The sequence below is a fragment of the Carassius gibelio genome, chromosome B13 (assembly GCF_023724105.1).
Source record: "Carassius gibelio isolate Cgi1373 ecotype wild population from Czech Republic chromosome B13, carGib1.2-hapl.c, whole genome shotgun sequence".
Lineage (NCBI taxonomy): Eukaryota > Metazoa > Chordata > Actinopteri > Cypriniformes > Cyprinidae > Carassius > Carassius gibelio.
In genome coordinates this window covers 26,445,722-26,589,900 of record NC_068408.1, presented here as the reverse complement: position 1 = coordinate 26,589,900, position 144,179 = coordinate 26,445,722, and the positions used below count along the sequence as shown (strand labels likewise).

The following is a 144,179-nucleotide window of genomic DNA, read 5'->3' as shown; positions in this document are numbered from 1 at the left end:
AATGCAAATACAGTAAGATTGTTATTCACACCGGCGCTAATGATATTTGACTGTTCCAGTCAGAGATCACTAAAAACAACATAAAAGTGGTGTGTGAACTTGCAAGTATGATGTCAGACACTTTAATACGATCTGGTCCCCTCCCTGCTCACCATGGTGATGATACACAACAGACTATCATTACTCATTTGCTGGATATCTAAGTGGTTCCTGCAGAATAAAATAGGTTTAATAGACAATCGAATGAGTTTTTGGGGCAGAACTGACCTGTTGAAAAGAGAAGGAAGTAGACAGAATGGCTAAACTGACCATCTGTTAGCCATCTCATGCCACAGAATTCAGTAAACTGTCAGCACATAGGGACTCTTTCAACTAGATATCACAAAATAGAGACTGTGTCTGTTCCCCGAACTAGAAAATATAAGAACAAAGCCCAAACCAATTTAAGAGTAACAATTTAATTGATGTTCAACAAATAATAATATTAAAAAAACATATGTCATACGGATAAACAAATGATAAAGCTTGGCTTATGGAGTATCATGTCCCTTTCTACAAAACCACTTTTTGTAAATGATATGATCACTGTTCATAACCTAGATGTGCTCTGTTTGACAGAAACCTGGCTAAAACTTGATGATTAAATTCTTTTAAATGAGTCCCCCCCCCCCCCCCCCAAGATTACTGTTATAATTATGAGCGACATCCAAAAGGCAAAAGGGGAGGTGTTGCTTCAGTTTATAACAATATATTCTATATTTCTCAGAGGACAGGCTTCAAGTATAACTCATTTGAAGTAATGGTGCTTCATATAACATTATCCAGAGAAACATGTTAATGATAAATCCCCTGTGATGTTTGTACTGGCTACTGTATACAGGCACCGTACAGACTTTATTAAATAATATGCTGATTTTATATCCGAAATAGTGCTGCCTGCAGATACATTTTTAATTGTTGGTGATTTTAATATCCATGATGATAATGAAAAAGATGCAATAAGATCAGCATTCATATGCATTCTGAACTCTATTGGGGTTAGACAACACGTCTACTCATTGTCAAAATAATACTCTAGATTTTATACTGTCACATGGAATTGATGTGGATGGTGTTGAAATTATTCATCCAAGCAATGATATCTCAGATCAATATTTAGTCTTGTGCTAAAATCCTTTAACGGATTTGGATATTAAAAACTTCATATAGTCAAGTCAAGTCACATTTATTTATATAGTGCTTTAAACAAAAAAGATTGTGCCAAAGCAACTGAACGACATTATTTAGGAAAACAGTGTGTCAATAATGCAAAATGACAGTTCATCATTGAATTCAGTGATGTCATCATCTCAGTTCAGTTTAAATAATTTCTGTGCAATCATTTGCAATCTAGTCAATGATATCACTGTAAATGAAGTGTCCATAAACAAGCCAATAAGCAAGCCAGAGGCGACAGCGGCAAGGAACCAAAACTCCATCGGTGACAGAATGGAGATTAAACCTTGGGAGAAACCAGGCTCAGTTGGGGGGCCAGTTCTCCTCTGACCAGACGAAACCAGTAGTTCACTTCCAGGCTGCAGCAAAGTCAGATTGTGCAAAAGAATCCTGTTTCCTGTGGTCTTGACCTGGTGGTCGTCTGAGACAAGGTCTTTACAGGGGATCTGTATCTGGGGCTCTAGTTGTCCTGGTCTCCACTGTCTTTCAGGACTGTAGAGGTCCTTTCTAGGTGCTGATCCACCATCTGGTCTGGATACGTACTGGATCCAGGTGACTGCAGTGACTCTCTTATCTGGATACAGACTGGATCTGGTGGCCACGGTGACCTCGGAACAAGAGAGAAACAGACAAATATTAGTGCCATTGTTCTAGTGATGTAGCAAGTACATTGGGTGTTATGGGAAGTGTTTCTGGTTCCGGTTTACCAAATTAATGCAGCCTAAAAATCCTTTAACGGATTTGGATATTAAAAAGATATTAGTATGTAATGTGTAAGCCAGGTTAAAGAGATGGGTCTTTAATCTAGATTTAAACTGCAAGAGTGTGTCTGCCTCCCGAACAATTTTAGGTAGGTTATTCCAGAGTTCACGAGCCAAATAAGAAAAGGATTTGCTGCCCACAATTGATTTTGATATTCTAGATATCATCAAATTGCCTGAGTTTTGTGAACGTAGCGGACGTAGAGGATTATGATGTAAAATGAGCTCATTCAAATACTGAGGTGCTAAACCATTCAAGGCTTTATAAGTAATAAACAATATTTTAAAATCTATACAAAGTTTGATAGGGAGCCGGTGCAGTGTTGACAGGACTGGGCTAATATGGTCATACTTCCTGGTTCTAGTAAGAACTCTTGTTGCTGCATTTTGGACTAGCTGTAGTTTGTTTACTAAGCGTGCAGAACAACCACCCAATAAAGCATTACAATAATCTAACCTTGAGGTCATAAATGCATGGATTAACATTTCTGCATTTGACATTGAGAGCATAAGCCGTAATTTAGATATATTTTTGAGATGGAAAAATGCAGTTTTACAAATGCTAGAAACGTGGCTTTCTAAGGAAAGATTGCGATCAAAACGCACACCTAGGTTCCTAACTGATGACGAAGAATTGACAGAGCAGCCATCAAGTCTTAGATGGTGTTCTAGGTTATTAAATGCAGAGATTTTAGGTCTTATAATTAACACCTCTGTTTTTTTTCAGAATTTAGCAGCAAGAAATTACTCTTCATCGACTATGCATTCCATTAGTTTTTCAAATTGGTGTGTTTCACCGGGCTGCGAGGAAATATAGAGCTGAGTATCATCAGCATAACAGTGAAAGCTAACACCATGTTTCCTGATGATATCTCCCAAGGGTAACATATAAAGCATGAAGAGTAGTGGCCCTAGTACTGAGCCTAGAGGTACTCCATACTGCACTTGTGATCAATATGATACCTTTTCATTCACTGCTACGAACTGATGGTGGTCATATAAGTAAGATTTAAACCATGCTAATGCACTTCCATTAATGCCAACAACGTGTTCAAGTCCATGCAAAAGAATGTGGTCAATTGTGTCAAACACAGTACTAAGATCCAATAGAACTAATAGAGAGATACAACCACGATCAGATGATAAGAGCAGATCATTTGTAACTCTAAGGAGAGCAGTCTCAGTACTATGATACGGTCTAAATCCTGACTTGAAATCCTCACATATACCATTTTTCTCTAAGAAGGAATAATTGTGAGGATACCACCTTTTCTAGTGTCTTGGACAGAAAAGGGAGATTCAAGATTGGTCTATAATTAACTAGTTATTTGGGGTCAAGTTGTGTTTTTTTGATAAGAGGCTTAACCTATTAGCCGGAACCCCACATTATGGGACTCACAGCTGAAAGTGCTCTACCAAACTTATAATTGTAACAGTTTCCTACTTCAGTGTGTTACAAACAGAATTTTGGTGTCTTTGAAAAGAAGACCCTTTGGGCTTTACTTTTTATCAACCAGATTTGATAATGCTCAAAAATATTAAAAGTCATATACACTGAAGTGCCTTGAATTTTTTTTTACCACACTTAATTTTTATTTTTTTTTTGTTATAAAAATGCATGAAATGAGTCCAGGAGCAATGTAGAAAAGTAATGGGTTGAAAGCCACATGTCTCATGAGTTTCTATTTCAAATCTGAATAAAAAATCAGACTCCTGCATATATTTTTCTGAGACTATGTCTAGACCCCCACCCCCCAAATATAAGAAAATATATTTCCCAATAGTATTGAAGGCTTCTACAAAATATTTAGTCAGTAAACATACCACTGCATAGTCTTTTCACTTATAAAACACTAGACAGAAACTTAGACATCACATAAGTGATTTATTTGAGCACTAGAAAAATAAAATAAGAATAATTTGAGTACGAAAAATAAGAATAATAAGAAAAATAAAAAAAGATTTAACTTTGTTTGCCAATTAAAGAAAATCCTGAGATTGCTAGAAATGCAGTATTTACAATGAATTACGATGCAAATAATTGCTGATTTGCTGATGGCCACTTATATAGAAGGTAATAACACAAATGTGCCAAAGTAAATAATCCACTCTCTCTATTCATATAGACACGTTCTCTTTGATAGCCATGATCATACAGTAATAGCGAGCTGATTTGGGCTCAACAGATGGTAATCATGCAGATACATTCACATTCAACATAAAACACACTCTCACATTTATAAAAACTGTTGAAAAAAAAAAAAAAAAAAAAAGGCGATTACTATAAGTTCCGCCTCCATCAGCTGACAGGTGTGTCAGAGGGCGTCACGACGGAGTGCCAAATTCAAATAAACTATCTTTCGTCTATCTTTCATTCATTCTTTTTTCCGGTGGATCGCCTCATTCTGTTTGTGACACTGTACGCTGCAAAATCATGCTGTTTTTTTACTACCAAGACACAGTTTCCGACCGTGAGTTATTTCAAAACGGACGCAAACAGTTCTATCGCTGAAGAACTGAAACGTAAACAAAGGAATTATGATCCATATTACAACATTATTGCTTAGTTGGACTAAACGTGCTTCATGAGATGTCCTTCAGTGGACCCTTAGCTGTGGATGTGATTATGACTCGTAATTACGACGGATCTGGTATGTACAGTGTTTCCATCGCTCATGTTTGTATGTGTACTGCTTACACAAGTGTAGCAAATACAGTCTTTATAAGCTTTCCATTGAAAAATAGCAATCTGTCGTCGATGCTTGAGGCTTAGATTTTTATAATGATACATAATTTGTCAAGATTAAATATGCCCCGTTTCATTTAATATATTAATAAACACTGACCCGTGCAAGTTGAGAGGCTTTCAGGACGAGGGCATCGGGGTGCAGGCTAAGAGGATAATAACAGCCAGTTTGAAGGTTTCGGGGACATATCCTAATGACAATGAGGAATTAATAATAGTCAGAAGAGGATCTATGACTTCTGGAAGTTTTAGGAGCTTAGATGGTACAGGGTCTAACATACATGTTGTTGGTTTAGATGATTTAACAATTTTATACAATTCTTTCTCTCCTATAGTAGAGAATGAGTGGAACTATAGTTGAAACGACTGGTGAAAGGAGTGGCAGGAATCAAGTGCGAGTAAATAGATATTTAATATAATGAAGTACACACAGTACATGAAGATGGAAACACAGGTGATACATGGCTGGGGATACACAGTCCGAGAAGATGCAGGTGAGTGGAGGATCCGAAGTGCGGTGATGAGTTGGCAGCAGGAGAGGGTGACACAGGAACTGCAGGGCAGCGAGCCGAGAGGTAAGTGAGGATCCAATGGTGAGATGCGATGAGTGGACGGGGTTCCAAGGAGAAACGGACATCCAATCACAGAAACAACAAAGAGAGTAGAACATGAGACGAGGAACTGGAAACAACACTCTGACAAACACAAGACGCTAGAAAGGGCAATATATAGGGAGGAGTAATGAGTGACAGCTGTTGCTGATGACAATTAGCGGAGACACCCACAAGCAACAATCAGTGCTGATGCATAACACACAGACTTCACCCACATAGTGAGATCATGGTTTACCAACCGTGACAATAGTGCACTGTCTGATGCGATACTGTAGCTGATGACTGAATGGTTAAAATTTTATCTCTAATAGTATTGATTTTAGAAGTAAAGTAGTTCATAAAGTCATTACTGCTGTGATGTTGGGAAATGTGAGCACTTGTTGAGGCTTTATTTTCAGTAATTTAGCCATTGTATTGAATAAATACCTGGGGTTATGTCTGTTTTCTTCTAAAAGAGAAGAAAAGTAATCGGATCTAGCAGTTTTTAATGCTTTTCTGTAGGATAGGTTACTTTCCCGCCAAGCAATACGAAATACCTCTAGTTTTGTTTTCCTCCAGCTGCGCTCAATTTTTCGGCTGCTCTCTTTAGGGTGCGAGTATGCTCATTATACCATGGTGTCATACTGGTTTCCTTGACCTTCCTTAAGCGTAAAGGAGCAACTGTCAGGATCCTGCCCTGACCGTCTTGTCTGTCCTATCTTTGTTTAATGTGTCTCTGTTCATTTTTTGCCTGAGCACATGGTTGTGTCTTTGTTTATGTTGGCCGTGTGCTCCCCTTGTCCTGCCTCCTCATTTCTAATCACCACTCCCCCTTGTTTAGTCCTTTGTTTGTCTAATTGTTCACCTGATCCTTATGTGCTCTGCTCCCTTTATGTTGTGCTCATTTGTATTTAAAATGCTAGAAAAGAGAGTCCATAGTTTCTGTTACATCATCAAGTTGTTCTGAGGTTTTGGATATGCTAAGGAATTTGGATACATCAGGAAGATAACTTAAAAAGCAGTCTTTTGTGGTAGAAGTGATGGTTCTTCCATACTTGTAACAAGAAGTAGAATTTACAGTTTTGGCTATATGCAGTTTGCACAAAACTATATAATGATCTGAGATATCGTCACTTGGCTGCATAATTTCAGCAATACAAACAACAATTCCATGTGACAGTATTAAATCTAGAGTATGATTTCGACAATGTTTCGTTCGAAACATGTTGTCTAAACCCAATAGGGTTCAGAATGTCTATAAATGCTGATCCCAATTCATATTTTTCATTATCAACATGAATATTTAAAATCACCAACTATTAAAACTATCTGCAGCCAGGACTAACTCGGATGTAAAATCACCAAACTCTTTAATAAGGTCTGTATGGTGCTCTGGTGGCCTGTATACAGTAGCCAGTACAAACATAACAGGGGATTTATCATTAACATTTGTTTCTCTTGATAATGTTATATGAAGCACCATTACTTCAAACGAGTTATACTTGAAGCCTGCCCTCTGAGAAATCCTGAAAATGTTGTTATAAATTGACGCAACTCCTCCCCCTTTGCCTTTTAGATGCGGCTCGTGTTTATAAAAGTAATCTTGGGGGTGGACTCATTTAAAATAATGTAATCATCCGGTTTTAGCCAGGTTTCTGTCAAACAGAGCACATCTATATTATGATCAGTTATCATATTATTTACAAAAAGTGTTTTCGTAGAAAGGGATCTGATATTCAATAAGCCAAGCTTTATCATTTGTTTATCCGTATTGCATCTGTTTTTTATTTGTTGAACCTCAATTAAATTGTTAATCTTAACTTGGTTTGGACGTTTTTTTGTATTTTCTAGTTCGGGGAACAGACACTGTCTCTATAGTGTGATATCTAGGTAAAAGAGTTTCTATGTGCTGAGAATTAACTGACCTCTTTATCGTGAGACAGCTAGCAAACGGTCGGTTTAGCCAGTCTGTCTGCTTCCTGACCTGGGCCCCAGTTAGTCAAGTATAAACTCTAAGCCTATTTGCCATATTTTGCCTAGAGAGAAGAGCGGCGCCACCTCAGGAGGGATGAAGACCATCTCTTTTGAACAGGTCAGGTCTGCCCCAAAAGATCGTACAATTGTCTGTTAAACATATGTTATTCTGTGGGCACCACTTAGACATCCAGCCATTGAGTGATGACAATCTGCTATGCATCTCGTCACCACGGTAAGCAGGGAGGGGACCAGAGCATATTACAGTGTCTGACATCATGCTTGCAAGTTCACACACCTCTTTAATGTTATTTTTAGTGATCTCCGACTGGCGAAGTCGAACATCATTAGCGCCGGCATGAATAACAATCTTACTGTATTTACGTTTAGCATTAGCCAGCACTTTTAAATTTGCCAAGATGTCACGCGCTCTGGCTCCTGGTAAACATTTGACTATGGTGGCTGGTGTCTCTATATTCACATTCCGTACAATAGAATCACCAATAACTAGAGCACTTTCATCAGGTTTCTCAGTGGGTGCATCACTGAGTGGGGAGAACATGTTTAATGTTTTGATCGGAACAGAAGAGTGGTGTTTTGACCTACAATTATCTTGCCTCACTGTCACCCAGGGACTCTGTTGCCGGAACCGAACAATGTACAGGAATCCCTGAGCTGGACACATCCAAAGCCTTATCTAGAGCCCTAACATTCTTACTGTCCTCAATTAAAGTTTGGATGCATATCTCTAATTTTGAAATCTTCTCTGTCAGCCTAACTATATCCCTGCATTTATCACATGTGAATCCCTCATCAGCGACAGAGATAGATAAACTGTACATGTGGCAAGAGGTGCAAATGACAATAGAAGGAGAAGTCATTACTCACCGTGCTTGATGAAATATTCTTACCACAGTTGTTTGATGAACTTGTGAAAAACTGGAACGAGAGAGGAGAGGTGAAAAGAAAACAGCGATAGGTTCGAATGAAAACGCTAATCACAAGCTAACGAGTGCTAACGCAATACAGGTGTACTGCACTCACGGATATAAAATAAAAGTGAACGATCAAAATTAATCTGATAAGATTGATCGATAATATCAGAAATATGGTGTGAATTAAGTTAGATTTTTATCACTTTAAAAAACAGAGATTGATAGTAAGATAAAGATTCTAGAGAAGAAAAAAAATCAGCTACCTGGAGCTACGATCAACTACAACAAAGCCAGCAAGGCGTATCTCTGAACATATCTATTAAATTGTGAGTGTAGTTCCATCTGATCAAATGTGCATTCTTATTCTTTAGTTTGGGTTAAACTAATTAATTTTAGTTTGTTAGAACAGCTGCTATGCTAATTATGTCTCTATTTGTTTCTCTGTTTCTGCTGGGATCTTCATCCCGTGGTAACTAGGATTTACACAAGCTCTAGTCTGTATCCAGAACACCTGAGAAGGGATGATGCTGACCCTCGGAGGACCCCAGATGATGCTAACCCTGAATCAACAAACAGAACTAACAAATATTGCTACAAGTGTGATTGCATCATATAATAATTGCTATTAATAATGTTCATTGTCTGGCTGACAATCATTGTCATTGTCTTGTATAAATTTTTCTGAAAAATTAAACTGACAGTCACCACTTATAAGCTACTACTAAATATTGTAAAACGTAATTTTCTGTAAAGTTGCTTTGTAACGATTTCTATTGTAAAAAGCACTATACAAATAAAATTAAATTGTATTGAATTGAATCCTCACTGATGTGAACGCAGAGGAATTTAAATCTGTTCACCCGCGCCACAGGTGTCTTGTTGATGTTGATTGGTGTGTGCTTGCTGCTCTGTCTCTGAAATCCACCACCAGCTCCTTGGTCTTGTCGATGTTGAGTAAGTGGTGGTTCCCCTGACACCATTTAGTCAAGGTGCTCACCTCCTCTCTTTAGGCCGTCTCATCATTGTCGGTGATCAGGCCTATCACCATTGTGTTATCAGTGAATTTGATGATGATGTTGGAGCTGTGTGTGGCTGCACAGTCATGTGTGTACAGGGAGTACAGGAGTGGGCACCAGTGTTGTGGGTCAGTGGGGATGAAGTGTTCTTGCCCATTCTGACCACCTGACTTCTGCTTGTCAAGTTGCAAAGGTAGAGTAAAAGGAAGCGTTTATCATTGCCTTGTGTAGATTGTCTTTTGATCCCGTTCAGCAAAAAGCAAATGGAAGGATTTTCCAAAATACTGGAGGCAGATTGATCCAGGTAGCGCATAAGGGATTGAATGCCAACGACCGTACTTTTGATGGAAGAAGGCTTTTCGAACCTCAAAGCAGTGGACACTAAACGCAGTAATATATGAAATATTGACAGGCAGAGCAGCTACGGATAAAGCGCAAAACTGATGAAATAAGACCATGCAGAGTCATTCGATTTTAATGAAGAACTAGCCATTTATTTACATCTCACTTTGATCTAATTTGTTACATTATTGGTAGAGAATTTAGGGCAACGTTTTAAACCTAGTTCTGTGAGCAGACTCAGTAACTTTGGTGTGTTTCTTATGTGTGTTCATTCGAACCAAGACTACCTATCCAAACGTGTGTTTTTGTGAATGAATGTATAGGTAGCCGCTGTTAATGACTTAAGCTAACTGCAGTTTATAAAACTTGACCCTGTAAAATAGCTAAACCTTTTATAGTGTGTGTCAATGCAATTTTAAACGCCCTAAATTGAGCGAAGAAACCCTCTTTTAGCATGAAGAAGATAGCGAGCGAAGTTCCTTATGCAAGCCTTAAGTTATGTATAGCTAGATCAATGCCATACAACTACACTATAACTCCCTTGGGTTTAACCATTAGTGTTGTTAACTATTGTGTTCCCTCTCACCCGTTCACGGAGCAAAATTAATCTTATAACACTGCAGGTCAGTGTTGGATTAATGATAACCAGGAGTCTTAAAATCTCAATCAAAATTGTTTCAACAACTGCATAAGTCCCATTTATCTGCAAATAAATCCCAGAGGCAGCATGTATAAATAGTTTTATACTAAATATATCTGATATTGGGCAAAGAAACCCCACTTTCAGTTTGAAATACATAAATTTTAAGTCTGACGAAGAAACCTCAGATTAGCTGCATGAATTAAACTGCATGGTGAAGAAATCCCATCGTCAGTGATATTAGAACTGGGCGACGAAGAAATCTTGCAGCAGTATATTTGCTTTTATTAGTGATTTGAGCGATGTTCCTGATCTCCCTAGATTAAGGCTTTACTTTAACCATTGCATATCATTGTGGTCAATGAAGTGATGCAATTGAACAGCGAAGTAATGGTTTAATTCTAGTCTAGCTAACTAGTAACTTGCCATTGTCTGTGAAGTGAATGTGCTGTTTTGATTTGTGAATTAAGTTGCATTGCATCATAACTGACAGAGCGTGAGTTTCCCATGCAGATTTACAGCAGTGCAAGTTCTGCTCCACTTGCAAGTGTTGTATGCTTGTATCGGTCTCTTAGCAACATCTGATCCTGGAAGTTGAGAGCAGCTTCTTCTGGTTCAATCTGATAACAGCACCCACGTCACAAACTCTTGTGTAACAAACAACTGAGTGTAGCCAAAGCTAACTTAGCATCCGACTAATTACACTTGCTGAGTTTCCACTGAAATTACCCGGAACATTTGAACCAGGAACTTTTTTCCCCCGGAACTTTTTTCCCCCCAGACCTGTTGCTTTCTGTGTTTCCACCGTGGTGTAAAGTACCGTGAAGATTAGGCAAATAGACTGGTGACGTAGGTCTGCGTGCATTTCTCAATACAAAGTATGCTGATTTTGGACGTGCATCCTAGGTAGTTCAGACTTTGTGCATGTGACTCGGAAGTGTGATGTTTGCGCCGACGTGAATCCGGTAAATATGCAAACATCAGCGTACTTGATAACTTCAGTCAGCTGACCATTGTACTGCAATCTTTGTATATTTACAATAAAACGAAATAGGATATCAAATCCCACTGCCTCCTTTCGTTTTCATTTAAACATAATAACAGCTGCAGAAATGTACTTAGTTCAGGGATATGTGTATATATACAACCATTACAATGAAACTAAATATTATATAAATTTGCCTTTTTTATTTTCATTTTAACATATAGACAAATTGAATACGGACCAAAAATGACCTGTTATCTGCTATATATATATATATATATATATATATATATATATATATATATATATATATATATATATATATATATATATATATATATTGTGAGCTGTGTCCCGGGCACCTATCAGCGTCGCCCTGGCAATGAAGGAGATTCACCTGCACGCAATCACCACAGGCTGATCGGTCCCAGCTGAAGCGGATGAGGAGAGGACTATAAAAGCTGCGCCCGAAGATGACACAGGGAGAGAGGATCTCCAGACGACAGCGAACTAATGTTGTGTCTCTTGTCCCTCCAGAGAGCTGGTGAATGATCAGCCCACCACCCGAGCACCGGACACCAAGTCCCACTGCACTCAGACGGCTGGCGAACAGGATCACGCGGCACCGAGGACGAGCACCTGACACCCTCACGGTTAAATTGTCTGTCAATAAATACACCCTCCGGGGCTTCACTTTTCACTACAACCTGTCGTGTGATTCTTCAGCCTGCTACTGGCTTATGAAGGGGTTTCACAAACCACCATGCGCTGACCCCTCAACAACGGCTGTACAACTACTGACTGAGCTCAGCAGGAATGGTTATCGAGAACGCTTTCGAACAACTCAAAGGGCGTTGGCGGTGCTTACTGATATAAATATTATATAATCTGTACTATAAAAAAAAGTAATTTCATATAAATGCTACTACTGCAGTACTGTATTCAGCAATTGTTATACAATAACAATTAACTTTTGAAACAGTCCAACTCAAGCTGCAATGATGGCAACGGGTTGAATAGGCCATTTTTTGTATTGTCTGATGTGCTTTGCTGAAAACGGGCATGACGAGCAGGCACATAATAGGGCGTGGATGCTGGAGCTGGCATACGGCTAAGAATTTTAACTCAAAAAACGTTTTTTGGGTGTCTTGAAGCTCACACAGCATCTGTTTAGCCAGCTCTTCCTGACTCGCTCTCTCCTCAATTGGTTTTCTTACTCCCTCTGCTCTGCCAAACGGACACGTTTCCTCTCCTCAAAGTCTCGGTCCATTTAAAAAAAAGAGGTCCTACACCTCTTTCACGATTAAATCTGTTCTGAACTGGTGTTTTCTGGCTTTTTTTAGCAGGGGGCGGTTGAGGTGATTCTGAAAAGACAAAACAATGTGGTTTAGTAACCTGAGGGAAGCATGTGATACATGGCAGACAAAGGACAAACAGTCCAGCAAGGTACATAATAGCATAGTTATGGAACTCACCTGAATTGCTTTCCCTGGAAATTGCCTCGACGGTCTCCGAGCTGGACGCAACTGTGGACACAATGGTGCAAGAAGAAGCGGCTACCTCTGCTGTTGTCTCATGTTCATCATTCCTACACGGAGACGCCGCCATACTGCCCAGTAATGCTACTGGGTTAGCCGAGTGGCTTGTTCCCCATATGCTGTTGCATAAATCGAAGAAAGGCCAGTCTAATCTTCCACTGCCGCTCCTTCCGTTGTGATCCAGCACTTGGTGAATTTTTTTTTTCAAAGCCTTCAACTTACTGATGACCTGTGCTTTCTCTCTCGAGAAATCACACTGTTGCATTTTTATTTTTATTTGCTCATACACGACCGCATCACGTACCGTTCCACTGAGCTGGCGAACGATCTCAGCTTCAGCGCGGATAGTAAGGAGCTCCGTGGTCTCGACTTCTGTCCAGTTTCGCACATTTCTGTTTGTTTAATTTTAGTTTCTTTTGTATACGAACACTCTCTGTGCCAACCACCTAGCATCTGACCATCAGGATGCACCTTCCATCCAGCTTTACTGATCCACCTGCCATCCGACCATCATGACAACTCTTGTCTGATGATGTTCGCAGGTGAATTTTGTCAGCCAAAAGGGGGGATTCTGTAGCATCTGCTTAAGATAATGTATGATCGTTTAGGCTTTATGATGTAGGGATTCCTTTATCCTTTTTACATTTGCATATAAATTCCATTACCTGGCCCCATGGTATACATTTATATGAGTGCTTAGTGGCAAAGTTTACCCGTTATCTGGGAGATACTAAGCAGACCAACTCTCAGGTCTCCCTATCCAACTTGAAACACATTCCGAGATAACTAGATAGCCCTCGATGCCAGACACCAAATGGGCCTACCTGACTAGCCAACTCACATTCTCACAACACACACACACACATTGTATTTATTTAGACTATAATTAATCAGTTACAAATGTATCTAGTATATGCATGTATTGTTTGTGTGTTTCAGTATTGTAGTAGCCTAGTTCCAATACTTTATTTGTATTAGTTAGACTCTCAATGCTTCTATTCAGGTATATTAGTGTACCTTTGCTTTAAGATCTTCCACAAGTTATATCAAAATGATCTGCTTTTATTCCTCAAACAATTATGTACACTATGTGATCCTAAAATGCATCATACTATTTGTACCATAGTTTAGGTTACCAGATAACCAGTTCATCACGCCATTTATAAAATATGCAAATCAGGTGTCACTGAGACACCCGCTGAAACTATAAGCTTTGTAATTGGCCAAACGGGGTGTTACCAGGAAACCAGATAAAACCTCTTTCACACCCAAAAAGTGGGTCTTCTTTTAACTTACGGTTCCCTGGAGACACCCATCTATTGGACACCTCGAGACTCCCCTTCGGCGGGGAGTCCGATCTTCTGCCAGTTTTCAGCAACTTTGTTGATTCACTTCAAGGCAGTCAACCCATGGATGAAATGGTGACGGTTTCACTCGTAACAAGATTAAACAGGAATCTACGCATTATACATGCACCGGGACACTTTAATTTTACAGACCAGACACTTTACAGAAACAATGCAAGTATACTTTTGTTAACTATTAAGATGCACTTCTAGGGTTTGACCCCTTTTAATTAAGCTGATAAGATTATTTGATGTTTCTTAACAGGTTGTGACTGACTTTTGGTAGTTCCTAGGATAGCAAAGTCCACTAAAGGAGGTACAGCCTTTTCACATTTGGCTCTCAAACTCTGGAATAGCCTTCCTAATAATGTTCGGGGTTCAGACACACTATCTCTGTTTAAATCTAGATTAAAAACGCATCTCTTTCGCCAAGCATTCGAAATAATGTATCTCTTAAATTGTGACTGTAGCTGCATCTGACCAAATGCACATTCTTATTCTTTAGCTTGGGTTAAACTAATTAATTTTACTTTGTTAGATCAGCAGCTATGCTAATGATGTCTGTATTTGTTTCTATGTAACTAGGATTTACACAAGCTCCAGTCTGGATCCAGAACACCTGAGAAGAGATGATGCAGTCCCTCAGAGGACCCCAGATGATGCTAACCCTGAATCAACAAACAGAACTAACAAATATTGCTACAAGTGTGACTGCATCATATAATAATTACTAATTATTAATAATAGTAATAATGTTCATCTTCTGGCTGACTACATTTTGTATTAATTTTCTAAAAATCCTGTAATATTTGCACAAACTGACAGTCACCGCTTATAAGCTACTACTAAATATTGTAGAAACATAATTTTCTGTAAAGTTGCTTTGTAATGATTTGTTACAAACACTGTCCGCCCTGTGGACGGACAAATCATTTTATTGTACTATTAATTATATAATGCTACAAGTAATTCCTGAAGATGAATGTAGTTAATACCAACCCGTAATGATTAATTAAGTACGTCTCACTTTTTTCCAAAGTCGTGGAAAAGAAGGAGCTGAGCTGCAAGGTCAATTTACCGGTCGATCTATATTCCTACTCTCACCTTTGGTCATGATCTGTGGGTCATGACGAAAGGACAAGATCCCAGATACATGTGGCCGAAATTATCTGGGTCCCTTATTCAATGCAGTCTTCCTATTTCTTTGGCATTTTATGTTTGTCCATGAATCTTAGTAGTATAGAAAGACTATTCACGAGCAAACAGTTTTGCGCACCTTTCATCTCGTTAATGTCTGCTGTTAAGCCAATTCATAAGAATCATTTCATAAGAAATAAACAGCTGCCCTGTTTGTATGCACACTGCATGTGAAACAGCACAAAACTTCAAAATCACAGCAAAAGTGAAATATTTTTACTATATGCTAATATTTTTATGTCATAATTTTTTCATAGAAAATATATATTAACATAATATATTATTTCAGTAAAATGTACTTAATGCAGAAGACAACAAACGGGTTTTTTATGAATTAAGTAAAGTGCTGTGGTGGTCTATGAATAAATGAACAAACAAACAAGTAAATAAAAGTTGCTTTTAGCTGTATCCGTTCAAACTTTGATTTTATTTTATTTTTGTCTTTTTTATTATTTTGTACATTTTAAATGAAATGAAAATGTAATCTATCCTATTCAACATAATGTTTGTGATTCCAAATCCAACAGTGTTCAGGCCATCACAATATTTGCAAACTAAAGTCTGACTGGCAAGAAATGTTAATATTTCAGCTTCTTTGTTAATTATGCTTCATTGCTCCATTTCAAATGTAAATGTTCACACACCTCCACACCAACAAACTCAATAAAGATAAAAAAAAATATATCAAGGCTTGTCTCCAATTGTCTGTTTTGCTGTAGTAAATGTACACTAGTTACAGCAGAGTTGCACAAAATATTCCCACCGCATCTATTTTTCATCGGACAACAGCTTATACTTATCTCAGACTGCTCTGAAAACATCAATATATTATCCACATAAACACAGTCAAAGGGAAAAGATTCCTGTGATTCAGTACCAGCAGAATGAGGTTAGAGAAAATCAATACTTTGCCAGGGTACTTCTGTATTGACATGAAAGTTTTAAGAGTCCCTTAGCCATTTCATTTAGACCATGTCAAATGGCACTGACGATAAATGCTCAGTCATAGCAGGGAAATTAATTCCCATCAAACAACAGCACAGCACACATGCACTGAAGAGCAAGAAATTCCCTTGTCTTCATAACTGAAGGGTGAGAGGTGCTTTCTGTTTCTCAGTCAAAATTGTGAAATACAATGCCTGCACACAACTGAAGATACAGAGCAAAGATCTCCTAAATTAAATTGATACTGAATGTAATTTTGAAACATCAGCATGTCCATTCAAATAGACGTTTTGAAGATAGTGGGCCTCATTTACGAAATGAACATACAACAGAATATTGGGTGTATGGTCGTTTCAGCGTAAAACTTGGAATTTTTCAATATTAATGTGAGAGGTGAGGGGACGATCAAATCTCATGCCTGGTCGTGTACGCAAGTTTTTGAGTTACCTGTACTTGAGCGCAGCATAGTAAATATGGTGGAGAATTGCACAATGACAGCATTTAGTCCATTTTTTCCTGATCACCTAACGAAGCTCAGTAGTTGATCTGGGGGTTATACAGGATTTTAGCAATGCGCAAAAATCCGTGTAAACAAGAACATGTTTCAATCGTCATATGATGCACATGGATCACTTCTGTGAAAGAAGAAAAACAGAAATTAAATTTATGAAAGGAATAAAATAAATAGAATCATATAATATTCATATAATATTTAACAGATTAACAAAAGGGAAAAAAAATTGTGCAACAAGTATAGGCAATGCTCATTTTTGTAACATTCTTAATGCATTTTATGTGTTTTATTTGTATTTTTATTTGTATTTTTACCTGATTGCACAGGTGCCTCACACACACACACAAACATCATTCGTTCTAGCATTACCTAACATTTCAGCCATCCACCATCCATTACACTGTTTGTTTTATAAGGTCTGCTGTAAAATCAGCATCCAGCACCAAAAACTAATATTTCTGCACATGTGAAGGATGATTGAACATGATTAAAGTAGAAAAAGCAGGTTAAGGTTACATAATGAATAAAATATATGCAAACAAATGTTACAAATACGGCAAAAATTTGGATTATTGTGGCATGAGACCAGGAAGTGAGCCTGTTTTGTTTTTGTTTATAATAATAATAATTTGTTTGCTGTTTATAATAAATGCCACTATAGCCTGACTTATGTATTATTTTATAGTTTAATATATAATTTTATAACTAATTATTTTTCATTCTTGTTCTGTCCTGAATACAGTTAAATGTAAAACATTTGTTGTATAGTGAGGGAAACTAAATGAGCTGTTTATATTTAAGTAGTATTTTAATATACACATAAATTACAAACTTTGCAATTACAAGGTTAACAGGTAACTCGTGTCATAAAACCGGGATGTTTTTAGGGGCGTGATATTTTAATGACGATTGTTTTCTGCCACCACATTTATCAACGTGTGATCATTCATACGATTAGATTGGCGGCATACTAAAGTTTCATGAATCACATGTAAACGCTGTCATAAGTTGGTTTGTGTGCACGGATCTGCGTTCTTTCTACATTAGATTGATGAATGAGTCCACTTACTAATGACTGTGCTGCTTATGAACACAGAAATAAGACAGACAAGACCTCACAATGTTTTAAGATAGGCTATCAAGGAATTTAATCCCACCGGTCACAATAGTGACTGTTGAAAAGGTTTTCATTTATAAAGCTATAAAACCTTTTAGTGTAATTCCTCCAAATATGGAAAAAATTAATTTAAAAAATCTCAATTAAATATGTATAATATCATATAATGTTGCAATTACAAAATATTGAACTAAATAAAAAAATGTAAATGTTAAAAAAGTACAACAATGATTTTGTAATACTATTATATATATATATATATATATATATATATATATATATATATATATATATATATATATATATATATATATATATATATATTATTTATTTATTTTTTTTCTCAATGGTCCTATCAATGTTGCAAATGTTTTTTATGCATGATAGTAACCCTGGAATGTGATCAAAAAGTTTGAAATAGCTGGGCTAAGATATCTAACCATTTTTTATGACTGCAGAAATATGTTATTTCAGTACACACATTATCCCACCGGTCAGAATTGTGACCGAACATAAAACACAATTTTTCACACACCTTTCCAAAAAACAAAACAAACTAAAAAATTATAATTACCGTATTTTTCGGAATATAAGTGGCACTGGACTATAAGTCGCATTTATTTAGAACCAAGAACCAAGAGAAAACATTACCGTCTACAGCCACCATAGGGCGCTCTATGTTTTCAGTGGTAGACTACAGGAGAACTGAGCAGCATAGAGCGCCCTCTCGTGGCTGTAGACGGTAATGTTTTCTCTTGGTTCATTTCTCTCGGTTCATGTCAAATTAATTTTGATAAATAAGTCACACCTGACTATAAATCGCAGGACCAGCCAAATTATGAAAAAAAGTGTGAATTATAGTCCGAAAAATACGGTATTATTATTATTGATTATTTCAAAGGGTTACTAATGACACATCATTTGGATATTTTAATGTCTGCGAAAAATATGGGATTAAATGAGTTAACATTAGGGCTGTGTCTGAAAAATACTGGATGAATGTTTTAATTAGATGCATGTTTGATCTTTCTATTTAACTATTACATTATATTTCCTCTTTCAAAGGAATCTTGGTCACTCAAGGTGTATTACGCCAGCCGGTGTACATCTACACCATGATCACAAACTCTCATGTCTAATCATTAGCCAGAGGTTATGACTAACTATTAAATAGACCACATCTTGCTTGTTCTTGTACTCATTCTTTAAATAGTGGTTTAAATAGTGGTTCCCCCTACAGTAACCTATGTAACAATGGTTAATTCTATGAAATATGGCCGAACCATGCTAGTATTCCAACAATATTTTATCTACTAACACCCCCCCGCCCCCCAATAGATTTAGTGTGCCCTAACCCTGAACCCAAATTTGCAGTAACATACGCCTACATTGCTAATGCTCTATTCACACGCATCACCATTGTTTTACTCACTGTTACTTGCTTTAATGGTGGATGTGTGTCTACCTTTGAGCTCAGGTGAGGACACATTCGTGCAGCATTCAGTGCAGCTCAAGCTGGAGGCCGTGGAGAAGCAGATTCATAACCTGAAGGTAAGGATACAGTGCACTGCTAACAGTCCCACCACCTCTACTCCATGTATTTCTCTGCACAGCCCCATTGCACCCAGGACGCAATCTTCTCAGATGTCCTTCACTCCAGCACCAGGACACCATGGACCCTGGGTGCATCCGCAGTGGAGGAAGCAAGCCAGGCCCTGGGTCACAACCTCTGCCCTTCGACCGCCTCCGGTCTTTGAGATCTCCATTAAGAAGCATTAATCTCATTAAGAACTCCACCCACAAGATGGAACGCGACGCTTTGATCATCAGAGAATCCGTGTCCGGCATGTCCGTGTTACGTTAGCCAAAGGTAAAGTTGTTCTCGATGTTGCTGCACAGATACTCCCAATCCTGAAGGGCAATGAGGGCTTCAGGAGCATGATCAAAACACAACGATGATCATTGTGTCAGGACTGCTTCCCACATATCAACGAGGACACGAAAGTTTCAGTAGACTTTTTTACTTTAAATGAATGGTTATTTTCATGGTGTAAAGAACAGAAACTGCTCTTTGTTAATAATTGGAATCTTTTCTGGGAGCGTCCTAAGCTTTTTCGCGCTGATGGCCTGAACCCCATCAGAGTTGGAGTAGAACTCCTGTTGGACAACATCTCCAGGACTCTATGATACATTTGACTAGTTAAGCCAATTCTCAAATAACTTAAATGATGGCTTTTGTTCCACCCGGAAAAATGCTTAAATGATAGTGTGCTGTCCAATCTGTGTCCAGACTGTGTCTGTTCCCTGAATAGTGAGGACAAAATATACATTTAATGCAGGATCTAGAAGAAATCTCATTGTGATTAAACCAGAAATAATTTTATAAATTAACTAAAACAAATTGTAAAGTTTGGGCACATAAATATTAAATCACTCATATAAAAAACTGTTATTGTAAATGAAATGATCATATATAATATTTTTGATGTACTCTGTTTAACTTAAACCTGGCTAAAACCAAATGATTATATTGGTCCAAATGAGCCTACTCCACTGTTATAAGCACGAGCCCTGTCAGACCTGGTAATGGCGGAGGTGTTGCAACAATATATATTTTCATTGTTACCCAGAAAACAGGATACAGGTTTAACTCTTTTGAAATACTTCTGCTTAAATGTTATACTGTCAGATATGCAAAAGAAATCTATTATATATCTTGCTCGTTACTGTGTATAGACCACCAGAAATTAATTTCCGAAAATAATTAGCAGATTTCCTGCAGACCTAACCATTAACTTAAGTCACATGGAATCGATCTTACTGATATAGTTATTGCACCTCAGAGTGATGATGTTACTGAAAATGTCCTTGTATCATGCATGCTGCGTTTACTAATATTAACTATATGTCTCTGCATTATCATCTGAGCAGAACTATTGTTCCAGCCACCAAAGACAGATTCACAAATACCTTGACTGATTTATCTCAACTGGTCTGTGTACCCATAAAAACATGTGAACCAGACGAAATGACTAGCAACCTAGGCAATATCTTCTCTAATACATTAGAAACTGTTGCTCCCATTAAATTGAAAAAGGTTGAATAAAAACGTACTGTGCCATCGTACAACAGTAATACCCACTCTCTCAAGAAAGAAACTTGGAGAAAAACTAACTTGGAAGTTTTTAGAATTGTGTGAAAAACAGTATGTCCAGCTATAGATAGGCTCTAAGAACTGCCAGGGCCGAACATATCCACAAGCGCATAGAAAATAACTAAAACAATCCATGTTTTTTTATTTTTTTTTATTATTATTTAGCACAATGTCTAGATCTAGAATTTCTTCATTGATAAAATAGGTAACATCAGAAATACAATAAGAAATGTAAAATCTAAGCTAAATAAACTGTAACACTACAAACTCCATAATCATCGGGAAGAAGGAGGTGGGAACCGGCGGACAATAAAATAGAAACTTTAATAATCAAAATAAACATAAAACACTCACGGCCGACTGCGAACACAAACTAAATCAAAATACAAACTAAAAAAAAATTTCCATTCAAGAGTGCTGTAAAAAACATGAGAAATGTATGTATGCCAGACATGAAGTTAGCTTGGAGGAACACACATTCTCACACATGTACATTAATTTCACTGTTAGTACATCTGACCGTGAGCGTGAAAGCTTGTGTACACATAGTTTTTGTTCCTACGCAGCACTGATACATGAGGCCCCTGGTTAGACTATTGTATGAATTCATTGTCTTTTCAGACTGAGACCTTCTTCTAGAGGTAGTTTGAGGCGGACTGTCACCGGACCGGACTAATAATCTTGGTGATAGTAAATGGGCCAATAAATTTGGGAGCTAATTTATTAGATACGGAACGCAGAGGAATGTTACTGGTATAAAGCCAAACCTTTTGACCCACAACGTAAATGGGAGGCTTTGACCGGTGGCGATCGCCCTTGGCCTTAGCGCGCCCCCTCATCCGGAGCAGAGTCTCGCTGGCTCTGGTCCAGGTGCGGTGACACCTCTGGACAAACGCGTGAGGGGACCGCGACTTCAGATTCCAGACTGGGAAAAACTGGTGGCTGGTAACCTAAACTGCACTGGAATGGAGAAAGGCCCGTAGCTGACACTGGTAATGAACTGTGACCATACTCCACCATAGAGAGTTGTTGACTCCAGGAAGAAGGATTCAAACATTGCAACGTCCTCTCTAAATCTTGGTTGGCTCGCTCAGACTGTCTGTTACTTTGGGGATGATAACCCGAAGACAAGCTAACTGACGCTCCTAGCAATTTACAAAACTCTTTCCAAAATGTGGATATAAATTGAGAAACCACGTCTACCGGGAGGCCATGAAGCCGAAAGACGTGATCTAGGACAGTGACCGCTGTCTCCTTGGCTGTCGGTAATTTGGGCAAGGGAATGAAATGTGCCGCCTTCAAGAACCGGTCCACTACGTTCAAAACGACCATCATGCCATTAGAGGGCGGGAGGGCGGTAACAAAATCTAGTGCGATGTGGGACCAGGGTCTCGAAGGGATAGACAGCAGTTGAAGGAGCCCATCAGGAGGTCGGTTAGATGACTTACTACTGGCACAAACTAAGCAAGCCAAAAAAAAAATCGCGGATGTCACGAGCCATACGTGGCCACCAGAATCGTTGTTTAACCAACCCATTAGTTCGACTTATCCCTGGGTGACAAGCCATGTTAGAGCAGTGACCCCACTGGATGACTTCAGACCTTAACTCCTCCGGCACAAATAAAGAGGTTAGTGAATGCAGTCTCAGCTGCGTCCGACCACCTGAACGGAGTACTGGGAGAGGTCAAGGCTGTCAGAGGTGAGGCTAGTTGGCTGAAATTGCGAATGAAACGCCAAATTGGCAAACCCCAGAAACCGCTGTAGGGCCTTACGGGAATCTGGAGATGGCCAATCTATCACAGCCTTAACTTTGTCAGGGTCCATACGTTTTCCCTCGGATGAGACGATATACGCTAGGAAGGAAACAGACTGTGCATGGAATATGCATTTCTCCACCTTGACAAAAAGCCCATTCTCAAGTAACCTCTGGAGCACTCGTCTGACGTGTTGAATGTGTTCCTGGAGAGATGAAGAAAAAATCAGTATGTCATCCAGGTAAACATATATAAACTGATATACCATATCTCTCAACATGTCATTAACGAGTGCTTGGAAAACTCCTGGCGAGTTGGAGAGCCCGAACGACATCACCAAGTATTCAAAGTGCCCTCTGGGGGTATTAAAGGCAGTTTTCCATTCATCCCAATTCCTGATGCGGACCAAATGATAAGCATTACGTAAATCCAATTTTGTGAATACGGATGCTACCTGTAACCTCTCGAAAGCTGAAGACATGAGTGGTAACGGATAAGTGTTCTTTATCGTAATGTTGTTCAGCTCTCGGTAATCAATACAAGGTCACAGAGAACCATCCTTCTTACCCACAAAAAAAGAATCCCACCTGCTGGAGAAGTGGAAGGATGGATGAACCCAGATGCTAAGGAATCAAAAATGTATTTCTCCATGGCCTCCCTCTCAGGAATAGAAAGAGAGTATAACTTGCCTTTAGGCAGAGACTTACCTGGCACTAAATCTGGCACTAAATCTATGGCACAGTCGTAGGGATGATGCGGAGGATCTTACTGAACACCTCCTTCAGGTCCAGATACTCTGCGGGCACGTTTGGCTATACCATGTTCTCCTTCTGAAAGACAGAAACAGGGACAACAGGACAAGCAGAAACCAGACAAGACTCATGATAACTTTCACTCCACAATGTGACTGTGTTGGAACCCCACTCCACTTGTGGATTATGTTTTATTAACCAGGGGTGACCTAACACAATGGGAGCTACAGGGGAGTCCATGAGGAAAAAGGATATGGTTTCACAATGATTGCCAGAGGTAAGCAGAGTGATGGGTTCTGTGTAGTGTGTGACGAAAGGCAGTTCCTGGCCGTTGAGTGCGGTGACATGGATGGGAAGAGACACAGGCAGGACAGGAATGTTCAGGTGACATGCAAGGAGTGAGTCGATGAAATTACTTTCAGCTCCAGAGTCCAGAAGGGCGTGACAGTCGTGAGTGTGATTCTCCCACCACAGTTTCACCGGAAGGAGAATCAATGATGTTGTTGAGGACTTCCCAGCGGAGATCCCACCCGATAGTAGCCTCAAGTTTACTACCGGGCTGGCTTTTTTACCGGGCAGGAGAAGATGGTTTGTCCTGAGCCTCCACAGTACAGGCATAGTCCTTGGGGCCTCTGCCGTTCTCTCTCCCTCCGGGACAGCCGATGTCTACCCACCTGCATGGGTTCGTGTTCGTCGACGGGACCAAGCGTTCTCTCGACTCGAGCGCCCCCTGTCCGGAGAGATGGTATGGGGCACAGGACTGGTCATGCAGGAATCGATCCCACTGTGCTGCCTCGTTCCACTGGCACGCGGCCACCAGGGTACGGAACTGAATGGAGTGCTCCTTGACTGAAGAGATTCCCTGATGTAGGTCTGAGAGCTGGTGAGCGGCTTCCCTGCCGGCCGCGGCTCGATCGAATACCTTCCTCATTTCCTCCGAGAGGGTGTGGAACGAGGCGCAACACGGATGTTGATTTTCCCACACACGGCCGTCCCCCATAGGGTGGCATTGCCCGACAGTAGAGTGAGTGTGAACGCCACCTTTGATTCCTCGGTGCATGGAACATTTATCCATGTTCCATGCACAAGGCAAAGTGCATGGAACATTTATTTAGAAAAGTTCTGCAGAAAGAACCTGACTCGACTCTGGAGGGTCAATTGTGACTGTCATCCTGTACAGAGGCACTGGACAAGCAGCCTTCTTGTGCCATGGACCGGCGGCTGTCTTGGGCAGTGGTTGATGGGCCGGTGGCCATCTTGGGCAGTGGCGATGAGCTGGCGGCCATCTTGGGCAGTAGTGCTGGGCTGGCGGACATCTTGTGCTGTGGCGCTGGACAAATCACAGACAACAAGCGCTAATCTTCGCTGCTCAAAACTGGCATTTGAATCATCAGTGGTAAATCCATTAAATATAAATAACTTACTTATAGTCTGTGAGTCAGAACAGCCAGTATTGTATTCTACTCTCCCAGGATCAGTAAACAGACCTCCATTAAATTTGTTTCACACATATTTTTGGGTGGAACTTTTCTGGAACAGTGTTGTAAATACAGCTGAACCACACACAGCACCTCCACAACATGGTGGCGGCGGCAAGAACAATACAACAGGAAGAATAAAAGTTACACCTTCTTTCTTTGCTTGAACATTTGGATATCCCAATCTGTAGAGGTGGGGGCGTGTTAGAATAAGCCGTTTTATGAGTGGTTATCTCTTAACTTTTATAAAGAATATTTCTTTGGATTTGAGACTTTAGTCTTTGCAACTTTACAGAACTTTTTTATGTACCAAGAGCTTGTAACACTCCAAAGAGAAAGGACAAATTTAAATCGCATCATATGACCCCTTTAATACAACTAGTTCCAAACAAAGGTTTTTTCCAAAAAAAGAGCTTTGAAAGCTTCCATCAGTAGTTTTAAGACATTTTGAAGCAAAGGCTACCTGCACTAAGTGTAGAGTAAGTGCAAGCAGGCTCTCTTGATGATGCAAGCACCTATTGTTAAGCCTGTTCACACTGAATCAGCCTACCATTGTTTGGTCTGCCCAGACAAAATGATAAAAGAAACCCACTTAGTGACAGTAGCGGCGGTGTGGCGAGTAAGGAGAGTGGACTTAGCTTTTAAGCTCAAATGTGTTTAACCAGTCTCATTCTTTACCCTATTCCTATCTCACATCAGCTCAGATAGGCATTTATTTTAAATAACAATGAAGAAAATACCTGAAAACTGTAAAGAAAGTATACTGCAGGCATTTAATCGGCCTGTAATTGAAATCAGACATGGTGCTCTCGTGTTAATTGGACAAGTTGGCACATCGACCCTACGTGGTATTTATAATGAATTATCTTTTTTTCTAGCATTAATTATACTGCTTTTAATGTTTAATATTATTTTCTACAGATTTCCTATAGTAATCTCCCCTTTTGCAGGTCCCCTCAATTTGAAGATCATGGGTTTATAATTTTTGCCCAAAATGAATGCAAATAATTTGTATGTATTACAAGCATCTTCATGTGATTTGCTTTCTAGCCTTTTTTATATCTTTAAAATCCTGGACAGTCATATTTTCAGAGTTTCTAGGACAAACACTTAGGGGTGTTATTTATAATTAAAGCCACCAAAATGAAGAATGAAGCTGTAACCACAGAAGGCATCTAATCTCATACAGTGATCAGTGATTTAAATCCCGTGGTAACTAGGATTTACACAAGCTCCAGTCTGGATCCAGAACACCTGAGAAGAAATGATGCTGACCATCACAGGACCTCAGATGATGCTTACCCTGAATCAACAAACAGAACTAACAAATATTTCTACAAGTGTGACTGCATCATATAATAATTGCTGTTAATAATGTTCATCATCTGGCTGACTACGTCATGTATTAATTTTTCTTAAAAATCCTGTCATGTGCACACAAACTGACAATCACCACTTATAAGCTACTACTAAATATTGTAGAAATGTAATTTTTGCTTTGTAATCATTTGTATTGTAAAAAGCGCTATACAAATAAACTTGAATTGAATTGAATCCTTCTGTGCAGTGGTGCTTCAAGTCAAACGCGTCTATCAACTTTGTACAATTGCTTCAGAAATCGGCAGGACATAAAATTGTGTGGTATATCATCTTCTTCATATGATTTTCAGATAAACTAACTCGTGACATATGCGAGGACATACGATCTTCCGACCAACCGAATTCGCACTGTGTACACCCGTCTTTAGTACTGAACTCCCTGTCCCTGTAATATGGCATTATTTTTTGACTCAATCCTGAGCGAGTAATTGTACGTTTTGAGCACAGAGAACTATTTTTTCCAAGCACAATGCAAGCTCAACCTCTTAATACTGTGCGCGCTCAACTCTTGGGTTACTCCAGGGGTTACTCTAAGTACGGGCCATTCCCGAGCTCGGAGCCCTTCCACGGAGGGCACGTCAAATATGAATTATAATTCTTCAGTATATATATATATATATATATATATATATATATATATATATACAGTTGGACAGACTAAAATATTTTGAAAATCGAGGAGAAAAAGCTTAATGTACTATTTCCCTGTTTAAAAATCAAGCTAATTAGGAATGTATAAATATTATAAAATAGTATAGTAGTATAAATAGACAAAAGCCAATATGGACATTTGTGGGGTAATGCTGTCATCCTCAATTATCAACAAACATGCTGTTTCAGTGCTGTGTCCGTTCCCTGACTGAATCAGAACTGAACTCAATCAGAATCCTTCATCAAACACAGTCGAGATTCGGTTTTGGTAAAATATATGCCTAATAATTCAGCTGTCTTTCATTTTTTCTTTCATACAGGTACATAACAATGTAATATCATACCCTGAATGGCCGTAAATAGATTTAAAAGATCTGTAAGATCATCTTGTAGATTCATTTCAGTGATGACAGACAGCTGATCAATGAATTATCAAACTAACTATGTAAAGGGAGAATGCATCTGAATGCTCAGTATAAATCACAATTTAAACCCAGATCTTATCATCTCTAATTTATATAAAAAAATAAAGAAGATAAAATCAGATTCTGTCTAAATCTGTTGTTATTCAAACCTAAACCACAACACTATATAAACAGCATCTAGCGAGGCTAATCTAGATTTATAATACACTGCACTTGTCATAAAACAGAAATCAAAGCTAGTGTTTTTCTCACTTGCATCTTTTTTCTTTGGGCTTTGACTGTCCTCTTGTGTCCTAAACATCTATCTGCAGGTATAAACACATATTGTACTCATATGTGTGTGGTTACATTTTTATCCTCTTATTTATGGAAATGCAACCACTTCGTTGCATGTATATTATTGCTACTTTTTGCATGTGTAGTATTGACACTAAATAGAACAGCACCAAAATATAACATTCAAATTCCACAAAAACTACTCAAACACTCTCAAATCAAGCCATTCTTCACAAAACAAACATGTAACATAACACAACACGTTTTCTTTTTTATAAATGTTCTTAGCAAAACAAGAATGACACTCTCTACTGTTAGAATTCACTTCAGTAAATCACATGGTCCACGTTTATATTACAGGGCAACATCCCATTCCTCCTCTGTCCACTTTTGTATTGATGCAGTGAAGTTGAAAGACTAAAGGTGTTCAGCTACATCTAATTGTTTTTACAAAATGTCATCTGTCAGAGCTGGAATATATTTCAGTGTGGTACTACTGTAGAAATATTACAAATTGCTGTCTTACTCCGTTTTGTATTATGTTAGGTCATGAACTCAAGTTCAACAGTTTTGAGAACCGGAAACAGAGAGTTTCGGTGATGTCTGTGTCTGAGTGAGAAATTAATTTATATAATGTGAAAGACGTAGTCACTGAATTTATCACAGCAATGAGTTTGTCCAGATAGACTGTGCTGATGTGTGAAAAGTTTAGTCTGTAAGCTGTATAGCATTGCATATTAGGGACATAAAATGTATTCTACTGTAATCAGGTTTATGAAAATTACAAATATATTAATCAGAAATGGAACATCCTACAGACAGACCACATTTAGAGATAGATAGAGTTCTGTGGGCTGAAATAAGCATCTGTGAACAGGAAACAGAGTGTATATAGATATACGCTGGGGCCTCTGTGGAGGTGTGACAACATGTCTTTACACAAGTTTGCTTTTAACGCAGAAAAAAGTTAGCACTCACATTTGACCTTTGCGTTAAATAGCAGCACTCAATATGCTGCAAGTGAAGGGTGTTAAAGCAGGAGTGTGACACAGTTAGTCACGCTGAGTGTGTGAGAATATTGAAAACAGCCTCATATTATATGAGCTCATGCTTTCAGAGATCCTTAACACCAGCTTTAAAAATGGTGTTCGGTACAAGACAGCATCTGAGACATGATGTCTGAATACACTCATCCCTCAGTTCAACTCAAATCACATTTAGCCCTTCAAAATGATTTGCAATGGAAGTGTATTGGTCCAGGATTTCAGAGAGGTAGAAATAAGAGAGTTGTATAATTATTCTGTTAATATTTGAGCTTTTTTTTTTTTTTTTTACAATATGCAAATTTAATTATAGTTTGTTCAATGAAAATAGTCATTTGCTGGTTTATCTTTGCACATCATAAAAAGTTACCAAGTTTACCCATATGTTAGGTGGTCATTACATTTTGATTTTGAGTTACATATTAATCCTCAAGCATCTTTTGGGGCAAATGTGGACAAGATGTTTTAATAGTTTCCTTAATGTGAGTGAAAAAATTCAACTACACACACACACACACACACGCACACACGCACACACACACTTTAAAGTCAGATCAAAGTCCTACTGCTAGATCTGTTGATGATTCGAAGAAGAAAAAAACACGTCTGAAACATGCTATCTGTTGGGTTATTGTTTATTATTACCTGTTTGTCTATAAGCATATTTTGGCATCTTTATATAGTCTCACCAAACACAATTTTTGGTAACACTTTCAAATACTGTTCCATCATAAATTAATAACTACACAAGTATCTCAATATTAGCACTCTAGTAACTACTATTATCTAACAAGAAACTCTGATTAATGAATTAGTAAGTAATAGTGCTTTACTAAGCTACCTGGAAAGCTAAGTTTAATAAATTTACAATATGTACACATTCATTATTAACATATGCCTAATATAGCCTATGATAAAAATGGCTTCTTTTCTTCTCCCCTTATGTTGACAGTTACGAATCACACTACATGAATCACGTCAATGTGAAATGGTTAATACTATATAAGGCAATTTATTTCACAAAGTAGCCTACACCTCTGAAAAATACCAAGGTCCTGACCTCGGTGACCTCATAGCTGGCTAAGGTGAATGAGAGTGAGTAATCAATGACAGAATTTTAATTTTTGGGTGAACTGACCCTTTAAAAGTGTCCTCAGAGGATTGTCGACACCGCCATCTGCTGGCTCAGAAAATTTTACAACAGCTAGAGAATGCACATTTGACATCTTTTGTGTTTATATATATATATATATATATATACAAGTTTTTTTTAAAAAGTAAAATGAAAATATGTAAAATTAAAATACATTATTTTAAAACCAATCAAAATAAAACACATATTCATTAATATGTATTTTTATTTTTATTACCTGCATGTCATGTGACCATAACCATCGTCAGAGAACCATGAACTTGCAAATGGGATACTTTGTTAACATATTTATTTTATAATCTCAGGGCTATTTCAAGTTTTTACATACTGATTAAAATAAATGTATAGCCTGAATGCACTGTGAGTCGCTTTGGATAAAAATGCATGAATGTAAAATGAATGTAAGTAAATATATTGGGCGAAAGCGGATCAGATGACTAAAAAGTTTGTGTATTTGTGCAAGATGTTTGAAAGACAAAAGCCTTCCAAAAACATGTAAATAATATGTAATCATGTAATCCATGAAAAGTAACTGTAGTATGATTACTAGTATTTTAAAATATTATTTTCATTTCTGGAATCTGATTATGTAATCCAGACTACATGTTACTACCCAGCTCTATACATAAGAATAGTGAGCTAAGTAAAGGTGTGATATTTTGAGTCCATTTCGTGTTACACCACCTCATCATCAGACTGGTACATCTCTATATCTAGACAGACTCAAGAAAAGAAACAGGAAGTGCTACTAGTTAACATCAAAACAGGAAAATGCTGAGCACTGAAGATTCTCTCCACTGTGTTGACAGTTCTGGACGGGCAGATCAATCTCATTTACTATCAGTTTCTGGTTAAACAACACATTTGCCCACATCCTGTCTCTAACTTAGTGTGAGTTTGTTTTTTTTCACTTGAGAAATTGTCACATGACTGTTAGAAATCCTGTTTTGTGTAAATGCGGAAAGTGAAGAAAAAAAAAACTGTAATGTTTATTTTTAGAAAATGCTGAAGAGGAGACATATTTGGTGCGTAGACAAAACACACCCCCACACTGATCCTCACCCTTAACTCTGTGTGTCTTTTACGAGTGAGTTTGCAGTTCTCCACCATGGGATGGACCTGATACAGTTATTTTCCTGTTTTTGAGACGCTCTGAATGGCTTTGATCCAGTCCTTGCGCTCATCGGCTGTCGCGGCCTGCAGGTAGAAGTGTATCTCATCTGACGTGATGATCTCAAAGAGATTGCCATCCGCCTCGTGTCTCTTGGCTGCAGGAGTTTAGAAGAGAGACAAACATTTAAATAATATATATATTTTTTATATTGAAAGGCTGAGTCTGCCCTGCACACATAGGAACATAATAACATTTGGTACACTGGTAGAGGTGGTCCTGAATAGTAATCAGACCAACTCTTGTGTCTTTACGATGTACTCCATAGCGCCACCACCAGTTCAAAAATGCACTTTTTTGTTATAACTTCGGAACAATTGGTCCTAAAAACTAAATTATAAATTGATCTGATCACATTTCTCATGGCTCTTAAAGTTCACATGAAATCAAAATGTAAGGTTTTTTTTAGCTTTTAGTATTAATATGTTAGCATTAAGGTTATGAATAAGCTGGTGTGTTCCAAAACAATGACACAATTCACATTTAGGAGATATACGCATTCAAATCTTACAGTCTCTCACTTCTGCTCAAATGAATCACAGATTCTCATGACATCACTTCGCACTTCACCTTCTCATCAAATCTTCTGACCAATCAAATGCTCTCTAGAATCCTGCACTATAAATAGATGCTGAAGCGCTGCTTGAGATTGGTCACTTGCTCACAGTTTAGTATTTCCTGTACAGTGGATGGTTTGTAGTGCACAATGTATTGAAAGAGAATGATTCAGGTAGAGTAAATATGTTTTCGATTCATGAAAATTAGGTCTGGTTTCACGTTGTTTCACGCGAACCGCGGCGCTCACAGTCTGATCCGGACTTTAGCTCCACAATCACATGAAGCGGATCGTACATGCGAGTCGGCATATATTAAAAACTTTTACAACTACACAACCTTAGCATTATTATGGCCACTATTTTTGCTTTACTGAGCTCAATGGATCTGCCTGTGGCCCGAGCAGATCTAAAAAAGAAAAATGCTATTGGCTATTTTGAAAAAGGGGGTGGGCTGCTCGATATGCCCCACCCTCACTTACTGTTTCAGCTGAAATTACGTCACCACATAGAATAATGCTGCGTGTTTAAAGGCACTTCAGGGGGCCTTTAAATTTAGACTCCAGCCATTACATTATTCATGATTTTAAAAATCGTGTATTATGTTATTTTTGCTGCTCCTCCTGTAAATCATGTTGAAAAATATATAGATGTATATTTTGCTTTAATTTCGAAGTGAAACATGTTATTTATGTTTTTTTTATATATATTAATTAGTCTCATTAAGATTGCATGTTTATAAAACGGTGGACTGTCAAATGTGTTTAGTTATTTAGATATTCATCATACCATCAGGCACATATTCCACCGCAGTCACGACTGAACCACGCAGGTGAATGGAGCCGAGAGGATCGTCTTCACCCTATAACAGAGACACACACACCAGCCAAAACTTAAACAAAAGTCTTAGTTTTACATGAAAAACAAAACTAAGCAATCTTTAGAACTGACAGGAACACGCTTACTTTGGTGGGATCATAGTAGTGGATATAAGCAGGATCATCTCTCAGAATAAACTTTCTGACTTTCCAGTTCTTTCGTCTGTGACCCTGTGAAATTATGAAGAAATATCTGAGAGCATCTAATATCTTATATTCTTATAAATGTTTAGATTTTGCAAGAACACAATTTCGGGCCTTTGAAGTCAATGCTTGCTAAGTTAATCAAGTTTGGTGTTGAAACACATGCTTGATGTCACAGGTTTTGTGAGAATCACACGTCTACGCTCACATTCAGCCAGCATCAGAAGATCACAGGTATTCGTTCATCATGTGCTTGTTTGGCACTTACCTGTTTCACCAAACAGCCCTGTTTGACTATGGCCCCTCTGAACTCCTCCTTCACGACCTCGTCTTCATCGCTGGAGTAACCCTCACAAAAGAAACCACTATCTGCCTGCAGATCAACACACATGCACACCCTCAACAACAGCTCTCGCTTCACTGACACGCCATTAGTTCCTGAACGCACCCAATACACCCACATTTAAAATATAGTACAGTGTAAAGTGATTGATTTTAAAGTGATTGATTTTGAGCACTTAGTTGAGAGACTTCAGTTTCACTTTAACATAATGCTAAGAATCAAACCATTTTAAATACATTTTTACAATATCTTTTAAATGTATATTTCTTTTCTTCAAAAAACAGACCGTCATGTCACAAGAGTGCTTAAGGTGTCTTAAAATACTGCCTATGTAGGCAGCTCACTAATCTAATCTGTGATGTATACGCTTAAAAATAAAATGTTCCAAAAGGGGGTTTTCACAGTGACGCCTTAGAAGAACCAGTTTTGGTTCCCCAAAGAACCTTTCCATGAACATTCCATTTTCTCTTAGTGTGAAGAACATTGTAATAATCTAAAGAACCTTTTTTTCCAATGTAAAGAACATTTTCATTGGACTGTAAAGTTTCTTTATTGAACAATTTTTAAGAGTGTAGCCTGGAGTCATAATCACACTGTGTTTGTTAACTTGGCCAGAGGAAACTTTATTCACCACAATTCTGACGTTGTTACTTGCAATTGTGAGTTTATATCATACAGTTCTGATTTTTTTTTAAAAAGTAAAAAAAAATAAAAATAAAAGTTGCTAGAAAAGTTCTGAGTTGCTAGAAAAGAAAATCAGAATTGCAGGAAAAAAATACTTTATATATTTATTTTTTATTCAGAGGCAGAAACCGACTTCTATAACCTGGTGTTTAAAAGACACTTTATCTACAGCAATATCTTCTGCAGCTAAATGAGAACAACCTCTCGAACTTCAACCGAGCTGAACAGTGACAAGTGTCTTTGTAGAGCTGCTTTTCAGCAGAACTTGCAACTTATTTGAAGTTTGCATCACTGATTTAGTATTTCCCTGTTTATGTTTGAAACAGACTGCATTGTATACAGCACTACAAAAATCAAAGTGACTTTTGGAATAGAGCCAATAATAATGTGCATTATGTAATATGTTAACTCACAAAGTAATAAAGAGCCTCAGTTTGGTCCAGGAAAACACACTCTGCTCTTTTTTCGGCGGCTTCTTTGGACACGTCTCCGGCGGGCAGCAGGAATCCCTCGTTCAGCAGTCCGGTGGCTAACATCAGGCCCTCGGGTCTGTTTCTGGCCTTCCCCTCAGAAATCAGCCAGTCGATCACTGTGTTTCCTGCCAGCAGATCCACCAGGAGACTTTTACAGGTCAACAACACTCACGGAAAGAGAGATTTACTGGAGATATTCCTCTGATAAAACAAAGAAACAAAACTCTGACCTGCCGTCCCAACCCCCACCCCACCCCCCACACACACACACATACACACACATACGCTCTGGTTGGTATGATAGCATCATGTCGAGGACACAGTGTGTTTTTAATTGTAAAGGCAAGTTTGTTTTATTTTCACTGTATTTGTGCCAAAGAATGAAGATCAGAAGAACCAATGGCATTTCACTGATGACTGCTTTTCTAATCTCGGTGAGTACAGCGGGATTTTCAAAGTGTTAGGCCATAAAAGAGGGTTCATTACCAACTTTATTTAGACCAACGAGCATCTCCGAATCACAACGCGAAGTATGATTATGAAGTTATGTGTTTGTTTTCTCCCAAGCGTCTTATCAGTAAGTCACGCTAGCACTAACAGTTATATGTTTAAACCCTCTGGAGTCGATTATCATGGATACGCGTTATGAGTCATTTTCCCCTGATAACCCCGAAAAAGTAATTTACAAACACGTCATTAAAATGTAGTGTAACTCCGTGAATACTCAACGAAGAGACATGAGAGAGATATCTATAGAAAGCTTGACATGTCTACTTTAAAACTAAACAAGTGCTGCCGAAAACATATTCTGTGATAAAGTAATCCATATGAAAACAACGCGATGTCTGTTTTTCACGTCTCCCTCATTATATCTAATGTGACCACGCCCCCGCTCTGAACACGCTATTCAGATTCAAACTGAAGCGCGCGGCTTGAATACACACACACAGAAGAAAAAGCAGCGAGACTGATCAAGTTTTTTTATTTTACTGTTTGCTTCACGATGAGAGGAATAAGACATAATTCACCCCAAACAGATGCTAATGCATAGTTTACCGTGGAGGTGTGTGCGGAAAAACCAATCAAACCTGACTATGTCAGTTGACCAATCAGAACACAGTATGCTACCGAAAGGTGGGGTTTAAGGAAACTGAATCTTTTGAACAGCTTCGCGCGAACCGTTTGGGGATCTCTGAGAATTGAGGTAATTTTAAAATGATATGTTGACAAAATGATAATGTTTTTTAACCTTGGATGGATTAAAACCTGTTGTACAGGACTTGAGATAGGAAGCTTAGAATTTTCATCTTACTGGCTCTTTAATGCAGGGAGCAATTCTCACTATTAACTAGTTTCTTATTAGCATGTTGTATTGGATGTTTATTATTACTTATAAGGCAAATATTCTGCATGATTTTATTCTGCCTGCCTAATCCTACCCAATACCTAAACTGAACAACTACCACATTAACTATTAACAAGCTGCAAATTTGAATGGTTTGTTTATGGCGAGAACTGGACCTTAAAATAAAGTGTGATCAAAAAAAGAAAAATCCTCTGTGATCACTGATACTTCTTATTTATGGTAGTAATAAGGTTTGGTCTAGTTCTTCATTTTACCTGTGAAACAGTGACTGAACAGCCTTTTATCCTTCTCTACCTTCAGCTCTTTCACTCCTTTGTCTTGATCTCTCATTAGAACATACAGTTCACTGCGGACAGACAGAAACAAAGGCGGCGTTTTATCAGCTTTGTAATTCACAGCAGGGTCTGTCTATTTCTTAGGTTTTAGCAGAAAACAGACACTCTTTTATTTAGTCATGAACCAAGAACAAGATGAACAAAGATCCCAAGATGAGCTGAATACAAAACAAGAGTAATGCCTCTGAGATCACCAATATTTCAAATGCGATACATTTTTATTACTGAAATCACAGTGTAATACCTCAGGTTAACATTTTGTGGTAAGCGAATGGATCGTCGTGTTGACTTCCTGGCAAACTTCTTGCCTCCCTGTAAACAGGTGATGGCCCTCTTGATATCTTTAACCCAGAGCTCCCTCTCCTCCAGGTGAGTCGCTTGGAAGAAATGGTCCTGGTTCTTAGTCGACCTGACCTTAAACACTAGCTGTTGATAAAAGCATATGAAAGCTATTTATGGAAAACTCCAGATATGTCATCAGTATACTTGTCTTAAAGCCGTCTGATTCCTTCACCATTCTTTTAGTGAAATCCTGGCACGGGCTGGTCAGAGTCGCACCCTTCAGAGGGACCATTCCCTTCGGACTGTTGTCTGTCTTCTTCTTGTAAAACTCAATGGCATCATCTGCTAACACCACCCACACCACCTTCCACGAGTTGAGCATCGTCCCCTGTAAAACAACAACCCTTCTCTACTGTAGCTTCCTAAAATTACAGATCAAATTCTGAATCCAAAAGCAGGAGTGCTTAGCTATCAACAAATAGCTTGCTATGTCAATCCACAGCTAAAGGAAAGATATCGTTCAATTTTAAAGGATTAGATAAGTGTGAACGTTCAAGTTCGGTCATTTTCACTTCTGTGTTTTAGCTCACACACACAGCTGTGGGTTGAATTGTACTTTATTTTTAGCTGCCAGATTCTGATGCACAAGTGTAGTTTTGTTTTCATTAGTTAAAGACAAGAATATCATCAAATGCTTTTCCAAAACTTTTTTAGTGGTTCAAACCCTAAATAAATAAAGGAATGTGTGGACAAAATGAAATGTGCGTTACAGTACATGCTGCTATGAGCAGGAGGATGTTTCAAAATCTATTCCCAAAATAGAGCAACTTTACAACTTCATGGAAAAACATGACAAAACATCAGCACATGACATCAGTACTGTCATACATGGTATTGTCATGGTGCATGTTCAAAAAACAAAAGAGTACAGCCTGCCTTGATATTTCTAATATAAGACTCTGGACCACAAAACCTTTTTATTAAGATCTGAAAGCTGATTACAATATCTTTCCACTGATGTATGGTTTCTTAGTAAAGGACGATATTTGGCCAAAATACAACTATTTGAAAACTGGGAATCTGAGTTTGCAAAAATATACAGAGAAAATCGCCTTTAAAGTTGTCCAAATGAAGTTCTTAGTAATGTATATTCCTAATCAAAATGTAAGTTTTGATATATTTACAACAGGACATTTACAAAATATTATCATTTAAACATGATCTTTACTAAATATCCTAACGATTTCGGGCATAACAGAAAAATCTCTCATTTTGACTCAATGTATTGTTGGGTCACATTAGCCCATATTGTTCAGTGTCAGCAACGAAAAATATCAGCAGACATACAAATCCTGTTGGGTTAATCTCAAGTCTGAGTTGCTGAGTTAATTTTGTTGGTGTAGACTTTAAAAAAGTTTAAGGGCATAAAATGTTCAGTTTTACAACTGGAGTGTTTGGATGAACACTAAAACATCTAGTCAATTCTTTTTATGTAGTCCATTGATTTTATATAAAGAGTTTATCTGGAAAATCTATAATTTTACTTATCAGCAAACTTTCCTCTTAAGGTCACCAGTGACACAGACATTGACACATTTTACAGAAAACGTAACGCTCCATATCCCAAACCCTGAAGCACACCACAGAAAAGCTGTTACTGCATCACAGAATCACAGATAAACGGAAGATAAAGCCCAGTCTTACCTTCTTCACGAGGTATCCTTCTCTGATTGTTGTTGGTTCCATAGCTGTGAGGTAAAGCAGTGAGTCTTGGTCTACAGGGGGTGCTGAATACAAGACCCATACAGTTCAGCTCAATCTGTGTCTGACGTCTAACCTCTGTTAACAGTTATAGACACATTTTGTGACGGGGAAAGGGAAGTTACGCACTGGCTGACAGGCAACTTCAAGGTCAGATAGTTTCCTTTGTGTTTTTCAACCCACACAGCTAACGCGTCAGAGGGCAAATGATACACTTGTGTTTAGAGATAACTCACCCTCAGTCATACATGATTACTTTATGCTTGTCAATGACAATGAAAGACGTTTTTCTTTATAGTCTTACTCATACAACTGCCTGCTGTTGCTTCTGCCTGCTTTTATATCTAAAAGCTGCCCATAACCCCTGGTCTGGGATCTGTTTTCTTCGTAATAATAGCAAAACAAAATAGATTTGGCAAACAATCCAGAGTATCTTCTTCTTTGTAATGCATCAAATTATTTTACAATGCATTTTCAAAGAGGTGAACAATGTAGCCAATCACAGATGTTTGTTGATTTCTAAAACTCAATGGCCAATCAGAGGTGTTTAGTTTGTAATCCACGCACTCACCGCTCCAGTCACCCTTTTTTTGTCCAGTGCTGAGTTCTGCCATACTTCTAACTTTTTTCTAACAAAGACATTTAAAAAAGTTTTATAGTTTTTTTTGTATGTGTGTGTGTGTGTGTGTTTGTGTGTTTTTGAAAATTTGTTAGATCGTGATGAATGAGTGACAGTTTTTATTAAATTTAAAGGGAGCACTCTTTGCATGTTGTATACGGATGATATATTTAGAATTTAAATAAACTTGTGTTTTTCATGCTTGACAAGCTGCCAGGCAGGACACAGATAAAGATAACTACTGCACTATAAAGAAAAAAAAGTTAATTTTAGAAGCACAGATGTGATTCTGCAACCGATCTGGTCCAAACGCAGGATTTATTTAAAGAAACAATTATTATTTGTATCGGCTGACTTGCCAATATTTTTGTGAACATGTATATATATACTTTAATAACAAATAATTGTAACACTTTACAATAAGGTTTGATTTGTTAATCTATCAAAGTGTTTTAACGTGTTAATTATTGTAAAGTACTACCTGAATAATGTATTTTGAGCGTTCACTTGAAAATATTAACCGGTGCCTCTCCAACGATTCCCCATAAGCCCCTTGCACCCCCTCACAAACACACACACAAAAAAGAGTGTGTCCTTGCGCCGGCCTGCAAATGTCTATTCTGACCTTAATATGGCCTTTGACTTAACATCTGCAAAGAAATACGTTATCAAAAAATGGTTATTGATAATAAAAAAGGCCCTTTATGAACCTATTTTTGTACAGAAATTAACCAGATTTTAAAGCCTGCACCTTCTGTGGGAATAATACTTCAACAAACTAATCACATTAGAAAAATAATAGCCTTCTCTCACAAAAAGCTGAATGCTGCGGTGTATATTTGCGTTCACAGAAAAAGGACCAGACCTAGGCTGTGTTCACAGTTTATCTAGAATAATAAAGTACTGTTTTAACACCTGAGAATTTAAAACATTATCTAGTTGTTTACTGGATTATTGAAATATATCGTTTGTTTGTTTATTATTATTGTTTGTTTGTATAAAAGGCGTTTTTCACACATGGTTTTGAAAGGAAGTGAGAGAGTTGGACCTCGGTACATGAGATAATATGCTTTATTTTCATTACGTCATCTGTGCCTTCAGATGCAGCTGAGAGTCAAGTCAAATCAGCTTTATTTGAGCCTGTCTTTCAAAAAATAAAAAAAAATGACCATATAGGTTGTTTGTGTAAGCACCTTATTACGACCTATATTTGCATTTGAAAGTTAAGCGACCTCTAACGGGCGTAAAAATAATGACAGTATCGTGTTGCATCTGTCGTCATGAAATTACATATTACGTCATTACTAATCAAACTGCACGTTTATATAAATGCAATGTGTGGACATTCGTACACAGGACCGAAGCTGGGGTGATCGGGCCCCCGGTGCAGCTTGTACCAGTGGGACCTGTTTGAAATTTGATTTGTATGCTCATTCTATTTATTTATTTGTGCTATTTACACAGTGTTTAATTTTTTTCAAGTTTGTAAGTGTCCAGATACAGAAACATACCCAGAGACATAACCACACGAACACGACATCGAACACACTCCAAGATGGGTATTTTAATATATTTTGTATGTATTTGAGAGAGATTTTGTCACAGTGTCTGCGTTGTGTTCCCTGGGTTTCCACTAGGTGTCCTCCTTTCCCACGGTGTCTGTCACTTTATGAACTGTCTGTTCCCTTATTTGGTCACCTTCCTCCTTGTTTGAGTTAATTGATTATTCCCCACCTGTCTCCAGCTCCCTCATTACCTTCTGTGTATTTATACCCGGTCTGTCTGAGTATGTGTCACAGAGTCCTTGTCTAATGTCTTGTTATTCTGTAGTTTTGATCCTGCCTTGTGTTTTGTCTGTTCTTATTTATTTGGATTTTCTGGTTTTGACCCTGCCTGGACTGTTTACCCTTTTGGATTGCCCCTTAATAAATATCTTACCAGCACTTGGATCTCTCCGTGTTTCCTGTATCACCGAACGTGACAGATTTAGCCTCGCCAAGCCGCTTGGTTCCTCTTAAATCATCCCACTGGGTCCTGGCACAGCCTCTCCAACCTGAGTGCTCACCCCCCTTTCCCACCGTCTCGTTTTCATAGGTCATACCACTAAATACATACTGTATTGTAATAAATAATTTCCAAATCAAGTACTGTGGTGTTAACATAGTAATAACATCTTTGTGATTTGTATTTTGATACCATGGTTCTGATTCTTGTAAGTGTACCATTTCATTTACACCCTGCTAAAAAACAAATAACAAACAAACAAAAACAATACAAACCATCACATAATTTGTAATGCTTTTACGTGTCATAATGGCATTTATATTGGTCTTAATGGAAACTGCAATGGTCCCTGTGGGTCTCTATGGATAATTTGTCACCTTTTATTGATGGCTTGGTAAAACCACTGAATCCAAATGGAATATGTCCCAAAACACACTACAGGAAAACATTTTTTTATTTTTATTTTTTTTCTGGTTAATAGTTAATAGTTTGTAATGTTTCTCTAATTGTATTCTATGTTTCTATAGATTTTTATAGATCAGGGCAGTACATACTTCAAGGTAGCTAAAGAAATACCATTGTATTTGATGCCCAAAACCACATGATATTGTCATGGTGCATGTTCAAAAACCAAGATAGTATTGCCTGCCATATTTCTTTTATGTTAATGTGGTCAACACTGCATAAATATACTAGTCACACTTGATATCCTTGAGCAAAGGAAACCTGTTGATCTGGAAGACACATACTTTGGCAGAAGCATATTTGACTGATCAAAATGTGGGTTAATCTGAAGTTTGCTCCACCGTCTCTCTCCAGACTGCCAGCTTTCCGAATAGTTTGGCGTCATGGCTGTGAATCCATGACTATTGGTGGAGTGACTTTTCCCTTGGAGCAGTAGTCTAAAGACCCTCAGTCTGTAGTGTACCCTGAGGGAGTAACACACACCAAATCCAGAGAGAGGCAACCTTTTCAAGTCAAAGGTGCGAATTGACCTCCAGAGGGGCTGATCGCTTTCCAAATGGGATTTTCTTGAGAAACAAGTATAGCAATGCAGCTTGAGGATTTGAAACCTTGAATACAGGCTGAGGAAGTATGCAACTGTAAAAACAACAGATGACACAGTCTACAACAAGAGAGACCACTGCCAATGGGGCAACAGCTTCAACAGTATTGAGTACGAGTGTAAACCCAGCGACACACACACCCTCACGTGGATCAGTAAGGAACTGTTCCTGTTAAAGAGTCTGTGGTCAGCAGTGAGATGAGACAATCTTGTGAAGAAAGAGACACTGGGCTAGACAGAATACTGTCATTCTCATTGAAGTATGAATAAGAGTAGGGATGCTGCCTTTCCTGTTAGTGCCGTGTGACTTACAAGTTTGTGAAGTGGGAGTTTTGTTGGATTTTTCTGATGCAATAGTTGCACTTTACCCTGTTTGCTGCAGTGTTGTCTCTTTTAAAGTTTTCCTTCCAGATGTCTACCACAGAAGAACCCAGTGAAGATGAAGTTTACTTTTATATTTGAGTTTACAGATTTTATATAGATTTCATGTTAATCCATGTAGAGTTTCACAGTAAATTTTACCCATATAGATATATTTCTAGTGTGTCTTTCTATTTATGAGTATTTTGGAATGGTGCAACGTGATTTACGTATAGTAATTGTAAGTTGGGTGTATTTTTCCATATTTTTGCACTTTTCACAATGGTAATACTGTTTGAAAGAAAAATAAAATATGGCAAAAATGGGATGTGGTGTGCTGTAACTGAGTGGTCTTGGACTGACACATGCATGCAGTAGAAGAGGTTTTCAGACCGTTATTACCGAAATACCCTTATTGTAGATTTTTTGCTCATCCCACAGCTGGAAATGGCTGACAACAGAGAGTTACCAAAATAAAGTAGCACTTGGCTGTTGAAATGATCTCAACATGCAGCCAGCAGGTGGCGCTCTAGCATAGTGTTTATGAAATCTAAAGAAGATTAGGTGTTAGTATGCTCATAAAACATTTTAAGATCCTAGCATCTTAAATGAGGTAAGACCCTAAGACCACGATAAGATAAAGTAAAGTGGACCAAGAGCACTTTAAAACCATCTTAAAGGGTTTAGTTCTAATTGAATCAGATTAGATTTCAACATACAAATATATAGGCTACTACAATGCGAACAGTTTAAAAATATACTTTTTTTTTTTTTTTTTTTAGGTGATTTTATATTAGGTTACTCCAGGCTTTCAGTCTTTGAATTGGAATATTTGTAATGGTTTTTAAATAATTATCTTCTGCTCACAAATCCTGCATTTATTTGATCCAAAAATACAGTAAAATCAGTAACATTGTGAAATATTTTTACTGTTTAAAATAACCGTTTTTCTATTTGAATATATTTTTAAATGTAAGTTATTTCTGTGATCAAAGCTGAATTTTCAGCATCATTAATCCAGTCACATGATCATCATTCTAATATGCTGATTAAGAAACATTTATTATTATTATTATCATCATTATTATTATTATTACTACTAATACTATTATTATCAATATTTAAACCAGTTAAATGCATTTTTATTAAAGATTCTTTGATGAATAGAAAGATCGAAGCATTTATCTGAAATAAAATTAGCTTTGTAACATTACACACTATACCATTCAAAAGCTTGGAGTCAGTAATTTATTTATTTATTTATCTCTCTCTCTCTCTCTCTCTCTCCCTCTCTCTCTCTCGCTCTTCTTTTTAATAATAATAATATATTTTATTAATAATATTTTTTTAGCAACAAATCAGATTATTACAAAGATTTCTAATGATGCTAAAAAAATCAGATTTGAAATCACAGGAATAAATTACATTTTACAATATATTCAAATAGAAAACAGCTAAATAATAAAAAATATTTCACACTTTTGCTCTACTTTGGATCAAATAAATTTGTCTTGGTGAGCAGAATAGACATTTAAAAATAAAAAAACCGTATATACTTAGTACTTCTGTACTTCCCCACCAAATAAAAAACAAAACAAAATGTATTTAATCTCTCAGAGATAATATAAAATGACTAACAGCTGTGAAGTAATTTTTATGGAGCCAAGGTTTCCCGTATGTAGTGTATCGAAGGACCGCCCATCAGCGCCTCTTGTCCCCGCCCCCTTCTCGCCTCGTCCAATAGTAGCGCGCCTCCTCCGCCCCTCCCCCTCGCCGCCCTGCGGCTATTCCTCGCGTCGCTGCTGCAGTGAAACCCACGGAAACGGGCGGAAAATAGGTTACTCTGCTGTCGTGTCCAAAACAGCCTATTCTTTACAAAACAACAAGACCAGGAGCAGAATTTCCCTCTTATTTTTGTGCTCTCATTTACTGCTGTTCATTTCCGAAGCGGAATTCCGTCGCGCAGGCAGCAAAATGGTAAGTAACACAACGCATTCACTGTAAACAAATACCAAATATCATAGTTTCAAATGCATCCTGCAAACACTGGTCAACAAATACAACGTTTGGCTGAGCTGTCATAACATGAAGATTTCTGGGTTCCCTATCGTGCATCTGCCAGGTTGATGATCTATTCTTAGTCTATTTCATGCAAAGTGGTTGCAAAATGAACGCTTCCCTTAGTAACACAGCACTGAATGCGTCTGCTGCTCTGTGATGCTGTGTGACATTTAAAGTTAAAGCCAGAGCCATTAAGTATGACATTGGCTATTACAAGAAGCCATTTCTATCATTGTATCAACAGTTTGATAAATAGAGAACTGGATGCCTTAAGGCTCGTATTCAGGTTGTCTTTATTATTTAAAGTGTTTCATCTCTCCTCTTATAAAATGTTCTAGTTATTTGAATTGTGCACTTATCCATACAATCTAGCCTACAGTACTACAACTCCAGCCCTTTTAATAATTAGGATTATAAAAACAGTGTTGTGGTGGTATCCGATGGTAACACCATGATTTACATGGTACTTAAAAGAAATAAAAAATAAACTTGTTACTCTAGAGATGTTGTTGTAACAATGTTGTAAATCTCTATTACACTAGAAATTCAGTAGTGAATTCAGTCATGCTTCAGAAACTCATAACAGTTGGTTGTTTATGTGACGAAATACAGATTACGATGGTAACAAGAAGATACAGTCATACTAATAGAGCTGTACGATTAATCGAACGAGGTTAATCACGATTTTCATGTGTGTTTAGTCAGTAAAGCCGGTTCTGTGATTAGTAATAAATCTAAAGCTACGCAAAATCACATTCATAATAACAGATGATATAATTGTAGGATTATAAAACCGCTGAAAACGTTCTCAATTATGACAGATAAACCACATGTTGCCGTAGTCCTGTGTTTATCAGTCATGTTGAATCAATGAAAGCAGTTAAATCTTCTTTTTATTCAGCCGCAACGACGGACATTTCCTGGATTTCTTCTTCGGGGCATATTTCGATTTTCAGCGTGAGAGCGCACTTTGGCCTTTGGATGGATATTTACTGCTTATCATGCAACTGTGCTTTACTGAAAGATACGCAATTAATCAATATTAATTGCCTTTGCGATTAAATTTTGATTAATTGTGCAGCCCAACATACTAGAAGCATCACTTATAGTAGCCTTAGAAAGCTGCAAGCTTCTGGCTTATTGTTTCCATTCAAGTTAACTGGAACAAAAACTAGGTCTGGCCTGCCATGTTCTGTTCCAGGTCCTTAGGGCTTCAGCGTTTTAATCAAACTGTGTGCTGTTCTTTTTCTGGAAGAGTCTTGTGACAGACTGACAGCGGTCGGGTCAAACACAGGCCTGAAATACTGAGCTCATGTTGGGACGCGTGTCAGACGAAAACTGAATCTCAGTCTTTATGAAGACTGATGTGGTGCTGCTTATTCAGGGCTGGTAATTCATCACTGACTGTGTTACACATATTGTGTTGGTGTTCCTGTAGAAGAACCAAAAGCAGTTTATATCTGCTCTTAAGTGTGCAGACTGTGGCTCTGACAGATTTCAATAGTTTTGAAAACTTTGGTGACGCTAGAAGCGCAGAAACATTTCAAGTGGTCATATGATGCTTTTTTATAAAGATCATTATTTTGTGTATTGGTTGTAACAGAATATGTTGACATCCTTTAATGTTCAAAAAACACACTATGTTTCAAATTCTGTACATGTAGGTCCTCTGTGCCCCGTGTCTCTCAAACGTGTCGTTTTCTACAAAGCCCCTCCTTCTGACGAGCACAGTCTGCTCTGATTGGCCAGCTGAGCCAGTGCACTGTGATTGGCCAAACACCACAAGCACTGGTCGGAAATGTAAAACCCCTTTCCATAATTGCGAGCGTCATCTTTCTAAATATATGTAAAGACAGTTAATAATGTCCTTAGTTTTACAATCAGTTCAAGCTCAAAAGAGGAACGGAGTCGTGACAGACACAGTGATGAATAGGGTAGGGTATCGATTGGGTTTTTTACAATACCGGTGCCATTTCGATACTTTTAAAATGGTATCGGTGCCTAAACGGTGCCAGAACTGATACTTATAAAAAAGTAAAAAAAAAGCCACAAAGTTGCTGTATAAGTTGACTAAGAGCACCATTCATATATATATTTATATGCTAATATGATAAAGTTTTCATTTTTCTTTTATTTACATTTAAACAATGATTTACAGACATACAGAGAGCATATGTGCATGATTTTTGAGGCACCGAAATCTACGTTCTTCGGAAATTCAGTTCAGTGCATACTGGCTCCATAAGTACCCAACCCTAGTGATGAAGCTTGTATTTGTTTGCAGTACACAAGCCAGGGACAGTTAAAACAACTGACTCCACTGTGTGACCATCTCTCTCTCTCTCTCGTGTGCGCACACACACACACACACACACACACACACACACACACACACACACACACACACAACGTGCAAAACTCCACATTTGAACATTCCTAAATGCATCTATTTTCAGAAGAACAAATAAAGTGCTTTTGCTTCCGTCTAGATACACACAGCATCTCTGACATGACTGCTTCAACACTGTGTTACTGAAACCACGCCTTCTTTCTTTGCATCAACATGTGGGCGGCATTACACATATATTTCCACATAGTGACATAGACATGTGGGGGCGTGTTTGAATGACCTGTTTTTTGAAGGGGACATGGCAGAGTCTTAACTTTGATAAAGAATACGTCTTTGGATTTGAGACTTTAGTGTTTGCAACTTTACAGATCTTCTTTATGCACCAAGAGAAAGAAACATTTTATCATATGACCCCTTTAAAGATGAACCTTTTTCCAAGCTTCAGACCCTCACGAGGTGCTGTCGCCACTGTAGTTGGCTTTTACTGTAAAGATCTAGGCTCCTCTCAGTGTGTGCGGATGATATTGCAGCTAGAGAACTGCTTTACTTCAGTATTTTAGCTGTTACAGCTGTGGGCAAACATCTTCTGCAGTAATGGCTTTTATGGCCTTTCCTTACAGAAGAGTGTCATGTTCATTAGGATCTGCAATTCAGTGAGTCGGGAACTAACACGCTGTATATATGACCCTATGAAATTACCTCTGTGTGTGTGTGTTTACATTCAAACACTAGTCCATATCACAATGTGATTAATCTGTGACATTCTGCATTGTACAGTGATTTTAATACAGTGTAATTCTGATGTTTCTCCATCGTGGAGAGTTATTATTAGGATGCCTTTCTGGAGTTTTCACTGGACATCATGTAAGGTCTGGTACATACTGCAGTTTATTCTGTGGAGAACCGCCCACATAGACAGGAAGAGTCTGTCTGACATGTACAGCTAGTGTTGTTCCTGCGTGGAGCGGAGATCAATAGGGAGGCTAGCAGCTGGCTTTCTCCAGGTATCACACACACACACACACACACAAACACACACACAAATTCACACATACACTATAACACACTCATTCACAAACGCACACATATGAACAAACACACACACACACACACTCACTCACAATAACACACACACACACACACACACACACACACAAGCACTGACACACACACACATCCACACACACAAGAACTGACACACACACACACACACACACACACACACTCACTCACTATAACACCCACACACACAAGCACTGACACACACACACACACACACACATCCACACACACAAGCACTGACACACACTCACACACACACACACACACACACACATCCACACACACAAGCACTGACACACACACACACACACAAGCACTAGTCAAGCGGAGGCCGACTCTCAGGCAGTGTGCAGCTGTTTGTGAGCATTAGTCATTTTTCTGTGGGCTTCGTGAAGGAGAATGAAGAACGATCATATCAGTTCTCTTCCCTTTGTTACTCATTCTTGCTATTTTACCAAATAATAATCTTAAGTTTTAGGGCTGATATTTTAAGTTATTACTACGTGGATATCAGAAAACATTCTTACGTTGAGAAGCGTCTATTTTAAATATATTCCTATAGAGTCTAATGCAAACCTTATAGAGCCGGGAGAATCTCACAGAACCGGTGTCTATTCTTTGTTTTGTGAAAAACCAGGAATGGATCGTAATGCCATGGCTACGGTTTGAGGTGTGTGTAATATATGATGTCTAACCCCATCACAAACCACTTCTTTACCCTCAAACCGTATTAAATGTAATTGGCCTGAGCATCAAAGACACAGTTATGATTATGGTCAGCCATAAGCAGCATCTCCAGCCATGAAACATCTCTCGGTCTGTTTTACTCTGTGTTATTGAAGAGGTTTGGTGTGTATTTATGTTTGCTTTGCAGGGAGCAGCATTTACGTTCACCGTGCGGTCTAATTGACTCTGAATGGCCAATGCATTATTTATGAACTGGACTCTTAGGTCTTCCAGACAATGTTCAGCCCACTAAAGAGTTCATTTCCATCTCAGAAGAGCCCGCTAATGAGTCAGGATTGCATTAGATGCAGTCTTCTCTGTTTTTTGAGCTGCAAGGCTTAATTTTCTCTTATCTACTCATGGATGGTAAGGTCTACTGTGAATAATCACTGCTGTAAATCATGTTTATTTTGGACTCAGGGGATTTGATATTAATAACCCAGTCCCACTCTTCAAAAACACTTCAGATGCCATTTTACTGCGGCTCTACATTTGCATACACCGCTTCTGCTTTTCACATCGGTTTCATAGCTTTGTCTGAGGATGCAGGACAAAACCACAGAGAGTCCTGCAGAATCAGAGTAACTCTGTCAATGTAGAAAGATTGTGAATTTGAATTAAGCCAGATGAAATCTACGATGAAATAATGATATTTACCTTTTTTCACTCAAAACAGAAGGAATCCATACTCCTTATGTGTGAATAATCTCTCATCTGTCCCTCAGTGCGGTGACAGATACTGAATACGGGCCTTTGAGCCCTTGAACTGAATGGCTTTATAAATAATAAATCAAAGCAGATGGAGATACAGAGAGTGGAGCCCTTTAGTATTTCATCTTCTAGAACAGAGCGGCAGCGTTTGGCTTTGTTTCAGTATCTGTGTCAAAGCCAAAACGTTCTTATGCAGAATTATTATTTTTGCATGATGTGATCATGTTATTTTCAATGTGAGGTCAATTTGGTGGTGATTGACTCGTCTCTTCACAGGTGTAGAGCTCATCTGACATCTTTCTAATGGTTTACTGACTTTGAACGTCTCCCAAATGACACGAACATGAAATATGATGCTTATTCATATTGCTCTCTTTCACACTAATCTATTGTCTGTGTGTATGACAGAAGCCATGTGTAGTGCATTTTAAGAAAAGCACATGGGATCTGCATGTTCATGTTGCTCATGTTTTTTTCTTTTGTAGGGAAATGAGGCAAGTTATCCCCTGGAAATGTGCTCACATTGTAAGTATCATTACATTTCTAGTTATTTTGCATACGAAACTTTAATTTGCTAAAATGTCGATCAAACCTAGATGTTGCCTGAAATGTGATCACTCATACTATCTAGTCGTCAAACAGATACGAACAGATGAAGTAAAGCTCGTCTCCAGAGATGCCAAGGCTTATTTTTAGCTTTGAAACTTTTCAATTAGTCTTGCTTCCCTTTGATGTGTGTGAATGTTTAACGCATGCAAAACTAAGCCAGAGATCAGAAGCGTCTACGCAGGGCCAGGGAGTCTGACACACGCTAGAGTTAGTCATTGTGTGCCATATTAATGACAACTCATGCAAATGACACACGGCACCAGATCTCTGACAGAGAGGAAGAGAGAAAGACGCTAAGAGCCATAGCTTGGAGTCAGCAGCTCTGTGCACATGAGCTCCAGCGCAGCTGTTAATGAGCTGTGAGGATCTGGCGCCCGTGGGGCTCGAGCCGCTCTCAGTCTTACCTCACCTCACCACATCGTGTGAAGAGCTCTGCTAGAATTAGGGTAGCTTGGGTAACACTGTGTGTGTGTCATGAAACCACAAAAATGTGTGTGAGCTTGACCTGTAACAGCTTTGGCAACTTCAGCAATCTGGAATACAGATGAGGTCAAAAGTTTACACCCCCCTTTCAGAATCTGCAAAATGTTAATTATTTTATAAAAATAAGAGGGATCGTATAAAATGCATGTTATTTTTTATTTAGTCCTGACATGAATAATTTTTGTATTTGAACCCTTTCCAACAATGACTCCATCTTTTCACACTGGGGATCAAATTCTGGAAAACCAAATAATTATTGGGAACTGAAAGGATTTTTCTGAAGAACAGCAGGAAACTGTTCAGGACAAACAAGGGACTCATGAACAACTATCACTAAACACAAAAACACCGCTGTGGATCATTCAGCTAACAACACAGTATTAAGAGTCAAAACTTTTGAACCGGGTCATTTTTTTATAAATTCAACTATTATTTTCTCTTATGGACTGTGTAAACATCTTTATGCAAAATATCTTATTCACTTCACCACAGAGTGTGAAGAGCATTTTGCAGATTCTGAAAGGGGGATGTAAACTTTTGTCCTCAACTGCATGCAGCTCTCTCTCTCACACACACACACACACACACACACACACACACACATACACACACACACATACACACACACACACACACACACACACACACACACACACACACACACACACAGGACAGCTGTTCACTGTATCAACTCACGTCTGCTTATGGGTCTGTCCATTTGGAGAGCTTCTGGGTAAAGCGAAACAAAAATTAAGAAAATTTATTTTAGATAAATACATTTTTGCATTGTGATTTTATTACAGGAACAGTTCAGCCAGATTATAGCAGAACTGTATTAATTACTCCTTTGTTTGTTGATAAAGTACAGTGTTGTTATTGCTTATTTCAATTTAAAGATAAAATTGTTGCAGTTAAACAAATACTACATACTTGAAAACTTAAATGTCTTTATTTTTCTCTTGACATAAACTGGGTGAAATCCTCATTACTGAAAGCATCTGTTTTGATTTTGATTCTTAACTATATAAAAATATTGTAATGAGATATATTAATATTTTCACTGCTCTAGCTCTTTTCTTAAAGCCACTTCACTAATTTGTAAAGATATGGAAATATATTCTTTGGTTTTTCCCATTTTGTGGATGATTATTGGAATTTGGGCTTTGTTTTCCCTCTTCTTTATATTTCATTGAAACAGTAAGCAATGACCGGATAAGTTCATGTTTATAATCACACTGGAGTGCTCAAAATTGTGAATATGAATGGGAATATACGTTTAGAGATATATTACTCATAATAATTTATATGGGTGCCAATAATTGTGTCCAATGAGTATTTGAGAAAAACATTTATTTCATAATGATATTTCCCCCCATTTTAAATTATTTTTATCCAATGAAAGGATACATTTTTGTGATCATTTTTTTAAATAAAATATTAAAAGGATTAACAATGCAGATTAATTTTCACAGCCTTTGATCCACACACACACATATATATATATATATATATATATATATATATATATATATATATATATATATATATATATATATATATATATATATATATAGCATAATATACATATATAGCATATTTTTTTGCATCTTTTTATTTGTTCACTTTTGGATGAGACGGTGCAATTCTTTTGATCACATTTTAGATTTTAAGCTAAATTTTACCATGGGTCAGTTTTGTTTGATATATACATAAAGAAACCAACAGAACTAGAAGAAAGTCTGCTGTAGTACACTTGATGTTCACAAAAATGCACCGTCTTCAAGTAATCTATTGAACTCTTTTTGAGGGGTGGCGCCTCGCTCATGCAATTGACCTACTTACAGAAGTGTATGTGGAGTAATGTACTAGCATGTGGCGTCCCGAACTGTCTGTGAGTGCTCAAAATAAACCCGGCCCATGTGCTGGAGTCCCGTGTCACTGGGGGTTTTCCTCAGGGCGCTTTTGGGGGCTTCTTATGAGCTCATGGCTAAAAACAAGTGTTCTTGGGGTCTTGCCCAGTGGTCATTAATAGGGTGATGTCAGGCTTTGGCTGTCGGCGACAAGAGTAACGTTTATGGATCTGAAACAAGCTGTGGTACACGAAGAGAAGCTCAGTTCCAGCGCTCAGACTTTATTTATACGTCCATGCAGCTGTAGTCGGCGCATGATGAAACCCAGTTATTATTGAAGCTCAAGTATGAAATATCACCTCTAGGCAAAGCAAAGCTTTCGAACACTCATGAGAAGCTTAGCTAATTTAGTTGTTTTTCATTTTATTTATTCATGAACCAACTAATCATCTGAATTAAAACAAATCTTAATTATAAATGCTTAATTATTCACAAACATTGATGAGACCATATTTTCTAGTACCATCATACAAGGCTATTAAAAAATAAAAGTAATGAACACTATTACTATTTGAGGGTGCTTGATTTAACTCATTTAGTGGATGAATGGGTTTTATTGGCTTATGTCACACCACTGAATAAAAAATAAAACAAGGTCATTTCAACTATTTATCTTCCAAAAAAATTCCAAAGCCATCAGAAGGGAAAGGCTGTCTCAAGCAGAGGTTATCCCACTGGATAGTGAATGCTATTGTCCTGGCTTATCAGACTCAAGACCTGCCATGCCCCCTGGGGTGAGAGCTCACTCAACTAGGAGTGTATCTTCCTCCTGGGCACTGGTGCATGGCGCCTCGCTAACAGACATCTGTAGAGCTTGGCTGGGCGACACCTAACATGTTTTGTGAGATTTTATAATCTCGGTGTAGAGCCAGTGTCCTCCCAGTTGCTCGCCCCTTCGGGCCAGTAAGGACCTGCTCGGTGTCAATCCGCTTGCTGCGTCACTCCACTCCAAGGGTTGGATGCGTGCGCTATTCCCCTCGGGTGAGTTCCTGAATTCAGAACCCTGGGTTCCTCCAGCGCTGTTCAGCCCCGAAAGTGTTGTGATTCTCCTTTTTTTTTAGCAATCCCATGCGTGTATTTCCACAGTAAGTCTCTTGGTAGCATGTGTCTTACCCTTGGCAAGCCACCTTGCCAGCTCTGTTGTTGAAACTTCCACCCTGCGGCCGGGTCTCTCAGAGACTCATGTGTATGACCACCATCTGGCTGATACCCTTTGTAAGTTCTCCTATGAGCAGGCAGCCTGCTAGCATACGTCCAGCTGGAATATGCTACCCAGTGCATTCTGTCATGAACTGATATCATGGTCTTTATGATCCACACACCTGTAGTTGCCTGACAACACAAGTCTGTTAAAGTAGAAGAACTCATTTAAACAGCTGATAATAACATCCATCCAATCAGAAGTGATCAGTGCTGAAATAACTGCAATCAAAAAGGCCATATGTGCACAATTTATTTGATCAAAAATACAGTAATATTATTGCAATTTAAAATAGCAGTTTTCTGTGTAGGTGTTAAAATTTAGTTTATTCCCGTGATGCGCAGCTGTATTTTCAGTTGAAATATTACGAGAATAAAGTCTAAACGTTTTAGCGGAGTATTTTGTGGAAGTTTCACAAATTTGGAATTTTCACAAAGAAAACCGTATAATTTAATGAATTGGTTCACATTAATACAGTGATCTGATCATTAAAGAGCTTGAAAAACACATTATCGTAAGACACAGAATTTGTGTTTCTCTATAAAAGTAATTTTGAAAGCTGAGACTCCCAAAAAGCACAAATCTTATTGATATTGGATGGCTGGTGAACTACAAATAACGAATGCAATGGAAGACATTAAATATTATTTCCAAACATACTGTCCCGCGAGTATGACACATGGTATGATTTCTGCTTATAATCCCACATATATTTGTAGTGTATTTACAAAAAGGGTTAAGTGAGAGCTACAGCGCCCCCCAAAAGGTAAGTTGATTGGGTGTGTGAGCCGATGTTAAGATAATAGCTTCTTCCTGTTCGGTCTGTTAATAAATATCATTTTATTGATATTAAGCTGTTTCCGCGAGTCCTTAAAATTGACTCTTCCTCATCACAGTAAGATGATGTGGCCACTCAGACGCAACAATATTAAATTAAATCTCGGTGGCCTGGAAACTTCTCCCGCTGCTCTCAATCTAATTTATCATTTGCATGTGCAATAAAGGCTATACTTTCAAACGATTATAACTTTATTTCATACGATTTAAATTCTCAAAACATTTAGACTTTATTCTCAAAAAATTTCGACTTTATTCTTGAAACATTTCAACTTTATTCTCGTAATATTTCAACTTTATTTGCGAAATATATAAACTTTTGTCTCGTAATCTTAGTATTTTTTTTTTTTTTTTTTTTTTTTTTTTTTTTTTACGTGATACTAAAACGTAGAAAAGTGTTGTGCTTTCCAATATTTTTGGGAAAACCGTGATCCATTTTATTTTATTTTTTCATGGTTCTTTGAATATAAAATTCAGTTAACAGCTTTTTGTGTGTGTGTGTGAATTATTAAACCCTGTGCTCTTGCTTATAATCAATATAATGGGTTTGTGCTGAATGAAATAATTTGTTAAATGGTAGTATATCACAGCTTCCATAAATATATCGATAATAATCAGAAATGTTTCTTGAGCAGCAAATCAGCTTATTAGAATGATTTCGGAAGAATCATGTGAAAATTCAGCTTTAATCACAGCAATAAATTACATTTTACAATATTACACTATAAAAATGTATTCACTATTTAAATGTCAATCATTCACAACTTTATTTAAAGTTAGAGTGAAACCGTTCCTCACCGATACAAATGTGTGCGTGCATTGCCCATGTTTTGCTTGACATTAATTGTATTAGTTGATTGACTTGTATTAGCCGCAGCACATTTCAGGGGATAAAAATGTGACATAAATGTAAAAAATATGTGTTCATCGCTGTATAATGAGAAACAAATTACAAATGCAATGAACACACAGGTACTCGGATTGGCAAGTATTAAAAAATAAAAGTACCTGTTCTGGGAAAAAAGCGGTATCAGTGCATCCCTAAAATGCAGTCTCTGTGACGTATTTTAAAAGCAATAAAACTCTCTTGACTGGCAGTGTATGAAAGGGCAGATATGTTTTAGAGTTGTGTAGGGTCATGTGACTGGATCTGAAAGAGCTTACAGTAGTGAGTGAGTCTGATATTCAAGGCTCAGCAGTGCTGTTAGTCAGCGCATGGCTCTTCGGTACGGTGCGATGGGCAAACCTCTGTGTGTGGTGACCCGAGCGATGCCAGCGCGAGCCAAGGATCCCGTCACGGGGTGTGAGTGTCTCATGCTTCCTTCATTTGTTGTGCTGTTTGTCTGATGCTCAGATAGACGGGTGAGCGTTGGTCACGTGTGCTGGATTCAAGTGTTTGCTAATGTTGTCCATTTCTGTGTTTGTTGTGCATGTGTGGTGTCTTCTCTCGGTCCACGCCAGTCGATGCTGATGAGATTAAAAGGCTGGGAAAGAGGTTTAAGAAACTCGACCTAGATAACTCGGGATCCCTCAGCGTGGATGAGTTCATGTCCTTGCCCGAGTTACAGCAGAATCCACTGGTGCAGAGGGTCATCGAGATATTCGACACGGACGGCAACGGAGAGGTGGACTTCAAAGGTGAGGCATGCCAGAAATCATTCGGCTGTTTGTTTGAAAGAGGAAATCTTACATTAAATGTGTCTCATAAAACATGTGCAAGTGACAGCAAATGAAGCCTATTTTAGCTCTATGTGACACTGTGACCTAACTTTTATGACGAGTAAGCACATTTGATCCGTTTCACATAAACGAGGATCTCATAAGTGCAGTAAAATGACTTAAATTTCAGTTGAATCTAAACCAGTATAAAGGCAACAAATAATACCATGACATGTTATATTAAACACTTTTTTTATTTTTGTAAAGGGTTTTTATTTTTTTAAAGTAACTGGGCTATGATGCAAACAGACTAAATGTTAATGTTTCTTAAAATAGGCGTTTTTTTTTTTTTTTTCTTGTAATGCATCATTTTTGATTGTTAGGCTATGCTACACATGTTGATGAGTTTGGTGAAACTCAAGGTCAATGCCGTGTAATGATTTTTATGCAGAATTGAGGAATGTTTTCTGTGAGAGCACTGCATGCAAACACACATCATGTGTATGAACTCAAACTCTTGAGCTGTGCAGCTGTGAAATGCTTTAATTAGCTCAGACCTGTTGCATCACATCCTGAAAAGAAGCCTTTTGTGTTGTTTGCCAAAAACATTCACATTCTCTCACGCTGATTCTGTCTTGATTAAAAAATCTCTTTATTTTTTTTTCTTTTTCTTTTCAGAAGGGTGATTATAGTTAAGTTAGCTAAAATTACAACCATTAAAGGTCCCGTTCTTCATGATCCCATGTTTTAAACTTTAGTTAATGTGTAATGTTGTTGTTAGAGTATAAATAATATCTGTAAAACTCTAAAGCTCAAAGTTCAATGCCAAGCGAGATATTTGATTTAACAGAATTCGCCTACAAAAAAACGACCGGTTTGGACTACACCCTTCTAGTTCCTGCAGTAATGACATCACTAAAACAGTTTTTTGACTAACCTCTGCCCACATGAATACACAAAAAAGGGGGGCGTGGCCTTGTTGCGATCTGACGGAGAAGAGGAGGAGCTGTGTTTGTTGCCAAGTCGTCGAAACGCTGTTATTTTCATCTCGGAGTCCAATCATCTTTGTTTGGGCTTCCCAGGGACGCTGTACTTGGAGATTAATGGTTACAATTTATGTTTAACTCTGTTCCCGAAAATTATAATCCACATGTAAAACTATGTGCAGCTCATTTTGCTGAGGACAGCGATCTTCCTCAATCTCAATCAGTTTAATGCCGGATTCGCACAAAGATTATTCTTGAAAGATGGAGCAGTTCCCTCTTTGTCTGGAGAAGGGGTTGTTTATGGACCACAGTAAGTGTATTTTATTATTTAAGTTGGTGCGTTTAACAGTTTCTGTAACTTTTTACACAAAGGGCAATGCTGTTTAGCTTTGTTAACTAGATGTTAGGGCTGTGCAAAAAAGTTGAATGTGATTTTCATGCGCATCTCATCAGTAAAAACGCTCCTGTGATTATAAATACATCTCCAGCACACACTCCTGTCCACTTGCTTCTCAAAACAAGTCCAATCACGTTTCCAGGAGGGCAGTGCGTGCTCAGCTGCTGTCGAATCACAACACAGGAACCGCTGGCCCAATCAGACGACGCTGAAAAGGATGAGATCCAGGATGTGCTTCAGACTGTGATTGATGAAGCTCTGACACATGGACTCAAAATTGATATTTGCAACATCAACGCTCCATTCAGCCGTGAAAAACAGTGTTTCAACGACACTGCCACATCCTCAAAATGCCAAAATGTGGCTTTGCATATTTAACAAACTGTGTAACAAGAAGCTTTTTTCAGGTTAAGTTGATTCACAAGAAGATGATTATCTAGGCCTTATAAACCTCAAACTGTGGCACCATCAGAGAAGCTTAAAGACTGAACTATTGCAGGAGTCTTCCTCCTTCAGCTTGTTTCTCTCTCTATAGTCGATCTGCTTGTATCTGTCCTGTGCACTCAAATTGAGCGCGCTCTTCTCTCTATCATTACTAGACACACACCTTACTGCTGATTGACTACAGATGTGTTTTAGGACTCGGCCCAACACTGCGGTCAACATCAATTTCCAGCAGTATTGTCCACCTGATTGCACAGATACTGAATCACTGAACATTTTGAGTGTTTACCATCATCCTTCTGCATAATTGATGCACTGTTTTTCTATTTAACACTAACGCTGCTTTGACACGATCTGTATTGTTAAAAGCACGATATAAATAAAAGAGACTTGCGATTTCTAAACCGTAAGGGAAATGCCTGTGTGTTCGTGCAGTTATTGGTGTAATGATGTGTTGTTTGTGTGTGTAGAGTTCATCGAGGGCGTCTCTCAGTTCAGTGTGAAGGGTGATAAAGAGCAGAAACTGCGCTGTGAGTACAACACACTTCACCTCTGATCTCACATCACTCAGTGCTGGACTCTCAGTCATCTTCTGCTGTTCTCCCGGACCCAGTCGCTTTCAGGATCTATGACATGGACAAGGACGGCTACATTTCCAATGGAGAGCTGTTCCAGGTGCTGAAGATGATGGTGGGCAACAACCTGAAGGACACCCAGCTGCAGCAGATCGTGGACAAGACCATCATCAACGCTGACAAGGACGGGGACGGGAGGATATCCTTCGAGGAGTTCTGTGCTGTAAGACCATTTCAAACAAACACCACACATTTATCTCTATTTGAACAGCTTTTTAATAACTTTATTATTTTTAAAGGACATTGTATTATAGATAGAAGTGTGATGAGAGAAAAAAGTTGGGATTATTTTAAAATGCAAGACATTTACATTGTTACAAAAGATTCTATTTTAAATAAAGCTGTTCTTTTGAACTTTCTATTCATCTGTGACTCCTGAAAAACAATATCTATCACAATTTCCACAAATATATTAGGCAGCACAACCGTTTTCAACACTGATAATAATCAGAAATGTGTTTTTAGAGCAGCAAATCAAATCAGAATGACTTCTGAAGATCATGCGACTGGAGACTGGACGAATGATGCTGAAAATACAGCGCAGCATCACAGAAATACATTAGTTTGCAGTATACATGCATATAAAACAGTTATTTTAAATTGTAATTATATTTCACAGTGTTACAGTTTTACAGCCTCGGTGAGCAGAAGAGTTTTCAGTCCAAAAAAAGACATTTCAGTATGATTTCTTTAGGGAAATCCAGTCTGTTATTATTTTGACTGTGGTCAGTATGTGTTCCCTCATGAAGATATTGAGTGTTTAAAGTCTGATGACGACTGGTCACACCAGGAGCCTGATAAAAGCTGTTCACAGGTTAATGTTTGCGTGTGTCGTCAGGTCGTCGGAGGTCTGGATATACACAAGAAGATGGTGGTGGACGTGTGAGTCCATCTCCAGCAGATCCGCTTTCCTCTCCATCCACGACGACCTGCTCCAGATATCCAGCAAATGCTCTCTGTGTGTCTCAATGGAAGTATTTAAGCCACTTTTGTCCAATAGAAGTAAGTGTAAGTGTTACTGAACTCCAGTCTGCTCTTAACCTGGTGTAGCACTCGATGGGCTTACGGACTCCATTCAAGAGGAAAGAGCATCGGCTTCTTCATATTTATTTAGGGTTTTTTTTTATATTTATTTGGTTTCGTCTTTTTTAAGATCTTAAGTATGATATAATAAGTATATGTAGGTATGATGTGCCAAGAAGAAAACCATCAGAACAGTGCTGTGCAGAAGCTTGTTCGATCGCATGACGTAAAGACGTTGGCTTCCTTCTGTTACACTTTGTGATATTACACTATTTATATCATTCTAGCATTTAACCATGTTTAATAAGCGTTTTGTATCAATGGTGATGTAATGTTTATATTGTTAGGTCCGAAGTGTTGAGACGGTCCAGCAGAGAAAAATGATTGGGTTTACTTGAGATCTAACAACCAAAGCTTTCATCATTCGATCAGATGATTCGCTCGTGCCATCTTTCTTTCCGTCGTCTGTAGTGCGTGGATTATACCGATGGCCATCTTTTGTGACGGCAGCAGGAGATCCTCAAAACCTCTGAATGTTTACACGCATGAGAGGAGCAGCGTAACCAAATTCATCTCTGATCTCAGCATATGGATGTCATACGTCAGTAATAATGCCACGTCTGAGGCTTCTGCTGTATCTGTGCTTGCTTTTTGCATGATTACTTTCATCTGTTCCAATGGTTTACACCTAAGCTGTGAAATTTCTATCTGATATCAAGAGAACTATGAAATGCATTACATAAGTTGCCAAATTAGATTCAAACAGACATCTATTGCTTTCGGATTCAGCTCACATCATTTGCCCATTCGTTTTGTAAATGCAGATTTAACAGGTTCTTTTGGTGAATGAAAGCGTGTCTCATACATATGAAGCTCGTCAGTTATGGGATGTCTATTCTGCATGCTGCATCAATGCAACTATTATGGGATATATGGACTGCTTGATACCTTATGAAACAATAAACATGTAAAACTTTAGTGCTTGGATCCATACGCGTCTGGTTTTGTTTATTATCATCTGAAGAGTCACATCAGTCAGCGTGTGATTCAGGCCAATATGGCACTAGTATTAATGTAAACAGTGATTTCTGCTGTAGTCCACGAGCGGTGTGTTAAAACCTCTCGGCTGCGCGGCTGGCCACCGCCCGGATGTTGCCATACACCTTCGACGGAGGACTTCCTGTAAAAGTAACATGAAGCAGAAAGATTTCCTCTTATTTTGAACATTTCTTCATTAAGATGCATGCGTTAGAAGTTTTATTTCCACTAACCGAGGATGAGGTTGCATATCGCTGTTCGTGCCATTTTGATATTCTGGAAAGATCCCAAAATATGAACCTTCCTGTGTAGAAGAAAACAACACGAAACCATCAACTGTAGATCAAAATACTGAACTTACGGCTTGGTAGCTCTGCATTTCTGTTGCATTTAGATATATAAAAAAATGAAACGTAATGAAACCTGTGCATTAAAATATTGCAATACATTTCAGAACTTTAAATAAACAAATTATTGTGAATATTCATCATATCCCCAGCCCTAACGAAATTCTGAGACCGTTTTCATTTGTAGTGGGAATTCATCAAACACAGATTGAAGTGCACTCACGTGTCTGCGAGCACAATCCTGGTTTTTGTCACGTTCTCGATGGTGAACTTGGTTTTCCCTCCTTTCCCTGCGATCCTGCCGATGGCTCTGGATAAATGATCTCCTTTCAGAGGCTTGACTGCACACACAGACAGAAGAATCAGCGCCTGGACACCACTCTCTCTCTCGTGAAGCGTCTGAGGCTCAAGACTCACCGTCTGTGACATCAAACGTCTCCAGAAACAGCTCGTCCAATCGGATCAGAGCAAGAGCATCCTGTGCAGTGACACAGCAGAACACACTTCATGACATCACTGCAATAATACCACAAGCTCGGAATAATAAGACCATAGAAGAACTACCCAAAGAAAGGGCTGGGTTGAGAATTAAAACTTGGTTTTCTGATGACAATGTATCTTTACATTTATGTACACTAATTTGTAAAAAGTTTGGGATTTTTGAGAATACTTTTATTCATCAAAGATTACACAGACATTATTCTATTTCAAATAATGCTGATCTTTCGAACAATCTGTCCATCGAAGAATCCTTAAAAATTAAATGTATCACTGTTTCCACGAGAATATTGGGCAGTTTTCAACACTGATGAATATCAGAAATAGGGATATAGTATGATATTTGACTTTAGCCGATTTCTGACAAGTGTCTTCCATGCTGAAATAAACTGAATATTTTTCATTTTTAACAAGAACTTATTAGAATTAAATAATGAAGGTTTTTTGACAGTACACTGAAGCCTTGAAAATAACTAATATATATCTCAATCGCTGCATTTTTCCCCAGAAAGATGAACATTTGTAGATAGTTAAAAGCAAAAGAGTTGCAAACATTCTGAAAATCTTTTAGAGCTTATGATTGGTTTAAAAAAATAAAACATTACGCATTAATGAATAAGTCAGTATATACAAAATGATCTGTTTCTTTAAATCAAAACATGCTCATTATTTTACATCCATTACTGCTTTATTTAATCAGATACAGTCCAAAATGTTATTTGTGTAGGCCATTTTACTTTTAATTTTATTAGAAGAAGGCCAACAGCACAAGACATATCAGCATACTTCATATCGGGCTGATGCACATATTTACATTTAAAGCCATTATCGTCCGATATCTGTCCGATAATATCATGCATCCCTAATCAGAAATGTTTCTTGAGCAGTAAATCATCATATTATTCTGATTTCTGAAGATCATGTGACACTGAAGACTGGAGGAATGATGCTGAAAATACATGACAGAAATAATGAAGAGACTCGTGTATTTGCACCGAGAGGAGACACTCACCTCCACCTGAAAGCCCAAGACAAACGCCTTGACGAAGTCAGCAGCTCTGGTCAGAGCAGCGATGTCTGATGTTTCTCTGCACGTCTGCAACACATTACTACAGATGATCAACCCTCACTAATAACACGAGCTTTAATAACTGCCAGCACTCACTTTGATCTCCACGTTTCTGGTTTTGAGGTTGAACCGCACTTGGAGCTGCAGATGGTCCACGATGGGGGTGAAGATCTTCATCCAGTTCTCTTTGAGAGGAGTGTAACGGTGAGCAGGAACAGGCACCCTGCGCATCTCCACCGAGCCTCCCTGAAACACACACAACCCTTACAACACATTCACACACACACACACACACACACACACACACACACACATCTCTAAAAACAGCAGCTTGTTCATGTTCATAGTACACCTATTTGTATACCATGCTGATAGTATTTATAATCTGTAAATTATGTCCATAATACTGCCTTATCTGTATAGTTATTGTACATTTGTAACATATTGTAGAACGTGTATATTCTGTACTTACTGCTTATTGCACTTCTGCTTAGATGCTAACTGCATTTCGTTGCCGTGTACCTTAACGTTACATGTGCAGTGACGATAAAGTTGAATTTAATCTAAGAACAAACTTAAAAATTAACGTAATTAGTTACTTTTTAGAGAATAACGCAATATTTTGACCTATTGGTGTTAAAGTGACTGCCCCAGCACTAGTGTCGTGCTCGGAGTGTATCTGTGGGAGAGCAGGGCTCGAGGTGAGTACCGTGAGCAGATCTCCTGACAGCGCGGGGAGCTGCGGTCTCTTGGCCGGGACCGTGTCCTCCTCAGCCGCGCCCCGCGTCCGTTTATGACTCCTCTTGGATGTGACGGTCTCAAACGTGTCCGTGTTTCCGTCGCAGTCCATAGCAGCGCTCGCCTCCGCCGGCGTGTCTGACTCCATCGCGAAGGGATTTAAACACTGACACTTCAGTCACCAGAGAGGATGTTTACCACCAACATGTGGCTTCTTCAGCCGTGTTACAGGAAGGACCTTATTGCTGCCCATTCAGTGCCAAATATTGCTACTTATTAAAATAATCATATGCGTCCATGCAAGCTGCCAAAATGATTTAAAATTAAGTAATATTTAAAAAATATATATATTACATACAATATTGTTATAGTCTAACCGCATGGTAAATATTTGCTGTTGATTTTACTCAGGCTAGGAGTAGGCCAGCTATGTGCTGTGGGAGGGTCCTTGAAAAGGAAACACACGGGCGCAGTGTTTGTTTGAGCAGCGCTATTATAATCTCTCCTGCTTAAACTGACAGGAGTCCGCTGTTTAGTTGAGTTCACAATAAAAGCAAGATGTCAGCGGCGCTGGAGAAGCCCAGATCATCGCGCACATCCAGAAGAGTCTGAACTACACGGTGTTTGACAGCAGGTGGATCCCCTGCAGCTCTAAGTTTGTCTGTATGGGGAACCTCGCCCGAGGAAGCGGAGTCATCTGATGCGGTTTTGGCAGGTTATTTAACCATCACTGAGATTCATGGTTCGAGTAACCAGAGCAGGAACTGCAAACATTGAATCTGAAAAGCAAAGTGCTTCCATGGTAAGTCTGTTGTCTGTGCTATTATGACCAAACTCTCCGGCTACAGAATTTATGCATCCTATCATTTACTTGTTCAAAACATGGTTGGACTTTTACTTTCTGAAGCCAGGATGTTCACATTATGACCAACACTAGTACTTTTAGAATTTAATGTAGAATGAATGGAAATAAATTCCACACCATCAGATATCTGTTGTTGTAACTGTACTGTACACCTACTAGTTTTGACAATTACATATACAATTTAATACAATTTTGTTATGATCTGTCAGTCCTTACAGGCAATAGATGAACTGTTCCTCTTCCTGAACTACCTTGCTCTTGGTCTGAAGCAGAGGGACCTAGCTGAGCGGTATGGGGTGCATCAATCTACTGTAAGCAGAATCATTCCGACCTGGAGCAATTTCCTGTTCTCTGTTCTTGGTTCACAATGCATTTGGATGACTCAAGACAAAATTAAGGAACACTTGCCATCAGAGTTTGAAGACTACCCAGACACCACCACAATTCTGGACTGCACAGAGCTCCGGTGTCAAACACCCTCCTCCCCTTTACTTCAGAGTGAGGTATACTCAAACTATAAGTCCCACTGTACCCTGAAGGGAATGATTGGCATGGCCCCCCATGGCGCTGTAACCTTTGTTTCCTCCCTTTTTGCCGGCTCAGTAAGTGACAAACAGATCTTTGTAGTGTCAGGTATTCTTACTCTGCTTAGGCCAGATATGGCAATTATGGTCGACAGAGGCTTCCTTGTGGATGACTGTGTGCCCTGTAAGGTGTACAGGCCTGCATTCCTCGCTGGGAGACCTCAGATGCCAAAGCTCGAGGTCAGGGAGACCCAATCTATTGCACATCTCAGAGTGCACATTGAGCGCCTAATTCGTAGACTTAAGGAATTTAAATTCTTTGATACGGTCATCCCCTTAAACATGTTTGGGAGCATAAATCAGCTTTATGCAGTTGCATGCCTACTGTTAAATTATCAGTGTGGGCCACTTGTAAAAGCTTGGGCTAAGTAAAAGTGCCTCTTGTTTTTATCCTTTCTTAATCCTTGTAAATATATCTTAAACATGCCTCTAGATTTCTTCTCTGTATATATCATTCATCTCATAGTTTAAACTTAAAATCTATTCACAAAAAATCTGATTAACTGTAATATATTAATTAAACTGTATTTAATTTAATCAGTTAACAACAGATCCTGTACATTTGTGGAAACAATTCAAAATAAAGCATGGGGCAAAAAATATGTACAAATTGATGGAAACTGATTGAATGGCTTGAAACGTTTCAAGCCAAAAGTGTTGGAATATAAAAGTAAAAGTAAAAGTAATCAACCTTTTGTTTCATTGTTTTAATGACTCCCTCATCTCTGTATATTCTTTGTATGAACATGTCGTCTTCAGTAAACACAACAAAATCACACCACTTCATCCCGGAAATGAATAGTTGGCCCTGCACCTGCCAGTAGTAAGTGTGAGACTGTTTGAGCTGTAGCACTCCACCAGAGACCCTAAGGTAGGCACAGTCCACATAGCTTCTCAGATTTGGGCACTTCACTTCTACCAGTCCAAACACAGGATCAGCTTTAGGGTCGTACACCAACCCATCTGGTGATGAGCCAAGTCAAGGTGCATCGGGGTGGATGATAAAACCACAAGGGTAGTGATTTACCTCCTTAATGCAGCAGTATTCCTCAATAGCTTTGGGCTCCATCTGAAGGCCCCGCTTCATTTCTGCAGACTGATAGCCTGACCTCAAAATTCTCACCGCTAGACTCGCCGCTGAGGACTGCCCTCTCACATGGCAAACTTCTCTAGACATAAATTGATACACATAAAAATAACTTTAGTATTTATATTAGATGACAATAAATGAGTATTTAAATGAGAAAACAAAATGTGCTGAATGTGACCGTATAGTTTACAGTTACCTGAATCTAGAGGAGGTTAGACGTGGCTTTCTCAATAAATGCCATTCCCTCATTGTGCTTTGTTGTCTTGTGCCCATCTCAGTTTCGTGTGCCATGACTTCAGTTGTTGCTAGAGAAGTCATGTGCATCTGCTGATGGTGAGTCAACACAAAACAGCACTCTGAGGGACCTAGACAGTAGCCATCCAGAGGTACGTATGGTCGTGGTGGTGCAGTGCTATGTGGACAGGTCTTTGGTGGGCTCCATGCTGGAAGTTGATAGGACAGTAAACTCCCTTCTTGGACTTTTCCAAAAGCGCTGTCAACTAAAGGCACATCCCCTGAAATACCCATAGTGGCTATTAAAGGAGCAGATTCTTTCGACATGCCTTCGTAAATATCCTTCACCCGTAGAACTGACATGTCTGGAAGGCAACAGGTCAGGTTACAGGCAGCTTTATACAGGTTGCTCCTGAAAACACATAAAAGAAATGCACACAGTGTTAATTAAAGGTTCATGTAATGTGTAGATTACAGTGATCATAAACAAGTCTGAAAAAAAGTATTTTACAGTTTAATACATATTTTCAACACATGCATGTAGTAAAACAACTTCCCATTTCTACACCTTACCTGATGCCTTCTGCCAATCTTCTCTCCTTGGGCCTAGCTGACAATACCACCATTTCATTTGTTGGACCAGGCTTAAAGCCCTGTAAATGAATGTTGTATAAGAACTTATTTGTGCTGTATTTAGTTTACTTTAGCTCCATGATTTACCTATTTTCATAAGAAAAGATTCTGCACTATCTGTGTTATTGGAAGTTGATGTGAGAACAAGAACAAAACTTAACAAAGAAGATGTAGGATTATATTATAATGTGTAAATTAACAATTAATTGTGATAGTGTTGAGCAGCATCACCTGGGTCCTGGGTTTGTGCTATTGCTGCTCAGACCCTGTGCAGCTGTGAGTCGGGGGGACAGCTGCCGCTCCCTGTTGGCTGTAATGTGCTGTTTGGAAGAGCAACGCTGCAATGTGATTACATAGAGCAAGCCCTGCCACACATGAGCACTGACAGGCCATCAGCTCAACAGGTTTAGTGTGTTTGAGGACAACCTGTAAGCGAAAAAGATATCCATTGTATATTTTCTTTGTTTTAGGATTCAGGCAATCATAGTCACTAATTACTGGAATAAATAATCATTAGTTGAATTATGTTGGTTTGCACTGTATCTAGTGTTTGAATCTTCCTTGGGCTACAGTGTCAAATGTTGGCAAGCTAACTAACTCTACTCTCTGGGAATCTTAATAGGCCGTATTTGTAATAAATTACTGTGTATATACTTGTTAGAATACACAGTGTGCAGTTGATATAGTGGTACAGTGAACTATTGTCCTGACAGCAACAGTTATGCTGTAAGCCTTTGTAAACTCCAAACATTGGTCTATTACAATCATTATCTGCATAATTTTTTATATATATATATATATATATTTTTTTTTTTTTTTCATTGAATTCCTAGAGAGCAGACACTGCCTTATTACATTTTATTACATTGAATCTGATCTCATTCCCCTACACTCAAGTTGTGTGGTCTCTCATTTTTCCTCATAGACCTGAAGCATCTTGCCCTCACAGAAACTCTCCTGCCTCGTTCTTGTCAGAAACTGAGAAACAAAACAATTACAACACTAGGAATATCAATACACATGCACTTGGATTATTCCTCAGCAGTGGAAACATCTTATACTGCCTGCTGTTATTTATGGTCATACAGATAAGAGAACATCATTCAAAAGGGAAAATCTGTAACCTGTGGCATTTCAAGCGTTTAATAAAAATGCATGCGTCTTGCGGAAGAACATTGTAGCCGGAGCTACTTCTCTATGTTTATGTCTATGGCGAGTCACGCAGGGATGTCCATACATAGTGATACAAGCCGACTGGTCTAAAATAGTCCCAATATAAACACTATTATAGGTGTATAACGTAGTGATTCAGGATAAGACAAAAACACGGTTTAGAAAATCGATTCATGATGTATTCGCTCATATAAATTGTGTAAATTTTGAAAATAAAAAAAGTTACAGACAGCAGCTAAATAACATTGTGGTATTTTAAAGTTTAATGATATACCAACATACTAGTGTATATGTCGAGCCTGGTAATCACGGGAGAGTACCTAGACACGTAATTGTAAATTTAAATGCTGACAACTAACGTTAAAAACGCGTTAACTGTTTGGATGTTTGCTAGCGATCCTATCTCGTCAACAACATCATAACAGCAGTCTTAATAATCGATAACTTACCTTCACAGTCATGAATATAACTGGATATGTACAGCTTAAATCCTTTTTCCCGTTTACTGGACGAAGCCTTGGAGTTTTCCTGAATAAGGCGGTGTACATCATTGATGTTGACTTGAGGTAAATCCTGAAGGCAGCGAGTGTAGAAAGACATCTTCACGGCCGCTTGATTTTGCACATTTGACCGGAAATGACTGAGCTGACTTATCTAAACCAGGAAGTGGCCGTGCATATAGTCCATTAGAATATGGTGACATGCTAATCAGCTAATCACCTCAAAACACCTGCAAAGGTTTCCTGAACCTTCAAAATGGTCTCAGTTTGGTTCACTAGGCTACACAATCATTGAGAAGACTGCTGATCTGACAGTTGTCCAGAAGACAATCATTGACACCCTTCACAAGGAGCCACAAACATGTATTGCCAAAGAAGCTGGCTGTTCACAGAGTGCTGTATCCAAGCATGTTAACAGAAAGTTGAGTGGAAGGAAAAAGATGCACAGCCAACCGAGGGATTGTCAAGCAAAATCAATTCAAGAATTTGAGTGAACTTCACAAGGAATGGACTGACGCTGGGGTCAAGGCATCAAGAGCACCACACACAGACGTGTCAAGAGATTTACTGAACCACAGACAACGTCAGAGGTGTCTTACCTGGGCTAAGAAGAAGAAGAACTGGACTGTAGACCAGTGGTCCAAAGTCCTCTTTTCAGATGAGAGCAAGTTTTGGGTTTAATTTGGAAACCAAGGTCCTAGAGTCTGGAGGAAGGGTGGAGAAGCTCTTAGCCCAATTTGAAGTCCAGTGTTAAGTTTCCACAGTCTGTGATGATTTGGGGTTCAATGTCATCTGCTGGTGTTGGTCCCTTGTGTTTTTTGAAAACCAAAGTCACTGCACACGTTTACCAAGACATTTTGGAGCACTACATGCTTCCTTCTGCTGACCAGCTTTTTGAAGATGCTGATTTCATTTTCCAGCAGGATTTGGCACCTGCCCACTCTGCCAAAAGCACCAAAAGTTGGTTAAATGACCATGGTGTTGTGCTTGACTGGTCAGCAAACTCACCAGACCTGAACCCCAGAGAGAATCTATGGGCTATTGTCAAGAGGAAGATGAGAAACAAGAGACCAAACAATGCAGATGAGCTGAAGACCACTGTTAAAGAAACCTGGGCTCCAGACCACCTCAGCAGCGCCACAAACTGATCACCTCCATGTCACGCCGAACTGAGGCAGTAATTAAAGCAAAATTAGCCTCTACCAAGTATTGAGTACATGTACAGTAAATGAATATACTTTCCAGAAGGCCAACAATTCACTAAAAAAGTTTTTTTTTATTTTTTTTTTTATTTTTTTTATTGGTCTTATGAAGTATTCTAATTTGTTGAGATCGTGAATTGGTGGGTTTTTGTTAAATGTGAGCCAAAATCATCACAATTAAAGGAACCAAATACTTTTTTTTAAAAACACAAGTTTCACAATTTGAGTTGAATTACTGAAATAAATGAACTTTTTCACAACATGCTAATTTATAGAGATGCACCTGTACATGTATTTGCATATAATTTACATTATATATAAAACTATTTTAAATATATAAACATAACATTAAAAAAAAAAAAACCTATACATGCATGTGTGTGTGTATTTCTATATACATAACACATATACACAATACACACACATTTTATGTATACAAACAATTTGGATACAAGTAGTCGTGATTAATCATTTGACAGCATTACGTTAATCTGTCCTGTCGTCCAGATAGAAAAAGCCAAGCCGATCAAGTGTGGGACGTTTGGAGCCACATCTCTCCAGCAGAGGCATCTGGCCACGGGGGACTTCGACGGCACTCTGAGTGTTTGGTAGGATAACGTTTGGTTGTTTAGTGGCTTTGGCAGACGGCTGCAGTGATGGGCGATCTGAGACCACACCTTGCTTTGAGCCCGGTGTACTCGGTGAAAGCACACAAGGAGATCATCAACAGCATTGATGGAGTGGGGGGCCTGGGCATCGGGGACGGGCCCCGGAGATCATCACTGGGAGCCGAGATGGTGACTACACTTACTTTGACCACTTTTGATCACGCATACATAGACACTGTACTTTATTTGACTAGGAACTGATGCTGATATGTTTGTTCTCAATGTTTTATTATTATTCTTTTCTTTCTACGGTGCTTTATGCAGTACAGGTGTTTCAAAGCAGATGAGGAATGAGCAGTCAGTTCAGTTCAATAAATGTGGAAAGCTCATTTATTACGAAACCAATTCATTTCAGCTAGAAGCAGCTCTGCAGGAGGCAGTGATGTCATCGTCCAGCTGCGTTCACGTTTAGTTTGTTCTCATCTGATAATCACGTGTGTGTGGTTTTATCAACAGCCACAGTCAAAGTGTGGGACTCCAGGCAGAAGGACACACCTGTGGTGAACATGGAGCCCATGGAGGGAGAAACCAAGAGAGACTGCTGGACCGTTGCTTTCGGTGGGGGCTTTTGTGACTCATATTGTAGGCGTCCCATTAAAACATAGGAATGAAGGAGTTCTCATGCTCATGCAAAGTCTCAAAATATCATGAGGGCTTTCCATAGTGTGCTTAACCCTGGGTTATCGTCGTTCTAAACCCTTTTTTATAGTCTGAAAAATTCATTTTAGGAAAAACAGTAATTTCCGGGCTTTTAAACATCATTGAAAATAATAAAATTCTAAAACAACTTCATTGAATGGCCTTTGTGAATGCAGTCTCTGTAACTGTAATTTGATAAAATCAGTCACAAACAACTGCAGGGTCACACGTTCATTGGTCGAAAGGAGCAGAAGCTCACACTGAAATCTGTTCAGAAGTGTAAGGCCCTTAAATACTTCATTTCAAATCAAATCTCCGTCTGTGTTTTATCTCCAGGTCATGCTTTCAATGAGCAGGACCGCTGTGTGTGTGCTGGATATGACAACGGTGACATCAAGCTATTTGATCTCAGAAATATGACTTTACGATGGGAGACAAACATCAAAAACGGGGTAAGTGGGTTAGATACATGGATATATTGCTTGGATGAGCTTTGATGAGAGATGCAACGATTCACAGTTGTGATGCGATTGAAGATATTTCACAGAATTATTATTTTTTTATAGCTTTAAGAGATTTAAGCCGGCCGGACAAGGCTTCACAATATGTTAAGGAGCGTAACATTTCCGTCACATGCTTGAGGTTTTCGGACAATCACGACTTTTCACTTTTCAGACCGATAAGCTTTGTGAAAATCTACACATTTCAGAAAACAGGGCATAGAGGAGAAACAATAATGTACAGTATGTGGAAAATAATGTGTTTTTTTAACCTTAAACTGCATAAACATTTCATTAAGCCAAACACACAACATAATGTTGTTTTTAGCCTTTAACATCTCAACTGACCTGAACTGTCACATATTTGGTTCGGTGTTGGGGATAACCCAATATAATTTAATCAATTACTTTTTTAAATTAACTAGTAAAGCATTAAATTAACAAGAAAACATCAGAGTTTTTTAAAAGGTTTTTTAAAAAGTAACGCAAGTCACTTTGTTTCCTTGTCTATTCACAGTCCCTGTGTTGAGAGAAATGTAGGCATTTTCTTCAGTCTGAGGCTTATTCACTCACTCTTGGTATGAAAGGGCCTTTACAGTCACCAAAAATATAACTTTTGGTTTTTCTGTTATTAACAAAAAAAAAAGCAAACTCAGCCCAAGTGACAATCGCAAAAGTAACACAAAAAGTAACATAAAAAAAGTAATGCAATTACTTCTTCTACAGAGTAATACAATATTGTAATGCATTACTTTTCATAAGTAACTTTCCCCAACACTGATTTTGTTCGTTACAAAACTAAAAATCTATTTTAGTGTACATTATTAAAGGCCTCTGGACACCTAATCAGTGCTGTCTAGCTGCCTGTGTAGACTGTGTAGTGTTCACTAGAGAGCGATCAGCTGTGTGCTCAAGTGCACTTCATCTACAGATAACCTGTGCTAGTCATTCACTCTCATCTGAAATACATGTGAACGTTGCCTGTGAAGAAATACGGTTACAAATAAAGGTTGATTTAAATTCGAAGAGCACAAATGTAATCAGATCTGATTCAGTATCAGATGGCCAGGGATTATAAAGTGTCTGAGCAGGAATAGGAACAGGGTTTCTGTCACGAACGACGCAGCGGAGGCGTCCGGTGTGGAGAGCTGCTTCACGTAGCGTGAGTAGATCCAGTGAAACAGATTAAAAAACAACTTCTGTGTGTCTTTGTCTTCGGCAGGTGTGCTCTGTTGAATTTGACAGGAAAGACATCAACATGAACAAACTAGTGGCCACTTCTTTAGAGGGCAAGTTTCATGTGTTTGACCTGAGGACGCAGCACCCCACCAAAGGCTTCGCTTCAGTGTCGGAGAAGGTAGACCACACTCAGCTCAGCCTCAGCACTAGGATCATTTACAGAAATGAACAGTGACTGTCGGGTTTTGATTGATTTATGTGAAGAATGATCATGAAAAATGTTATTTGACTTCATGCAGTTACATTTTAAGCTCAAAAAATGATGGAAAAGCGGCATAAAAGTATGATATAAGATGTGTGCACTACGTTAATTCTTCTAAAGCCAAATGATAACTGTAAGGTTTCAAATCAATACATGATAACAAATATTTGAAGGGAATATTTCATTGAATAAAGACTGAATTCTGTCTGTTCTTCACACAAATGCTTCAGAAGACTTAGCTGTAGCACACGAGCGACCTTTTATGATCGCTTTTGCACATTTACTGTTAAAGCACAAACTCTGAGGGGTCTTCTGATCGATCCACTGTTTTAACTGATGTTGATGATCATCACTGTTTGCAAATGTTGAAATTCCTTTAATTTGACACATGGTCTTAAAAACGCACCGCTCATGTGCGAGATGCTGCAAAAGATGTGAGCGCACATTTACATAGAAAACTGAGTGAATGAAGTATTATTACTCTTATTCTCTTTTGAGAGTGTTGAACATTTGCTTCCTGTATTTCAGGCTCACAAGTCTACAATATGGCAAGTGAGGCATTTGCCTCAGAACCGCGACATCTTCCTGATGGCCGGTGGAGCCGGTAATCTGCATCTATGGAAATAGTAAGTGATTCCTTTGAGAGAATGTTTTTAACATCTGAAGAGTGTTTTGTTCATATTCTTCCTGTGCACTTCTTGATGGATCATTGTTGGTGTGTTGTCACAGTGAGTATCCAGCCCAGAGGACTAAAAAGGGTGCGGATGATGTAGACATGGGCGTAGCTGGCTCGGTGAACCTCCTGCAGAACGTGACTCTGTCCACACAACCCATATCCAGTGTAGACTGGAGCCCGGACAAACAGGGCCTGTGTGTCTGCTCTTCATTTGACCAGTCTTTGCGAGTCCTCATCGTGACCAAACTCAGCACCGTCTGACTGAACATCTCCAACAGACTGGAATGACTGTTACATGCACATCTCAAGTTCATACTATATTCGAGTTCTTGATTTTTAAGAAAACGATAATTCTTCGTGATATTCGCCGGTGTTCTTATGCACAATGTGAAGACCATGGTGAAGTTATTTTATGACTAAAAGAATGTAATTAAAAATATACATTTTGTCTTTGCAGTGTTTCATCAGCTTGTAATAATTTGCTCGGCCTCTTAACGGAGGTGTTTTTCAGGCTGATGTCACACTTCCTCCTCTCTTTCTTTAACGCCTTACTTCTCAAGATCCAGTCAATTCCCCGTCATCCCATCTTACGTTTTCTCCATGCAGTTTCACACTGACTAAAAAATATGTGCCCCACGATGCTGGAATAGATTTTGACCAAAGCATCGTTTAATATTCAGAGTGCATTTAAATAAGGCATTTCCAGTATCGCAGCTCCTGGTCCTCCACTGACTTGTCATGAATTCCAGCGTAAATTCTCCTCAGAAGTCTGCTCATGAACTTCCCTTCAACTGCTTCAGTATATTTTTTAAGACATCCTTATATTACGAAAGCAGAATGTTTAAATTTCAGCACTAACATTATTCAGACTGAAGCTAAATGTCATGTGACTTTTTGGCCAGGTTTGTTCACAGACCAGCATCAGCAGGAATGTACTGTAAATGTTCACAGCAGTCAGAGGATCCTCCTCCAAAAGCAGACTGGCCAGCTCAGTGTACACATCATGTTGTACTAGTGAAGTGCACTAATATGATGTGAAATGTGTCCCTGCATGCTAACCAAGACTCCGCTCAAGAGTCATGTCAGTGACCTCCAGGTAAACACGACAGGATTGTTTCTGTGAGTCAGCGGTTCTGGCTTATCTCTGCAGGATCCTCAGATTTCTCAGCCGCTGGTTTGACCTCAAGACTTTCACGCTTGACCGTTTCGTCCTTTTCTTCATCAAGCTTTCCACCATGTCTGCTCTAATTTAAAGGGGTCATGGCCTGAGAAATCTAAATTCCCTTGATCCTTTGACATGTAATATGTCATTGTAACATAAAAACATCCTGTAAGTTTCAGAACTCCAACTTACTTGCTAGACTAAACACTTGCATTGGAAAAGCTTACATTGAAGGCAGTCTGCCGAAACAGCTTGTGGAGTGTTACATTCTTATGATGATGTAATAGTGTGGATTAGCACCACCTCTACAGGAGCAGATCGACTCCTGCTTCTACTTCTTTGCCTGTTTAGCCCCACCCACCGATTCATTACTGTCTGTTTAGCCACTCCCACCGATTCTACATTACTTTCTATTTAACCCCGCCCACAGATTAATTACTGTATGTTTAGCCACGCCCACCGATTCTACATTACTTTCTATTTAACCCCGCCCACAGATTAATTACTGTATGTTTAGCCATGCCCGCCGATTCCACATTACTGTCTGTTTAGCCACGCCCACCGATATTACATTGCTTTCTGTTAAGCCCTGCCCACCGATTCATTACTGTGTTTAGCCACGCCCACAGATTCTACATTACTTTCTTTTTAGCCCTGCCCAACGATTCATTACTGTCTTTTTAGCCACGCCCGCCGATTCCACATTACTGTCTGTTTAGCCACGCCCACCGATATTACATTGCTTTCTGTGAAGCCCTGCCCACCGATTCATTACTGTGTTTAGCCACGCCCACAGATTCTACATTACTTTCTTTTTAGCCCTGCCCAACGATTCATTACTGTCTGTTTAGCCACGCCCACCGATTCTACATTACTTTTCTTTTTAGCCACGCCCGCCGATTCCACATTACTGTCTGTTTAGCCACGCCCACCGATATTACATTGCTTTCTGTGAAGCCCTGCCCACCGATTCATTACTGTGTTTAGCCACATATTCTACATTATTTTTAGCCCTGCCCACCAATTACTGTGTTTAGCCACGCCCACAGATTCTACATTACTTTCTTTTTAGCCCCGCCCACCGATTAATTACTGTCAGTTTAGTCACACCCACCGATTCTACATTACTGTCTGTTTAGCCACGGCCATCCATGTAGTTTTTAAGCTTTAAGCCCTGGCTCGCACTGGCCCGACAGTTGGAATGCGGCTACTGTATGAGCTTAAATGGCACTTTTCTGAAAATGTGTTTGACTTTGGTATTTAATGTTCATGACTTTATTGTTGTTTTTCATCTCCCCCTGCAGATTTGTTATGCTTAGAGTAGGCCTGTCAAAAACAACACATTTATTTCTGCAGAAAATAAAATAACAATAATAATTTTACTGTTTAATGCATTAAAAATATTTATCTCAATTAATGTAACATCGTTTTTCCTATTCTGACGGAAACCCGGAAAAATGTGTGTTAAGCGGGGATCAAGCCTATCTGTATTAAGGGTTAATCAAGCCAAATAAATGAAAGACTAGGTCTGATTGTTATTTAGGTGGAACGGAAGAGAGTTTTGAAAGCTATGGGATTGCTAAAGTGTTGTTAACAATGTTTATAGAAGCATTTGACAGGAGAGTTAGACATTCTCTGGTCGAGCTCTGATTCCAGAACTTTCCAGGCCTCTCTCAAGGGACACTTTTGACCTCTGCATCAGCATGTCAATATATGGAGCTGAAAATATAGCGTTTGGTTCACTGCATACAAACATGAGACAGACACACAGACAGACACACACACACACACACACACACACTAATGGGAGTGTCAGAATGTATGAAGGGTTCTCTCACCTCTGATGTACTGACACTGGCTCATTTGTTCAGGGCACTTCAAGCTAACGGACACTCAAGCGTTCACATCACAGGCCGATACACAGGAAGTGGATATCTACTAACATTTATTGTTATTTTCTTTCATTTTCTCAGAATGTTTTTTTTTTCTTCCTCCCTTGGCATCACTTCAGTGAATAAAAGAATGGAAACTGTCAGAGTCCAAAAATGATTTACTTGTTATTAGGTTGTATTACATTTTAAAGTAATTTTAATCACACTACAGTTGCTTTCTTATCGATTACATAGTCACGCAATATTAATAAATTATACATAAATTATTGATCAATTACATGAATACTGATTAATACCGATTAATTTTTACTTGAATGGTCACTCAGTATGTTATTTTATCATGTATTAATATGTCTTTAGAAAAGCTTTTGTCTTTTTGTCAAACACATTAAAATGCACAAATTTGTTATTACTTAGTTATATTTAAGGATTCCCAAACTTTCTTAGCCAAACTTGTTTCACCTAAAATATTTACTTGAACTTTACTCCAAGAATTGAAAATAATTGTTTTAATGAATTAAGACATTTTGTGACTTTGGTGAATGGTCACGTGACATGCAGGAAAACAGTTAAAATATTTCTTTTTTTTTAGTATTATTGTTTGGATTGTTACTTTAAAATGAATAGCTTTAATAGTTTAATTAATATTTTTTAATTAATAGCTTTTTATCAAAATCATGAACCCAGTTTGAGAAAACTTGATGTAATGCAATGCTTAATGGATTTCATGTAGTAAATTGTGTATTTTTATATCAATGTGGTAACACGGTTATCCTTGTAGTATGTAATTTGGAATGAATAATAGACTACAATTTGTGAGTAATCTACCCAGCACTGCTAAACTATTAGAAAAAGTATTGCTTATATCGAAAAATAATTTCACAATGGAAGAATATAACCCCAAAATATCATGGACATACTACTCTACACTCTTTGACAGTTTTCGTTCAGGCACTGCTAGTAAATTACACAATTAATTATGAGGAAAAGGCAAGTAACATTAAATTAAACACAGCAATTTAAAGCAGAAGGACTGAAAATAAAATAAAAATGAAAACATGGCAGCACTGAGGGTCTTGTGGGCAGTGGCAGGTTTTAGTTCTTACTGGAGTGTTTGCGTCATCTGCTGACGTCACCTTTATAATAATGACTGTTTCTCCCGCATTTAACACGAGGGTTCATTCACAGCAGTCTCAGTCATGATAATGCGGATAAGTTGTGGCATTACCTTACTCTGGCATTATTGCTTGCCCACCCACATCCCTCTGATCCTGATATAAATTGCATTACTAGAACTAAAAATCTTTTTTAAAAAACGAAACATTTTCTTACAAACTTATGTGATTTCTTCTGATAAAATATGTCATGAAAATCACAGTTTGCTTAAACAAACTTTGCTATGGAAAGGTAGATCAACTCTGCTGTTTAATGAATGGTATGATGATGATGTGTTTTTTTTTTACTTATGTTAAACACATCAATATTGCAACATTTTAGATAAATACATTCAGTTTCATGTTTAATATTGGTCATCTTCCAAACTGAGATTGTGACTGGTGAGGCATCATCAGTTCTCTCTATGCTGCCCCCCAATGGATGAATCCAGAACTACCTGGAAAGTTCATGAACTTGCTGGTGCTGATGACACACAGTATAAAGCTGAGAGACTCCCAGAACTGGAGTCAAATCTAAAAGCCTTACGACGCCACCAGAGAGACAACTCGACTGAGGAGCAAAACTAAAAGCCATTGAAAATGTTGAGCCTGCATGGATTCCAGCCTTCCCTCACCTCATTCATGGGAATGGACTGGCCAGTGCGCAGTCTCTGGCCGCAGATCACATCTCTTTACAGACACGGAGAGGAACTGCAGGAGCTGAAGAGAAGCCTGGAGCAGCTGGGGAAACTTCAGGATAAGATCCTTGAGGAGATCCAACTGATGCCACCCGCACAGGAGATCTACCCAGTGGCCTGCACAATGGAGAAAGAGGGAAGCGGCTTTGCTTTGACGCTGGACACTAAAGACTTTTCCCCAGAAGAACTGTCAGTCAGACAGGTGGGCAGGAAGCTGCATGTCAGCGGAAAGAGTGAGAAGAAGCAGGAGGATGGGAAGGGCTCGTACTCTTTCAGAACCCAAGAGTTCAGGCGGGTGTTTGATCTTCCTCAAGGAGTGAATCCTGAGGCGGTGACCTGCTCCATGGCTGATGGAAAGCTCTATATACAGGCACCAGTAAATCAGCCGTCAGATGCCGCTGAGAGGATGCTGCCCATTGACTGTCAAACTGTGAAGACAACGCAGCCAGAGACAGCCGACACCAGCACCACCCAGACGAGCTGAAAGCATCGAAGATGAGATCTGCTCAACTCTACTGGACTACATGATGACCTCTCATTTTATATTTTTATATATAAATCTTGTGTCTTTGGTTATTGTTTCGTTTAAGTTTTGTAATAAAAAAAACACCTTCTATTGAACAATGTATAAATAATGAGATAAAATGTCATCCTCAGTTGATTTGCTCTTCTCCTCATCATAAAGGAATGTTGTAAATCATACCCTGAGATCATGTCTGTATAAGAGGGAAAAAACTGTGACTCATTTTGTCCAAAACAGACATTATATTTGTGAATACTCATCTACAATAACAAATGCTGGAAAATAATTACAGTTATGAATAAAAAGACAAAATTTGAACACTGACATTTTATTATCATGTAACCGTGGTAAACGATAAACATCTTAATTGAAATACGAAGCAAAAAAGTGTATATTAAAATTATTTTAAATAAACATTTTACAACAGATGGAATGCCAACACATTTGGTCTGTGTTCATGTCTGATCTTTAGTGTTGGAGAGATGGGTCACTACTAGCCTAGTGAAGCCGCTAGTTTTTAACTTAACCAGTTTTTCAGTAGTAAAGATGTAGCAGCAGGGTATTGATATAAGCTACAACAGTGTGTTCCTGGATGAAACATAAATCACAATAAGCTTTAGTGCAAAAAAAACAAAAAAAACACTATTATGTTTTCTGCTACTATAGTTTTAAAGTTGTTAGTTTCAACCAGCTCTACTTCACCCGTCTCTTGAAACTGGAATTAAACAAACAACAAGATTGAGAATGAACAAAATGCATCCTTTAATTCCCTTTTAGCATAATGAAATGTAAAATTTAAACAGATATGAAGAAAAGAAACAAACAAAAAGGGGAAAATCACTTTTTTTTATGTTACCATTTTACTTTGTTGATGTCTTTCTCTTACATAAATATGAAAGAAATTAAAGTAAAATTGTATTCTTCAAAAATGTGAATGTCTTAATTCACTCTGAAAGGAAAGAACATTATGCAAATTGTAATGACTTGTCTTATTTCAGCTCACAATGTTAATGAGCTATAGATTAGTTCTTACATATCAAAATATGTAGAACAGCTAAGCTTTCTATAAATGAAAACAAAACAGCTTATTGGGAAAAGTCTCAAAACTGTAATTAACTTTTATTTCTACAGAATTAAAAAATTAAAAGGTTAACTTCATTACCCTTTAAATGTGTATAATATTCACTCAAAAGCTTGAAGGTGATGTTCACTCAATGTTCCACATTTTAAACGCTCACTAGCACAAAGTTTACCCCATAGTTCAACCATAAACATTCACAAGTGTTCATTTAACAGTTCAACACCGTTCACAGGTATTGTCCATCCAAAGGTTCAGTAACAATGTTCACTGGTCCCAGGCTCAACCTAAGCTGGCAATAAAATAAAGGAAACAAATTAAAAATAACCCTTCTGTTGTAGATGTGGATTGTGCTTGGGAGCGTTGTGGCATTAAAGAAAATGCCCCTTCAGACCAGTGAGCAAATATAAAGTACTCACGAACCATAGCTATCCTTCAAGGTTACTTGTTCCAGGTGATCCACAAGCAGGAGAAGGAAGCAGAACGATGAGAAGATGGATGAGAACGCTTCTCCAACATTATCAGCAGAGATCAGTGAACATCTTGGAAACTGGAGCACTGACTGAAAAGCAGAAACATATGTTTATGTTACATAAAAATCAGCAAACTGCAAAAAAGCAGGAACAGAATTCATCTCCAGTCACCTGTGAGCAGAACAGGATTGGAGAAATGGAAAAGGAGAAAAACACAAGCGCTTCAAAGGTGAGCTACAACATAGCCACATATAGTATTTATAGCCAACCAAAATATTGGCTATTTGAGCCAAAAATATTCATGGTATCAGTATTGGCCTATTTGTTTTTTGTTTTTGTTTTTATTTGTATAGCCCGTGATAATTAATACATTACAAAAACACTATAAAAAAAAAAAAACTAGGCTACATTATGAATGAAAAAAGTAATCCCACTCCTCTACATCTGTTACTATCATCGCTTGGATTGCAGTGCCACACACTTTCTTTTTGAACGTAACTTTTCTTCAGTCCTTCATTGAAGGAAAATCACATTTTTAAAAGAAGGCACGTGAGGAGGGGGCGAATATTTGACAAATTACGCTACAGCACTTAGGCCATGTCCACAAATACACAGGTATTTTTATAAAGTTTTTCCTTCCGTTTTTAAAAATTTCTGCATCCACATGAAAATGCAAACGTATGTTATTACATGAAGCTGAAGCTCTGTCAAGACCATGCCAAGCCAACAGGTGGCGATATAATCTCAACCCTAAAGCCATGTTGGTCCATCAGCAGTGTGAAAAAGTTTCCAGTAGATGGAGTTAATAGGCTCTTACGTCACAGGCTAAAATCTCCAGTTTCGCTGTCTACAAAAATCTTCACCCTGGCAGGAGTTTTCAAACATCTTCAGTTTCAGTGACCTGATTCTGTGTTTGCATGTGGACGAATGGCCAAATCACATAGAAAAAAGCTGCGTTTTTGAAACTGCTTGTGGACAGGGCCTTACATTTTTGCACTGATTGGCTATTAACTGTCAGCAGACAGAGTTTCAATGCATTGGAGAAAAACATTCCAAGTAATGCACAAAACGTGTGTACACACATTAATTTGTTCTTAACCTCATCTTAATGTAAGTGAATTTAGAGTTCTCTAAATAAGCAGCTGCATGCATAAGGTCAGTCATTTGCATGGAACACACCCAAAATAAGCGCTTTCCGCACAACCTTTCCTTTACAGCACTTTAGTCAACATATGCCGCTTTCTACAGACACACTCCTGCCAGATCCTTGAGCAATGCCAAGTGTGCAGACTTCAAAATGAGTTCAATCACAGTAAACACCTTTTATACAGACCCAGTTTACAGAGTTCTCATTAGCTGGCTCTACATATACATAATCAGTGCAAAACCTCACAGATTCACATAGTTGAATTGAAAACAACTCTGGAATGTCTAGCTTTGAATGTTATTTTATCACCTACAATGGATTTTAATATTGTTGTAATTTATAACCCACCTTCATATAACACTGCTTTTTATGATGAATTAAGTCTTGTTGCTAAACAACTTGATTCTTATAGAGAAACTGTATGGTATGGTGATTTTAATATTAATTGGTCGGGAAAAAGTGGTAAACAAATTAAAAACAATGACAAAATTTAATTATCTACAAATGATTAAAGGGCCCACTAGGATAACAAGGCAGACCAAGACCCTGATTGATATGGCGTTTACCAATAAACCAGAACATAAAACAAGGTGTCACGGTTTACGCTGCCGGAAGAAACACGGAGCCGAGGATACACGAAATAAGGCTTTTAATATATACAACTCATGGAGCACAGCGATAGACACACGTAAGTGAGTGAGTTAGTCACAAGTGAGGAGACCCGACAAAACAGAACTGAAAGGACAAGGCTTATGTACAAAAGGATAATTGGGGAAACACAGGTGGATGGCATGACTAAATTAACAGGGACATGGAACACATGAGGAATAGAATAGACACACCTAGGAACTAATCAAACACGGAAAGACAGAAACTGGGTCACGGGCAAAAACACACTAAATGAGTCCAGGTGTGACAGTACTCCCCCCTCCCGGTAGGTGCATCCTCGCACCGTAGAAACAACAGAGGGAGGCGTGGGTGGGAACTTGGGAGGAGGTTCCGGTGGAGGACGGACTCCCAGGAGGGGGCCAGCAGACAGGGACCACAGAAGGAGGAGCCAGGGAGGAGACGACGGAGGAAGGAGCCAGGGAGGAGACAGGAGCAGGAGGAGCCAGATGGTCCACCAGAGACCAGCCAGGACGGAGATCCAAGGTGGAGTCGACGGCGGGAGGAGCCATGGTGAAGGAAGGGTCGACGACACCAGGGGGCCGACAGGCAGAGACTGCACCGGTGGGTGAGGAGCCCAAGATGGAGCAGCACAGCCGCAGAGCCAGGGGGACGTCGAGGTTCCGGAGGGCCTAGGTGGAGCAGAAGGCTCAGGCGACCAAGGCGGAGGCGGGGTCCTGGCAGACCGCTGTGGAGCCGGAGCGACCGAGGATGGAGGTGGAACCAGAGGGAAGGAGGAGCCTGACAGAGCCGGAGGGATGGAAAGACGAGGTGGAACCGGAGGAGTGGAGTCCCGAGGCGGCGGATGGTCGACGACTGACCAAGGTGGAGCCGGAGGGACGAGGGAGCCCGGTGGAGCAGGTGGGATGACAGGCCACGGTGGAGACGAGGGAGCTAAGAGCCAAGGCGGAGCCGCTGGGTCGAAGGACCAAGGAGGAGTCCAGGGCTCGGAGGCTGGAGGCGGAGACAGGGCCTTAACGCGCCAAGGCGGAGCTGGAGACTGGCAGTCCAGCGGCGAACCATCGCGCCCCGATGGCACGGACTGAGGGTGAGCTGCGGGACTGACTGGCACCAGCAGGGATGACGAGGAACTGGCTGGTCTAGGAGGAGGAGAGAGGAGAAGGATGGGAGGAAGGACAGGAGGATCAGGGCTGGACGGAACCAGCGGAAGTGGAGCAGAGGGACCAGCAGGTTTGGGAGGAGGTGGGAGAGGGAGGCTGGGAGGGAATACAGGAGACACAGAAGATTCAGGGCTGGGCGGAACCGGCGGAGACACAGAAAATTCATGGCTGGGCGGAACCAGCGGAGACACAGAAGATTCAGAGCTGGGCGGAACCAGCGGAGACACAGAAGATTCAGAGCTGGGCGGAACCAGCGGAGACACAGAAGATTCAGAGCTGGGCGGAACCAGCGGAGACATAGGAAACTCAGGGCTGGGCGGAACCAGCGGAGACACAGAAGATTCAGAGCTGGGCGGAACCAGCGGAGACACAGGAAACTCAGGGCTGGGCGGAACCAGCGGAGAAACAGAAAACTCAGGGCTGGGCGGAACCAGCGGAGAAACAGAAAACTCAGGGCTGGGCGGAACCAGCGGAGAAACAGAAAATTCATGGCTGGATGGAACCAGCGGAAATGGAGCAGAGGAAATGACTGGAGGAGGTAGGAGTGGGAGACTGAGAGGGTATACAGGGGAGTCAGGGCTGGACGGAACCAGCGGGGAAACAGGGAAATTAGGGGTTACCTCCATAGACCAGTCCATCAGATCCAGAACTTGCTCCATATGACTTTCAGAGACTGCATATAGCTCACCCTCAGTCGCAGGAGTGTGGGCAGGGCTTTCCTCCACGCCCTCGATCTCCACGAGGACTCCCACGATGCACGGTGTTGCCGGCTCACACACCTGGTCAGTCGCGCTCTCGAGTTCCGGCTCCCTGTCGGTGAATGGCTCGGGCTCTGCGGCTGCGGTGGGCTCTGGCTCCGTGTAGCGAGATGGTGGCTGGCTGGTCTCTGGGTCGGGAGTGGGACTGGCGAGATCCTCAATGGGGCAGACGGTGAAAGGTGAGCCATTTCTCGCCAGAGTCCACTCCACGAATGCGGCGAAATCCTCCCGAGGACCATATTCGGGCGACAACGCTCTGCACTTGGAGTTCAGGCTGGTGTTGTAGAAGGTGCAGAGCGCGTCGTCCGGGTAGCTGGTGGCATTAGCTAATAGAAGAAATTGTCTGGTATGGTCCTCGAGAGAACGTCCTTCCTGCTTCAGCAGGAGGATGAGGAATTCGGGACGATAGAGGGGATCCATAGAAACTAAAAAAAGAAAAGACTGTGAAAAAAACGAAAGCAAACGGAGGGAAAAACACGCAGTTTTATACTTTCATTTCTTTGGTCGGGTCTTCTGTTCACGGTTTACGCTGCCGGAAGAAACACGGAGCCGAGGATACACGAAATAAGGCTTTTAATATATACAACTCATGGAGCACAGCGATAGACACACGTAAGTGAGTGAGTTAGTCACAAGTGAGGAGACCCGACAAAACAGAACTGAAAGGACAAGGCTTATGTACAAAAGGATAATTGGGGAAACACAGGTGGATGGCATGACTAAATTAACAGGGACATGGAACACATGAGGAATAGAATAGACACACCTGGGAACTAATCAAACCAAACACGGAAAGACAGAAACTGGGTCACGGGCAAAAACACACTAAATGAGTCCAGGTGTGACACAAGGACGTACAATCTGAAACCGGTCTCTCAGACCACAACATGATTCTGACAGTTAGAAAACTGACCAGCAAGCGGCTACAGTATTTTGTCAAAACTGGTTGTGATAAATTATCATTTATCATTCCTGAAGCTAAAACTGTGCAGTTCGAAAGAGAACTTAATAACTTAAATTGGGAGCAGATCATGGCTTTGTATGATGTAGATGAGTGCTGTAATTCTATGACTACAGCTATTTCAGGATTAATAGACACATTTCTAATAAAAAAAAGATGTAGTAAGAAAGACACTGTACCATGGATAAGTAATGAAATCAGAAAGCTTATGAAGAAGAGAGATCTGGCTCTAAAAAAATCATTATGCTCAAAAATGAATACTGATTTGTTAACCTACAAAAGTCTAAGAAATAAAGTGGTGTTAGAACTACGTAAAGCAAAAGTTTCATATTATACTCAACTTATAGGTAATGCTAAAGGCAATACTAATTCCATTTGGAGACACTTAAACAATCTGACTAATAAACCAAATAAACAGGGGATCAAGGAACTTAACATAAATGGAAAGAACATAAATAATAACGCCGTTATGGCTAATGAATTAAATTCATATTTTGTGCATTCAGTAGAAGAACTAATAAAAGATTTTGAATCTAAAGACTTCAATTATACAACTGGAGTGACTTCTGTAGATTCATTTCATATTACAGAGGTTCCGGAGACAAACATCTTAGAAATTATTAATAAATTGTCTAATTCCAAAACAAATGATTTATATATGATGAATAGTTTAAAAAAATATATGTAACAGTGTTAGTTAAACCTCTTACATATCTTGTCAATCTTTCTATAAGAACCTGTACATTTCCTTTAGGATGGAAAAAAGCAGTAATTGTTCCAGTATTTAAATCTGGAAGTCAGGACTCTATGTGTAACTATCGTCCCATATCTATTTTACCTATTTTATCTAAAGTTATTGAGAAAGTTGTAGCAGCACAAATGGTTGATCACTTAGAAGCCAATCAGTTCCTCCACCCACAGCAGTTTGGTTTTAGATCAGGTTATTCCACTGAAATTGCAAACTGCTGTTTTATTGAAAATGTAAAGAAATCACTGGATAGGGGTGACGTGGTGGGAGCTGTTTTCCTTGACCTTAAAAAGGCATTTGATACAATCAACCATAGTTTACTTTTAACTAAAATGTCATCTTTTAATTTTTCTACTAAGGCAGTACAGTGGTTTGCGTCTTATCTTCAGGCTAGAGTACAGTGTGTTAAAGTTGACCAGGAAAAATCCTCACTCTTGAACATCAAAAGGGGCATACCACAGGGCTCCGTACTTGGTCCTTTGTTGTTCAGTCTTTTTATTAATAACCTACCATTACACTGTTCAGGTGCCAGCTTCCAGCTTTATGAAGACGATGCTGTTCTTTATGCACCCGCTAAGTCACCAGAGTTGGCTGCTGATGTTCTCTCTGCATGTATGGCTGATGTCGGACAGTGGCTCAATCAAAATCAGTTGGTGCTAAATTTTACAAAGACAGTCTCTATGTGTTTTTCTATTAAGAAACTTGATCTAAATAAAATATTTAAAATTAACTTTCAAAATGAAAAAAATCAATCTGTAACAGAATTCACATACCTTGGATTGGTTATAGATCCTCAACTTAATTTTACTAAACATATCAAGAAAATCTCTAAAACAATACAAAGAAATCTCAACTGTTTTAAATTAATCAGACACTATATACCAAATCAGGCAGCCTTACTGTGCATGCATGCTATGGTGTTTTCACATATTTCATACTGCATGACAGTTTGGGGGCAAGCAGCTCAGTCTGCAAAAAAACACATTGGTTCACTTTACAATCGAGCAATAAAAATTATGGATAAAAAGCCAATCCGCTATCATCACTGTTACATTCTGGAGAAATATAAAATATTAAGCTTTGAAAGCTTTAGTAATTTATGTTTCCTAAAATTAATCTTCAAGTGTATTAATAATTTAGCACCTGAGCCTCTTAGTAAATTTATTAAAATACAGAACAACCAAAGAGTTACTAGAACTAGTACAAATCATAACTGTACAATACCATACTGTAGGACAAGCTTTGCACAGACTGCCTTTTCTGTTAAGAGCTGTAGGCTATGGAATGCATTACCATCTGATATTTAGGCCATATCTGACTTCAAAAAGTTCACTTCCAGGATTAAGCTGTGGCTAAAGACAAATCAAAAGTGTATACATTTTTAATTGTCGTTATAATTGTGTATGATTATGTATGTATGTATGTGTGTATGTGTATATGTGTATATCTATATATACATAGTTTTGTAGTATTTCTTGTTTTTATGTATGTATTTGTTTTATGATGTTCTTAGAAATGCCCAACCAGGGACAGGAGTTGAAAATTAGCACTAGCTATAATCTCTATATGCTGCACATCAGTTACAGGCTTTGTATTGTAGCTATGTTTGCTTGTATGGTCCCTGTTAAATAAACTTTAAATAAAACAAATAATAAAAACAGTTCGGCTATACACAACTTCTTACTCTTTCACTGCAAAAAATGTATATTTTCTAAGTGAAATATACATTTTATTTTGACTATATATAAAATTATATAATATAAATATATTATCCTGAGATGAAACATTTATTTTGTATTAATTATGTAGCTTGTGTTAAGATGCAATATAATTTTGACACCGATTATTAAAGGGGTCATATGATGTTGCTAAAAACAACAGAATTTTGTGTATTTGGTTTAATGAAATGTGTTAATGCGGTTGAAGATTCGAAAAAACATTCTTTTCCACTTAATGTACATTTCCCGTCTATTCCCAGCCTTTCTGAAAAGCATTGTTTTTTACTAAGCTCATTGGTCTGAAAAGCGAGGTGTGCTCTGATTTGCCAGCTATCCAGTGCGTTGTGAATGGCCAAATGCTTAAAGCGCCTGATGGAAATGTTACGCCCCACAACATTAGAGCCCTGCATTTCAGCCGAATTTTCTACGGCCCTTGGGCCGAGCTTCAGGCCAATTTTCAAATCATAGTTGAGACCCAGGCCGGGCATTGGTCCTGTTTTAGACTTCTCCTTATTCATACATTTTAAACATCTATCAATTAGTGATGAAAAAATTACCATGCTGGTGAAACAACATGAGACCATGCTACCTCGTCTGTCAAGACCAGCTCAAAAGTGTTTAGTGTCCCGCAGCAGCAGCATGTATATATGGTGCGTGCCATCGGCATAGTTCGCTATAGGAAATGCATTCATTGCAACTACTTTGTGTCTGGCAGAGCACAGTTAACCAGTTACTGCACTCCAGAATGCTTATTGATACCTGACAGAACAAAAAGGACCTGAAGGATGAAGCCACTGCTCTTTATCGGATCTGATAATACCCAACTCCTGACACCAACCCAGCCCATATGCAAAGACCCAGTAGGGGGATCCACTGCTGTCTGCACACAACTTGGATGGTATCTCCAGGGCCTGATGAGTCCTATGCAGACCTCAAAAGGTAAGCAGCAGTGTCTCGATGTCATGACAGTTCCAGCCCGTTGTAACAATTAGTCTAGAATTCATACGCAGACTAATTGCCACAGGATTTATATTAGGGAAGGAACCACAGGCTATGGTCTGTGTTAGTTCAAATACTCAAAAAGACAAGAAATAGATGCAGAAGTGAGTATTATTCCAAAAGAAAGAGGTAAAGAATACATATGATCATCAATACATGATAGGAAATCACACATATAATAACCAGAGTCATAGGTTTGGGGATGCTGTTTTTTTTCAAGGGATGCTGTTCTTTGTAGTTTTGCGGCAGGCTGGCACGGGATCCAGAGAGGGCTAAAGCGTACTGCACTGAGATCCAGAAGTTAGAGGTAGCTGGTTATGTTGCCAAGATAACTCCAGGAGAAGCTGACAAGAGTTCAGAGTCTTGGTACATTCCGCATCACGTAGTACATCATAACAGTAAAGACAGCATAGTCTTTAACTGTTCCTTCCAACATCAAGGACAGTCTTTTAATAGTCATCTGCTGCCTGGACCAACTTTGAGACCATCCTAACTTGGTGTCCTCCTGAGATTCCGCCAGCACGCTGTTGCTATTAACTACATAAAAGGCATGTTTCACCAGGTACACCTGCTAGAGAGGATCCAGTGCACCTTATATCTCAAAATTTGATTGATGAGGGTCATAAAAGCCATCTGTTCTGGACACCTGTTTGTACCAGTGACCTAAATATGAACTTATGAACCTAAGAAGGAATTTCGCTGAGGGCGGGGAACATGTGTTGGGCTCTATGTGCTTTTATTAAACTGTGGAAAGGGTGAAATCATGAAAATGGTATAAGGGAAAGTTTTTATTAAGGTTTTAAGTACACAGTGTATTTCAAGAAAAAGGTTATAAACACATACGAAATGGAAACAATGTAATGATCGTTTTCGTAGTTGGAAAAGTGTAAAACGTTGTTAAAGTTGTAACAAATGAAATAAAAAGAAAACTAGGTTACTGGTTATTTATCTAAAACAACTAAACGAGTCAAAAACTATCAGATATGTTTTCGTTAAGCAACACGTGAAAAAGATGTGAGAGCTTGTAGCATTACAATTTAAACTTTTAAGGTTTGTTACCAGCTAGAAAAGAAAGAAAACTAGATTACAGAGTTTTATAGGATGTGTACCTTACCTCAAACTGAAAAAAGAAACGAATGTAAAGTAAGGATACAAACCAGAAAACTTGCCGTTTTGTCAAGATGTTAGAAAAAGTTAAAACAAAAGAAAAAAGAGGTAGGCATTACGCTGATTTAAAATAGAATCTATCAGGCAAGATACTTGTCAAATCTATGTTGTACTTTACCACTAACTACAACTTTAAAAATCGAAACTGTTACTGACAGAGAGTTAAACGAAAGAAAAAAAGATCTCACAGCAAAGTGTTTAGGCATCTCCTTTGAGTCATCCTGACAGCACCGCAGACACACTCAGAATGAGGCTCGGGAAAGCTCCGGAAATAAACCACGCCTACAGCGCTAGAGACTGCCCCGCTGTAGGCGTGATAGCAACATCAAATTGGGTGTAACAAGTGTTTAAAAAGAGGATTTTGTTGAAGCTAATTTATCCGTACCTAGTTGTAAAATATGAAAGGTGTTTTTTGTGAATTGGAAAAATTGTTGAGCTATTCGGTAACAATGGCTACGACATCATCACCTAAAACTCCTGAGAAGAGTGTTGAGTTAGCTATGGAACAGATAATGCTGGCCCCGAGGAAGATAAAACATGTTCCGTGTCTGGCCAATTTCCTCCACGAACCTTTGGACAATGTTAAGCGTGAGTTTCATCTGTCCGGTAATCGTATTTGCAGTTACGATTTTGACAAGAGCAACCGCGAGGTCAGACTGAGTACCGTGGACAGTGATGACAGGGTCACATACGACACGAGCGAGGACCCTGATCTGTCCTGATTAAATTTTTGTTTCAGTGGAAAGACGTGCCTGCGTTAGAGGAGATATTTGGAAAGATAGACAAAATGTTTAAGTGGTGCGAGGAGTTTGACAGATACAACAACATAAAAGTGAAACTGTTTCACCCTGAATGGTGTGTGGCCAGCCGGAGAGGGGTTCATGTGGCCCCGCCTACCATCTATAATCATTAAATACGCACGTCAGGGGCCTCTTTGGAAATAGACTTCGAGCGACATCACCACCACCAACATGACTCAAGAAAATACTTTGCCAGCTCCACACTTTGTATGCGATGACAACGCATCCGCACCATGGTCAGCGACGGAAAATGACGCCTGGCTGAACAAATTCTCAGATACCATAACCTCGCCTTCCTCGCAAAGTACAATCTGCCACCTCCCCACGCTGGTCCATCTGACACAGCAAATTCTGAAAACGTCTCGGACACCGTTGATGGTTGCATCGGGGTGATTGGACATAAGATCATTAAAGCTGTTGTTGCCATAATTCTGGAACATCTGGTTGACAAGCAGCTGAAGAAAGATTGTTACGGATGTCAGGTTGATCATCCTTCACAAACACAACATTCATGTCTCTATGAGGCACCTGCGTACAGTTTTCTGGGATGTTTTGAACAACTCTCGCATAAATTGTGTAAACCTGATCTTAAACTCATTCTGGCACATACCTTGAAACTGTTTGGTTTAATACCGCATCAGCAAAGAATTCAGGGAGTTGTCGACGGTGTTCTGTGTGAGCTTAGGGATGAGATGTACATAGTGGAAGGTCTGGCAGAACTCCGGACGAAAGTTGTGGAAACTTGCGAGCAGGCCATTTACGACGCTGTTGACAGCTGGAAGAAGAGTACACCTGCTGATTCTGATTAACCGGGGGACATGGGTAACCTCTGCTGTCTGGAAAAACTCATATTTAAACAAAGAATTAAGAGTGAAATAATTTATTGTATAAGATTATAGATGATGAGAGTGAATGTTATGTGGACAATTAACGTTTAACGAAATTAAAAAAACAAATGTTAGCTGTGAGGGGCATGTCGGAGGAGTGGTGTGTTATGACAACTCAGTGCCTCACAAACAGGTATAACCCACGCATGACTGTTAAAAATATTCTTGAACTTATGCCTGAATGTGAAGAAAGTCTTAAAATAGGTAACATTTTATGTCTTTGTACTTAAGTAACAGATGTGTGTGTAATGTTGTTGTCAAGAAATGATCCGATAGACGTATATAAAATTATTGACATGCTAGTTGAACATATGATAGAGAAAAATGTTTTAATGTGTGTGAAATTCCTTCAATATCTAGATGATGTATAATTAGATAATGTACGACCAATCAATTTGAACTTGTATGTGTCTTCTGCAACGATTGCAAATAAAAAGCTTTTGACCCTAATAACTCTGTCATTGTTTTGTGTAAACAGTAGTGGTGGTAAGATATCTGAATTAATGAAAAAATGTGTACTACAACCCAGCGCACCCTGGTTCTTTGGGAGGTAAAGAACGATTAAAATGCGGTGTACTACAGGAATACGGGGTAACTCTGAAGGATAAAGAAATATCAGATTGGCTATCATCTCAGGATACTTATACATTACACAAGACAGCACCTATCAAATACAAACGTAATAGAGTGATAGTGTACGGAAAAGATGTACAGTTTCAAGCAGATCTTGTTGACATGTCTGCTTTTTCGAAAGAAAACGACGGTATCAAATTTTTACTGACTTGTATAGATGTTTTTAGCAAGTATGCATGGGTGCGTCCACTGAAGAATAAGACAGGTGCAGAGGTGACGAAAGCATTCACCTCTAAACTCAGAGAAAACCGTATACCTCAAAAATTACAGACCGATAAAGGTACAGAATTTTTCAACAAACATTTCCAACAACTGATGAAAAAGTATAACATACATCATTTTGCTACGGCAAGTGATGTGAAAGCGTCTTGTGTGGAGCGATTTAATCGCACTATTAAATCATTTATGGCTCGGTTTTTAACGGCTATCAATTCAAAACATTACTACAATTTCTTACAAGATCTTATAGAAGGATATAACGCCAGTTATCACAAAAGTATTAAAATGCGTCCATTGGACGTTAATAAAGAAAGTGAGACAGATGTGTTCAATAATCTGTAATGGAAAGTTACGTAAAGGAACACCTATCTTTAAGTATAAAATAGGAGATGTAGTTAGAGTTTCAAAAGTTAGAGGTGTATTTTCGAAGGGTTATAAACAGAATTACACCGAGGAATATTTCACTATAGCCGCTCGTATACCGCGAAACCCTCCAGTGTACAGACTACAAGATTATGACGGTGATGTTATCGATGGTTGCTTTTATGAAAAGGAATTACAAAAGATAATTGTGAACCAAGACAAATCGTTTAAAATAGAAAAGATTTGTCTTGTCAAGTGGCTGGGGTGGCCTACTAAGTTTTCCTCATGGTTACCAGAAAAAGGAGATCGTGGGCATACAGAATCCATTAAAGTAACAACTGGAGGTGTCATAAGTAGCATTTGTGAAAAACTACACCATGAGTGAGGGCGGCTTTTATATCACGCTACCTTGTAATGCATCTATGGATGTTTACCCTGACAATCGTATCCTAAATTACAAAACGAGACTAGCAAGAAGTATGAACCTCAAAGGTCAATGGGAAGTCGGTTTAATCGAATTTTATTATCCTATTTCCTGGTTTTATTATCCTATTTCGACCCCAATATACTGGGATATGATGAGAGACATTACAAAGAGGACAGTGATGTGATTATCTACATAACAGAAAAAAATCTACAAAATGTATCTAAAGTGTGCAATACGTTAAAACCGGGTTATTATGAAGATGTGCTATTTCTGGTTAGAGAAATCAATGCCAACCTTCCACCAAAAGTCACACTTGGCTACGATCACATCAAAAACAGGATATTTCTAAAAGCACCGACAAACACATCATTGATATTTAATGGGAAGTTGGCTATTATTCTAGGATTAAAGTCTGGTGTGTCTCTAGGAACTGCAAAGCAGCAACCCGAAAATAGTTCTGACGGCACCCCTGTCGTCACATACGCACCGCATCAAGCTGACATAAGAGGTGCATTTTATAGCATGTACATATACAGTGATATGATCGAATATCAACCAGTAGGTGATTCGTACGTACCGTTACTGAGAACTGTACATCTAATGACAGCGTCAGTGTTAGATTCGACAAGCCGCATTACGTACCTCTGAATAAATCACTTATGGTAAAGTTGTGGCTAAACTTCACCTCAGACCGGTGAAATAAGTTTAGTTTTAGCAAAACTATTACGCAACTATAGACCCCGAGCGATATGTTACATACTACAGGAACCAGGCGGGTAACGGGTTACCAGGATATGCGGGCGGTCCTGTTATGTACGGAGCAGGCATAGGTGGCATCTTCAGATCTCTTTTTAGGATAGCACTACCGCTGTTGAAAAGAGGTTTTAGTATAGTAAAACCACATCTAAAAACTGCTGCTAGATATATAGCTAGCGATGTTGTGACCAGCGCTCTATCAAGATCGTATAACGACAATAATAATAATAATAATGGACAAAATGGCAACAGGTTAATGGTGATGTCACAAGGTTCTTTTAAACCACCGGGTGAGCGTCTACGTAGGGGGAGTGGCCGTGTGAAGAAAGCTAAACGTCGCAGTAACAAGCGCGCGGCCCCAAAACGTAACTGGCGTCCCCGCACTAAACGTGTAAAGAAAACCGTCCGTACCAAAAGACTTCTGAACACTATTTTCTAATCATGGCTCTATTCCATCGCATGTCCGAGGAGTGTATTAAATCAGAGTTAGACTTATTTATAATCCCCATGACACAGACGTCCACTGAAAAAAATACTTACGTCGAAGTACCACCTCTATCCGCAATAACCGATTCATCACCATTAGAATTTTTTATCGCTGGCACGGGAGAGGATTATTTGGATCTTAATAACACTCTTTTATACATTAGACTCAAAATAACCGGAACCGACGGTTCTAATATACCAGACGGATCGCCTGTCAGTTTAATAAACTATCCGGGAGCATGTATATTCTCACAGGTGGATGTCTCTCTGGGGGATCGTCTGATAACCTAGAGTTGCAGTACCTACCCCTACAGATGTTTGATTGAAGCTCTGATTAATTTTGGAAAAGATACACTCGAAAGTGTCTTTTCAGCCGGTTTGTTCTACAAAGATACACCGGGTCACATGGATGCTACTGACCCTGCTAGAGAAAAGATGGGGTTAATGAAGAGAGCTGCATTTACCAATGCTAGTAATGTGATAGAATTACTAGCCCCCATTCATAGTGACATTTTCTTTCAAGAAAAATTAATGTTGAATGGTGTAGATATAAAAATAAGAATGACAAGAGCTAAAGATGAGTTCTGCCTAATGTGAGATGACGCTGTTGCTTATAAACTCAATATTGTGTCAGCATCTCTTTTTGTCAAAAAAGTTACTGTTTCACGAGGCGTCCGGTTGGGGCATGCTCAGGCGCTTCTAGGCACTACTGCTAAATACCCCATAGACCGTGTGTGTGTGAAGAATTTTTCTATCCCAGCTGGTTCTCGCGTATCTAATCAAGAACATCTTTTTCTCGGGACACTACCAAAATCAATCATTTTAGCAATGAACGAAAATTCAGCCTTTTCAGGGGCGTATGATAAAAACCCCTTTGCTTTTAAACATTTTAACGTGGAGTTTTTGGCTTTATATCAAGACGGCGTCCAAATTCCATCCAAACCGTTTAAACCGGAATATGAGAGCGGATTAGACGTAAGGGACTTTTATCAACTCGTGACGGCTACCGGAAGACAACTTAAAAATCAACCTCTTGTAATAGATCGTCAGGATTTTCTAGACAGATATACGCTCTACGCATTTAATTTGACCCCTGATGAAGATTGTTCGTCTGTTATGGATAAAATTTATCACATTACAAGTTTTTTAGGAGTGCTTCCCAGTTATTATCTACCCAAATTGACCGTAAAGAATACCCCCGTCTATGCTTATTTTTAACTCGGATCCCTCCACAAAACCGGGGTTGCATTGGTTAGCAATTTACATAACCAAGGATGGCGTGAGCTGCTTTTTTGATACCTTTGGAGGATCTCCAAAAGATCCCCGTTTTCCAAAGACTGTACAAACCTTTTTAAAAAACAACTCTATCTGTGTACAATACTCTAACAAACAGGTTCAAGACTTCACATCAGATACTTGCGGACAACATTGTGTGTTTTTTAATCTTGAATGTATTAACAATATGGTTGCACTGTATAAATAAAGGCAATGTATAGACAGACCTCTTTTTTTCATTTTTTTTATTAACATCAAAAACTTAATACATAACACGACACAATTATTTAAAAAACATATTTACACACACACACACAAAAAAAAAAAAAATTAAAGATAACCAAGCAGTAGTATCGAGTGAGGGTGAATTAAACAACTTTCCAGCAGTGGCAGTAGATTGTGGCATAGTCTTTGATGTGTGCTTTTTACGACTGCCTTTTTTCATGGGGTTAGGCGATTTCCTTTTCATCGGGATGAATAGCGTCCATTTTCAGTAGTGAAAGAGTTAAAGTACTACTCTCCAAATCACCTTGTTTTACCATAGTTAAAAACCTCTGTAAGACGCTGGAATAAACCCAGGTAGCAAACAGACGTTGGCCCAACGTTGGCCCAACGACTGTTGTTGTGTTGGGCCAACGTTGGGTGCTGACGTTGGCCCAACGTAATTTTGTCCGTTGGGCCAACGTTGGGCCAACCATATTATTGGACGGCCAGCAGACCTTCTGCCAACCTAAAAATACCTTACCAACCTTCTGCCAACTTAAAAACCACTAAAACAACATTGGGCCAACGTTGGGCCAACCATGTCATTGGACAGCCAGCAGACCTAACAAATTTAAAAATATAGCCTATTTTAACCATCTGCCAACTTCATTAATAGTAAATCTGCAAACTTATAAATAAATAGGCTTTACCTACCTTACACTCAAATTTTAAGATTGTGACATGGCCTATTCACTGTTGAATTGCATTTAGAGACGGCACAACAGACAAACTGAATTGGTTATAAAAATGAATTTATTGGTAACAAAATTAACTTATTGCAGTTTAATGAGAAAATGTGCAGACTCTCTTCCGGATTCTGCAGAGTTTTTTGAAGCAAATTAGAGATTGTGTGTGGCTCTGATGATTTAGACGGAGCGGAGGAGAAGTAGCAGCATACTCCTGTAAAAAAACAACATACAAACAACTTTTTAGAACATTTAAGATTTGTCGTTCTATTTTAACTACACAACCCAAAACAGAAGAAAAAAAAATTTCATCATGTTGGGGTAGCAAATTTTATATACATCTTAATGCAGTGTACGCCTAGTAAAGATGAAATACACCTCTGTTTAGTGGTGGGGTTAGACAGGGGAAGAAAAAACAATCATTGGAAGACACTTACATTCACTTTCACAGCTGCTGGAATCTGCTTGAGGCTTCTGCTTTTCTGTGTTAAAGAAAAAAATATAGTAATTATCAAAATGTAAATTTACTTATATATTAATATATATATATATATATATATATATATATATATATATATAATTTCTAACATATTTGATCAGACATAAAAGGGCTTGTGTACCTTTTTCTGTCGCTCTTTTTTTTCTTCCTCCATTTCGGTCTCCACTATACTTCAGCCAGGTTTTTATTTTTTCCTCGGCTTCCACCACTTTTGCTCCTTGTTTTTTGGCTGCATCTGTCAGCATGAAATTAAAAAAGAAAATTAAACAGAGAAAGGGTTAGCAGATAGATCATATCTGAGGTGTATTTTGTAGAGTTCTGTATGATTAATGGATTAATTGGCATTCTTTCATTGACTTGCATTGTATTTTATTCAATGACACATTATGTGAGACTGTAAGGGGTTGTTTCCTGGTTTGCTATTTCAAAGTTATGTCTAAGTTTTGAACGTTTGAATGTTTTTTTTAAAACATATCACCTATAACAACTTTTGCTAGCAAGAGTGTAGAAAATGGGCTCTTCTGTCCTCTCCCTTGCCAATTAAAATTGTTGGCCAACTCATTGGTTATTATTTCCCTCATGATTCTGTGGACAATGTCTTTGGCAGATGTTCCACCCAAGCTGGTAAGATATCTTGTCTATGAAAAAAAATCATGTGTTAAGCAGCAGTAAATCTAGATCTCTCTCTACGTATGTTAGTATTCTTTTAAGTGAAGTAACAGAACATCATTAGAATTTACTAAAGAACGTTGTGTGTCTCTGTTTGACAGCCTATCCTCCAGATCTTTTATGCCTGTCATGCTCCTTAATGGAAACTGAAACTCCTCATTTACAACTTCAGCTGCATTCTCTCTTCGCATAATGGCCTGAAGGAGGAGCGTATTCTGCCTGACTTGACCCTTTATCTCTTCCAGAATCTTTTAGAGCCGGAGTTCTCTTTCTGAATCAGACAAACATACGATGCATCATTATAACTAGAATTGAACATATAAAGAGAGAGTCTGCATCTCTTCTTTAGTTGTCTATCATAACTTTTACAGCCTTTTGTTGAATCTATCTTTTTTTTTTTTTAGACGTATTGCTGGCATTAAATTCAAAATGTGCTTACAATTCCCATAAAATAGTAAAATTTGACATTTTCAACATTTGATATGTTGTCTATGTGTTTTTTTTCAGCTCATTGATATTAAGGCTAATTTTTAAAAGCAGGGCTTAAAAGGTTTATCATTTGAAAATAGTACAACTTAGCCAGGCGAAGTTGGTTTTATTCTCATTTTTGGTTACATACATTTTATTTTGTTCCTTGAACAGTTTCTAATCCATGTTAGAGACTAAAAAGGAAATTACTAAAAACTCCTTTAAAAAAAAAAAAAAAAAACTATTTTAAAAGGTTTGGAATAATTCTACGTACCATCTTGTCTTGGTTCAGGGACTGTCATAGCAGGTGCTGATGGTGCAAATGGTGGTATGGCTGGCAATTTCAGTCTTTTGGCTCCATTACTGCAGAAGTTTTTTTTTTTTGGTCTTTCCATTGTCTCTGCATATGGAACAGTAAGAGATAGAATCCGTACAATGTATAATACATTGCCAAACATCACAACATTTACTTCCGTCCAGAGTTCTTCCGTCCTGCGATCTTATACAACAGGAACGTGACCAATGCTCAAAAGTTCCTTTCAACATATCGTCCCCTTGGAATTAAATATAGTTTACTACAACTCAATTTTGACAGAAATGTCAGATATAACCTTGTACTGTAATTTCCCAACTATTAGCTGCAGTTTATACATTTATTTTGCTAAATTTATTCAGGTTAATACACGAGAGCGGTTAATATGGTATTAATGTTTTTTTTAGCTTGCATAAAACACTCTCCTGTGGCTTATTCACAGGAAATTAATTTAATTAATTCTAAGGGGACCATATTCCCAAGTCTTGGATTTAAGGAATCTGTGGTGACCAGCTATGTTGGGAAATGATGCAATGACTACTGTATGTTTTCGTCTGTACCTGTGTGGAGCCAGCTTGTTGAGGCCTGCACTGGAGGTCTTCCTGATGTAAATTCATTTACATATTTTGATGATGGTCTGTTGGACACATTAAGAGTAATCAATTTTTTAAAAGCGCAGTGCATAGAAACAGTAGGCTATAAAAGGAGAACAGAGGAAACATACACTCTTTTCCGTACACTGTCCTCATCTGTAGACTCCAAACTGTTGCCTTTACAAAACTTCACCAGCTTTCTTCTGGCTTTTTCATAGGAATCTAAACATAGAAACAAACAACATCACTAAGCATATTATCTGAACATTTGAAAAGAATTGCTTGGCATAACTCACAAGGAGCATCTTTTAATTTTCGAATAGTTATTTCTCTATATTTCTCAGTAATAATTAATAATTAATTCCTTAAAGACTTACCATACTCAGCCACCCATTCAGTTATATATTCGTTCCATTCTTCATCAGGAGTTTCATTTTTTTCAACCGCTTTTCTACATTTTGTACTATTATATGGGGGCCAAAAGGAAATTTTTTTGTCGATGCTCAGCCAGTCACTTGGTATCACCTCTGTCTCATTCTTTTCAGTAAAAACAACTATAGAATACATCTATAAAAAAAAAAAAAAATATATATATATATATATATATATATATATATATATATATATATATATATATATATGTAGTGTTACAAACTATATACATTTATTGAAGCTCTATTACTTACCCAGTGGAAATCTATCTAAACCAAAATATTTCCTAGTCTTATTGTTACTATTCTTTATGATTGGTAGGTTCTGTACATTTGTCAGATACAGAAGGGGGGGGGGGGGGAATTGGGGAAATCAAGCAGTATGCAGTAAAGGATATGCCACAAACCCATCCTTATACTGTAAAAGAAGGACTTTTGAAACAGTCTGTGTAGGGACAATAGTCAATGACTGCCCAGGTTGTTTCACAAAGGATATATCAAGAATTGATGAATCAATGGGATAGGTGAAAAAAGATGACTTGTTTTGGAATTTAAGACAGACTAGATGCGATGCTTCCTTGTCTTTTAAAATGTTTTTCACTATATAAATATCTCCCTTGAACAGAATATAGTTGTCTCCCTCTGATAAACTAATTAAAGTTCCACCATTTACATATTTCTTATACTGTGTAAACTGCTGAGATGTCACATTGTATGGAAAAGGCCCATTCTTATGTTCCTGGTAAAAACCATCCTTGCACACCCTTATTTTAGTTCTGACACTTGCTTTTTCTGACAATCTCCTGATGATCTGTTGAAGGGGCTGGGTAGGGGTCCTTATCATTTTTTTTAATGTGTAGAGGAAGTTCTCAAATGGGAAAGCTGCGAAATTATGCAGCACACCAAACTGCCTTGCATCATTGGCAAGATGTATCAGCCCGTGTATGTTATACACAACGTAATTACCATAAACAGACTGAAAATGCTCGACAAAGGTGATCAGTAACTTTTCAGCAAAATCACAGTACTGGAGAAACAGTGAGGGGCAGCATAATATTCGAATGGCTACATGCAGAAGCAAAAAATTGTGGTATAGAACATTCGGCAGATGGTCTTTCAGTGCTACTGGACCAGTGTACAGGAGAAAAGTTCTGAACTCTGTTGCTTTCCACCTATCTACCTCAACAAGGGATCTCCCTTTCCGTGCAAACTCTCTGGGGAGTCTCATGGCAAAGGACATAAGCACTGCAGAAATTTGGCCTATCTGATGAGCACCTAAACGAGATGGAAGTGGTCCCCTCATCCAAAACCCTATCAACTTTCTCACAACCCCAAGAAAAACCAGGTGCATAACATCTAATGGAAATTGGGAGACCATACCAATTCCAACCCTTGTCAACACACTGGTCCCTTTATGGTGAAACTCATCGTCTTTATTAATAAAAGACATATCTGTCCGTAAAGGTGAATCGACTTCAGGAAAAGTCATGCGATTTTCTGCCCATGTTCCCTCCTGTGTGCATTTTTCACAGCCGTGGTATGCATTGTGGCCTTTAATGTTTTTTACGAAAGCCCTCGCACTTGCATCGCAAACAAAATTTGAAATTTTAATGTCTACACATTTGCCAAGTACATCCACACCCTCTAATTTAAGCTTTCCATATTCATTCACAAATTATTCTAGGAACAGATTGACATTCTCTGGTTTTTTAGATCCAAGATATAAAGCGATGACGAATGGTTGCTTTGTTTTGTCTTCCTCTACCAATCCTAGAATGGGCCAGAACTGCTTATTGCTGCTTTTGAACAAAGGTAGTCCATCAATATTCACTTGTAAATGAATGGCCTTTGGGAGAGGGTCAGTCTGGTTTAACACATGCCTAATGCCTTTCTCAACTCCAAAATAATGCATGGTGCCACCAGCCATCTGCTAGACCTCATAATTAGTTGGAGTGCCTAAAAGAGTGCGGGCATCCTTTGGGAGATATGGATGATGTTTTCTCAGGATGCCCAACAGCCCATTTAGATGGCATTGTGGTATTTGGCTGTCTATTGCCCAGTCTCTGAGCTCCTCCCCAAGACACTCTGCAGCCTCAACAAATTCATCATCACTTGAGTCAGTGTCTGTCAGAGCATTTGACCAAAATCCATCAATCACGTGATCGTCAACATTAAACACAGTCTCTAACTCATCTGATTCATAGGACACAGGCCAATCAGATGCAGCATCTGACCACACATCATCAGCAGGGGCGTTTTTTTCCAGGCATATGTTTACGTCAGCTGCGTCAGATTCAGTATTGACGTAAACCTCATTAAGAATATTGTAAGCCCTCCGCTTTGCCTGACGTTTAAGTGTTCTGTCTGAATAAATGTTGTTTGCAGACATAGTATGCTGCCAAACAAAAATTTACGTTAATTACAGTTACTATAGTATACAGCTGATTTCGCGTCTGTTTCATCTAGATTACGAAAGCTACAATGTTAGAATCTAGCAGGCTGACGGCTGGCTAAATTATAAGGCTACATTTACATCAGATTGCTAACGTGAAGCCATCACAATGCCTCACTAGATAATAGACTGATTATATATTAAAACAATGTATTGAATCGAGCAGATTACCTTGGACTGGCTGAGTTAACGGCTGCAGTGAAGTCTAGAAGAAGGCCAACGGTTAAAAGATAACGGAAAATAACGATAATTCTAAATCACGCGCTCACTGTTCTCTTGAATGAGCTCGCGCATCAGCTCTTCTAGTGCGCGCGCGGCCGGAGCGCTCTCTGCTGCGCGAGGCCAAGCGCACTAGCGCAACATCTGTCCCTCACCGAGATGAAGAGCGATTTTTACTGTTTTTATTTTATGTAACCGTCTCTTGTAATACGATGTCCTGTCATTTCTTTGTCATCTTTAATAAATACATTGTTCTGATTTCACATTTGATGCATTTTATTGCTTGGAAACAACGTCATAAAAAGGAGCTAGACACTCTTTTCCCCATGTTTACTGGGAAGAATAAACATGAAATGCTGCATATATTTGAGAGAAGTGGGGGCCCTTGCCGCTGACCATATCAACGTTGGCCCAAAAGTGTATTTCTGTCCGATAGGTTGGGCCAACGTAACCAACCCATATTGACGTTGGCCCAACGTCTGTTTGCTACCTGGGAAGTTTAGCCTTCCCATGCGAATTAGGGGTGCTCCGATCACGATCAGCCGATCGTTAATGCGCATCTCGTCAGTAAAGCCGGTTTTCTAATCAGCGGTTAATTGCATCAGGTGCGTGATTTCACATAGAGCAGCTGTTACTACACAGAGCCGTTGTTAATAGAGAAGATGCTCCAAAAAACGCTGAAAATGAAGTGGATTTGCGCATCTTCTCTATTAACAACGGCTCTGTGTAGTAACAGCTGCTCTATGTGAAATCACGCACCTGATGGAATTAACGGCTCATTAGAAAACCGGCTTTACTGACGAGATGCGCATAACGATCGGCCGATCGTGATCGGAGCACCCCTAATGCGAGTCTAAATCACTCCTCTGCAATACGTTTCTTATAACTGTATCTAAATTGTTCTCCACAGTTTGTTGGATTGTCTCACGAGCACCTGCAGTTCTTAATTTATTCATCTGATTCTGAGGGATTAGGTAAAGTTTTTCGGCATATTCCATTCCTAATGCTGTCTGGAGGTTATTAAACTAGTGATAAATGGTATTGCCACACTTAACAGAGGTACAAGAAAACCGCCTCGTTGATTAATCAACCGCTTTTTACTTTTGATGTTAATCTTTTTACTAGCGGCGTATTTGATCTCCTGTTTTTTTTTCTTTTTTAACCTCCGGAACTGGTTGGTGTTTAGAGGTATGTTGCCGTGAAGTACATTAAGAGCTATCTCACACAGGGATAGAATCAGCTGATCTGACGCTGAGTGTAAAATAACACGGCGTTGTCTCGGTGAAGCCTTATATAATAGTTTTAAAAGAGGTACATTTTTACAGAGCCTATCACTCATTTTCTTTTCTGTACATACACCACCTGTTGATCTGAAAACAATTCTGATCTGAGACGAAAACGCTCCGGTGTTTTAGCTTTAAAGTCAATCATAAGGAATCCGTTAGGCTGATTGGTAGCATCCTTATAACACTCCATAAAGAATTTTGTATTTCCAGGGTAAATCTGGCGTCCTAAAGTCATTATTTGCATCGAGTCTCTCGGACTCTTGTACAAATTAGATAGTGAGTATTGAGTGCGATAGTCCTACTGGTTTTACCGTGAAAAAACAGATTCTGGGTTATCAATATGATAGAAAATGGTATATGATGCACGTATTGTGTGAAAGCTCGTGAGAGTTCATCGTTTGAAAATGCCTCACACATCAGGTCGTCACAGATAATAAGTACATTGACATTAGGCTTTATTAAAGTTTCATCGGTTAAAGAGTTTGGAATACCTTCAATAAATTTTATATCATACAATGACAACAGTTCATCATACAAAGGTTGCCAACAACTGTACAAAAATACAATACTGTAAATTTTTACATTGATCAACTAAATTCTTTACAAAAACAGTCTTTCCGCTTCCGGATGGCCCAGAGACTAAGGCTGCGAAAGGATATTGCAAACGAAAGTCAAAATCCTCTTCAACATACACATTTTGTGTGTTAGAAATACCCTTAGTAGCCATAAGGAGGTGTGGTGTAATCAGGAAGTAGCACGCGTTTGTCATAAACCACTTTGAATCTTTTCAAAAATGATCTATTATGCAGAGTGAACTTCTTTTTATTCCGCACAATGGTCTATGTGCATGTGAGCAGGTGGCTAGTGTCACGTGATGTTACATAACCCTGTATCAGACATATCATGTTTTCTAGAGTTACAATTTTCACATTAGCAGAATGGAGCGTGATCCCTTTAGCTTTAAGAGTTACTTTATTTTTTGCGTTTTTTTACGCGTATGTTTTCGGACCCATTGACGCAAAAGTCCTTATGAAATCTCCATCATCAAGTTCATCCGTCAACTCACCAAGATATGCACCTGTTTAGGTACCCAATCTCCATCTTTCGATACAAAGTTAACGCTGTCTGTATCTACATAAAAAACACGGGGCCCTAACTGATCCATGAGCTCATATAACTCCAGACGCCCGTAAGCCGTGGTAAATGCAGCGATGAACACATTAACATCACTGGCGGGGGCGGGGTCTTCATCGCCATAGCACCATTGAACTAAAGCCACAGTGTCCGACACGAATGAGAAGTGTTTAATGACGTGACCGTTTCCAAAGATATAGCGGGCGAAATCTTCAGGGTCTGTTAAAAGCTCCGCTGTAGCTTGATTACACCTAAGACCAAATCTACCCCAAAGCCAGTTCTATAAATATTTATTTATAGATCTGCGTGAGGGGTTAAGCGCTTTTTTGTCAAGGTCGAGCTGAACTCCCTCCTCCTCAAAATAATCTGTGGAAAATGCCAGACTTCCTCAATTCTGACTACCGAATAACCTTTATCAATAGCTCTGGAGAGCTTGACAGAGGTCCAAACTCCTGAAATGATTCTTTCATCATCACTGTGCCGACACTGCCCCTGATACTGCGCCTCAGCACAGGTGCGACACAGCGCAAATAGTAGTTTCCCCTGAGAGGATTTGACAGGTAATATTGGATGCAGTAGTTTACGTGGGGGCAGTACACTGCATTTAATGAGACCGAAATAAGATTTGACCGGTTCAAAATCTTTTAAAATGATCTCAGGAAATAGGGTAGGTTTTACACGATTGTACGTACGGATATAGAGATGTGAAATCCAGATATGACACGCGTTCGCCCTTGGCGGTCTCGTGGTACAAGTGGAGTGCGTTCGTGAGACCTCCGTAAAGTGCTTCTCTAGAATTCAGTCTCGCTGGTGCATTATAATTACTCATAAATGTAATGACATTGGGATTGTTTTGTTTAGCAGCCTCCCACTGACATTCCCAAATCTTGTGCACTTTGAGATTATAGGTATCACGCAAAACTTTCAGCTTATTGTCAGATTGTCTTCTGAGCAGGCCAAAAGGTGTTTTTGACACCGGATTCAAATCGTTAGGATTAAAACGACAACAATGCCCGTGCCAGAAACATCCAAGAAACTCCAAAGCTATTTTATCTCCATTATCAGCCTCATAATACCCATTCACATGATACGGTCCAAATTTGGCTTCGCCATAATTTAAAGCATGATGAACATTGACGTTTCTGCTTGCTTTAATGTATTCCAACCATTGTATGGAAGGGTTTGAGTAAGATTTGTACTGATTGATGTAGCCATTTTGGTGCGTTAAGGCAATTGTGTCTTTAGTTAAAAAAAGCGTTTTGAACACTTTCATAGCACAGCCGGCTAATGTTATACATCCGAAAGGATCTAATTTGGTACATTCTATAAACTCTTTTCTGTATTTCATACATCCTTCACATAGCAAAACAACGTCATTCTTGCAGTACAAAGCTAATTGTTTTTTGAAGTCAAACACCTCTCCTGCTACGCCCTCGTACCACGAATCAAATTTCACACAAAAGAGTTGAAACCTCTGGAACATCTGCACATCTGGAAGGTGCACATTTGTGCATTAATAGCCTATCACCCGACCATTTTGTTCTGTACTGTCTGTAACATTTATCACAGTATTTTATGCTATCACACTGAGACTTTGATCCGTCACTTGTGTGTTTGTTTATGCATTTTATAACAGAAATCAGATCTACAGTCTCTCAAACAATCATCGCATTGTACCGATTTCTTGGGATGCGTGTAGCAAGACATGTTCATGCACACATTACATGTAAGTTTGCAATAATGTACACCACGATCATTAAACCCTTGATAGCAGTACTCACAAACATACATGTAACCTAAGAAGCCTTTCAGATTTTTTATCCCATAAAAATGTTCTTCATGCAGGTACAAATGCAACGTCTTGTGATGGAGCTCATCCATATTTTTATACACGTCCAATTTACCTGAATCAGATCTGTGAAAGATAACTATTTTCAGGTCTAGAAAGGCTTCAAATTTAGAAACATCATGCAACGAAATTTTTTCTTGTGGATCGTAACCCAGATCGGTATGTATATTTCTGGCTAATGTCATCAATTCTGCGTCGGTACACTGTGGATTTAGAAAGTGAGATATGCACATGCTAAAACACATATTGTCTGTGAAATTTTTGGGGACAAACAAATGCATTCTATTTCTCTGTATGATCTGATTATGTACCAGGTCTGCCAACTTCCTACGACCACCACCTTGTTTGTTTCGCGCTACAGAGACACATAACTCTAAAGCGGTATCAAAACTCACACTCTCATTTGGTCTACAAATACATTAACGTCGAGCTTGTTATCAGGCGTTAGAACGGCATTAATATCTGTGGGTAGACTTGCACCTTGCAGAGAGATGTAAAAAAAAAAACCTCGCCAGCTAATAATCTGGAAAGCGTAACAATCTCGTTCAAAATATCATGTAAAAATATATTATACGCTGCAAAATCATCTGTCGCTATTTCACAAAAATTTAAAGTTCTGCAAATTTCTAAACCATTAAATCGAGGTCTTGGGACAATCGTAAAATCACCCACACTACCTCCTTTTCTCACTAGTCTATCTATGTAAGGCTGACTGAGACCCATATCTGGAGCTGTGGGATCGTAACCTGAGGGATCATTATTAGAAGGTCATCGCTGTCTATAGCGGCACCCAACCATTCGTGTTGTTCGTCTAGAAGTTTGTGTAATCTATCATGTTAAGAGGATTAGACGGTAACATCTGTAAATGATTGTTAATAATTTCATGTAACTGTTGTGTATTGTTTTGAAAATCATATCTGGGCCTTAATGGTCTTTGATCATCTTCTGAAGTGTGGGTATGTAAATCATCATGACATCTTTTACTATTCATTTTGAATTATTATTTTTCATTTTAAATTCGAAAACACACCTTTTCTAAATTTTAAAGACAAGCGTGCACACTCCTGAAAACACAAACACCGATTCACAATGTGATATAGATGACAAAACAGAAACATACAGCAGGTATAAATTCAAAACACCTTTTCTCCACAAGTAAAACAACGCCTAATATGGGAGACAATAACATGCAATACGGTATAAATCAATGACAACAGACAATATTAATAAATGGAGGAAACTAATGATAATTCACTACCAAGAACAAAACAATAATACATGTAAGAAATAACAAACAATGTAAGAAATATTTGGTGGTAATAACGAATCGAAGCCAAAATAAAAAATAAAAAAAAATTAACAATAATAATAAAAAACAACAATACAATACATATCAAGGGCGATCACGCCGGTACAAATCTGATAACATTCTTTGCATTAGATTTAAACGTTCCGTGATCAGAGTAAGAGCATTAACAGATACATTTTGTTCAACTTGTACCTGATGGATTTCTCCGGGTACCCCGCTCATGCGCTGTTGAAACTGTCGAATTTCACCATATAGCTGTTCGTGGCAACTTCTCCAAAATTCAGCCGCGTGACGCAAGGATTCGTTGTGCTGTTGTTGACACTCTATGATGTTTCTCAAAATCGCCACCACATCACTTTGTGCATTACCGACGATCTCTTCTGCACCCCGATAGGACAATGCTTGACCGCTCAAATCGAAAAGTGTGTCAAACCGTCGATTAACACAGCGAAGCATATCATAATCAAGCCTTCTATTTAAATCATGTTCACGGAACAGCTCTTGAGGGTCTTCGTTAGATAACTCTTCCGTCTCCTCCTCGCTTGCCGAATCGTTAAAAAACGCACGATCCCAGGCGCTCACCATAGAATCGGTCCAGGCTGTTAGTCCTCCTTCGTCATATCCTTGCTCTGTAAATGTAGATGAAAGGTTTTTTTATTATTATTTTGTTGAATAAAACGCAAAACATAAAACGTAAAAACAAGTTTTTTCTGCTTTAATACATACCGTTATTCTCCGAAGTCCTTAAACGACTGGTGGTTGGAATATCGTCCGTTTCCCACTCTGGTAACCTCAGACGTTTTACCCCTTGACCCTCCGATTGGCGCGGCCTACACGTAACGCTAGCTTCAGTGCGAACGCTTGAGACACCTGGGAGATTGTGAGAAGCTCCTTCGGGAGCCAGAACATCGGCGGGGGCGGGATTTGTGACGTGTCCTAGGTCGTCTTGTGATTCGGCAATAATCACAACCTCTTGTGCAACGCTTTCTGGAGGAATTATCACCGCTTGATTTTTGACAACAGCTTGTTCGTCTGTCAAAAACAAAAAAAAACAAAAAGCATTTCATCATTATTTTTTTTCTGGCAAGCATGTTATGTGAACCTGTCATTTTTAACTTATTGAGAAAAAGGCTTACCGTTATTAACAGCTCCGGATCCATCACAGGCAAACAACATGTCCTCATCAACTATAAGAATCATAGCAAAGTTATTGATGTTAATATTAGACATTGAATTAATAAAATAAAATTGGAAAATACTCACATAACTCTTCAAGGATCTGATCCAAACCTTCATCAATCCTGATTCTCAAAACCACCTAGAAATCATCCACGAGACATTAAACAAATATTCACTTTAAAATATATTTAAATCATTTGTATAAAAAAACTCACCCTGGTAGTTGTCTGCCATTGTTTCGTTTATTGTTGGATTTGTAACGTAGCACGGCTTGAAGATAATTTGCAGGTAATGAGTATGACTCTATATATAACACCCTCTGTCTTGTTAATCCTAACATTGGGTGTATGGGTGGCTGGGTTTTTGGCGGTTAAATGACACAACACCAGATGCCGGACATGGTCACGTTTCGATGCACAACCTGAGATGAGATATTTCTTCCCTGCTATATTGTTAAATGGGGATACTTTTAACTACATATGTCTGGTTTATTTACTAGATAACACGACACAAGCGCGAAGGAAAGTGTGTGTGTGCGTGTTGAGGCTTGGAAAATCAAGGTACGTGTGTTTGTATGACCTGTTTGCATTGGTGTTTGAAAAATCACCTTGTGAATAAAAATACTAAATGTAATTAATAAAACCAACAATATCATATATATATAACACCCTCTGAAATTAGTTTCACAAGCCAGTTACAAGCATTTCAAAACCCATTAGATGTTTTTACAGCCGCTTGATGTCTAACTGATATGCAGGCGCCAGTAATCACACAGACACCAGATGCCAGACACATTCGCGTTTCGATTGTTGAGATGACACCTCTTTCCTGCTATATTGTGAAACCGAGTACTATTAATTACATATGTCTGTTTTATTTACTAGATAACGCGACCGAGCTCTCGTCGCGGGAGGAAAAACCTGTGACGGTGGGCTTTGTGTTTACGTCAATGACGCTTGGTGCCGCGATACTGTTGTACCGCCACCCCCCCCCCCCCCACCTCGGAGCCTCAGACCACATCACTGTTATGCTAATGCCTGCATACAGACCGCTCATTAAAGTCGCCAAACCAGTTCAAAAACAGATTCAAGTGTGGCCAGAAGGATCATCAGAGATTCGTCAGGACTGCTTCAACACAACTGACTGGGACATGTTTAAACAGGCTGCCACATGCAATAACACCACTGACCTCCAGGAGTACTCAGAGACTGTTACTGCCTACATCAATAAGTGTATTGATGATGTAACGGTCACAAAAAACATCACACGGAATGCTGCCTTCAGAGCTGGAGATGAGATGGGCCTGAGAACAGCTAGGGCCAACCTGTCCAGTGGCATCAGAGAGGCTAAGAGACAGCACTCCAGGAGGATAGCTCACCAATTCAGCGACAGCAGAGACACTAGGAACCTGTGGCAGGGGATACAGACCATTACGGACTACAAGCCCCCACCACGGACCTGTGACAACAACATCTCTCTGCTAAATGAGCTGAACACCTTCTTCGCTCGCTTTGAGCAACAAAACAGCACCACTCCACAGAAGACTCCACCTCCTCCCGGCGACCAGGTGATGGCGCTGACCCCAGACAGCGTGAGGAGATCCTTCAGCAGGATCAATGCCCGCAAAGCTCCGGGTCCTGACAACATCCCTGGGTGTGTACTGAAAGTCTGTGCAGCAGAACTCACTGATGTCTTCACAGACATTTTTAACATCTTACTGAGTCAGGCTGTTGTTCCCACATGCTTTAAAACTACCACCATCATCCCAGTCCCGAAGAAGCCATCAACACTTCGCTGTGCAACTGGCTGTTGGACTTTCTGACTGGAAGACCTCAGGCAGTACGGGTCGGCAGCAACACATCCAGCACCATCACACTGAACACTGGGGCCCCCCAAGGATGTGTGCTGAGCCCCCTCCTCTTCACTCTGCTGACCCACGACTGCACACCGTCACACAGCTCCAACCTCTTCATTAAGTTTGCAGATGACACGACTGTGGTGGGTCTCATTAGTAACAAAGATGAGACAAACTACAGGAGTGAGGTGAGCCGCCTGGCCAAGTGTTGCAGTGACAACAATCTCTCTCTGAACGTGGAGAAGACGAAGGAGATTGTTGTAGACTTCAGGAGAGCACACACTCAGCACGTTCCTCTGACCATCAACGGTGCGACTGTGGAGAGAGTGAGCAGCACCAAGTTCCTGGGTGTGCACATCACAGAGGACCTCTCCTGGACTGAAAACACCACAGCACTGGCCAAGAAATCACAACAGCGTCTCTACTTCCTCCGCAAACTGAGGAGAGCCAGAGCCCCACCCCCCATCATGTACACCTTCTACAGAGGCACCATCGAGAGCATTCTGTTGAGCTGCATCACTGTGTGGTATGGCGCCTGCAACGCGTCCTGCCGAAAGACTCTGCAACGCATAGTGAGAGCAGCAGAGAAGATCGTTGGTGTCTCTCTCCCCTCCCTCCAGGACATTTATGGAACCCGTCTCACCCGCAAAGCCCTCTGCATCACAGGTGATCCCACCCACCCATCACACAGCTTCTTCAGCCTGCTACCATCAGGGAGGAGACTGCGGAGTCTCCAGGCCAGGACCAGCAGACTGAAGGACAGCTTCATCCACCAGGCTGTCAGGATGCTGAACTCCTGAATCTTTTAACTGAACTGTTGTTTTATTAATAAGTGATTTTTTTGCACAAAAAAATCTTTTAACTGCACTGTTGTTCACTTCATTGATTTGCAATATATCTGTCATTTACCTTGCGCTGCTTTATTTAACTTTATTTTTAACTTTATTTTAAATTTTTATTATGTCTTTTTTTATATATAATTCCCTTATTGTATAGTTGTATCTACATTTTATATTTGATCTAGTTATTTTTTTAGGCTTTAATGTTAATGTTATCTGTATGCACCGGGGTCTGAGAGTAATGCAATTTTGATTATCTGTATGTATGTACTGTACATGTGGAAATTGACAATAAAGAAGACTTGAACTTGAACTTGATATGCCTTAACACTTTGCTGTGAGATCTTTTTTTCTTTTGTTTAACTCTCTGTCAGTAACAGTCTCGATTTTTAAAATTGTAGTTAGTGGTAAAGTACAACATAGATTTGACAAGTATCTTGTCTGATGGATTTTATTTTAAATCAGCATAATGCCTACCTCTTTTTTCTTTTGTTTTAACTTTTTCTAACATCGTGACAAAACGCCAAGTTTTCTGGTTTGTATCCTTACTTTAAATTTATTTCTTTTTTCAGTTTGAGGTAAGGTACACATCCTATAAAACCCTGTAATCTAGTTTTCTTTCTTTTCTTGCTGGTAACAAACGTTAAAAGTTTAAATTGTAATGCTACAAGCTCTCACATCTTTTTCACGTGTTGCTTAACGAAAACATATCTGATAGTTTTTGACTCGTTTAGTTGTTTTAGATAAATAAACAGTAACCTAGTTTTCTTTTTATTTCATTTGTTACAACTTTAACAACGTTTTACACTTTTCCAAGTAGGACAAAACGATCATTACATTGTTTCCATTTCGTATGTGTTTATAACCTTTTTCTTGAAATGCACTGTGTACTTAAAACCTTAATAAAAACTTTCCCTTATACCATTTTCGTGATTTCACCCTTTTCAGAGTTTAAAAAAAAGCACATAGATCCCAACACATTTTCCCCTCCCTCACCGAAATTCCTTCTTAGGTTCATAAGTTCATATTTAGGTCACTGGGGTGTACAGGGAGGGGAGGGGATGGGGTGTACAAACAGGTGTCCAGAACAGATGGCTTTTATGACCCTCATCAATCAAATTTTGAGATATAAGGTGCACTGGATCCTCTCTCCTGCTGCCCAAAGACAAGCCTGCTGCGGTTCCTGTGGAGTTACATGTGCAAAGACAAAGAGCCTGATATATATTTACATTACATTTAATCATTTAACAGACACTTTCATCCAAATTGACTTACAAATGAGAACAATAGAAGCAATCAGACCACTGAGAGAACAACAACAGTATACAAGTGCCATGACAAGTCTCAGTTAGTCTAGCACAGAACACGTAGCTGTGTGTTTTTTTTTTCAAGAATAAAACAGAACAGAAAAGGTAAGTGCTAGTATTAGTTGGTCAAATGCTGGTGAAAAAGCTGTGTCTTTAGATGTTTTTTGAAAATGAGCAATGACTCAAATTGAGATTGGGAGTTCATTCCACCAGCTGGGCACAGTCCAGGAAAAGGTCCTTGAGAGTGAATTTGAACCTCTTTGGGATGGCACCACAAGGACAGAATGAGGAGAGAGAGAGTGTATTAGTCAACGTGAGCTTTTTTGGCTTATTGAAGACAAGCCTCGCTGCTGCATTCTGGATCAGTTGCAGAGGCTTGACAGTACATGCAGGAAGGCCCGCCAGGAGAGCATTACAATAGTCCAGTCTGGAGAGAACAAGAGCTTGGACATGAAGTTGTGTGGTTTGCTCTGACAGAAAGGGTCTAATCTTCCTAATGTTGTCTAAGGCAAATCTGCAGGACCGGGTCATTGTAGCAATATGGTCTGTGAAGCTTATCTGATGATTGATTACAACTCCTAGGTTTCTGGCTGTCTTGGAAAGAATTATGGTTGACAAACCCTGCTGTATAGAGTAGTTGTGATGAAATTATGAGTTGGCTGGAACCACAAGCAGTTCTGTCATTGCAAGGTTGAGCTAAAGGAGATGGTCATTCATCCAGCTAGAAATGTCGCTCAGACAAGCTGAAATGCAAGCAGCTACCATCAGTCCAAGCACTGAGCCTTGAGGAACCCCAGTAGCAAGAAATTGTGACTTAGAAAACTCACCCCTCCAAGACACCCTGAAGGATCTATGTGAGAGGTAGGATCTAAACCACAGGAGTGCGGTTCCATGCCCATCTTTCTGAGGGAGGACAGGATTATCTGGTATTTAACTGTGTCAAAAGCAGCAGACAGATCAAGCAAGATGAGTACTGAGGATATGGATGCTGCTCTTGCCAGCTGTAGGGCTTCAGTAACCGAGAGCAGGGCAGTCTAAGTTGAGTGCCCGCATTTGAAGCCAGATTGGTTGCTGTCCAGGAGGTTGATCTGTACAAAAAACATTGAGTGTTGGCTGAACACAACTCGCTCAAGTGTCTTTGCAATGAATGGAAGAAGGGATACCGGTCTGAAGTTTTCTAAAAGTGCTGGATTTAGAGATGGTTTCTTAAGCAGTGGGTTTACCCGAGCCTGCTTAAATGCTGAGGGAAGTCTACCAGAGTGAAGAGAGGTGTTGATAATGTGAGTAAGTGAAGGTATGACTGAAGAAGAACTGGCTTGAAGGAGGTGAGTGGGGATAGGATCAAGTGTCACCTTTATTAATTTATATATAGCGCTTTAAAGTGGACAAGTAGTAGGATGATTGGAAAGGATAAGTTTGGAAACGTCTTTCTCTGAGAGTGGAGAGAATGAGGAGAGAGAGTGTGTATTAGTCATTATGAAGTTATCATCAGTCTGCAGTGTGGAGAATTGGTCACAGATGGGTCTTTTCTTATTTGTGATGATAAGTCATCGGCTGTAAGAGACGATGAAGGAGGAGGACAAAGAAGAGAAGAGAAAGTTGCGAAAAATGTGCAAGAGTCAGAACAGTTGTTAATTTTGTTGTGGTAGTATGATGTTTTAGCAGTGAAGACATTTGCAGACAAGGAAGAGAGGAGTGAATTATACACACTGGGGTTGGTGGAGTTTCTTGATTTATGCCATTTCCTCTCTGCAACCCTGAGTTTAGAGCCGGAGAAAGCCATGGGGCAGATGGGGTGGTGCATGCTGGTCTGTGTATCTGTGCAATCATTTGCAATCAAGTCAACGATATTGCTGTAAATGAAGTATCCCCAAATAAGCAAGCCAGAGGCAACAGCAGCAAGGAACCAAAACTCCATCGGTGACAGAATGGAGAAAAAAACTTGGGAGGAACCAGGCTCAGTCAAATTGCCTGAGTTTTGAGAATGCAGTGGACGTGGTGGATTATAATGTAACAAGAGCTTGTTCAAATACTGAGGTGCTAAACCATTCAGGGCTTTATAGGTAATAAGCAAGATTTTAAAATCTATATGATGTTTGATATCGGTGTTGACAGAACCAGGCTAATATGGTCATACTTCCTGGTTCTAGTAAGAAATCTAGCTGCTGAATTTGGACTAACTGGAGTTTGTTTATTAAGCGTGCAGAACAACCACCCAATAAAGCATTACAATAACCTACATTGAGGTCATAAACAAATGGATAAAAATTTCTGCTTTTGTCATTGAGAACATAGGCCATAATTTAGATATATTTTTGAGATGGAAAAATGCAGTTTTACAAATGCTAGAAACGTGGCTTTTTAAGGAAAGATTGCAATCAAATAGCACACCTAGTTTCCTAACAGATGACGAAGAATTGACAGAGCAGCCATCAAGTCTTAGACAGCGTTCTAGGTTATTACATGCAGAGTTTTTAGGTTCTATAATTAATACCTCTGTTTATTTCAGAATTTAGCAATAAGAAATTACTCTTCATCCAGCTTTATAAATCGACTATGCACTCCGTTAATTAAATTAATGTTTTGCCGGGCCGCAAAGAAATATAGAGCTGAGTATCATCAGCATAACGGTGAAAGCTAACACTGTGTTTCCTGATGATATCTCTCAAGGGAAATATGTAAAGCGTGAAGAATCGTTACTAGTATTGAGCTTTGAGGTACTCCATACTGCACTTGTGATCGATATGATGCCTCTTCATTCACTTCTACGAATTGATGGCGGTCATATACTGTAAGTATGGTTTAAACCATGCCAATGTACTTACATTAATGCCAACAAAGTTTTCTAGTTGCAAAAGTATGTTGTGGTCAATTGTGTCAAACGCAGCGCTAATATCCAATAGCACTAATAGAGAGATAAACCCACGATTAGATGATAAGAGGAGGTCGTTTGTAACTCTAAGGAGATCAGTTTAAGTACTATGATACGATCTAAATCCTGACTGGAAATCCTCACATATACCATTTTTCTCTAAGAAGGAATGCTAAGAAGTGGTGGCTGTACAAGCATGACCAATCCCTTAAAATCTAACAGAGGTATCAAACTTTATGGGCTTAGCATCGTATTATAGGTGATTTGTAAGGGCTTTGTAGAATCAGATAGACCATTGCATAGACTGAAAGAAAAAGGGAGCATTTCAATGGAATGATTGTTGACAGGTTGCTTTTGAGAGGTTAAAATCTTTATCGTATTACAGCTCTAATCTTATTTTATCCAGACCCCAAATGCCCTTACATCTTGGATATGGATACAAGTGATGTGGGTATTGGGGCTTTTTTGTCTCAGGAAGTAAGTTAGTGGCCAGGACTAGGTGGTGGCATAAGCAAGAAAGTAAATATGCCACCACAAACAAAGAATTGATAAGTTCTGGTTAAATTTGCAATATATTTTAATTAGGTCAACTGGAACCAGGAAAACTTCCCACAAAACTCGATGAATTCACTACATCGTAAGAAAAATTATATATACACTATTATTCATCTGTTTCTTTCTTATTCCAAGGTCACTGCAGTCACCTGGATCCACTCCGGGAACTGGGTCTGGCAATGACTGGTAATCGGTTTAGAAAATATATATATATTTTTTCATTGTGCATTATTCTCAATCAAACTTCAACTGGGTTATTTTGTTTATTTTCAGTATTTTCAGTTTTTACTGCAGTTTTTTTTAGGCTGTGGTCCTGATTCCTTGTAATTTATAATCTTGAATTGATTTTCTGAGACTGACATTTAGTAAACATAAAATTATCAGTATGCCCTATTCTAGTTCAGAAGAGCCACTTTCTCACAGAGTTTAGTTTGATCTTTAATTAAAGACACCTGAATCAACAAGTCAGGTCTTTGTATTTATTTAATAACAGCTAGGTGTGTCGAGTAGGAATGAGGAATCTGCTTTACATATTCAAAGACAAACCTGTTTTACACACGTCACTCAAACACAGATGCAGGAAACATGAATCATCTGAGTTCATAGGAAAAGAAACTTAAGGCAGTTGAGCTGTTGTGTGTTTGTCTCTGTATTCATGCAGTAAAATGGCAGATGCTAGAATTTTCCAGGCTGAGTTCACATGTCCAGCTTGTCAGGATCTCCTGCATGATCCAGTGGCCATTCCCTGTGGACACAGTTACTGTAAGATCTGTATTACAGACTGCTGGGATCAGGAGGATCAGAAGGGAGTCTACAGCTGTCCTCAGTGCAGACAGACCTTCAGTCCAAGACCTGCTTTAGCTAAAATCACTGTGCTGGCTGAAGTGGTGGAGAAACTGAAGAAGACCAGACTCTCTGATGACTGTTACGCTGGAGCTGGAGATGTGCAGTGTGACGTCTGTACTGGAAGAAAATACAAAGCTGTCAAGTCCTGTCTGGTGTGTCTGAACTCTTACTGTCAGAATCACCTCGAACAACATGAGAGTTTATTTAAAGGAAAGAAACACAAAGTGACTGAAGCCACTGGACGACTGCAGGAGATGATCTGCCAGAAACATCAGAAGCTTCTTGAAGTTTTCTGTCGCACTGACCAGAAATGTATATGTGTGCTCTGTGCGATGGATGAACATAAAGACCACAGCACTGTATCAGCTGCAGCACAGATGACAGAGACACAGGTATTTAGCACTAGACACTGATGAAATGGTTAAAATAAGTGGAGCGAGAAGAGTTTCACTGCCAAGTCTGAAAATGCATTGTAAAGCTTGGTCAATCTAATCTTTCATAAAACTGGCCTTGATTAAGCAACACTAAATGATGGAGTGAAATATTCAACCATTGTCTGACAACATATATACTTCTATCAGTCAAAATGCAAGTTGAATGCAGTGATGTGGGTGATTTTCCATATCTGACTGAATCCAGATTTATCTATTTACAGCTTCAATTCATTTGATTTTCTGGGTCCCACTTTATATAAAGTGGCCGTAACTACTATGTCCTTAAATAATAAAAAAAATAAGTTAAATGTATTCATATTATATTGCAAAACACCTACTGTTATTGAGATGAGAAGTTAGGAAAGGTTTGCTGGTATGGGTAGGTTCCAGGTTAGGTTAAGGTGTAAGGGATGGGTCATAATTTTAACTATAAATGTTATTAAAGAAACCTATTACAGATGTAATTACATGCTAGTATTTGTAAAATATGTATATGTATGTATGCAGTAAGTGCACTGTATCAAGTTATTATTTTGAAGGTAAGTACATCGTAATATGAAGTGGGACCTTTCTGTGTAGAGCAGCAGGTCTGTTAAACAGCAGAGTCATTGTGAAGTTCTATGTCTGAGTCAGTTTCACTTTTATATACTTATGCTTGCAGTGTGAAACAGTCCTCATGCTCCATATTAATGTATGATGATTGTAAGCGATCATCCTCCTTGGAGCTTGAACCTACAGCCACTGATTATCAGTTCAAATAAACCTTTTCAACAACCTTTTACTGAATCCAGTTGTTCATAGTAACTTTCTGTGGTATTTATGATCATTGATTTCTCCAGCACCAGCTGAAAGAGAAGCACAAGACGTTCCAGCAGAGACTCCAGCAGAGAGAGAAAGATCTCCAGCAGCTGAGAGAGACTGTGGAGTCTCATAAGGTGAGTCTGGAGAAGAAGAGAAGTTTGTCTCCGTCTCAGTTCAGACTCACTGAAGCTGAATCACTGTGTGTCCTAACAGCGCTCTGCACAGACAGCAGTGGAGGACAGTGAGAGGATCTTTACTGAGCTCATCCGCTCCATTGAGAGAAGCCGCTCTGAGCTGAAACGACTGATCAGAGATCAGGAAAAGACTGCAGTGAGTCGAGCTGAAGAACGACTGGAGCGACTGCAGCAGGAGATCAATGATCTGAGGAGGAGAGACGCTGAGCTGGAGCAGCTTTCACACACACAGGATCACATCCAGTTCCTGCAGGTAACACAGATCTAGAAGAACAGGATCATAGTGGACTTGAGCAGATCCTGCTGTGACAGAGACTCACAGAGAAACATTTCATGAAAGCAGAATGTGACAAAACGTCACTAACATTTCACCTTTTTAACTATTATTTATTTCTGATTTGAAACCAAGCAAAACCTGAACGTGTCTTAAGGGTCCTGAGTTTTCAGTGTCACTAACGGCTCCAAAGTTATAGCCTAAATTATGGTTTGTACACTCATAGCCTTTGAGCTACTTCTGCTGAACAAATCAACTCAACTCTTGATGTGCTCCAGCTGTTAGATAGACATTTATATTCTTAGCAGATGTTTCATCATCCAAGCGATTGTCTAGAAAGTTCACATATAGTGTAAGAGGCAAATACTGGAGTCTGTAGCTCTAATGTGATTTATCGAATATGAGAAGAATGAAGCTGATGCAGTGAAAGTGCTGGACTGAGGTGAAATACTAAAGATCAGTCAAGTCAAATCTGATGTCCCTGCAGGTTATTGAGTGAAGTGTGGAGCTGATGAGTTTGGTTTCTGTTTTCTGTAGAGTTTCCAGTCTCTCTCAGCACCTCCTGAATCTACAGACGTAAATGATGATCTCTTCAGTTCTCTCGTCTCTTCTGATGCTCTGAGAGAATCTGTCCATCAGCTGAGAGACAAACTGGAGGATTTCTGCAAAGAGCAGCTCAAGAAGATCTCAGACAGAGGTAAAGTCCTGGAGATTCATCTGCTCTCAGAAATAAGTCCTCCTTCATCTCACAGCACGTTAAAAAAGACATTTCTTAACATAATACATTTGTATTTATTATACAGTTTTTATTCCTCTACATTTTTAACATGTTTCATATTTACTTATATACTGTCAGGTTTTAGGATATATGTGAATAAACAGTTTACACAGGAGGTATGTGTTTACATGTATGATATATAATAAATTACATATTTACAAACGGAGATATTATTTATGGTTTTATCGGTCTGTTTAAAAAGCACCTTTTATGCCCCTTTTTACAAGATTTATGTCTCAAATGTACTTAAGTAATAAAGTAATTATGTTAATATTATTACAAGTAAATACTACAATGAATATTTTATTTCATAAAGCCCTAAATATGTCATTTTTGTTAAACATTTGAACATTTGTCCAGTTAGGAAGATATGTGTCAGTCTCTCTCTCTCTCTCTCACACACACATTTTCTTAATTGGTTATAACAAGGTCATAAAAAGGTTTTAGATTTACCTTCATAAAACCCTGTAAATGGCGAATGACTGTTGGCAAAGAGAGAGATAGAGAGAGAGAGAACCACATTTTTATACAGTAATTAAGACCCGCTGAAAAACCATTCCTTTTTTTGTGTGTGTGTCAGTTGCTGGTGCTACAGGTCCCTCTGTGTGCTACAACCTGTCTCCAGCATATCCTCAGATTTCATCCAAGAAAACTGATCTGATAGCTCCTTCTACAGCAAAGGTGACATCTGTAGAGGAGCTCAAAGGCTCTGCTCCAGTGGCTCCTCCAGCCAAAGTGTTTTCTTTTGGACTGTCTGGAGATCCTGCTAAGAACACCACCAGTGTTGATGTCAGCTTGAAGGGCTTCACATTTGGATCTATGAAAACAGTGTCTTCTGGGTTTAGATTGAAGGATGCTGTGGTTATATCTGCTGGCTCTGGAGCTCAGGCAGAGAAGAAAACTATTCAGACCGATGCACCACAACAGAAGAATGTGTCAGCAGCTCCAGTGGTCCCATGTAATACTGCCCCCTGCAGCACTGAAACAAAAAGGGATGCAACGCTGCAAGAAGGGTTATTTTTGGTTAAAAAAGATGGACAGGAGGATTTCCTGGGAGGAAATAAGGCTACATCTAGTCACAGCATTTTGTGTCAGACGGCAAAACCAAACATGAAAAACAAGACCTCTGCTGCTCCGTCAAGCTTCTCTTTTACCTCCAGTTTTGGGTCTATCTTCCAACCTGCTGCGACAGCATTTAAAGACAATCCAGGCAATGCTCTTAGGTCCAGTACAATAACTGATAAAGCATCCTTAGAAGGCTTCAAGATTGAGTCCTCTACAACTGAGGCTGAAAAGTCATCAAGCGGTTCAACATTTTCATTTTCCATGCCAGTGTCCGGTGGTGTATTCAACTCTGGTATTTCAAAATCTGAGGTAAAAACATCAGACAAACAATCACAAAATGGATCTACATCAGACTTTCTGAAAAATGTTGCTGTAGTTCACAAAGAGGAAAAAAAAGAAGCAGCCCCAAGTTCCTCAGATCAGTCTGTAGATGCTTGCCGTCATGATAATAGTCCGCTCAATACCGGTAATCATTTCGTTTTACCATTCCCTTTGTTATTAAGTCAATATCTTAGGCTTGTTTGAATCTTAAAAAAAAAAAAAAGCAGTATTCAATTTAAATGTAATAAAAGCAAACCTCTACTACATCTTGCCATTTAGAGTTTGATTTCACCACTCATACATTTTAAGTAGTGTCCTGTTACAGTAGTTATGGTTGATTGATTTCTCTATTCTGACATATTTCTGAGTGAAACAGCTTTAAGAATGTGAAAAACTATAGGGTGGGACTTGCCTTTATTTATTAACACAAATACATAAATTCAAGCCAGTGATAACTGTGTTATATGTGGATGTTCTGGTGAACTGTCAATCACATGCACGATTCCTCCAGTTGTTTAGTACACTTAAACTCCTGAAAGCTCACGTTCATTTGCATATGCTTTTGATTGCCATGCCTAGTATCCACAGCTTCTAACTAAACGAGATGGTCTGTGTGATTATGTGAAATGATTCACCTCAGATATACACCAGTGTATTTTCACTCTGTTGCACAGATCAAGGTTCTGAAGGTGCATTAAGGAATCTGAAGGGAAAGCCTTACGTGGATGGAGCTGATGGAGCATCTGATCATGGTATGTTGCTCTTGTGAAGTGTATTTCTGAGACTAGTTCAGGTGTCAGGGCTCAACAGTGAGGTCTGGCCACGGCTAGGAAAGTCGACTGAGCTACAGAATACTGGCCTGGGGTGCGTTTCCCAAAACCATAGTTGCTAACCTGTTAGCCACTTAGTTGGTTGGCAATGGGAAATTGCATTGCTAACTTAGTTAGCAACTGTTGTTTTGGGAAACGCACCCCTGGTCAGGTTTAGCATTTACAAATTTTTCAGTCTTGCCAGTTTAAACATTCAAGCACAGGAGCAACTTGACTTTGGATCTCTGTGGCCCAAACCTTACTCCGTATTGAAGTGACTGTGCTGTGATTACATAGATCAGCAGCAAACATGTGAGGTTGTCATGGCATGCAAATTACTTAAGGGTTGTGCTACATTTATTTTCGCTGTGCTAAACTTTCTAAAGTTCTATGAGAGCAGAGTGTGTTTTCTTCTGTTGGACCTATTCAGACAGGATAAAATCTACAATAAAAAGATAAAAAGCATGATGAGTGAGGATCAGGGTCTGAGAGTAAAGTAAAGGGCCACTCAAACAAGCTTGAAATAATTTGCCTGCTGAATGATGTTTTGTGTTTGACGTGTGTTTGCTCTGCTCCAGCAGGTCTTTCTTCAGGATTTGCATCTGCAAGTTCGGTTTCGTTTGCAGACTTGACCAAGAGTGCAGAGGAGTTTGCATTTGCCAAAAAAGGTCAGTGCCTAATAATTGTCTTCTGACAATAAATAGTTTTTATTGCTTACAGTATATGTCGGCATTAATGCTGCCTAAAACACACAGGTCAGTGCTATTTGTATTCTAATTTAATTGAATTGAATTTTGTTTGACTTTTGAAAATTATGTCCTTAAGCAGATCATAAGGTCTTTTTGGTTGTTTTTAAAGACCTACACGTTTCATTCTTCAGTTTTTATGACCTGAAGATTGAATGATTTACATTTCTTGCATTTTATAATAATGTATTTTCCTGACAGGCTATGTTTTCTGATGTCATGCTACTGTTCAGGACTGTTGTCTAAAGTCTGTGAAGAAGAAGCTCAAACCTTTCAAACATCTTGTTTTATTAGCTATTCAGAATGTGATTGTTTTTGTTTTGTTTTTTTTTTGCATGTGTCATACTTCACTGGAAGTATTAATATGAATTATTATAATAGTGCTAGTATATGTTAGCACACTGCTGCTGTCAATATTATTAATGTTGGCAGTGTGATGTTTTCAGCTAATTTTTTTTTTTTTTTTTTTCTACAGATCCTCATTTTACTTGGTCAAACGCCGGAGCCAAAGTTTTTGGTTGTGCAGTGACACAAAATGAAGAGAAAGAGGAGGGCTGTGATGATGATAATGACGAGATCCACTTTGAGCCAATCGTGTCTCTGCCTGAGGTGAGTGTGTGCTGTAATGCTGTTAGCGCCGATCTTCATGTCTCTTGAGAAGTGTGACCGGTGCTGACATTTCTCCTGCAGGTGGAGGTGAAGTCCGGTGAGGAGGACGAAGAGATCCTGTTCAAAGAAAGAGCCAAACTGTACCGTTGGGATCGTGAGCTCAATCAGTGGAAGGAGCGTGGCGTTGGAGACATTAAGATCCTCTTCCACCCCGTGAAAAAGCGCTACCGTGTGGTGATGAGACGTGAGCAGGTGCTAAACGTCTGCGCCAACCACACCATCACCCAGAGCATCACGCTCAAGCCCATGAACACCTCGGCTAACGCACTGGTGTGGACCGCCAACGACTACTCTGGTACAAGTCTCACTCATCTCCTCATACACATATCTCTCCTGCCGGTGTCTTCACATCTGCATGTTTGTTCACACACACAGAAGGAGTGGAGAAAGTCGAGCAGCTTGCGGCCAAGTTCAAGACTCAAGAGCTGGCCGAGTCCTTCAGACGAGTGTTCACAGACTGCCAGAGCTGCATGTCGCAGACTGATGCTGCTCAGACGTCTGCCACCGAGGCGCTTTCCCAAGAGTCCAACCCTGTGGTGTTCTTCAACATCAGCATAGATGGTGAGGATGCTGGGAGGATCATCATGGAGCTCTTCGCTCACATTGTCCCCAAAACGGCGGAGAACTTCCGGGCTCTGTGTACGAGAGAGAAGGGCTTCGGCTACCACCAGTCTGTCTTCCACAGGATCATCCCTGGCCTCATGTGTCAGGTGAGAACACACTGTTAATATGTTTTTATGAAAACACAGCATGCATCAGAAATTGAATTAGATGCTCCATGTCAAAACAATCATTATTGCAATTGTTAACTATAAAATCGACAAATAATGCACATCTGTCAATAATTGGCGTGTTAGGGCATATTCACACAGGTGACAAGAGAGCATTTTTTGTAAAATAAAAAGCTGGCAGTGTTTTGGTTACAAATAACAGCCGAGGGCTATAACAGCTGCAACAGTAGCCTAGTGCGTGGAGCAGAAATGTTGAGAAAGTGGCTCTTGTGTCGGCTTTTGAAGATAATGGGGTGAGAATCTTGGTTCACCATGACATTTGTGGGTGCTCAACTTTATAAGGTGAAGGAAACGGTATGGTGCTTACAACAATTTACTCCAGGAGCTCTGGTTGAATGATGCACCGTTTGTATCTACTTTTTTCTTGCAATAAAAATGGGCGCAGGCATTTGTAAATTCTATGGGTCTAGCTTCCGGTTTCATTCGAGTCCAGCTATTTTTAGCTCTACAAAACTGTTTGTTTTGCTGCCTAATATTGAAAATTGGCGTCCTACCATATTTTTGCATGTATTATCTTAATTATTGAACACACTGGTTTGTAGTGCAAACAGTTTTACCATTTACTGCACGTTGTTATTCTTCACATTATTTAAGCATTATGACCTGGAAGTCTTGCCCATATGCTTGCTTCCACGTTGAAGAAAAAGGTGGATATTTAAGAATAGATAGAGCTTTGTGCTCATATCATACAACTCCTTGTGCTCTGAAACTAATACGATCTCTCCACTGGCTATCGTCTCCATTTTTGTCTTGTTGTAAGAGAAATGACTTCAGCAGTTGTGGCCTAATGGTTAGAGAGTTGGACTTGCTGACAGGTTTCAGCACCTAAAACTTAAAACTTTTATTCTAAATATAAACAAAAGTCATCAAAGAAAATAGATCTGCTGAACATCTTGAGCGAGACGGGTCAATATGGAACATTATGAACTAAACACATCAAACACTAGATATAAACAGAGACTTTAATGGCTGAAATATCTAGGTTTTTATGGTTATTTAAATAAGTGTGTGTGTTTTGTCCTGCTGTCACTCAGGGTGGAGATATCACCAACCAGGATGGGACGGGAGGAAAATCCATCTACGGAAGTAAGTTTGAAGACGAGAGCTTTGATGTGAGGCACACAGGGCCAGGGCTGCTCTCCATGGCCAACCGTGGCAGAGATACCAACAACTCACAGTTCTTCATCATCCTCAAGAAAGCAGAGCACTTGGACTTCAAGCACGTGGCCTTCGGCTTTATCAAAGAGGGCATGGATGTGGTGAGGAGAATCTGCAAGCTGGGCACTAAAGATGGGAAACCCACGAAAACTATCACCATCTCAAAGTGTGGACAGATTAAGTGAATTTTTCTATGCAAACAACTGTTCATCATGTTTGAGATTGTTTTAATAAACTGCACAGCATTAGTTGACAGTGAAACTTATGCTTTGCAAAAAAAAAAAACTAACGCTTTTGATTAGAGCCCACAATTTACAGCACAAGTAAAAAGAAATAACTTCGTAGCTTTTTTTTTTTAAACCACAGTTTACCTATACAAGACACTTTAAAATGTGAATGAAATAAAATGTGGCTCCGCATTTGTCCCATTCAAAGTGCACACACAGTAGTGAACACACACCTGGAGCAGTGGGAACATTTATGCTGCGGTGCCCAGGGAGCAGTTGGGGGTTTGGTGCTTTTCTCAAGGACACCTCAGTCATTGTATTAAAGGTGGGAGAGAGCACTGTACATTAACTCCCCGCCAGCATGAGACTCACCTTTCAGTTATGAGTCTAACTCTCTAACCCTTAGGCCATGACTTATTTTGGGGGAAAAAAGGCGTAACAACCTGGAAAATTAGAAATGATTTATACTGTAAGTATTTTGAAACTGAGGGGCTAACTATTCTAATATTATGTGGAATGTTAACCTACTATGCTAAACAGCGGTTTAGTGGGTTATTGCTTCAGTCCAATAGCTTGGTTGAGACAGTTTGGGTTGATAATACTAATAAGTAACCTCAACAATACGGGGTTAGGAATGTGAAGGACTCTTTTGAGTTGAGTCTATCATGTTTGTGGCGCTCATGACAGAAATATGTGTGGAAAATAGAAGAAAACTAATCAAAGCAAAAAGGACTGGAGTTTTTTTTTCTCACAACACAGAGCGATGACTGATGAGCGGTAAAGCCCAGACCTGAACAGTTGAAATGATGCTTGACCAGTAAATCATGGTAAAACCTTGTCAAATCGCTAAAATACACAGTTAATTCTATAAATCTAGAATGAAAAAAAAAAGTTATGCTGTAAATTCTTTTTACTATCGCTGTAAATTGAGGGCTGCAAACTAAAGAGTTACCCCTCCCCCCCCACCTCAAAAAATTTTACAATAAAATTTTTGATTTCCTCATGATTACATGGACTTAACTGAACAGAATGTAAATCTTTGAATACTTTCTTTAATAAATGTGTGTATTTTGTTGAAAGTCAACTTCATTTCTATGAGGTCCTACACAAACAGCCATGTTGCTTGCAAATTTTCAATCTCCTGAACATTAAACAAGTTAAGTGTAAAATAGGCTTCTGAATCAAATTAAATGAATGTACTTTATTTCTCCATTTGTTTTGACCAGTGTTGGTGAAAGTTACTTTTAAAAGTAATGCATTACAATATTGCATTACTCCCTAAAAAAATAACTAATTCTGTTACGTTACTTTTGTGTTACATTTTAAATATGAGCAGAGTTGAAGGTTTGAAGGTTTATTTGCACATATAACATTCGAAATACAACTTTACAAATCCATTGAAGAAAAAAAGAAAACAAAATACTGTGCGGGAGAGAGTGAGAAGACCATAAGGTCTTATGAAACCACCTCCCCAAAATTTCATTAAATAAACGTAAAATTACATGATCAAGCAAGACAATACAATCAGTACATCAAACATTTTAATAAACAAATTACCAAGATAAACTTATTTATATGTTAACATTATTTTCAGCTCTCTTTTAAAAAAGAATTTAGAGTGGTTTTAGTCTTTAAAGCAGGGTCTAAATGATTCCAGAGGGAAGGCCCTCTGTATTTCAGTGTAGATTGGTTGACTGTAGTTCTACAAAAAGGAAGATAAAAATCTTTGCAGCGCCTTGCGGAGTAAGCACGAACACCTGAAGAATACATGAAAAAGTTATTAAAAACTCTGGCCATAATATTTGTCATATACACATACTTGTAAATAAAGGTATTTATGCAATAGATGTTAACATTGAATATTGTCAAAATGTTATATTTTATGAAAAGCGGAGCAGATGATGACAATCTATTTGAATTACTCATAATTCTTAAGAATTTCTTTTGTATTAATAAAATCTTATTTAGATATGTTTGGCATGTTGCACCCCAAACAATATTACAGTACAAAATGTGGGGATAGGTCAAGCTGTAATATAATGTTTTCATACATGAAATATCAATTAAAGAACGAACTCTACTCAGTATACCAACAGATTTCATTATTTTTCTGCAAACATGCTGGATATGATATTTCCAGGTTAGTTTATGGTCGACAATGACACCTAAAAATTTTATTTGGTTCACTTGGCCAATTTTTAAACCATCAATTGATACCTCTATGTCCTGACAATCTCAATAAAACAATATAGCACTATTGTTAGTTTATCTAAAGTCATTTTTGCTTATTAGTATGGTTGAACTGTATCATCAAAGGTCAGCAGCAAAGACATTAGTTTTAGGGATTAGATACATTAGTATTATTTAACATCTTTAATTATTGCAGGTTTGTATCATATTCTGAGTTTGCATTTCACTGTTTTAATTCATTTTGATGGATACTAAATCTGTTTTTTCTTTTGTTTTGTTTTTTTGCGAGTGGGATGAATAAATGCACATTCACATTTAGTCTAGAACTACATCATGTTCACACAGTGCACACAACGCCTCTGTACTTCTGATATGGGACAGGAGACTTGTCAGTCAATAAATGGAAAAACAAAGTAACTGGCGTTACTTTTTTTAAAAGTAACTCAGATATTTTCTTGTAAATTAAAAAGTAATGCGTTACTTTACTAGTTATTTGAAAAAAGTAATCTGATTACATAACTCACGTTACTTGTAATGCTTCACCCCCAACACTGGTTTTGACAAATGTTTCATGACTTCATCTGCCCATGTCACTGGATGGCCATTTTCCACAAGTTGATATGATTCTTCAGGCTCTTATTGGAAAGTCATTATATATATATATATATATATATATATATATATATATATATGTGTGTGTGTGTGTGTGTGTGTGTGTGTGTGTGTGTGTATTTTGTACTAATGGTAGTTAAAACAACACTATTTTTATCAGAGCTCAAAAACAGCTCTGTTTTCAGCAACCCATTTTATTGCATGTTCCTTTAAATGCTTCATAAAAAGAATTCATAAAAGAATCTTACTGTATATTCACTTCTTCTGTAGGTAAAGCTGGATCATGAATGATTGGCGCCAACATAGATGCTTTTAGGAAGTCTTCAAGGGATAGTTCACCCACCAAACATTTAAATTCTGTCTTTAATTATTCAAGACCTCATTTCCTCATGTCATTCTAAACCTGTAAGATAGTGATGTGTCGTTCGTGAACAAATCGTTCTTTTTGAACGAATCTTTTAGGTGAACGAATCGTTCTCGTTCACGCAATTCACTGACTCATATTTCTCGTTCAGTGAAGTTCCTCCCTCCACAGCAGCATGGCGATATAAGCAGCGCATGCGCAGCTCAGTGAAACGGGTAACAACCATTTCATCCTGTCAAAGAATTACTCAACCTCGAGCCAATAGCCTTCGAGTATGAAATGTGACAGAGCATGTGATTTGTTGAATGTAGTGAACTAATACGCCCTTCAATGAATGAGTTTCATTCATATGAGTCTGAACTAGATCTAGAGATCTTATCTTTCGTGAATGAAATGACTGAACTGATACCCATGTCGTTCGTGAACGAGCTGAATGATTTAGTAAATCTCGTTCGTGAATGAAATGACTGGCACACATGTCATTCGTGAACGAGCTGAAAGAACGGATACATGTCGTTCGTGAATGAAATGAACTGGTACATAGATTATCTCGTTCGTGAATGAAATTAATGAGAGTAAACCGGGTTAGTCTGCCATTTTGCATGTCAATCTCGTAAAATGCAAAGCGCAGTTATAGGTACAGTACTGTGCACATACGCTTGTTTTTATATTTAGCAACTCCACATTTAATCCTCAATTTATGAATGTGAATACATAATATACAGACTGTCTGACCAAACAATTAAAATACTAATTAGGCAAACCTTGTGCTTTGTTCATCTAAACAACTTAATTAGACTTTATATATATTGAATGCGATTATACACACATTTTTATAAAGCCAGATATGTTTTTGTAATAAGTGAATACGTTCGTTGACTAAAGACAAAACAAATAATACACTCTTTTTTTGTGTAATACGAAGAAATTATCACTGAACCAATCAGTGAACAATTCTGAACAAATCATTTTGGTGAACGAACTGAAAATGAACGAATCTCTAGAAAGAATCATAATTTCCACCACTACTGTAAGACTTCCTTTGTTTTTGTAACACTAATTAAGATATTTTTTTTATTAATTCTGAGAGGTCTCTGAATAGCATTCAGTTTATGTTCAGTGGATATTCTCCCAAATGGCACCAGTGATGCGTAGGAGACAAATTGCAGTACTTTGCGTACTGTAAGTCCCTCCTTCAGAAGAACATAACAAGTTCTGATTGTGCCAGCGGTTCCTGTGTTGTGATTCGACAGCAGCTGAGCGCAGGCTGCCCTCCTGGAAATGCGATTGGGCTAGTTTTGAGAAGCAAGTGGGCAGGAGCATGTGCTGGAAATGTACTTATAATCACAGGAGCGTTTTTATGAAAATGTACAAAAAATCACATAAAACATTTTTTTGCCCAACCCTAACATCTAGTTAACAAAGCTAAACAGTGTTGCCCTTTGTGTAATAAGGTACATAAACTGTTAAACGCAAGAACTTACATAATAAAATACACTTACCGGTTGTGGTCCATTAACAACGCCTTCTCCAGACAAAGAGGGAACTGCTCAATCTTTTAAGAATAATCTTTGTGCGAATCCGGCATTAAACTGATTGAGATTGAGGAAGCTCGCTGTCCTCAGCAAAATGTGCTGCACATAGTGTTACATGTGGATCATAATTTTCGGGAAATGAGTTAAACATAAATTGTAACCATTAATCTCCAAGTACAGCGTCCCTGGGAAGCCCAAACAAAGGTGATTGGACTTTTTGTAGGCGAATTCTGTTAAATAAAATATCTTGCTTGGCATTGAACTTTGAGCTTTAGAATTTTACAGATATTATTTATACTCTAACAACAACATTACACACTAACTAAAGTTTAAAACATGGGATCACTAAGAACGGGACCTTCAAGTCAAAAGGTACTAGGTATGTACCAACTAGAACTTTAATGTTTCACCAAATTCAGCTCAGATCTTCAGACTTGTCTGACTCGTTGCTGTATAAATGGTCAGACTTACCTTCTTATAAAATCCTAGTGACCTTTGTTATCTAAGCAATGAAGGCCTTAACACTTAATGTCCACTAGAGGGGACATTAAGTCAGTTTAAATGACAAATAATTACATGAATTTCATGTGTACTGCCACCAGATAACAAAAGTCACTAGGATTTTTTGAGAAGGTAAGTCTGACCAGTCATACAGCAACGAGTCAGACAAGTCTGAAGATCTGAGCTGAATTTGGTGAAACATTAAAGTTCTAGTCGGTGTCAATTACTCTCGTAATAAATAATAATAATGTTTAAATACATGTTGGCTTTCTCAAGCCCAACAAAGAGGACTAAGAAGAGAAACTTCATTGAATTTAGTATGTAATAAATCTAATACTACTAATTTATTTCAGAAATTTGACTATATGAATTTTCACAATTATTTATTAATGTCACACAGACATACTTAGTGCCCTTTGACTTAAAAGAGGAGAGTGGTAAATGGTACAGACATATTATGAAGACTGTTCAGTCTATTATTTTTTTTTTCCACTTCACTTTTATCCAAGTAGACAGAACTATTTGCACTGTATTTATCACTGGGACAATATTCATACAATACTATAACCTATAAATAATTTAAAGGGGTCCTTGCAGGCCTCAGCAGCACGAATTATGTGCCCAGCCACATGTGATTCAACTATTATGTTGATTTAACAGTGAGTGGTGGTTTCAGACATCACTGTGTCACACTCGCACTGACTCTTATTCTGCCTGAAAGAATAAAAGATCCATGCTGAAGGTGGAACGATTCGACCAATCAGATGAAAGGAGCTTTTCAGCACCCCCTACAAGTGCGAATGAAATATTGAAGCCATAAACCGAAATGATCAAAACGTACATGGACCAACTGTCTTGTACATGTTCTCTCACTTGAATAATCTTGAGTCTTGAGTCTCTTGACCTACTGCAAGCCCCGCCTTGTTCACACAGTGATTGACATAGCGGGAGGGATGTCATCGGCTCGGAATGCATTTTCAATGTGCACATTGAATTTTGCTACATTCATCGTGGGACATTGAATGAAAATGCAATCGTGAGTGAATCATCTTGACTGTGAGTGTAAATGCAATTAAGAAAAATAACAGTTTTTGCTTGAACATGTTACACATATCTAATCATTTCTGTAATACATTTTCATTAAAATTTTGCAATATTTACAGCATTAAAAGTAGTATTAATTTAACATTAAAACGAGTGTATGAAATGGCAAATTAAAATTATGTAATTTAATTTTCATTTTCATTTTGCACCAAACGTTACACAAATGTATTGGAAAATGTAAATGTAAATACAGAAATGCATTACATATTGCATTGTCATTTGCATATTACATTCCAAATTGAATATTGCCACCCATATGCTTCCATATTATGGTACCTCATCTTTCACTGCTACAAACTGATGATCAGTTCAAGTTCAAGTCTGCTTTATTGTTAATTCTTCCACATGTACAGTACATACATACAGAGAATCGAAATTGCTCTCAGACCCCCGGTGCACACAGATAACATTAACATTAAAGCCTAAAATCTAGATCAAAATATAAAATGTAGATACAACTATACAATAAGGGAATGTTAAAAAAAAGATATAAAATTTAAAATAAAGTTAAATAAAGCAGCGCAAGGCAAAAGGCAGATAGAGTGCAAATCAATGAAGTGAACAACAGTGCAGATAAAAGATTATTTAGTGCAAAAACAAAAGCTTATTAAGTCTGATTAAAAGGGCAAAGGGCTCAAGAGCAGTTATATTATTAAACTGACTGAATGATGTCAGTTCCATGGAGAATGAGGTAGTGAGCAGATCAAAGCTGCACAAAGTGACTGGTGCATGTCATCGTATATTAGTGGGGGGGGGGATCTGGGGGGAGGGGGTCATAGTTCAGTGGTGCTTGGGGCAGAAGAGGGGAGGGGGGGGCAAGTTCGGGAGCGAGTTCAGCTTCCTGACAGCCTGGTGGATGAAGCTGTCCTTCAGTCTGCTGGTCCTGGCCTGGAGACTCCGCAGTCTCCTCCCTGATGGCAGCAGACTGAAGAAGCTGTGTGATGGGTGGGTGGGATCACCTGCAATGCAGAGGGCTTTGCGGGTGAGACGGGTTCCATAGATGTCCTGGAGGGAGGGGAGAGAGACACCAATGATCTTCTCAGCTGCTCTCACTATGCGTTGCAGTGTCTTTCGGCAGGACGCTTTGCAGGTGCCATACCACACAGTGATGCAGCCCGTCAGGATGCTCTCGATGGTCCCTCTGTAGAAGGTGTACATGATGGGGGCCGGGGCTCTGGCTCTCCTCAGTTTGCGGAGGAAGTAGAGACGCTGTTGTGATTTCTTGGCCAGTGCTGCTGTGTTTTCAGTCAAGGAGAGGTTCTCTGTGATGTGCACACCCAGGAATTTGGTGCTGCTCACTCTCTCCACAGTCGCACCATTGATGGTCAGAGGAACGTGCTGAGTGTGTGCTCTCCTGAAGTCTACAACAATCTCCTTCATCTTCTACATGTTCAGAGAGAGATTGTTGTCACTGCACCACCCAGACAGGCGGCTCACCTCGCTCCTGTAGTTTGTCTCATCCTTGTTGCTAATGAGACCCACCACAGTCGTGTCATCCGCAAACTTAATGAAGAGGTTGGAGCTGTGTGACGGTGTGCAGTCATGGGTCAGCAGAGTGAAGAGGAGGGGACTCAGCACACATCCTTGGGGGGCCCCAGTGTTCAGTGTGATGGTGCTGAATGTGTTGCTGCCGACCCATACTGCCTGAGGTCTTCCAGTCAGAAAGTCCAACAGCCAGTTGCACAGCGAAGTGTTGAGCCCCAGTTGGATCAGTTTGTAAATGAGCTGTTGAGGGATGATTGTGTTGAATGCTGAACTGAAGTCAATGAACAGCATTCTGACGTATGAGTCCTTTTTGTCCAGATGTGTGAGTGCTGAGTGGAGGGTAGTGGAGATGGCATCATCGGTCGAGCGGTTGGACCGATATGCAAACTGGAAGGGGTCCGGGGGGGGGGGGGGGGGGGGGGTGTTGGGGGGCAGACTTGATGTGGTTCATGACTAGCCGTTCAAAGCACTTCATTAAGGATGGGGGTAAGTGCAACAGGACGGTAGTCATTGAAGCAGGATGAAGATGGCTTATTTGGAACTGGGATGATGGTAGTAGTTTTAAAACATGTGGGAACAACAGCCTGACTCAGTGATATGTTGAAAATTTCTGTGAAGACATCAATGAGTTCTGCTGCACAGACTTTCAGTACATGCCCAGGGATGTTGTCAGGACCCGTAGCTTTGCTTGCATTGATCCTGCTGAAGGATCTCCTCATGCTGTCTGGGGTCAGCGTCATCACCTGGTCACCGGGAGGAGGTGGAGTCTTCTTTGCAGTGGTGCTGTTTTGTTGCTATAAGTTGCTATAAGTTAATTACTCATTGTTTCAGTTGGTCTGATGCTTCATGCCATGCTTAGCTTCTCATTTTGCCTCTTCTCTGCTTGGCCTTGTAATTTGCGCTTGCTGCTAAGTTTTTAATTTATTTTTATTAAATTAATATTTAATCAAACATTATTTCTGATAGCATTTTCTCTTATACAAGTTAACATGGGTTCCACTGATGTTATATATATATATATATATATATATACACACACACACACACACACACACACACACATATTTTTTATAGCAAATACTCTTCTTTACAGTGATGCATGTTTTAATATCACAATTAAATAAATGAAATGTGAGTACTCAATGACAGGGTTTAAAAAAAAACAAAAAAACAAAAAAACAATTCCAGCATGATGAAAAAGACCCTTAGAGCAAAAGCAAACTTGGCCAGGAAGCACACCCACCTAAAGTATCAAATAAATGTCCAAAAGTAATATTACAGTGTTGCTAGTTGAACATGAAGCTGCAGCTGGTACAGTTTTTTATATTGCAGGGCAAGGTTATTACAGTTCTTAGTTTTTGCTTTATTTTATATTTTGACTATAAATATTGACCCATTCATCACAACCAGTGAACATACAAACTTACAAGTGTAACATTGACAAACTATTGAATGGTAAGATCCTCAGAGGAAAAGTTCCATAACAACAGAAGAATGGAAAGACAGTGTCAGTGAAGGTGGTTGTGAATTTATGTATATGTGTGTTAGTGACAGTATCAGAGAACGACACCGTTCCACTGTCATAGTCCAGATAAACTCTAACACGCTCCAGTCTTTGTTCAACAGTAAAACCAGCTGCTTCAAAGAGCCCATGCTGCACACTCCAGACACCAGTCCTAAAGAAACCAAATCCCTTTCTTTGGTTTGATGCATTAGTTATTCCAAGACACCAGTATGGACACTCATTAACCTCAATGTCCCAGCAGTGTGCTCCTGAGTTAAAACCTTCTGAACCCAGAACACATGGATAGATGTCAAATCTCTCTGTATTATCAGGAAGTGGTTGACAGTTCCAGCTGCCTCTCACACTAGTCAGATCAGCAGAAAGGATGTGCCATGGATGAGCAGTGTTTGGATCCAGAATCACAGGGGCTGATGAAAGAAAACAATCAGCAAGAAAATTACCTTTAAATATTGATAAATAATAAACTGTACATATATTAATTATAATTATTCTATCACTAAAGATTTGCGTGTATAAATACATGTAAACGTCATAGTGAGGACCTCAAATGTGTCTATTAGTCTTTAAAGTAATCTCAAAACTGTTGTCATATTTAATAAAATGTATTAAAATACATTTATAATAAATAGGGCTGGTAATTTAACATGTTAATTAGATATATTAATTATGGCGAAAATAATGTTTTAAAATTGTTAACACATTTAACGCACTTGCCCCGCCCCAGACATATGTGGATCATCTGCCATTTTATACAGTCGATTGATTACTAATATGAGGCAGGGCAACAACTTACTGTGTGATGGAGCCTAGAGAATATCCCTAAAATTCAAGATATGGGGCAAAATGCCCCGTTTGAAATTTTGTCTCATATTTACATCACATAGTTAACAAATATCACACGAGGTGTAGGCTTAGTGCAATATCACACGAGTGCAAATGTGATACTCATCTTATACAAAAGTTCATTAAGAATTTAATATTGTGTTATTTCAGACACAATGTTGTCTGTTTTGCTCAATTTTGCCAACCAATATATAAAGACAAATCAGAACTGTTCATCCCCAATTTTCCCAATTTTAATCGCTTACATGCACTTATAATAAATCTTATCATGCCAAAAACAATGCTAGGTCCCACTTTATATTAGGTGGCCTTAACTACTATGTACTTACATAAAAAATAAGTACAATGTACTTATTGTGTTCTTATTGTATTGTTAAACACTTTTGCTGCTATTGAGGTGGGATAGGGGTAAGGTTAGGGAGAGGGTTGGAGGTATGGGTAAGTTTAAGGGTGGGTTAAGGTGTAAAGTATGGGTCCACAGTTTCAATTGGTCACTCTCCACATCACAATGGATGACTGACAAATTGAGATACCCCCTTCGATAGACCAATCTACTTTGAGTGTAAATTAAAGGAACCAATGCACATTGGGATGCAATTATTGCATCCAGCTGCAGACGATCACAGAGTGAGTATAAGGCAGCAGCATGTGCAATGCATACCAGCTTTTTGCTTTGGAGCAGAGTGACAACATCATTGTCATGCTAAAGTACAATGTAGGTAGCAGCTGACTGTTGAGGTAAATCACACCCTGATCAGGTGGGTAGCTGCTGCCTTCACCCATCTGCTGGCAACAGCACCCCAGCAGCGCCATGGAGCTGGGCTGTCCCACCAGTCCTGGCCCCCGTCAAACCTGGTGGTGAGTGGAAGAGTGAGAGGCCCCGGAATGGGCAACACAGAGAGGGAGGAAGCTGCTCTTTGGGGGATGGTGAAGCCTCCTCCGGATGAAGGCCGGGTGGAGAAACTGGAAAATCTCAACATGAGAGCAGTTTTCTCTATCTCTGGATCCCAGGAGGGCATGGAGAGTCATGGACAGCCCAACAACAGACCTCACTTATCCTCCTCCTTTGCCATCCGGCAGTAGCTAGTGGTCTGAGAGCGTCAACAATGGCCCTACTCATGCACCCTCTGCCAACCTGTGGAAGGAGGTAAGCACTGCACACTCAGACCCTACTTCAGGCAGATCACAAGCCACCCAAGTTGGGTCCCTGCCTTCCACCTCACTGCCCCACTGCAATTCAGTTTGCCTGATGTCCGCCCAAATTCAGTGGTGTCCACTTCATGACAGTTAAGGTGGCTGATTGCTCCTGTCTTGTGTGCAGAAATCTCAGTCATACTGGCAAAAGATGCAATAGAGCCATTCCCACTCCAGCCTATATAAGGAAAGGGTTTTAGAGCGCTTACTTCATTGTAACAAGGAACGGCATTCCTTGAGAGGGCTGTCCCTGTATCCCCGTGTCTTCACTAAAGTCACAGAAGTGGCTATTGTTCCCTTCCCTGCCCATTCAAGGGCAGGAAAGCGGTACCACTGAAACTGTTTCAGAGGATCCTGGGGCATATGGCAGCTGCAGTAGCACTTACACCACTAGGGCTATTGCATATGAGTCAGCTTCAACACTGGCTTCATGGCTGAGTCCCGAGGTAGGCATGGAAGCATTCACTCACCAGGTCCAAGTTACACCGGCCTGTCACCAAACCTTCACCCCGTGGTTAGATCTTACGTTCCTCCAGGCAGGAGTGCCCCTGGAACAGGTCTCAAAGGATGCCGTGGTTTACAAATACAAAATGCCTTCACCACTGGCTGAGGGGCCACAACAATGGGCATGTAATATCGGGGGTATGGACGGTCCTCCATTTGCACTGGCATATCAGTTGCCTAGAGTTCTTAGCGGTACGCCTTGCCTTGGACCATCTCAAAGGGCACTGTGGGGGAAAGCACGTGCTAGTCCGAATGGATAACACAGCGACCGTTGCATACATCAACCAATAAGGTGGTCTTCGCTTCTGTTGCATGTCGCAACTTGCCCACAACCGCCTCTTTTGGAGTCGAAAGGTTCTGAGTTCACTTAATTCCATTCACATTCCGGGCCTGCTCAACCATACAGCCCATAAGCTGTCTTGTGCTATGCTCCGGGGAGAGTGGCGACTCCATCAGGGGCGTGCTTTTCTTTTTGCAGTAAGAGCTGGAACGAAGGTTGTCTCCCTGAGGGCCCATCTGAGCATTTGCACTCAGTCGAGCTAAAGTTTCTTTCATTGAAATATCTGCTCCTGCTTGCACTGGTGTCTATTAAGAAGGTATGGGACCTGCACAAATTTTCAGTCGATGATTCATGCCTAGAGTTTGGGCCGGCTGACTCCCAGGTAATCCTGAGGCCACAGCCCAGTTTTGTGCCCAAGGTTCCCACTACTTCCTTCAGGGATCAGGTGGTGAACCTGCAAGTTTTACCCGGACGAGGCAGACCCAGCCCTAGCTTTGCTCAGTCCTGTCCGAGACCTGAGATGCAAAGCCTTAAGATCTCAGACCTCTTAGATCTCTTTGTCTGTTGCAGAGGTTGGCAGAAGGGGAAGCCTCTAAGCAGAGGATTCCCCACTGGATTGTGGATTCCATCACCCTGGCTAATCAGGCACAGGGTGTGTCCTGCCCATTCAGGTTGTGAGCTCACTCAGCTAGAGGTATTGCATCCTCCTGGGTGGTGAAAGATATTTTTAGACTTCGTGTGGAGCTGGTATCCTCCTGTGTTCTAATCTCAAATGGGTAGTGGCACTGAGAGACCCTGGTTAGTGTCAGCTTGCTAAAACTACTCCAGAGTGTCCGTACTGTAGACCCTGTTGAGCTCCTCCATCCTCTCTGCAGCCAGATGTGGTGGAGCATTCAGAACCAGGCCTTCACTCACTGAATACTTGAGAACCGATGATGAAGGATGAATTCCATATGTGAAACCTAAGTGGATCCCATTTGTGTAAAGTCCACTGTATAGCCTCAGAGCTCGTGTTTCCGCGGCAGACTTCTGCCATTCCCAAGAGGGTTACAATCACCAAAAATCTCAAATTTTCCATATACACCTAAACGGACATATATACACCTAAACGGACATATACACCTAGGCCCCAGCCTACACCAAAAAGGGGCACAGGTGGCTCGCACGGGGCACTGGAAGGGACAGCATCCATGGCACATTGGTAGGAATCCCAATTCATCGGTCATCCGACGTGACATCAAGAGTGACTGACTGAAAGGGAATGTCTCAGTTACGTATGGTAACCCTTGTTCACTGAAGGAGGAAACGGAGATGTCATGTCCCCTGCTGTACCACCAATGAGCGGCCGGGTCACTGGTTCAGCTCCTCATCGAAAACCTGGTATGCATTGCACCTGCTGCCTTCTTACACTCACACTGTGATCAGCTGCAGATGGATGCAATAATTGCATGCCAATATGCATTGGCTCGTTTAGTTTACACTCTAATCTGAGAAAGTTTATTTCCTGGAAAATAAATTATATTTTATTCAATTTAAATGTATGAATTTGGTAAAAGCTTTTAATCAAATCGACATACATGTATTACATTGAAGGTTTACATTTGATCGGTTCCTGCATTCTCTGGGACTTGAACCCATGACCCTGGTCCTGCTACTGCTATGCTCTACTGTTAAAATCTGTCAATATTCCTAAATCCGTCATTTTTATGGTAAGTTTAAAGATAAAATTTTTAAGATATTTGCAGTAAAATATCCAAAAACCACTAGGCTAATGTTATATATTTTGTCCAGCTGATTACTAACAAAATCTCTAATGTATTCAACAACTTGTAAATCATGAGAAAATTTTAATTCTAAACAGTGACACGAGGCAGTGCAGTCGCCTGTCAATGACGTTAGTTACACTTTGTTACCGCCTTTACTGACATAGAAACCACATGACAACAGTGTCGTGGACAAATGCGAAAGTAGTGTCTAGCATCCAGTAAACCACTAGCTTGCTTCAAGCAGTTCCTTATTTACTTCTTCTTGCATTTTTTATGGTTGATTGTGTTACTTATTTATGGAACATAGTTACTGTTTACCATCTGCCGCTGGTTCTGTCGACAAGGACAGCTCCTGTAAATGTAAGCGTACGTGCCAACCAAACGACCAAAGAATTTGGGACAAGAGGAGAGAAAGAGCGTGGATCAATTTTGGTGTTGCATTTTCTAGATGGAGAGAGCTTTGCAACAAATTTCAACTAGAAATCGATGCCGATCTCGCTGGTGTTTTACTCGACAGGTGAGTTGTTTTGATCAGTATCTTTACAGAAAACGTATGCTATTATAACGATCAACAAGATTAGTATAATGGGGCATACAAGCCAAATGCGGGCATTGCATCTACAGACCTGTGAGAGGACGCGTTTGATCCATAGTCTGATTGCGTCTTTGCATTGACTTTGTGTGTAATCTACTCACGCAAATCGTTGAACTTGCGTTTGCTATGTATGGCCAATTATTGTGTTTAAATGTACACAAGTGTATATATTTGTTGAAAAAGTGGTAATCCATGATTTATCTTTCCGTCTGATTGATGGCCGTCATCGGTTGTGTAGAAGACAACAAATCCCATCATTCCACGCTCCTTCTTAGCGTCATCAAACCACGCGATTGTTATTGTTTTGGTAGTGCGCCCTCTAGTGGCAGGTCCTACATCCTGTACCTTTAACAGCTAGATTTTCTGCATACTCACTGTTTTGAACAATGCCCTGCATCTTCTTCCAGACTCTAAACAGCAGGTTGCCCAAGTAACATGGCACATTAATTAAAGCTCCAGAAGGCGTCTGTGGATCTGGCTGTAATGAGATTTGGACTCTGGAAGAACACTCAGGATCAGAAATGCAGTGGGTTTAAGTCAGAATTAGTGAGACCAGAGACACCAGCAGATCACTCACCTTTCCATTGAGACTGGAAAATCCTGCAGAACAAACACACCATCGATTATCAAGAGCTTGATCAATCATCCATCAATCCATCAATCATCTATCAATTAATAATCTGAAATCAGACCTTTAGAAAGCAGACATCACTGGCTTTCATCATCTCTTCCATGTCTTTGATTGTGTGTGAAAGAGCAGAGATGTGTATGTTCATCTCTTCTAGCTTCTTCTTTATTATCTGCTTCTTCTGCTCTTCTTCCTCTCTCAGTGCAGTGATTGTAGCTTCTTCTTCATCTCTGATAAACTGATGAAGCTTCTCAAACTGCTGTTTAATCTGATGCTCTGTGTGCTTAGCTTGAGACTGAAATCAAATCACATTCACTTCAGTTATCTTTGCATGGAGAATTTTCCTTTTTTAAACTTCAATCTAAAACCCTACAGTGAAAAGTGTTGCAATTAAATGCTTAAATTAGTTTTGTGCATCCTTTTAAATAAAAAAATCTATGAATTAACCTCAGAAATTTTATTGTTGATGACTTTAATTACACAATAAAATGTCCTGAAACGTCACAATATTAAATACATAATTTTACTTGAATGATTTGAATGATCATTGGCATAGTAAGTGTTGTGAATCTCTATAACAAAACATTAGCGATGATTCATTAAAAACAATAACTTTATAGCTTTGTCATATGCAGTTAAATAAACTCTAAGCTCAAATTTACTGTTTAAACATTGGAGTAATCATGGGCATAGAATACTCGAGGGACTTGATTCAATGACATCAAGGCTGTAATGTGATTGGTTATTAAGGCACACATGATGTGAGTTAGCCATTACACTTACTCCAATAATAAGTAATACAGTCCATCTTGTCTCCCTATAGTAAGACAATCTCTAGCAGGCCTATTTGAACTACGTGTAAATAGTGATGGATGCTATTTACATTTAAGTGAAGAGCCTTGCACGGGCCTAAAATTTAGGCCCTAGTCTGACCCTGGCCCGAAATGCATGTGAAACAATAACGAATGATTGTAAAATGACTCGTAGAAAATGCTCTTGAGCGCTAAGATCAATTGTTACCGGGAAACCCGGCCTTGGTCTTTTTCCCCCTTCACCCAAAACAGCTTATATTTATGATTCAGCTATTAAAATATTTCAGTTTTGTATATAATGGCACATTTGTTATATTTAATTTTGTTTCATTCAATTGTTTGCTACTTGCCTAAAATAAAATCTAGACATACTACAACAGTTCAAGCATATAACATTGTTTAAACATTAAAACTGTGCTATAATAAATGTGTACTATATACTATATAATTATCTGCACCTCAGTTATATAGTAGCTACATTATAAAACAGTATGCAATCTTATTTTGAGTGTAAATTATCATTTTATTTCAAATTAATAAATCAATGCCACCTTTTATGCCCTCCCTACACCAACCCTAACCCTACCTGATACTTTATTTTCGACTTTTTGATTATTTCCTCCATTTTTATTGAATTTCCGATGTCATAGGAGTTTTGAAAAGAGAGAAAAAAAAGTTTGGCAAAAGGCAAGTTTGAACCCTGGTCGATCGCATTAAAAAGCACACGCAGTATTGACTTTATGGAGTACTTGAACTAATTTACTTCTAAGATCGATACTATTAGATTTGGGGAAGTCGTGGCCTTATGGTTAGAGAGTCGGACTCCCAATCAAAGGGTTGTGAGTTTGAGTCTCAGGCTGGCAGGAATTGTAGGTGGGGGGAGTGCATGTACAGTGCTCTCTTCACCTTCAATACCACGACTTAGGTGCCTTTGAGCAAGGTACCGAACCCCCAACTGCTCCCCGGGCGCAGCAGCATAATTGGCTGCCCACTGCTCCGGGTGTGTGTTCACAGTGTGTGTGTGTGTGTGTTCACTGCTCTGTGTGTGTGCACTTTGGATGGGTTAAATGCAGAGCACAAATTCTGTTCTGAGTCTCCATACTTGGATGAATATCACTTTCACTTCACTTCACTTAAAATTGTAACCGTGCAGCCATCAGCTACAGTATCGCAACAGATCTCCTGAGGAACAGTTCTACTAATTTTCTACCATAGAGGAGGAAGAATTGTATAAACTTGTTAAATCATCTAAACCAACAACATGTACTGTATGTTAGAACCTATTCCATCTAAGCTCCTAAAAAAAGGTGCTTCCAGAAGTCATGGATCCTCTTCTGACTACTATTAATTCCTCATTGTCATTAGGATATGTCCCCAATACCTTCAAACTGGCTGATATTAAGCCTCTCATCAAAAAAAACACTACTTGACCCTAAAGAACTAGTTAATTATAGACCGATCTTGAATCTCCCTTCTCTGTCCAAGATACTATAAAAGGCAGTATCCTCACAATTATATTCCTTCTTAGAGAAAAATGGTATCTGTGAGGATTTCCAGTCAGGATTTAGACAGTATCATAGTACTGAAACTGCTCTCCTTAGAGTTACAAATGACCTGCTCTTATCATCTGATCGTGGTTGTATCTCTCTATTAGTGCTATTGGATCTTAGTACTGCGTTCGACACTATTGACCACAACTTTCTTTTGCATAAACCAGAAAACTTTGTCGGCATTAATGGAAGTGCATTAGCATGGTTCAAATCTTACTTATATGACTGCCATCAATTTGTAGCAGAGAATGAAGAGGTATCAAATCGATTACAAGTGCAGTATGGAGTAACTCAAGGCTCAGTACTAGGGCCGTTACTCTTCATGCTTTACATGTTACCCTTGAGAGATATCATCAGGAAACATGGTGTTAGCTTTCACTGTTATGCTGATGATACTCAGCTCTATATTTCTTTGCAGCCTTGCAATTTGAAAATATAGCAATTTGAAAAACTAAGGGAATGCATAGACTATATAAAAAAACTGGATGACAAGTAATTTCTTACTGCTGAATTTGGAAAAAAACAGAGGTGTTAATTATAGGACCTAAAAACTCTGCATGTAACAAACTAGAGCGCTGTCTAAGACTTGATGGCTGCTCTGTCAATTCTTTGTTATCGGTTAGAAACCTAGGTGCGCTATTTGATTGCAATATTTCCTTAGAAAGTCACATTTCTAGCATTTGTAAAACTGCATTTTTCCATCTCAAAAATATATCTAAATTACGGCCTATGCTATCAATGTCAAATGCAGAAATGTTTATACATGTGTTTATGACCTCAAGGTTAGATTATTGTAATGCTTTATTGGGTGGTTGTTCTGCATGCTTAGTAAACAAACTACAGCTAGTCCAAAATGCAGCAGCAAGAGTTCTTACTAGAACCAGGAAGTATGACCATATTAGCCCAGTCCTGTCAACACTGCACTGGCTCCCTATCAAACATTGTATAGATTTTAAAATCTTGCTTATTACTTATAAAGCCCTGAATGGTTTATCACCTCAGTATTTGAACAACCTCTTGTAACATTATAGTCCTCTACCTCCACTGTGTTCTAAAAACTGAGGCAATTTGATAATACCTAGAATATCAAAATCAACTCTAGGCGGCAGATCCTTTTCCTATTTAGCGCCTAAACTCTGGAATAACACTTTGATCTTCTGAGATGGACAATACACACAAAGTGTATTAACAAAACAGACATCTGTTTGCACATCTCACTAAAAAAGAAAATGTGGGAAACCTCTCTCTCACTTATGCAAGAGTTCCTTCTCATCTCATACCAGTGATATTTACAGTCATGTTTGGTATCATTTTAATTATCTCGGTGCGACAGGTCTCAACAAGAAGTAGACTAAAATATAATACAGGTCCTACCAGTTTAGAGATATTTTACTTACTGTAGAAGGTGTGCCATTTCCCAGTGTCTTTAATGCAAATTACCTTCTGTTCCAAAACTCAGCTTGATCAATGCAAATTCCAGTTGACCTATTGGTAAGCCCCACTCCCTTAGTTACTGTTGCTTACTCTTCCAAATAAACAGAGTTGCTTCTGTTTTAGAAAGACAGCTGTCAGTGTGAAAACCTTGTCCTAAGATGTTTTTATACATTTAGGACACAAGTGGGACTTAAATATGCCATGGAGGGAAATATAAAATATTTAAAAAGAAATATGTAAAAATACCACAATGTGAAACGGGAGAAGTCTTATGTTACAGTCGTTATGATCGCAA

General features: G+C 39.1%; 7 protein-coding genes, 1 long non-coding RNA gene and 1 pseudogene across 9 annotated transcripts in view; 5 read left to right on the top strand and 4 right to left on the bottom strand.

Annotated features, from left to right (window-relative positions):
- Window positions 1-30,125: 30,125 nt before the first annotated feature.
- Window positions 30,126-38,030, bottom strand: LOC127970562 (pleckstrin). The gene is made up of 9 exons (XM_052573179.1): window positions 37,865-38,030; window positions 36,393-36,548; window positions 36,123-36,304; window positions 35,798-35,889; window positions 34,118-34,302; window positions 32,946-33,050; window positions 32,621-32,704; window positions 32,445-32,517; window positions 30,126-31,198 (listed from the first exon to the last, which is right to left on the bottom strand). Exons 1-9 carry the CDS (start codon window positions 37,904-37,906, stop codon window positions 31,059-31,061), a joined length of 1,059 nt encoding a protein of 352 aa, XP_052429139.1. The 5' UTR covers window positions 37,907-38,030; the 3' UTR covers window positions 30,126-31,058.
- A 5,702-nt stretch (window positions 38,031-43,732) lies between these two features.
- Window positions 43,733-60,042, top strand: LOC127970140 (calcineurin subunit B type 1-like). The gene is made up of 6 exons (XM_052572424.1): window positions 43,733-43,947; window positions 49,366-49,405; window positions 55,382-55,558; window positions 57,877-57,936; window positions 58,020-58,204; window positions 58,880-60,042. The coding sequence occupies exons 1-6, from the start codon at window positions 43,945-43,947 to the stop codon at window positions 58,925-58,927; spliced, it is 513 nt and encodes a 170-aa protein (XP_052428384.1). The 5' UTR covers window positions 43,733-43,944; the 3' UTR covers window positions 58,928-60,042.
- A 4-nt stretch (window positions 60,043-60,046) lies between these two features.
- Window positions 60,047-62,999, bottom strand: LOC127970138 (RNA-binding protein PNO1). The gene is made up of 7 exons (XM_052572422.1): window positions 62,726-62,999; window positions 62,113-62,262; window positions 61,960-62,043; window positions 60,867-60,927; window positions 60,673-60,790; window positions 60,336-60,406; window positions 60,047-60,244 (listed from the first exon to the last, which is right to left on the bottom strand). Exons 1-7 carry the CDS (start codon window positions 62,900-62,902, stop codon window positions 60,177-60,179), a joined length of 729 nt encoding a protein of 242 aa, XP_052428382.1. The 5' UTR covers window positions 62,903-62,999; the 3' UTR covers window positions 60,047-60,176.
- Window positions 63,000-63,150: 151 nt separating this feature from the next.
- Window positions 63,151-64,898, top strand: LOC127970136 (uncharacterized). The gene is made up of 2 exons (XM_052572421.1): window positions 63,151-63,556; window positions 63,829-64,898. Exons 1-2 carry the CDS (start codon window positions 63,494-63,496, stop codon window positions 64,573-64,575), a joined length of 810 nt encoding a protein of 269 aa, XP_052428381.1. The 5' UTR covers window positions 63,151-63,493; the 3' UTR covers window positions 64,576-64,898.
- A 4,778-nt stretch (window positions 64,899-69,676) lies between these two features.
- LOC127970137 (dynein axonemal assembly factor 10-like) lies at window positions 69,677-73,412 on the top strand (annotated as a pseudogene).
- Window positions 73,413-77,714: 4,302 nt separating this feature from the next.
- Window positions 77,715-78,515, top strand: LOC127970139 (heat shock protein 30-like). Its single transcript, XM_052572423.1, has one exon. The coding sequence runs from the start codon at window positions 77,768-77,770 to the stop codon at window positions 78,347-78,349; it is 582 nt and encodes a 193-aa protein (XP_052428383.1). The 5' UTR covers window positions 77,715-77,767; the 3' UTR covers window positions 78,350-78,515.
- Window positions 78,516-98,693: 20,178 nt separating this feature from the next.
- Window positions 98,694-101,860, bottom strand: LOC127970612 (uncharacterized). Its single transcript, XR_008156637.1, has 3 exons — window positions 101,617-101,860; window positions 98,940-99,129; window positions 98,694-98,784 (listed from the first exon to the last, which is right to left on the bottom strand). It is a non-coding gene; the product is annotated as an uncharacterized LOC127970612 (long non-coding RNA).
- A 14,610-nt stretch (window positions 101,861-116,470) lies between these two features.
- Window positions 116,471-125,927, top strand: LOC127970685 (E3 SUMO-protein ligase RanBP2). Of its 2 annotated transcripts, none has more exons than XM_052573370.1 (11): window positions 116,471-117,087; window positions 117,969-118,064; window positions 118,144-118,377; window positions 118,936-119,095; window positions 119,757-120,707; window positions 121,237-121,314; window positions 121,953-122,039; window positions 122,593-122,726; window positions 122,808-123,081; window positions 123,162-123,496; window positions 124,612-125,927. In XM_052573370.1, the coding sequence occupies exons 1-11, from the start codon at window positions 116,515-116,517 to the stop codon at window positions 124,918-124,920; spliced, it is 3,231 nt and encodes a 1,076-aa protein (XP_052429330.1). In that variant the 5' UTR covers window positions 116,471-116,514; the 3' UTR covers window positions 124,921-125,927. The 2 variants fall into 2 exon arrangements, with proteins under 2 accessions (XP_052429330.1, XP_052429329.1); XM_052573369.1 differs by having other exon boundaries at window positions 121,950-122,039.
- An 8,096-nt stretch (window positions 125,928-134,023) lies between these two features.
- LOC127970689 (E3 ubiquitin-protein ligase TRIM35-like) overlaps window positions 134,024-144,179 on the bottom strand; it is a 13,781-nt gene continuing 3,625 nt past the window's right edge. The window contains exons 3-6 of the mRNA XM_052573374.1: window positions 140,153-140,383; window positions 140,038-140,060; window positions 139,836-139,957; window positions 134,024-134,685 (exon numbers count right to left, since the gene is read on the bottom strand). Of these exons, the coding sequence (XP_052429334.1) occupies window positions 134,177-134,685; window positions 139,836-139,957; window positions 140,038-140,060; window positions 140,153-140,383 (885 nt within the window). The 3' untranslated portion in view covers window positions 134,024-134,176. The remainder of the gene's footprint in view (window positions 134,686-139,835; window positions 139,958-140,037; window positions 140,061-140,152; window positions 140,384-144,179) is intronic.

Excerpts from the sequence above, each read along its gene's own strand:
- LOC127970138 (XM_052572422.1), bottom strand. The coding sequence starts at position 62,902 with ATGGAGTCAGACACGCCGGCGGAGGCGAGCGCTGCTATGGACTGCGAC. Across the intron at positions 60,928-61,959 it reads TCTTGGGCTTTCAGGTGGAG|GATGCTCTTGCTCTGATCCG; the intron begins GTGAGTGTCTCC and ends GTCACTGCACAG. Across the intron at positions 60,245-60,335 it reads GATATGCAACCTCATCCTCG|GAAGTCCTCCGTCGAAGGTG; the intron begins GTTAGTGGAAAT and ends TTACTTTTACAG.
- LOC127970685 (XM_052573369.1), top strand. The coding sequence starts at position 116,515 with ATGGCAGATGCTAGAATTTTCCAGGCTGAGTTCACATGTCCAGCTTGT. Across the intron at positions 120,708-121,236 it reads TAATAGTCCGCTCAATACCG|ATCAAGGTTCTGAAGGTGCA; the intron begins GTAATCATTTCG and ends TCTGTTGCACAG. Across the intron at positions 121,315-121,949 it reads TGATGGAGCATCTGATCATG|CAGGTCTTTCTTCAGGATTT; the intron begins GTATGTTGCTCT and ends GCTCTGCTCCAG.
- LOC127970140 (XM_052572424.1), top strand. Across the intron at positions 49,406-55,381 it reads CCTGGAAATGTGCTCACATT|TCGATGCTGATGAGATTAAA; the intron begins GTAAGTATCATT and ends GGTCCACGCCAG. Across the intron at positions 58,205-58,879 it reads CCTTCGAGGAGTTCTGTGCT|GTCGTCGGAGGTCTGGATAT; the intron begins GTAAGACCATTT and ends GTGTGTCGTCAG.
- LOC127970136 (XM_052572421.1), top strand. The coding sequence starts at position 63,494 with ATGGTTCGAGTAACCAGAGCAGGAACTGCAAACATTGAATCTGAAAAG. Across the intron at positions 63,557-63,828 it reads AAAAGCAAAGTGCTTCCATG|TCCTTACAGGCAATAGATGA; the intron begins GTAAGTCTGTTG and ends ATGATCTGTCAG.
- LOC127970139 (XM_052572423.1), top strand. The coding sequence starts at position 77,768 with ATGTTGAGCCTGCATGGATTCCAGCCTTCCCTCACCTCATTCATGGGA.
- LOC127970562 (XM_052573179.1), bottom strand. The coding sequence starts at position 37,906 with ATGGAACCAACAACAATCAGAGAAGGATACCTCGTGAAGAAG. Across the intron at positions 36,305-36,392 it reads AGGATTTCACTAAAAGAATG|CTAGTGTTTAAGGTCAGGTC; the intron begins GTGAAGGAATCA and ends TTTTATCAACAG. Across the intron at positions 34,303-35,797 it reads GTTCAGTCACTGTTTCACAG|GAAACACAGTGATCGACTGG; the intron begins GTAAAATGAAGA and ends ATCTGCTGGCAG.